Below are 120,000 nucleotides of genomic sequence, written 5' to 3' on the forward strand. Positions count from 1 at the left end.
CTGAGGCGGGTTTTAAGACTCTTAACAAACTGTTACACCGCGCCCACCTGTCAATCAGGTCAGCTACACGCCTTATTGTGAATAACTCTTATCCTTCATCAAATCAAAACTGATCAGTCATCAAAACATTCACCCCCCCGTACAGTGTGTGTCGATCGAGACATGAGTTAATCAGACCTGTTTGTTTTTTTGAACCAGGCTGTAAACATGTTAATCTCTGCTGTAAAAACAGGCTTTTTAGAATGGGTGTGTATGTGACTTCCTGTGCTTCTGCAGCCAGCCTCTAGTGGACACTCAAGGAACTGCAGGATTTTACACTTCAGCATCGGCTTCATTTGTCAACACCAGAAGTTGAAATACATTTTTAATTTCTGGCTTCTTGAGGAGATAATGCCAGACAGCCATCCATAATAAACTTTTTTTTCAAGCATGTTTAATGCTGCAACTTCAAAATGTTTCTGTAGTATTTTCGAGCCGAGATTAACACCGGGAAGCCGTGGTGGCTGGAAGACGGTCCAAAGGAAGCATAGCACTAAGCTCAGGGAGCCAACAGTCCACTAACTTTGAGTTTACTTTTTTAACTGTTGCTCTGTTTGTCATCAGGTCAGGTGCACGCGGACTCCCACAAAACCGTTTGTTAGACGAACTGGACTCAATAAATGAAGGAGGTGTGACCAGGCTGATAGTGGACATGGAGGATCAATCGGATCATATCGATTTGCAGTCGTTGTAAAACCAAATGTGGCTTACAAAATGTTTCGTCCTGGACGGGGCACACACAAATGACACCTGACTCAATTATTTGACTCGCCAAATTAACTTTTTACCCAAACATGGCGAGAGGCGAGTGCTTAATTTGGACCCTGCTCAGAGGACAGACAGCCAATGAAAACACATTCACAAAAAGTTCAGAAGTAGCATCGGGTGTGTAACACACAGCTGCTGCACCACCAAGGCGAGGAGGTTGCTGTGATTGGCTTGTTCTGTGCAAGCTAACCCTGACTGGCTGTTTGTCTGAGACTGGACTGAATTTGTTGCCGTGGGTGCTCACTGACACAGATCAAACTAACATTTATTTGAAGGAAAATTACAATTTTACTGACATGCAATCATGAAAATATGTTATTTTAACAAAAATTCTGAAGGTTGCCCACTCTAGCTTTAAAGGAGTATAGTTGAACTCTGTCAGAAGATGCAGGACTTCAAAGTTTAGTGAAGGACACCAGGCTCCTTAGACGTGTATTTAAAAAATGAAAATGTTGCTCTGTTGAACTCAACACAGGTCACAAAGAGAATACATCTGTGCAGCCATGTTTCAGCTGCTTTTTATTAGAGGAGAATAAACACTCCTGCACTCTGTTCCCTCAGTGAGCTCCTGTGCTCCTCGTCTGCTGAGCTAACTGGATTAGCCGCTGTGTAGCAGCCTGCTGATGAATAGGCAGCGGGAGGTGTTGGGTAACGTGATGGGGGTCCCGGGTATCAATCATCATCATCATCATCATCACAGCACGGGGAGGTCTGCTCTGGATGCTGACAGTCAGCTGGTGAGCGGTGGGCTGGCAGAAGTGGAGGACTCATACTTTTAAGGAAAACATTTAATGGGACAAAGTTTTCACACAATATCGAGATCATCTCAGGAGGACTGCTCCGGAGATTCTCCTGATCTGGTTGTTCACACATGCTCCTCACAGCGGGAGACTATCTCTGTCAGACAGGAGAGGGGGCGGGGTCACCTGAGATAACACGTGTTGGAAGTACAAAGCAACAGGCTATTTTATCTTTATATCAATGTGGTGTGTAGTTCAACCCTCTGCTGGTCATTAGAAAGAATACAAGTTCAAGGCACTTGAGAATAGATCCACTTCTGTATCGTCAATGCTCTGACAAAACTTGTACTCAAATCATAAATGTTAACAAATGTATCCCAACCTTGAATTCAAACTCTGGCTCCTTACCTTTTCAATCTAAGTATGAATCAGTCTAAATCTCTGCTGGACATAACCACGGCTGTTTGAACATATACTCAGGAGATGGAGTAGCTCATGTGAGGCCTGGTTTATCTTCTTCTGAGCACGTCCGGAGATCCTTATTACCACCGGTGATATACAGCATGTGTGTGAGAGAGAGAGAGGCTAAAACAAGCGGTGACTGCGGACCTGATTCTGTTTATTCTCGCCCCGTTCGCAGATTTATCGAGTCAATTTCCTCGCTCACATAAACGCTGAGGCGGCGGCTGGCTGACTCTTCACCTCTGCGGCGGAAGCGTGTCCTAGATTCGGGACATTAGGCAGCTGGTCAGGCCCGCGTGCTGATATTAAAGCCCCCGATGGGTACAAAGTGTGTTTAAGACACGAGCTGGACAGAGGTGTTAAGGTGCCAAACAAGCGTGAAAACTCAATCTTTCTCTCTCCTGAGGAATCGATCTCAAGACGCAGAAGGAAATCAAAACCGTCCGAGTGGTGTCGAGTTCAGTCTAGCACATTTGCGGGATATCTAGATGAGCTAAATGAAGCTTAAAACTGCTTTTCCACATCTGTTCCCTTCATCACTCTCCCTCCCTCACTGCGTTTCTACATCTCATCTCATTTTTTCTTTTTTTTTAAGGTTTATTTTTAACCCAAAGTGTGGCTTTGAATAACTCACATCCTGAAATGGAAATGTTTGGATGAACACAATGGGAACTTGGCTCCATCACTGTCACCCCAAAGAGGGAATAAATGACTCAAGTTACCTCAAAAGAAACGACTGCAGCCACATCAAACGACACGAGCGCGACCATGGTGACAGGGAAAAAAAAACAGAGTATGTGAACCGAATATCAAAAAAACAGATTTATGCACACACTTCCTCATCTCCAAACATCCCGCTCTGTACGCACATCTTTGATCTGACTTAGGTTTTTTCTGTTTCATTATGTAATTGTCATTCCTGAGTGATGAAAAGCACATGGCCTTTGCTTACATGTTCCCATTATAAAGCAATAAACTTCCAAGCGAGGCTCGCAGGCCTAATCCAAATCTAGCCGACGAGCAGGGCCATTAATCAAAGCGCTACACCCACAAGGGTTTTTTCTCCTGCTGGACAAAGAGCAAATATAACTCTGTGTAAACAGACATGAGCGTCCACAGAGTGTGCATCCAATCAGGGCTTAGAAATGTTGCACAGGCCGAATGTAGACAATCAATCTCAAACAACCAATCAATCAGTCTCGTCACTGCAGAAACAGATCTGTGCATAAAATATTGCTGCATGCGTTGTTGTTTTTTTCAAACATTGCAGTTCAACAAATGGCCACTAGAGGTCGATCAAAAAAGCGAGTCACTTCTTACAGATCGGTATGAGTAAAGATAATCTTGTTTCCAGCTTGTTAAATGTTTTACTTCTGGTATCTGTAGCTCCTTTATCGACTACAACCACTGTACGGTGGCCGGATGTCTTCACCTGTTTGACTTATAGAAAACTTTAACGTTCAACATCTTGACTAGAGCAGCTCCACACACTGCAGTTTTGTCCCCGAGAAACTTTCAGTCAATTGAAAAAGAAGCAGGAGTCCAACTAAGCTGTCTGTCTCCTGATGAGGATTTACTAATAATATATGAAACAGAGATTTTACAGCCTCGCTTCATTTCCCTCCAAGCCTCTTAATTCCTCCACCACGCACACATCAAGACTGAGAGCTAAACCAGGCCTCGGTGCTACATGCCATCCACTTCCCCACATCGTTTAAAAAGAACTCTGCAAATAAACATCTCCCATCCTCTGTGCTGAAAACAAAGAGAAAAGGCCCCTCGAGATATTTAGGCTGTTCTGATCTGCAGGCCAGATTACAGAACGAGGAGCGAGAGCAGAGAAGAAGAAGAAGAAGATAAGAGGCCTTATATAGTCAGAAGAAACTCATCCTCCAGCTCAGGTAACAAAAGAAAGTCTGGAGATTGATTAGGACAGATACACACTCAAATACTTTTTCACTGTAATTCAAAGGAAAAGGTCCAGCACAGGATTTTGTTTTTTAAAGGTTTATTTTTGTGCTTTCCATCCATCTAGAGACAGGACAGAGTCAGAAATTGGGGAGTGAGAGAGAGAGAGCGGGGAGAGACTGAGGGGAAAGGAGCCACAGGTCGGATTTGAACCCAGGCAGCTTGGCCGGAGGACCACACCTTCCACACTGACTGCTAGACCACCGGCGCAAGTTTGATGTAAAATGAACAACCAACAAGGAGCTAGGTGTAAGATTTAAAGGTCCAACCAGTAAGATGTGTAGTGAGTAAGGGCGCGGTCACACTGGCCATCTGTACCGTGCCGTACTCAAGCACGACTGACCCCCCCACTGCGCCATACCCACGCTGGTCGGCATGGCCCGCGGTCACACTACACAGGACTGTCCGTGTTTAAGCACAATTACCTCTTGTACATAACGTCGTAATACAACACATGCACGCTTTATGTTATTATGAAGCGTGCTCAGTTTACAAACAGGCGGACGAGAGAGAGAGAGAGAGAGAGAGAGAGAGAGAGAGAGAGAGAGAGAGAGAAAGGGATGTGCAGTCGAGTCCGCGTCTGCACATCAGAGAAAAACACAGAGAGCATGACAGCTACTTTACTGACTTTGCGGCTTAATTTAAGCCAATTTTATGAGACACTGCCATAAATAAATAAATAAATAAAATAGACGCGTGGCTGAGTCCGCGGCCGAGTCTGCGGCCGCACATCGGAGAACAACACAGAGAACATGACAGCTGCTTTATGTCTTATATTGAGTCATTTTAGTCAGATACAGCCATGAAACTCTGGATTTGTCCATAATGAAGGCTGTCAGCGTTGTGTACCCGCATGCTTGTGCTCATGCATGAAGTGTACCGCGCTGACGCACACCTCTCCGAAGTGTGCCAAAGCCAAGGAAGTGTGCGGTCACACTGGCCAAACAAACTGGACTTTAGGGTTGAATCGTGCTTGGGCACGGTACGGATGGCCAGTGAGACCGCGCCCTAAATTGATAAAGTGACCTTACTATATGATCAGACATTAAGGAAACATGTTGAAGTGCTGGCTTCTCTGACAACAATGCAGCAGCCAGTATGTCCTCCTTCTAACTTTAGATTCTGCTCCTGAATGATCTGGATTTGTTTGGACCAGAGACGGTAGGCGGTTTTAAGATACCCCCAACACGGCTGTTTTGGACGCCCCTCGGTTTGCCAGATATGAGAGCAGTTATCAGGTCAACAGGTGTTGCAGCGATGGAAGCGGGCAAGAGAAGTGGTTCAGATAGAAGTGATTGTACCCGACCTAAAAAGCCTCTGCATGTTTCTAATAAGCTCCACGAGCAGAAACGTGCTCAAACTAGGATCAATATTGGAGATGCTTTTGAAAAATGAAGAGCGGTTAGAACACAGAAAGGTTTACAGACCGATGCAGAGCTGGATAAACACTGAAGCTTCAGTGTCCACCACATGGTGACCTGCAGTAATCTCCCCCTCTCTGCAAACATTTGAAGAATCTTAAACATAGAAGGGAAAACCTTGAGGAGGAATCGCAGAACGAAGATACTTAAGAAAGAATCAGATCTCATCAAAAAAAAAAGAAAGTAAAAATACAAACAGAACAAGAGAACACGTATAACACAGAACTGACCAGTCTGCACACCAAAAGTCTCTGTGGGCCTATCCCAATGCTCCGATCTCAAAAAAGAAGAGTGGTCAAAAGGTGAGGAGGAAGCTCTGGAACCGGTTCAGCTTCAGCCCACAAGTCCCATGACCTCGATGGGACTGGTGCTGCAAGGAGCCGGACTCTGGGACCTAAGCCCACTTCAGTGACGGCAAGTGTTTGTTTATGTTTGCGCCGGTGGGCGGCACATGAATTTAAAAAAAAAAAAAAGAGAAATCATCCGAGAGGAGGGGTGGCCAGAGTGTGAGAGCTGACACGCTCAGTTTGGCGCTGGTTAAATGAATCCATATTTCAGACAAACACAGAGGGGATCAGAGGGGTTTGTGTGCAGTCCTCTTTAAGTTGTGGTTCTGTAATGTGCCATCACAAACGCTCTTCCTGTGTGGCGTTAAAGTCTCTGAAGGATGCACACTCAGATTGTTCCATCGTGCAGCCAATTAGAACAACAGACCTCAAATAACGCATTAAGTCTTCCTTGGAAAAGCACTTTTCGCTTCGTCACTCTCACCAAACTTAAACACACACGCACACACAAACATTGGAAACTCCATCCAGGATAGTTGTGGTTGCGGTCTGTCTGTTTTCGACAAGCCCCCCCCCCCCCCCCCCCCCCCCCCCCCCCCCCCCCTTCTCGCTCAAGTTTCGTACTCACCCCATGGCGGCTGGTGGAAATTAGTCCTTCTGGCTCTGCTGGGCGACCACAGCGTCCACGCTCGTCCACACACACTGATGGAGTCTAACAAGGGGGTTTCCTCCTCTGGTTTCTCCCCCCACCCCTACCCCCTCTCTCTCTTTCTTCCTTCTCACCCCTGCACCCTTCTCTCCACTGGCTTTGGCGGTATCCTTTTTTGGAACTGGAGCAAGGAAGGGAAAATGAAAAAAAAAAAGAGTGTTAGAAAGTGAGAAGAGAACGCAGAGACGGGATCATAATAACTGTTCCCCGCGTCCCACAGGAGGGACCCTGCCAGCCTCCAGTGATACAACACTCTCCGTCCAATCATCCCTCCTCCTCACTCTCTCCCTCCCTCCTCCTCTTGGAGACTGTGCAGGCCTGCAGGGACCCTGTCTGAACTGGGACATTCCCCCCCCCCCCCCGCTTTTTTTCCTCCTTCTACCACTGCAACTTTGTGGTACCAGTCCTTCAGCTCTCTTGACGGCTTTCTCTTCTCGATGTTAGTCTGTGTTAAGTCTGTCAAAAAGGATCCCAGGTGACTGGACTGAAAACAAAAGGGACTCTGATGTTAAACCCTCAGGGCCAAGATAGAGGAGATCAGTGGGGGAAAACGTGATCTTGATGTTTTCCTGAGGTTCCCACAGATACAAATCTGTGACTCAACAAACGAGAAAGAAATCAGAATGTCATAAAAGCATAATTGAGACACCTGGTCTTTTTCTGATAATTGATGGCATGGAGAGTTATTTCCTCCAACGCATGCGCAGAACGTACGTGGTGGTTGGCAGTCTGCTGTAGTCTCTGCGGTGTGCTCTAGTGCAACTTTTTTGGCCGCGGCGTGAGGCGACGCCACAGGCGGACCTCATCCACTATTTCTTTGCCGTCAGCTTGGTGTGTCAAGGCTTTAAAAATGTACGAATGTTGCAATGACAGTCGGAAACCTCCCTGAGAGGGCCCCACCTGAAAGCACTCACCCCCATCGCGTTGCTAAGCAGAGCATGTTGTAATTCTGTGGAAAACTACGTATGTCAAAGTCAAAGAAGAAAACAAAGGAGGAGGAATGATCCGTCTGGAAGTGAAAAAGAAAAGAAGACATTGCATCATTACTTACGTTTCTGACTCCAGTAAAAGAGAAGGATGGCGTGCCCCCCTCCGCATGCTGATAACGGTAACTATTATTTATAACATGAGGGTGATGAACGCTGGTTGGAGGGTCCCTGTAAAGCCTCGGGCCCCGACAGACTCTAGAATCGGCTCTATGAGTGTACATGTCATTGATGTCTCCTGCGTTCATCCATCTCTGCTTTCAAGTACATGAACGTGTGTGTGTGTGTGTGTGTGTGTTTGTGTGTGTGTGTGCGTGAGGCCACCTGCTGCGAGGGGAGGGAACACTCCGTCTTTGTTGTGTGCAGATTAAAGCGTTGCTTCAAAGGTCAGTGAAGGTTCAAACAGGAAACGCTTTCAGCCGGGATGGGAATAGAACCGACAACCGGCTCTTTCAGCTCTTCACAATGTGCAGCTTCAGTTGAGCGGGGATGAAACAGCGTCTCTCTTTTAACCACGCTCCTCTTTAATGAGCAGAATGAATCGTTTCAAACACTAAAGGTGTGCTATTGATGTGAAACACGAAATACTTCCTCTTCATGACGAAGGAAAGGTTCAGTTATTACATTTAATACCTCTATATTTTATCATCTTCCTTTATCTAATTTTAAGGAATTATGAGTATCATGGCAGAAATAAAGTGTGACTTTCGATCTTGTAGTTTCTTCCAACAAAAAATCTCATTTAAAGACATTAAATGAGTACATTTTGCTTTCTGCATTGGCAGCTTTTTTAAGTTATTTATAGCATTTCAGGCCTCATATGTTACTTATAATATCTTGATGTAGTAAGATGTTTATGTGGACCAATCAGTTGAATGTTGCTTTTAATTACTTAAACTCAAAGGGTTTCTGGGGATACAGATATTTGACAGGCTGTGGGGTGGAGGGTCATTAAAGGTCACATATTCTGTAATCCACCTCTCCATGTTTCTCTAACTCTAACATGTGTCTTTAGTCTGTCTACAAACCCCCCAATGATGAGAAAAGTCCATCCTCTCCGTCTTCTGCCTGCTCCACTTTTCAGAAAATGTACTCTCAAACAGGCCATTTGGAGATGTTCCCTTCATGACATCACAAAGGGCAGTAACCCCTCCCCCAGGTGGGTGACACTCCCACAGCTAGGTGTTTGTTCTGCCCTCTGAGTCTGCCTTCTCACCGTAAACAATAGGACATGGAGTGAGAAATCCCGAGACACCCGAGCCCTTCCAGAGAGGGGGCGTGGTCAGACACAGCTCATTTACATATTTAAAGGTACAGACACAGAAACAGCCTGTTCTGAGCAGGGCTGAAATATAGGGGTTTATAGACATGATCAAATACAGGATCAGAGTGGATTTAGAACAAGAAACTTCACACACATGTTTTGAGGAGCTCTGAGACTTATTCACACTGGTTGAAGAGGAGGAGACTATGTGACCTTTAAGAATCTTTATTTTAATTTTATTTTAAGTGTATTTCAAAAGGAGAACCACATTGAGATTAAGAATCTTATTTACAAGAGTGTCCTGGCCAACCTCTAAGTGTGTGCACTCAATATCATGAGCATCACTGAAGGGAGTGTTTGGGTCAAGTGTTCAGGTCATATGACTTCTTGGCAACATAAGAATAGATACAAATCACTGGTATTACAATCCTAAATGGCGGTGTTTGGTGAAGCTCTCTTTACTGTGAGATACAGAGAGCAGTCGGAGAGGGCGCTATCAGCAGACTGAGCCGTACAAGACATGGACAATGCTGACCACATGAGATTAGATTATGATTAAAAGAGCAGTCAGTAAGATATTTACTGACTGAAATGATAACGTGACTTTACTATCTGATCAGACATTAAGGAAACATGTTGAAGTGCTGGCTTCTCTGACAACAATGCAGCAGCCAGTATGTCCTCCTTCTAACTTTAGATTCTGCTCCTGAATGCTCTGGATTTGTTTGGACCAGAGAAGGTAGGTGGTTTTAAGGCCCCTCGGTTTGCCAAATATGAGAGCAGTTATCAGGTCAAACCAACAGGTGTTGCAGCGATGGAAGCAGGTAAGAGAACTGGTTCAGATAGAAGTGATTGTACCCGACCTAAAAAGCCTCTGCATGTTTCTAATAAGCTCCACGAGCAGAAACGTGCTCAAACTAGGATCAATATTGGAGATGATTTTGAAAAATGGAGAGAGGTTAGAACACAGAAAGGTTTACAGACCGATGCAGAGCTGGATAAACACTGAAGCTTCAGTGTTCACCACATGGCAACCTGTGTGAGCATCGACTCCAGGGGGGGGGGGGGGGGGGGGGGGGGGGGGGGGAGACAGCTCTCTGCAATGTTTAGAATTTAAACTGCAGTACCCATTTTAAACACTAGGTGTCAGAGTTACATATTGCTCCTTTAATCTGCAGGATATGAAATGAGAGATACCTGCATGAAGTAAAGTCCATGACATACATTCTTTGTGGCCTTGAGAAATCCCTGAGGAAAAAAAACATGAAAATATTTTAAATTAGGCGGACGCAACAATGCATCTCTGTGTCAATAATACCTTTTTTTAAGGGGATAAAAACTTTATACAAAGGTTGCTCTGTGTGTTCAGAGGAGGAGCTGCAGCAGGGTTAAGGGTGAGGCTTGTTGTACATTTCTCTGCAGCGCTCTGGTTTCTGGTTACCTTCACTGTTCAGACTGAATAAACATGAATGAAAGCTTGCATGTGTGTGTGTGTGTGTGTGTGTGTGTGTGTGTGTGAGTGTGTCAGGATGAATCCGTCTTCTCACTGTTATCACCATAAACATATACAGTGTCTGATTCGTGCAGGATGTTCTGTATAACAATTCATCTCGTTTATAAGACAGCCTGTGTGTCACACTTAGAGGAGATAGATGTTCGTCCTATTTGACATGTTTGTTATTATATAAACACAACATACATTACATGTACACGAAGCTCAGAGGAACTGCTTTAAAATAAACTCCTGTAGGCAAGGCATCCTGGGAGATAACACGCTTGAACAATGCTGCCCTCTGGTGGCCAACGCTGACCTCACTTTCTGAATCCTTGAAGCAAATCTGGGAGATGTTTGTGCAAAACCTCAATTACTAATAAACTATTTAGAGGAAAAACTGTCAATTTGAACTGATTTAACACAGTTTGTGATCATTCTTAAAAAGTAAGAAATGTCCTAAAAGTCACATTGTAGAGACAACCTGTGAGTTTGAATGTCAAACCCACAGATTGGAAAACACTGACGACCTTTCGGTGTCTCAGAAAGATGCAAGAGTTAGTTTCATAAATCTTAGAAAACAGACGGAGCAGAGGAGGTGATGAAGTTGAACAAACACTTCAGTATGTGTGTAATTGAGACAGCGTGCAGGAGTTTGCCTGAAAATGTTTAGTAATTAAAATCAAGCCAATGGGTGTGTCTGACTTTTACTTCTGTTGGCCGTGGTAGAACTGCATCAAATGTAAAATGACTGGTATTGTGAAAACTCTACTCTGTATCTTGACTTTATGTGGGATATTATTTGTTGTTTTTTAATTTGGTGATATTTAAACATTTTTTAGGCAGAGGATTCAAATAAGCTCTTTGAGTTTTCTGCCTCTTCACAGACTATTCTCTATTTTTTTTTCTTATTGTGCAAATAAATAAATACTGAAATACTAATACTAGGGAGTGTTCCTTGGGACAGTTGTTCTCTAACCTAACACAGCGTGCAGCGTGTGAGGACAGGACAGAACTTAATGTTTGAGTCAGATACTTTCAGAGGACAGCTGACAGGACAAAACAAGCCACATCCCTCACCTTCCTGCAGGGTTGGGCGTTTTTGTGAGTCAAGACATAATGGACATTATTAAGAAAATGGTTATTTTCATTGTCTGGACTTGTTATCGCTGCTCCAGCTCTTCATTTGCTCACTGAAGCCTTTTTCCAGCCTCCTCGTATTTATTCTGCAGAAAGTCAGAGTGAGCTGATGTGAGAACACAGCAGGATATAATCAGGAGAATTCACCTGGAGCAAGTGGGAGGGGGTGGTGACGTTTATTCCCTGGGATCGCTGCACGACCATAGACTGTCTCTAGAAAATTTCAGGATTGCATATGTTGTGTTTTCCCGATGAAGCGTTGCCAAAAAATGTTTGTTTGCAAGTGAGAGAGTGTGGGAGTTAAGTCATTGATGGACACATTGCTCTACTACGCACCGGTCTTATGAAATGGATGTGCAAAAGATTTTTCTCTGATTCTAGGAGCACATATTTGAAAACTACAGTATGCACCTCACAGGAGGAGAGAGGTCTCAGGATGTTGTGAAAAAGACAATAATGAAGAAGCAGATGAGACTATCATGATTGTTTTCTGATTTTATATCAATGCTGTGTGTGTTCGGACGTATTCACAGAATCAACTACAGAGTGGAGAAGAACAAAGTGGCGAGCAGAAAAGAGTCGAGTCAAACCGATCGATCACTCACTCTCTCGCTCCCTGCCCCATCGCTGGAATATTATCTGCTGTGTTCACACATCGACCCACCACGACTTTAAGTGGAAATGTTGCTGTAGGACAAGAAGGAAAATGTCCAAGTAAAGATGGGGAGAAAAACGTGGTCGTTTGCGTTCACACATGCGGCTCACCCTTAAAAGTTGTCTGACTTTTAATGTTGCATCCTGGGACATCGCTCTGTAGCTTTATATTCTCATTTAAAATAAATATGAAGCTATATCTTGTTTTTCTTTTTTATTGTACTTGAACAATAAGAGAGTCAGGAGCAGATGTTAGAGATTATATTTAAAAAAAAACAACTCATTGCTTTGAATGTGAATGTTGTCATGCTGCTGGATGATCCCTCAGGTCACACAGACAGAGCGGCCATCTTCCTGGCTCTGCGTGCTGCTCCAGACTTCCTCTTTCCTTTCGGCTTGATGGAGGGACGCTTGGAAAGGTTCTTGCCCTTACCCTTGGTTTTAAGTCGTTGACTGAAGGACAGACGGGGATCAGATGTTAAAACGTGTAAATTATGGAATCTTTCGATGAAGTGGACAGATTCAATCCTCCGCAGAAGTTTGAACCCTGAGCTCACCTGTTGGTCCGGTGTTGCTCTTTGACGTGACAGGCTTTGCGTTTGTGCTCCAGACTGCCACAGTTGAAGCAGCCCTGCTTACCCTCACTTTGTCCACACGGGTGATCTGGGAGAGCACAGCGGCCACAAGCCTGGCAGTGTCTCCACGCTTAGAGGGAGAAAACAAATCCAGAGCATTCAGGAGCAGAATCTAAAGTTAGAAGGAGGACATACTGACTGCTGCATTGTTGTCAGAGAAGCCAGCACTTCAACATGTTTCCTTAATGTCTGATCATATAGTAAGATCACTTTATCATTTCACTCACTACACATCTTACTGACTGGAACTTTAAGTACCCTGAACATTATCACTCTTTCATATTTACTCACATGGTTTCACACATTTCTGGCATGTTGAGCAGTGCTTCCACTCTCTTCCATCCTGGAGATAATGACAGAGAAACGAGGAGTGTTAAGTCAACATGTGAATGCTTCTCAGAGTGAATGTATTTTGTTGTGACTTCTTACCTTTGACGGGCAGACGTTGCATTTGGCACAGTGTTTGTTGAGAGACAACACGAACCTCTGACATGCAGAGCAAAATCTATGGGGAGGAGAAGACACGAGAGATTTTTAATATCATGTGTTCAGGCAGCAGAGTCTTTACTGTGGAATCTGTTGAGTACAGATCATTGTTAGATTTTCTTTACCACAAAAAAGAGAATATCTTTCAACCTCACATTAGTTTTTTTTAAGCTACAGAGGGGGGCGGGCCTCCTCCCTGCTTGTACGGCCAATAGCAGGGGAGCCGCGGTCTTGATTAGCTGAGGCGGGCGGGTGTGCAAGCAGGAAGACCGTTTGGACTGTGAGCTCCTTTCTGAGAGTTTTGACCACAGACTGATGATTGCTTCTCTGCTTTCTGTTGAGTTACTGTCGCTAGTTCTATGGTATAAAAATGATCTGTCATCAGACACGGAGGAGGATGCGTTGGAGCCAAGCAGACTGATCTGGTCTAGGCAAAGACACATTGCGGCACCGAGGAGAGGCTGCAACAGTTGTTCTGATACGAGAAGATCATTTTCAAAACGTTTGCCGTGCTCGTCGTTATGTTCAGGAAGGAGGAAGGAATTGAAGAAGTTTTGCAGTGGGTCATTCTGTATAGGGTCCTCTCTCTCTCTATATATATATATATATATATATATGGGGTCCTCTATATGGGGGTCCTTGGCATGGCAAAGTTTGGGAATCCTGGTCAGAGACTTTATGTTTCCTCGAGATCCATCTGTCCATAATCCTCATTTTAATCCTTCCCATGTCTTTACTCTGAACATGTGTACACATCTGTTTGTGTTTTTAGTGACCTTTTCTGTATCAGCATCGTGTCGCTGCTGTAAACAGAGCGAGTGTGTTCGTACCTGTAGCCCTCCTCTTTGGGCAGGACGACGTCTTTGGGTGAAATATTAGTGAAGACTCGGACAGGAGACTGTTTCCTGCCCGTCTTCCCGTGTTTGTACAGAGGATGGTTGTCATAGTCCACCTGGGAGAAACAAAAAACAATAATACTGTATTATTTATATTCTTCAGGAGGAACTGTGTGATCTCTTAAAGGCACAGAGCTCATATCTGGACATGAAAACAGTCATTTGTTTTCTTAACTGTGTCTTTGTAAACCTTTTACACGGGGAGTTTACCTGATAGTCCAGCATGGTGAGGGAGGGGAGACACTCGAGGATACGAGGCTCAAAGAAATACGGGAAGATCCACATCATGGAGAGGTCGGAGTTACTGCTGTCTGCACGTACAACGACACAGATGTTAACTTCACACACTGCAGTCTGAGCTCAGGAGGAGGGGCCATGTTTGAGTGTTGTGTTTACAAGCTGCTGCCGACTCCACCTTTAATAAAAAAAATAACTGCAGTGACACTAACCGGGACTCTGCAGCTTCTTCCACATCTGGGACATCAGAGAGAAGCTGTTGGCTAAAGGTTTCACCAAACCGCCGAACGGAGGGTCGGCCACCATCACCACCTTCTCCCCGTCGCTGTCGGAGAGGAAGGTCTGCAGGACGCCACTGGAAGCCTGACGAGAGACTCACACCTTTACTACACTGAACTTTAAGTCGACACGGCACACATTCAAGTGTTTGAACTCTCACCTCTCCTCCGAAGAAGTGATGGTTGAACATGTTGTAGTGACAGAATTCATCCCGGCTGTAGAACTGAGCGTATCTGAAACACAAGAAACTCAATGAATGATCATCATTTAACATTTTAAATGAATCTGAAAACGCTACAGAGTATAAATGAAGCTCTGAAATGAATGCCTAAGTCCTTCCATGACTGCACGGGTAAGTCTGTTTGTATTAATAGCCATCATCAGAGTCTGTTTGTATTATTAGCCCTGATCAGACTGCCAATCCAAGGCCCGATATTTACGTCCCTGTGACGTTTACCCTTCAATCTGAATGTCACTGAGATGTGATGGGAGGACGCAGTGATCCCCCCACTGTAGGCCATAATGCATGTCTGACTGTGTGTGTGTGTGTGTGTGTGTGTGGAGCTCCCACTGTGCGGCGCTCTCTTACGCTTCTGCAACGCCGTAACGCAATGTGAATTAACAGACTGGGACACCGATATTACAGCGTTAAAGAATCGATATGAATGTGTTCAGGTGTAATGAAGGCGGAGCTTCAAACAGCGCTGTTGCAGAACTGCACCATGAAAAGGGCTGTAATGAGACTTTTGTTTTTAGATAGATAGATAGATAATACTTTATTGTCAGACGTAGTCGGAAATTTGCCTTGCGTCACAACAATTAAGACAGGAAACAAAGATATAAACATTTGAAACAACACTCAAACACAACACAACACTCAAGATATAAACATTTGACACAACACTCAAACGCCAAACAAATGCCCAGAGGCCCTAAAGAGGCTGGTTTAACTGCAGTAAACCAGCATCTCCTGTGATGTTTGCATGAAAAAAAGCTGAATTTCTCGATGGAGTCTGGTGGCTCTGAAGAGAATCTCAAAAATGCATTTCCTGTTTGAAAAAGTATGATTCTGTAACGTAGTCAAAGACTTCCATGAACACTCTGAGCCATCACTGGCAGGACAAGCACTTCAAGTCGGCCATTTTTTCACATCCCTGTTGAATAAATGATTTTTTTCCTGCTTCAGGGTGCCTGGGACTTTAAGTTTAGACTGTCATCTCTTCACAATGTTATCAGGACAGTTACTTATTTATTAGTAATTAGGCCTTTATTTTGACGGGGTGCAGTTGCCCTGAAAGATTAAGTTACACTCTCCACAGTTTGTTCTGCAGCTGCAGATTAAAAAACATGAATAAAGCTTTTCCAAAGCTTTGCACCTGTTATTTATTTAGCCTTTAGAGAGAGCTCAAAGGAAGACTGGATTAACCCTTTAGAGACTGAACGTTCAGACGACCTTCAAATGCAACACATCGTCTTTCCGTCTGTACAAACTGGAGGCTGGAAAGTGAGAGCGAGTCTGAACTCATCTTCTGTACACACAGTCACACACGCTAAGCAAACACACTGCTGATCCTGACATGTGTGTATCCAGGTGAGGATAAGCTCTGTGTGTGTGTGTGTGTGTGTGTGTGTGTGTGTGTGTGCAGGCTGCAGCTTGTATCAGAACACTCCCTCAGTGCACCTCCATGCTGCACATTCTTTACAGCGACACACAACTCAGACGCTGCGTAGAGAGACCTCCGGTAAGAACTTCTAAATCAGAATGAATTCATGCTAAACTCGACTTTACATATGTTTTTAATAAATGCAAATATGACTCTTGTCTCTGTAGAGCTTCAAGGTTGATTCCACGATCAACATGATGCTGAAAAACAGGATATTTTACAGCCGTGTCTATGCAAAATATGACACACTGAACACTGAACAAACTTAAAGTTGTTACTTTCTGCAGCAGTTTTGTTTTCAGTTCATCTGCAAGAACAACAAGCTGCCTAGATCTTTGCATGAGTCCAGGACGGGTGTGTTTTTCAGACTTGCCATAAACCTGAAGAACAGGTTTCTCTGCAGCAGAAAGTTAAAAACACAGAAAACTCTGCGGACAATAAAAAAAAAAAAGTAGAAAACATCCGAGGAAGAGGTTTAAATATGTTTCATGTTTTATCTGCTTCACAGAAATGGCAGAAAAAGAGGGTGCAGCTGTTGGTAATGGGAGGTCACCAGCAGCTCAGTCAGCACAGAGCGGTCTTGCGGCGCCCTCTGCAGACTCGTACGGCATACTGCAGGACCCATTCAGCTTCACTTCTCTGGATTCAAACAGCAACAGAACCGTTCAGCCTTTCCCTCGTTCTCCTAAACTGAAGAAGAAGACGGCCAACGCTGGACTGCCCACTCAGGTAAGAAGAGACGGACCATTATGAGATCATGCTGATATTTAAATTAAATTCACTGAGGACATGTTTGAGCTGAAATTGAAAATAAGCTATTTTCTGAGTGGACTTTGCACCAAAGATACGCTGCAGAGGGACCCTTTAAAGAACACTAAACAACATTAGTGCGGACTAACGTCTGCTGAAGCGGTGACGTGCAGACAGTCTATGGTCGTGCAGCGATCACAGGGAATAAACGTCACCACCCCCTCCCACTCGCTCCAGGTGAATTCTCCTGATTATATCCTGCTGTGTTCTCACATCAGCTCACTCTGACTTTCTGCAGAATAAATACGAGGAGGCTGGAGGAGAAACTCCGGGTGAAGTCTGAGAGAAAAATATGAATGTTTCTGTTCACACATGCAGCTCAGCCTGAAATCTGTACACATGTACATGTGTGATTAATTCAGTTTGAAATAACAAGTTGTCAATGTTTGTAACTGTAAACTCTGCAGGAGCAGATGAGCAGACGTTTGGACGAGCTGCAGACGGAGAGATCCAAAACTGCAGCTCACATCCAGTCTCTGAAGAAACGCAGGGCAGACCTCTCTGTGAGTATGAGAGGCTCCTTAATATTTAAAATAATCACTATGTGCAAACATAAAACCATCGACAGTGCAGGTAGGGTAATACCTGTTCCTGTTGGTCCCTGAAGAGGAGCACAGAGGTGATGAAGCAGCAGGTCAGAGAGCGCTTCGAGAGCATGCGTTCTGTCCTCAGTCAGGACGAGCAGACCGTCCTCGACTCTCTGGAGCTGGACCTGAGACAGACCAGGACCAGACTGGACCAGGTCGTGAAGAACTGGGAGCGGCATCAGGACCAGGTCTCTAAGAACATCAGCAGCACCCAGAGAGCGCTGAGCGAGAGCGCGGGGCCGGAGGAGGACGGCGAGGAGAAGGTGTGACTCAGGAGCTGCTCGCTGACTCACTTTGAATGTGAACTAACTGATCCTGTTGTTTTTCAATCAGCGTCTCTGTTTGTGTCTCACCTGCAGGGTCAGAACGAGACTCTGAGGTAAAACTCTTGCACCACTACATGAGGAAGATTCAGCTCCACGGCAGATCTCATCAGTCTCTCTGTGATCTGTTTCAGTCCGAAGAAGCCGGACGCCTCGGAGAAAGAAATCCGACTGAATGACGAGAGACTTGAAAAGCTTCTGAAGACGTTATCGTCGATCTCCAAACAGCTGAGAGCTCAGCTGCAGAGGAAGACTCTACTGTTAGGTACTCAGAGCCGAGCTGTACAGCATGAAGAACGACCTATTGTTAGATATTTTAGTGTCAGAACGCCTTTCAGGAAGTGGCTGTTATATTGATCTCAGTGGAGCCACCAGATTTCATTAACAAAACTTTGGATTCTCTCTTTCATTTCAGATTCTTCTCACATGGTGATCGACAGGCAGACCTGCCACAGCAAGATCGCTGTGACCTCAGATGGGCGTGGCTTGTCTTTCTCAGGCTCCGCCCCTTCCGCTCCAGAGCACCCGCTGCAGTTTGACAAGGTGTGCTGCGCCCTGAGCGGGACTCCTCTTGCAGCTCCTCAGAGTTACTGGGAAGTCGACGTCTGCTGCAGCTCGGCCTGGGCTGTGGGCGTGGCCTACACCCGCTTGGAGAGGAAGGGGCGGGACAAGGGAGCTAAACTCGGCCGGAACAGGAACTCGTGGTGCGTGGAGCTCCGTGGCGGCAACCTGTCCGCCTGGCACAACGACCGGCATGTGACGTGTCAGGGAGTCGGGCAGGCGGCGGTGGGAAAGGTGGGCGTGTGGGTGAATTACGAGAAGGGCCAGCTGGTGTTTTACGACGCAGACAACATGGTGGTCCTGCAGAGGTTCTCGGCAGCCGTGACGCCCGTGTTCGACAGAGCTCACCATCAGTTCACCGAGCCTCTGCACGCCGCAGTGCGCTTCCTCAAACCACCGGAGAACCAGATCTGGCACAACCACCTGGAGCTCTGTCAACTCAACAGCCCCTGACCCTGCGGGACACCGCGAGGTGGACTCTGAAGGTCCCTCTAACCAGGATGTGTTCAATCTTCTCTGTCCATTTACACCCTAACATCAGCTTTGCCAAGAATGCTTCAAGCCTAAAAATAATCTAAATGAACCAACCTGAAGTCGATGTCCAGCAGCAGACTCTTCATCGGCTCGTTTTTGGGCTCCAGGTTTCTCTGCTTGATCAGCTCATGAAGTCTGAAACAATCACCAACAATCATTTATTATTAGAATTTAATAAAAATGTTTATAAACTTAGTCATGTTTCTTTTGTTTCATGTCTATCATCAGCCCTTTTCACTTTCTAATTCATTGGTTCCTAATCTGGGGTCCTGGCCCCTGTACTGAGGGGAGACGCTGCTCTGAGTTTGTCAAAATTCAATTTTAGGAAAAAGGAAAAAGGTTGGGCACCAATGACTTTTGGAATGCATGAAGAAAATATTTGCACTCATAAACCAATGCACACATGTAACCAAAATATCTTAATAATACCTTCTGAAAAAGACCTGCAAGAACAGAGAGGTTCAGTCGAGGGCTGCAGTAATCGATTCTTTTAGAAGTCGAGTATTCTATCGATTCTTCTTCTTCTCTCTAGTCCTTGACTAAAACAGCTTTAAAACACAAGGCCGTCCAGTCCGTGTGAACACACTCACTGTAGACAGTCATGACTCAGAGAAATTTACAGGATAGACTTGATTTCTGTATTTATGTGGAACATGTCGCACATTCTTCCTTAAAGACAGGATTACCCACAATGCCTTGAACAAACCCTCCCATACTGTATGTGCCTCACCTCGGTGTCCCCACACACAGCACCTTCCTGTAGCCCAGGCCTGCCAGGGTGTCGATCAGGAAGTGTGCGCTGCGGTCTGTGAACAGGTACTGAGCGTTACTCTTCTTGTTGTGGAGCGGACGCAGCAGCACGCTGGGCCTCCTCAGCTGGGCAGCGGTGACGTACGAGGTCCCGTGAGACGAGTGAGCCTCGTGCTCTGTGGGCAGGAGCAGCGTCTGACAGTCCTGACAGAACTTCTTCTCGTCCACACGGAGGGAGGAGAACTTTCTAAACCTGAGGGAGAGAATGATCACACGGTTCTGAAAACTCCAGTATGACGGGATTTTGGTACATTTAAACTCGCAACCTGTTTCTACAGAATCTCTTTGTTGGGAGATTAAGATAAAGATTTACTTTATTGATCCTGCAAGGGGAAATTTCGTATTCATCGTTAACGTTGGCCACATACAGTGTTTCACATCCAATCCTGAGTTTCCCTGTGATTCCCACTGACCCTCTCCATCAGAGCTGGACGGGTCACATAATGGGCATTTTCTCATTGGACCGACGCACTTTGGGGCATGTATGACTTATTTTAAATCTTCTTTCTGTCATTACTTATCAACCGCCTACATATCAGGGACAGCGGCTTATTGGTTGTTTTCTTTAAAATGACAGTTTGCTGGTCCAATCACACCTTGGACAGGACGTCAACACAGCTCCCCCTCCCCACTCTGTTTGCTTGAGTTTGAGGGTCAGAACGATCCCTTTGAGAAGCAATGAAGCAAAAAGACTTTTAATCAAGGTGCCCACAGTGTTGAAAAGACACTGCAGTCCTGCATCACGTTCTGCTGCTGGACCTGCTGCAGTCATAAACTCACAAACAGGTGGAGACGTGTGACCCTGCCAGGCAGAGAGCACGGTGATCAGGCGTGTGTCAGGGACACGGAGTGAGGCCGTATCGACAAACGTTTGAGCTAAAGATAGTCTGGCCTATCAGAGAGAGCCAGGTCCCTTTAAAGATGTATGAAAAGCTGTCTGAGGTTCAGTCTGTTGCTCCTCTGTGCTAAAACGTACGCTATGCCAGTGATGGTTAAAAAAAAAAAAAAGAACTCTCACTGACACTGTACAGAGACGTGATGACAGCTGAGCTCAGTGCTTCCCGCATCAGGCAGAACAAAGCTATGACAGGCTGCAGGTGACTCCTTACCTGTTACAGTACTCCTGCTGGCTGTACGGAGGTCCCTTTGACTTGTTCTCTGCTTCTCGGGCCAAGAGTCTGACCTCTGACACCTAAAAGGTAAATGCATTTCAGTCAACAAGAGGTCACCAGACACAGGAGGACTTTTATTATACAGCTGCAGCTTGAAAAATGAGAATACCGTGGAAACGTTCAAAGATACATCCTAGATTTATTACAGCTTACACAGCTGTCCAAAATCAATCAAGAAAAGGGGTTAATAATACTGAAATGTCAGCCTTCTAAACGTGTGTTTATTCATGCACTCATTCTAATTTCTGCATCAATGCAGCGTCACATGGAGCCAATCAGCCTGTGGCACTGCTGAGGTGTTATTGAAGCCCAGGTAGCTTTGCCTTCAGTTCGTCTGGTGTCTCATCTTCCTCTTGACAATAGACCTAGATTAGATTATCTGTGAGGTTCATGTCAGACGCCCTGTGTGAAGTTTCCACAGTCTGTGATTCAGTCCACCGTGCTTGATCAACGCAGCGTCTGCCAGGAGATTTGAGAGCACTTCACGCTGCCGTCTGCTGGCAGGCTTTAAGAAGATGCTGATTTCTTTTTCCAGCAGGACTTGGCAGCTGCCCACACAGCCCAAACTACCAGTAACTGGTTTGCTGACTGTGGTATTACTGTGCCAGTCAGATCGCCTGACCTGAACCCCTCGCAGAGAATCCACGGGGTATCGTCGAGAGGAAGATGAGAGACACCAGACCTAACAACACAGACAAGATGAAGGCCCCTATCAGAGAAACCTGGGCTTCCATAACACCTCAGAAGAGCCTCCACACCACGCCACATTGATGCAGTAATTTAAATTAAAGCAGCTCCGACCAAGTACTGAGGTCAAAAATAAACATACTTCTCAGAAGGGTTGACTTTTCTGTTTTTATAAATCATTTTTTTGGTTCATCTTATCTAATATTTTGAGATCCTGGGTTTTTGGATTTTCATGAGCTGACCAAGATTAAAAAAAACAAACAAATATTTCACTTTATCTGTAATGAATCTAGACTGTATGAAAGTTGCATTTGTCACAGATATAAATGTACTTTAGTAACTGGATGACTATCATAATGGAGGCATGTCTACCTTGTCATCTTCCCACTGGAAGAACTTGCAGTCTTTTCTGTCCCTGCAGGCCGAGCAGGCGTAAAACCTCCTGCCTTTCTCTCCTCTTTTACCGACTTTCTCAAACAGCAGGGTGGGACCTGGTAGAGAGGAAAACATGTCAATGTGCTGATTTAGTCTTCAGTACTTCTACAAGACTGACAAAAACAACCTTCATCTTTAAAAAAAACATACATTTATCCCCCCTTGAACTCTAAACAAACATTCAGCTCAGCTAGCACATGGCTCATTTTAAGACATGTGACGGTCATTAAAGTTCATATTTTACTGCGACAACATTTTTATCCTAAGCCGAATTCATTAACACACCAAACTCACTCGGGAAAATCTCACATTGTCCTTAAATATATGACGTAACAGGAGTAAAAACGTAAAACAACGTAGTTTAGTGCTAATTTCTGACGGTCTTGGTGGTTTTCCTCTAAATATAAACTTACCATGCGGACAACATGGCGCCGTTTTACTCCCCTCTTCAAGAATAACTTCTATTCCGAAAGTGTCGTCGTGTGCCTCAGTTATATCCATGTCGGTAATATCGATACAGAGCTTCTTATATTCACGGTGCAAGATCTAACACGAGACTCTTCTCTGTCAAGTGGGAGCCATGCTGGGTTTTTCTTTTTTAGACGCGCGAATATGACGTCGTGAGAATGTTGTCGCGGAGAATGTGCGTCAGCTACCGACCAAAACAGAGCACAATCTGTTCTGAATGTAATAGAGGATTAATATTGATATCTAGAGCTTTAGCTGCACCACACCGGGAATTATCCTGTATTTGGGTGATAATCACATTATAACAAATTGGATAGATGTTTGTTTTATTACAGAATGTCATAATTTTTAAGGGTTTATTTCCCACGAATTACTTCTTTTAACAGATTTCTTTGGGGGGTAATTTCAAAGAGTCCTCTTAAGAGACAGAGAGCACAAATAACCAATTCATGTGGAAATAAAAATAAATGTCTCAAAATAATGACTTGGTTTATTGAAATGATGAGAAACCCTCCTAAGTAAGCCAAATGTTTTATGTTTATTTTACATGTTTATTTAATTCATCATGACTGCAGGGCCACCGTAAGTATGAAGAGATATATAGACAGGTCTAATTTGACATGTGTTTGAAAAATTGTACATAGGTTTTTATTCTTATTCCTGCACCACTTATGTAAATGTTCTTATACTATAGGTGTAGTTTTTAATTGTACAGGTACAGGTTTAATTTTGATGTATGTAGGGGTTATTTTAACAATTTAACTGCTGCATGATTATTGACATTTCTCAACTTTCTGACTTAAAGTGTCTCCTAATGATGACATGCGCTTGACAGGACCGACAGAAGCTCATATGGATCTGGAGAGAGTTCAGTTTTTGTGTTGAAATATTGGAGTCCTGTGAATATTTTGACAACGTTGGTCAGTGTTATTTCAGTCTTTATTTGAGCGGCTGCATAACCATGTTTTTATTGATGATGTGAATGAATGTCATCTTAATCCAAATTACAGTCAGGCCTATGTTACCTTTAACCAAGAATCAAAATATTTATTTAAAAAAAAATCTAATGAATTGTCTAAAGTTCTTCAACAGACAGTAGGCTAATCTTTTCCCCAAAAGCTGCATTAAGCATTTTTAAAAATAATTGAGCCACTTGGCCAATTGTTTTACAGCACACACAAAGAGCACAAAGACTCAGAATTAGCATTATGATCAAAGATGACTCACAATGCATCAGACACATTGCATAAACAAAGCGAATCAGCCGCAAGAAAGGGGGTCATTAAAATATTCCATCACCTCAGATTTCTCCCACAATGCGGTTTGTTTACACCGAACAGACTGAGCAGGGTTGTAGTCCACATCCAGAAGCACGCAGCTCATTAGAATGAACGCTTTCTTCTTGAAATACTACATTTCCCTCGTCAGCTGCGCCTGCGCCACCAGCACAGTGGCGCTGTCAGCTCGAGGATGCTGAGTGTGTGTGTGTGTGTGTGTGTGTGTGTGTGTGTGTGTGTGTGTGTGTGTGTGTGTGTGTGTGTGTGTGTGTGTGTGTGTGTGCAGGAGCAGTCTGCTGGATGCTGAAGCAGAGCACAGACAAGTTGCCTACTGTTCACCGACCTGAGACAGGAAAGGATGGATGCAGCCCTTCAAAATAAGAGTTGGATACAGATGACTTTGCATGTTAATTGTAGGCTAAAAACTGGAGGGGGTTTTCATTTTCCCTTTATTATTTGATACTGTAAGAATATGGTGGCCCTGGTGGTCAGCTGGATAAATATTTTCCAGGAAGCCAAAAAAATTGACAGCAAAAATATAAAAATAATCACAAACTTACATACTTAATGAATGGGCTTAAAGAAATTCACAAACGTGACAATACATCTTTAAACACAAATACAACATTTAAAGAAAAATCGCAACCAACAAAATAATTCACAAAATAAAAATATGTAATGTAAGCACATTTTTGTTATTGTTATAAGAAATGTTTTTGCAGCTGACCGCAGGGCCACTGTAAGAATATGAAGCTAAAGTAATATGTTTCAATATATTCCAAAAACAGGAGATGGAGCGAGGGGCTTTAAGGTTCTTAATACCTCATTAAAAAAGTTCACCTTGCCCTCTTTAAGTCTACCACAGGTTTTTTATTATCTTTTTTTGTCATTCATTCAGCATTTTGATTTAACAAACAGCCATTTACACTGCTAAAACCTTTTACAAATTACTCCAAGTAGCATATTTAATTTACAAAACCAAAATATAAAAACCAAACTGAGCAGAAAACAACAATACAAACATTTATAATTACTTAAATTTAAATAAGAGAATTAATTAAATATAACATGTAAATAACAATTTATTTTGGGGCTTTCATCAATGTAAATCTCAAGTAATTCAGAGTCTGGAGGAAGTTATTTTTTCTAACTTTTTTTAAAGCCTGAAAAGTGATTAAAATCATTCTTTTGAGAAACTTAAAAAATATATAAATTTTCCGTCCCCCTATAGTCTTCAGTAAGTTTGTTATAAATATGTAAATATTTATTGAGTAAATAATCGAATTTGTACAAACAGCGACATTTTCTAGATGATATTCACATATTAAAGTTTTATTTTTTATTTTTTTTGTGGATAAGGAGGCGGAAGAAGGTGAAGGTGGGACAAAAAATGCATTATTTCTGTAAGTCTGTATCTTGAGCTGAAATTAAGCTTCGTCTGTAAAGTTGAATGATGATGTGAGACTGGGGCTAACATTACATATATCTCGTAAGCTAGCTAGCATGAGCAGGTGTTTCAGTTTAATGAGTTACCGAATTCGTGCTTGGTTGTCATGGTGACAACCTTGTCCTCAGATGGAGTTTCAATTCTGAACTTTTATGTTGATTTAATAAAATAAATAAAAAATCACCTCAGGCTTAAAATGATCATGTTTAAATTTACTAGTCTAAAATCTTAATAATTAATAGAGTTATAATCAAATTATGAAAATTGCAAATGCTGTTTCCCAAACATTATTGATAAAATATTTAATTTATTTTAATATTTTGGCCTGATTAAAAAAAGTATGTAAATTATTTTTACCTAAAATACTACAGTTCTAGACCTAAATAATATGTTTCAATAGCTTGGCTTTATATTTAATTCTGTCTGGACCTGCTCAAGACTTTACCTGGCTTAATCAGATAATGACCACTGTGGTGGAATTTGCTCCCTTGTCTCATACTCAGAAAATAGACCTAACATTCAGACAGACATTTAATTTGAAATCTCCCACCGGAAACACTTTTACGTCTTCATGTTGCTTGACTGTAGTCGCATTTCTCCACCGTGCGCCCACACCCAACCTGCACTGTGTGTCCTCCGTACAGTGAGGCTCCGCAGCCCTGCAGTGTTTGCGGGACATTGTCTCCTCAGTGCGGCTGTTCTTCTCTCCCTCTCTGCCGGCTCAGCAGCACCCAGTTACCGGCCTGGATCTCTGCGACACCCCGGTGTAAACATCTCCCTGCTGCGTTCATCCTGCTGGCTGCAGGCATCATCCATGTACTGTCAATGTGGATAGCGGGCTTATTTACTGGGCATCATCTGACTGGAGAAGACATCTGACTGGCACCATGAGCAGCACTGGTAAGATTTTATTATTGAAAGAGACAAACACAAACACACTTTAAATATCCCCATTGTGTGCCTTGTGTGAGTGTGTTTGCCCTGTTGTAATTTATGCAATTTCTAACCTGCTTCTCGTGCACAATAACATTCTCAGGTGTAAATTTGTGCACAAAATGTTGTTGAAAATAGAGAACAACATGTATCAGTTTGATAATGAAGGCAGACGCTTTAGGGTTTACCTTCATGTAAATATGTGATGCCACAGTAAACACTGAGGCTGCCTTGTTGTTCTGACACAGTTTCAAATGTGTCCCTGTGATTATTAAAGTCATGTGGGTTAATTAGTCAGGATGTAGAGACACCCACAGAGGGTTTGGTGGCTCTGCAGTCACTCCTGGTTTTTAAAGATGCACGGCTGTTTGTGTGTGCAGCAGGCCCAGACATCCTGCTGGGCTGCTGTCACAGCTGGATGAGTTGAGTCTGAAAAATGTAACGCGGAGCTGGTCCTTATTACAGTCTGTTTGCTGTCAAGTCCTGCAGTGTTTGTTTTGCATTATGCAAATAAATATGTGGAATGCAGCACGAGGCGATGATGTACAACTTCTTAAAAACAAGTACAGTCAGTTTTCTGGGTTTACTAGCGAATAAATGCAGTTAAAGGTGGAACTACATGGTCAGACTGCCAGGGAATAGCGATATTGTGTGGTCATTCTTTTGTCGTGAAGGTGTGAGTTCATGTCACAGTGGCTCACATTTTACTCGGGACTCCCCCGGGGTTATGTCAAGGACCTTTAGGGGACACCATGTCACAAACTAGAGAACAGACAAGCCTGCTTTCCAGACACGTCAGCAGGAAATCTGATTTATTGTAAGAAGGAAATCAAAATGTTTGTCCTTTTACAGTCAGAGTTTGAGGTATAGAGAATGAAGTTAAGATAGTCTACATGTTGAGCAACAACAACAGTCATTGTAGTAAACAACTAGTGGAAATAACCACACAGGCAGTAGAGATAAAACTACCTGAAATGATCAGACTTGCCTATTTGTTATCATTTTTTAGCCGTAACTGTGACATCAAAAGATATTTAAAGAGATTTGATCACTTTTGTCTGACGTTTCTGCTTATTCTATGTCGGGTGTTACTAAAGCAGTTTGAACACATGCGCTCCTGAAAATTTTAAGAGGATTTTGAGGGGACTACCTCTGAAATCCTCCTGATCTGGTTGTTCACACATGCACCTCTCAGCAGGAGACTATCCCTGTCGGACAGGAGGGGGGGCGGGGGCAGGGGCGGTCTCCTGAGCCAAGACCTGACGTAAAAAGAACGACTCAAAAGTGGGGGACAAAGCACTAAACGAGTCCGCTATACGACACTATGATGAGAATATTTGCCATTATGGTCATGCACAGAGCTTCCAACTTTAAAATAGTTCAGCCCTTAAACAGACAAAAGGCTGACAGTTGTGGAAACAAGGGATCCACCTAGAGTCTGATTTCCCTCTTGATTTTAACGATTATTAAAATTCAGACGAGTCGTCCAGTCTTACGGGAAGAAAACACCCAATATTTAGCCCCAACTTCTTGTACTGGTCTCAACATTGTCCTGAAACATAATGTGCCTCTCCTATTTAATTGCGGTTTGAAACCTGCTCATCACATTCTTCAATAACGAGATTGACGGCTCTTTTAAACGCCACAGACATTTTGTCCCTTTTGATACGGACATCACCCTGCTGGTAAACAAAGTCAAACTGGTTTGCAGAGTTTGCCTAACGTTAGCAGCGCTAGCATGGTCAGCCTTCAGTCCACACGTGCCTGTGCTGAGTGTGATCGTGGATCGAGTGGTATCAGCCAGCTCCTGCCAGACGCCATCTGACCCCTGTGCTGGTTAAGAGAAGAGAGCAGGCCCATTAACCAGCGCCTCAGCCTCCTAGTGGCAGGTGGCTGCATTACAGCTCAGACATAAGTGGCATTGTGGGCCTGCCCTGCATTAATAAGACAATAAGTAATAATACGTTTTATATTTGCCCTAATCTAGTGAAAATAAAAATACAGGATAGAACTGTGAACAGAATCTGGAGCCCTTTAATGAATGTAGCTCTCTGTAAACAGAAGCACAGATGACCTGTCGATGCTCTGCAGCACTGCTGGAGCCCTTAATGAGAGTGCTGCCGTTTGTCTGCGAAGTCGAGACGGGGGAAATTCATTAGCAGGCCTCTGCAAAGTGCAAACCGAAGAGACAAACAAGGAAATGTTTGTGTAGACTTTCCTGCTTCTTCTTCTTCTTCTTCTTCTTCTTCTTCTTCTTCTTCTTCTTCTTCTTCTTCTTCTTCTAATGATGATGTCTTTTAAAAACTGCGACCCTTTAACTTTTGAATAATGTCGGCTGGATGTGTGAGAGGACTTCAGAGGAACATTCATTTCAGATCTCTACCTGTGTGTGTGTGTGTGTGTGATGACAGCTGGTCTCCACATGCAGCTACGATAAACACTGGTAGGTGTGTGTGTGTGTGTGTGTGTGTGTGTGTGTGTGTGTGTGTGTGTGTGTGTGTGTGTGTGTGTGTGTGTGTGTGGGCGCAGAGCGATACAGTTGGATTTCAATCGAGCTGTCTTGCCAGAATTTAATTTCGAAGGTCATGTGGGTATCAGCCTTTGCAGATGGAGTGTCTAAAAGCATGAAGAGATACTTTTTACAGCTCATCCTCTTGTAACAGCATGGTTGTTTAAAAAACATTAGAACAGGTAATACAGGCACGGTGGCAGTGAGGAGGTTCCTGGTTTGAATCCCCGTCTGTCAGGAGCCTCTCTGTGTGGAGTTTGCATGTTCTCCCCGTTCATGTGTGGGTTCTCTCCGGCTTCCTCCCACAGTCCAAAGACATGCTCGTTATGTTAACTGGTGACTCTAAATTGTCCGTAGGTGTGAATGTGAGTGTGTCAGCCCTGTGGTTGACTGGAGAACACGCAAGGGTCTATCCCACATCTCTCACCCAATGACAGCTGGGATCTGCTCCAGCCCCCTGCGACCCGGAACAGGAAAAGCGGTATAGATAATGGAAGCATGGATGGATGAAAGAGCTGTACAGTTTGTGTTGCGATGAGCAAATATGACCCAGGGAGTGTGCATAAAGTTGACTTTATGAAAAGCAAATAGAAGGTGAAAGGTAAATATGTAAAGGATTTAAAGATTTTGAGGCTTAATGTTCATACAACACATGAATAAACGTATAGTCTTTTTTTCTAATCCCACCTGGTCCTGTGACCTGATCCTGACCCCCTCTTATCCTGCTTCTGTCCCAGTTCTGTCACTTTAAATTAGGGCTGACAATTAATTGCAATGCGAGTATTTGCAGTTAACGAAACTTGAAAAATGAAGATGATGCGGAATAGAAGTGCAAAATCCTGCAGTTCATCGTGTGTCCACTAGAGGCCGGCTCCAGTAACACTGGAAGTCACATACACACCACAGCCAAAAAAGCGTTTTTTTTTCAGCTTTTATTATCGGGGATTGTGACTCTAAAAGGTTGAGAACCACTGCTGTAAAGAACTCTCCATGGTATACCTAACACCTTAAAGGCTTTATATGTGATTTTTTTGATCCAGCAGATGTCGCCCTTGAGCACCAGCATGAAACCAAAACAACTCGCGGTGCATTGTTGTGTTAGCATGCTAATGCTAGCGATCTTTATTATGCTCGTATCTTCACACTGCATGTAAATGTACCTGAAATGAGCGTGTTCTAGAAACACAGTTAAGCAGTGAGTACAGTATGTTATTCTTCTTTTCTCTAGTCCCTCAATTAAACAACTTTTATACACGAGGGGAGGAGTCAGTCGGCCGTCCCGGCGATGTAAACAAACTGAAGGTAGGACTCTGAAAACTCTGAAAACATCACAGACAGTGGGACTCGGGTGTTACACCCATTGTAGACAGTCATGACTCACAGAGTTATTTTCAGAGGACATACTTGATTTCTACATTTAAGTGTGAAACATCACATATAAAGACTTTAAAAATTTGCCTTAATCAGCAACAATTATTGCAACTGCAGAGAGATTAAAAACCTTTGCAGACTTCTTAAATGTCACATATTCATGAATTACTATTTCTTTCCGGGTAAAATCTAGAACTTCTTTTAAATGCCACAGTAAATAAGAACATGCCTTTTTTAAGCAGCTGTGTATCTACATGTAGCAGGACAACATCACTGTCGTATCGAGCCTCCAGCTGCTGCTGCTGTGGCTCTGAAGGTCAGCTGGATGAGGAACATTTCACATTCCTATGAATCATATCAAAGTTGCAAACACTCAGAATCATCTTTTTCTCCCCATATTGTCCTTAATCCTACAAGATAGATGTCAGATCAAATGTTGAGGCTTTTAAAATGTAGATTTCAACAGATCTTTATTGAGAGATCTGTGTCAGTGTGGCTGTTTAGTGCCACTAGTGTTCGACTTTGTTTACCTCGTTAAAAACCACAGGAGTGGTGCAGTCACGTTCAAATAAACCGTCCAGTCAGAACAGGCTTGGCATGAACACACCCTCAGCTGTCAAATCAACCTGCATGCCAGTTTGCATTCTTTTCATTCCAAGAATTATATTTACGCCGCCTGTTTCCTGTTCTTTAAATCAGTTAGTCATCTGTTTTTAAGGTAGCTTCGTAGACAGCACTGAGCCCCGCCTTCACCCATGGGAGTAATGAGCGGTGACTAACAGGGCTGGATAGTCGTAGATTAACCCGTTCAGTCAGTCCTGCACAGATTAACGCCTCAGGTCACACGAGGAGAGTCCTGATCGATTCTCTGTTTCCCCGGCTGTTTTCTGTGTTTGTGTTCAGTCTGCCTGTGAGAATCTGCTGACTCACAAACTCACCTCATGGCTGCTGGCAGAGAGCTGGGAACAATATCACACATATATCATTAAATCTGTGTTGTGCAGAGCTGTAGCTTAGTTTAATGCTGTCATCAGCTTCCTCAGCAGTAACACATTAGTCTCAGTGGACTTCAGCAGCGTCTTGAAGCACCTGTGCAGCGCTGTGAATGAACCGCTGTGTCACTAACCATCTCTGTTGTCTGTGGACACGAGTCTCCTGACTTCATCTTCAGTTTGAAACTCTGCTGCTTTGTACGATAAGAACAGAACTCATCTGTGTGTCGGACAAACAGACAGACCAGCTCCAGCGCTACTTTGGTATAAATTGTAGTCACTGTAAATTTCCTCAATACAATGTCTAACATTAAAGTCAGGGTTGATCATTTCCTCCAGATCCACTTTTTCAGATTTTGGTTGAAATTGTCTTTAGGTCCTGACAGACATTAATAACTCATGTTCTCTGAAAAAAAAATGAAGAAAATCCGTCATCTGTAGCAGTTGTAAGTCTGTAAAACCTTCGACCAATGTCTGCCACGAGGTACCAATCTGATGAACCAATCACACGCCTCCCTGTCTCCCTGCTCGCTCTCTACCTCTTGTGTTCACTAGCTCACACTCAAAGCGCGTCACTGATGACGGAGTTTATACTGTGAGTTTACTTACCGCTGAATGAGACTGAGGGAATGCTACTTTCAAAATCATGCTAGTTTTCGAAAACGACCAACCCTGCCTTTTATACCATCTTTGCCCCAGAAACTTCTGATTGAGGACGAACCGGTGAGCAGTTACAGCCACAAACACACTCGTGTATCATTATCTTCTGGCTGCCGTGATACCGTTGAAGTTCGGCTCTCTGGCTTTAAATTGATGTGTGTCAATGAGTCCCCATGTTCAGACGCAGCAGTGTGCGGGAGTGTTGCTCTGAAATGTGTGTGTTGCCTCCAGGTGTGTGTGTTTGTGTGTTTGTGCGTCACTGTGTGTTCTCTGTCAGGTTTGAGGATATGTGTGTTTGCTCAGGTGGTTTGTACATGACAAAGTGTTTGTACAGGAGAGAGGAGAAAGGTTAAATACTCTGCATGCATGAATTTGCATGTTCTAGACATGATACTTAAAGATGTACTTGTGGGCCAATCAGTGCCCTCGATCTCCTGCTTACATCACAGATTATTTGCTGTATAATACAGTTTAGGACTCATGAATACAACAACACTCTCAACGTCTTTTAGGGGTGTAATGAGACATTCAGCTAACGGCAGCCGATCTTACATGGAGGGGTTTGTTAGGAACTTTATCCTCAGATATCTTCAGTGCTTCGAGTAAACACAGTAACGTGTTGTAACATTACTAACGTTAAAGGTACTATATGTAGAATTCGTTTAGAATTTTACACCAAAATGTCTAAATTAATCAGAAAAGTTATATACATTGTGTACTTACATTACCTCAAATATTTCCAACCGTTATCAAAGCCAGAGAAATCCTTCATTTTATAGATGTACTGTAACATAGAGCCACCATGACAGAGCCGCCATGTCATACACGACATGTTTATCGTTGCCGTGGAAACATGCTACGTCAAAAGGCCGCTGCATAAGTAAGCGTCAGCTGCTACTGAAATAGCCCTTTCCTACCATCCACCCACCCACCATCCCACAAAGGTTTCCTTGATAATTACTAAGGCACAGAGACTAGGATTTAAACTTGCAGCGCAACAACCTCTACTGAGTCAGGGGCCCAATCAAAAGACCCTTCAGGCTAATGAGGTTTCGGTGTCATGGAAGTAGGATAAGAAGGGTTCCCAAGTCCTAAAAAACTTTTTTCTCAGAGCCACTGACAGAAAAAACGTAGCATCTCCAGTTGGAGTCAGGAGGTTACATCCCGAAGCCATTGACCAAGCATTGCTTTATACATTTTTAAAGGTTAGATAAAAAAAAAGAGTCCTAAAAAATGGAAACCCCGGGCTGTCTACACACTAGACCACCCACTTATTTGTATTTTTAATGTCTGTGCGTTCTTTCTATTGAATAGATATTCATTCTTCTAGCTGTTTAAGTCACTGCTGTTGCAGTGTCTGAATGATAACATGCCAGAGAACTGATGGGCAGATCCAGGCTGCAGTCAGGCTGACACCACAGCTCTTCTTATTGGGATAAATACTGAGTGACCTCACTGGTGCTAAGCCTCTGCACTGAGGCTGCACAAACACACACACTGCATACTGTATACTCTCTCTCTCACACACACACACACACACACACACAGTTGTAATTAAGCTGACAATGTGGTGTGGGCTCGTGACATTTCCCTGCAGCCTGCTATTCTCCATGGGCCTTTGATGAAGGGAAGAATGGCATTTTGTTTGTCCTCCATGACTGCACGCACTGAACAGTTTATCATCACAGTTTTTGATGAGCAAACTTTATTTTGTGGATTGAAGAAGAAATAACTAATATTAGTATCTTCTTTAGATAAACATACAATGTAATTTATATCTACAGTATATTCATGTTTTAATTATTTGTAGGATGTAAAGCCTGTTTTAAAGGAGCAATATGTAAATCTGATCATAGAGAGTTGTCTCTCCCCCCCCCTCCTCTCTAGAGTCCATGCTCTCACAGGTCACCATGTGGTGGACTCTGAAGCTTCAGTGTTTATCCAGCTCTGCATCGGTCTGTAAACCTTTCTGTGTTCTAACCTCTCTCCATTTTTCAAAAGCATCTCCAATATTGATCCTAGTTTGAGCACGCTGCAACACCTGTTGATTTCCTGTTTGCCTGGCAAACCGAGGGGAAATTGACCGGACTGTAAGTGTGTTTCCTTGTCTGACTTCCTGTCCGGGTCGTTCTATTCTGTCCAGGTAGACCGCCTCCTTTTCATTATGACGTAAGCTACTTTGAATAACTTTTGAAACTGTCTTTCTGTGCAACCTTATTTCATTGGGAGCAGTTTCCATTAAGGATCATGTTGCAGCCATTACTGGAAAACTGCTGGCTGAAATAATTTACTGGAGCAATTCCCAAACGTTTCATCACGTCTTAGTCATTTATACCTCAGAAATGGACTTATGATCAAAAATACTAGGATTACCGTTCATTATTATGCTTAGCTCCCATATATCAGAGTAAAAGGAGAAGACTGTGTGCATGTTAAGCATTTCAGCTTACCTAGCATACCTAGCTAAAAAAAATCAGAACCTGGGGAAAACTGCAAGCTTTGCATAATGAAAAGCACAAAAGGACCATTGATATGTGTATTACAGATGAATTCAAATAAAAAATCTGCAACAGAGATGTTAAAATATTTGATCCAAAAAGAAACGAGCTCCCTCGGGATGTCCTATCGCTGATTGCTTTTCACCAAAGATCCCTCGCCGAGTTTCCACCGAGTCATGCTTTATTCATTCTCTCCTGCGTGCCTCACAGCTCCAGCATGCAGCAGCGTGGAGTATTAATTGAGTCTTCGGAGCTGAACACGCTGAGTGTGTGACATTTAGGTGTGACAGCAGCCATCAAGGTCAGCCGTGCATTTTACTGGGAGCTGAAATATTCAGTAAACAGAGTTATGTTACAGACGGTGTCCAAGCAGCCGCAGCATGTTCATTAAATCTCTGCAGCTGTGCGGTTTAATGAAGTGAAATAATAAGGAAACTGCTCATGTGATAACCTTACTGATATTGAATTTAATAAGCAGGACTTATTTTATTATTTTTATGTCATTTATCATGTTTGTATATTTCTATTAAGATATATTAGCAAGTTAATTTTCTTAGCTCTTCATGAACTCTAACCGGCAGTTTCCTAATGATCGTGCACCAATCTGTGCTTTCCGGAGCTCATCGCGCCGTCCCTAGTATTTAATGCTCTTATATCGACTGCACTTGTCTGGAAGCCAAATGTGGGTGATTTTGTTAGACCACCATCCAGACAGGGGCTATCCGTAGGGGTGGCCACCAAAAGCCTAAACTGTGATTGGCTATTTTCCCTGTCAGAGGCGGGACTTATGTTAAAACCGACTATTAGTTGTTTTTTATGCAAAGGCTGCTGGTAGTGCACTTTAACTATCAATGTAGGTTTCTTGTACTTTAAATTTAAATGATAAACTTTGCACATCTTTTTCATTAGACAGGTTCATAGGAAAGTAACGCACTCTGTCTAATTGCAATAACTTGTGACATGTCAGGACCAAAACATGGCAAGTTATACTGTGCAGGAGTTTGCGTTTACTTTTTTAAGTACTTTAAATTGTGACTTTGAACATAAATCTTCTTTTCTAGAAATTATTGGGGAGTTAAGAAAGGGTAAATAACTAATATTTATTGGTGCGCACATCACACTTCAGGCCCCCCCTTCAGAAGTCAGTGCCCCAGTTGGGCCACCCCAGTCACAAAAAGTCTGGAAACACTCCTGCATCCAGAGCATCCAAGACCAGAGTCTTGTTCAGTCAACAGCACCAGTTGTGTTTCTTCATTTCTTGAATTTGTCCCCTTTTAGTTTCTCAGTGAAACAGTTTGGGTGTTCACTAACACTCGCATTGTTTGAGTGCATTGAGTGTCGCTTTTGTCATCTACTCCAAATGTGACCCAGAAAAATCTTCATAGAGATTTCTTGATGCAGACTCTCACATATACATACAGAAAGAAATGATTTATTCAGTTCACTCAGCTCCTCATATGACACTTTTATAAATAACCAACACTCCTCCCTTTTACCCAAAGATCAAATGAATCTATTCTCTCTCTCTCTCTCTCTCTCTCTCTCTCTCTCAGTGCGCTGTGTGACAACTCATCTGACAACCCAGAGTTTGTGTTTGATGTAACAAACACCTCACAATCTTTCACTGTACAGTGTATCTGCAGCTGTTCAACCGACGCTGCAACATGATTAAAAAAGATAAATGCAACAAAGGGGACAAGGTCTTGAGTATCCCGGCATCATCTCAGCTTTGATCACGTTACCCACCACTGTCATATGTCCCCCCAAATGTCTTTAAATGAGGACATGTTACACATAAATACAGCAGAAATCCAGTCTATCCTGTGTAAATGTGTCTCTGAGTCATGACTGTCTACAATGAGTGAGAAGCTCGAGTCCTGCTGGCTGTGTTGTTGTCAGAGCCGTGTTTACATGGACGGGACGGATATAATAATAATATAAATGATAAATATAATATTTTTGCACAAAAAAGACTTATGTGGACCAAAAGTCTAATTTGTACAAACCAGTCGTTCTTTAAAATATCAAATAATGAACCAGTTAAATGTTTCAGCTCTGCTTTTGTTAGATATAGAACAAACCGTACTTAAGTTTAATTAAGTTGTGCAACATTAGTGCAGTACTTGAGTGAATGTGATTAGTTACATGAGTACACTTCCGCCTGGTCTATGTTTAGAGACTGTTGTCAGGTGCATCATGGGAAAGTGTGCGGCGAGCTTGAGCGCTCACTGTGCACTTAAAACCTGGATCAGATTCCTGCTATGTGGCGAGAAGAAGAGAGATCGATGATCCAGTGAATTATTCATCAGTTCACTTTCTCCTGATCGTGTGTGTGTGTGTGTGTGTGTGTGTGTGTGTGTGTGTGTGTGTGTGTGTGTGTGTGTGTGTGTTGTGATTGATTGTTTCTGTAGACTGGACTGTAGTGTGCGGCTCTGCCTGCATATAAGAGAATCTTTTATTACACAGTTTTTCCTCTAACTTTGCTCCTCCTCTTGTTTTGTTTCTTCAGTATCTTTAAAGAAAAGAAAAGAAACTCTTTCCTTCTTTCTCTCCCCTCTTTAATTTTCTATTTCTAGGGGTGTCCCTAACTTTGGATTTACAGAGTCGAATCTGATTGGTCAGATTTTGCCTATCGACAACTTATAGTCAAATGTCCTTTTTTGCGCGTCCACTGTCCCTGATTTGTACTGTAACTTCTGTAATAATAATGTTGTTTTTTTTATTGCGATAAATCTAGATGTCGGCTGCATTCTGACCTTTTGATACCTCACTTGGCCTTTTACCACCTTCCACTCTCTGCTCCCAGCCTATAACAGCCAATGAGAGCCTGAGTTGAAAGAAGGTGCCCGCCCCTGTTTTGATGAACCAAAATCCACTCAATTGCACGCGACTGTGCTGATGACTGAGCTTCCTTGTAGCCAATGAGATTCTTATAGCCATGGATATATGCTTCTTCAATCAATAACTGGCATCACAAAGGCAGGAAGAGCGCCTCTAACGCTAAACAGACTTGTGACAAAGGCCTGTCTTATTTCAATAGCAGTACGATCGTTTTAATGATTTTTGGAAGCATTTGAACACATTCTGAAACTGCAGATTGTTAGCTTTCAAAAGAGACCATATATCTTTGTTCTCCTAACAGTTTCAGAACAGCATTCATTATCTCGGGGTATGTCTGGATAGAAATATTGCAGCGTAGTTCCTCTCTTCTTCTTGTCTCCCGTCTTACCTCACACCTCCTCTCCTTTTCATTAATTTCCCTTTCTTCGTCTTTTGCAGCTTTCGCACATCCCCAGCGTAAATGAACCAATTAACCAGATTAACACGCGCGAGTGCCGTGTGTTTTAGGAGGTTTAAAGTAAGAACATAAATGTAGGTCATGCCAGTGCATGGTGTTTTTGTTTTTTTTGTGTGCTCTTAAATCTCTGCTTAAGACCAGAGGAAAGTGTTGTGAAGATGCAGATTTTGCTTCATGTTGAGCCTCCCTGCTGATCACTAATCCTGAACATGAGCTCTATAGTGGAGCTCCGGCTTCTCTGTGTGAGTTTGTCTATACTCATGAGGACCAGATGAGGTTGAGAAGATGCTATTTTGGGATCAGAGCTAGAGTTTACATTTAGGAGGAGAAACAGAAATAGGTTTTTAGAGAGTTGAGGTTGTAATGTTCTCTTGTATTGATTTTTCCCCCCTCATTTTAATATGCTCAGTATATTACATGCTTCATTATGTTGTTGGACTGGAGGGTGTTCCCCGTGTTTTTATGCATGTGTAATCTACTCATGTGAGCATGCATGCACAAGACAAAGGCCAGACTTTGAATGAAAAAATGAAAGAACAAAGTAAAGGAGAGTCAAGATGCACACAGTTATTTCAATCGACTTTAATTTGATTATTCTCACCCTGGATGGATACTATTTCATACTGCAGTAACAATGAAACTGGGAGTTACTGAGCAACCCTAAAGTACACACATTGTTAATTTTTTATGATCAGGTGTAAAAAAATAAAGACAATTAACTCGTGATTGAGGATTCATTGTATCAGACGTCTCTCTGTAACCACCTGCAGTTATAGTTCAAACAGAAAGAAAAGTGTTCTGAGATAATAGAAGCTTGTAGATCACTTTGATGAAATTCACTGTCATTGCAATGAGATCTTTTTAATTTAGATAAATGAGAAGCAGCAGAAGCAGAAGAAGAAGAAGAGAAAACGAAGGTTATCAATTATCAGGGAGAAGATTGAGAAAATGAGAAAGAGGAACAAAGAGTCATTCCAGGTCAAACAACAGTTTCTGTAACGAGCTGGTTTCATCCTTCATTTCTGGCACTCGTCCATCTATACTCCCCTCTCACTGGTTGCCCTTGGTTACAACCTCATTTATCCTCCTTCTCTCTAAGATGAGACGCTGGGACAGTGTGTGTGTGTGTGTGTGTGTGTGTGTGTGTGTGTGTGTGTGTGGGACTCCTCTCATGTCTCGTGCTATGTCAGACGTATAATCTGGAGGGTGTTCCCTCATGTTTACACGCACAACAACACACAGACACACACTCAGACACCACCAAACACCAGCTTTACACTGCTGCATCTTGTAATTTTGTGCTCTGTTTACATTATCTCAGAACAGGCAACAGAACTAGATAACACTGATAGACGGTTGCACCCACTCTCTCTCTCTCTGTCTCACCCGGACACACACATCGATCTGCACACACACAGACAAGTGAGCCACCCTGCATCCCATGAGAAGGTAAATTTATGTCCTGACTGTAATTTCAGGACTTCCATTTGTCATTCCTGCCCGTTAGCTTCATTCAGAGAACATGAGGGAGTTTAGACTAAAAGATTGATCATAGACGCATTTTATGCGTTCTTTGGAAGGCAGCCCATAAAAAAAATATTAAATTTAAAAGCAACCGAAAACAATGAAACTCTCATTTAGAAGTTTTGAGGTTAGTGCTGACAAAAGCAAAGGAAAACGTCATGCAGTGCAACGACAGAAAAGTCATTTCAAAGTACAAAAAGTCATCACTCACATGATTTACATGTCTGTTTTTCATAGCAGTTACATTTTTAAATCTTGAAAGTTATCAGCTGATGTTGAATCAGGAATGATGGATTTGATGTAGGGTGACCATCCGCCCCGGTTTGATAAGGACGTCCTGTTTTCAAGCTCCGTGTCCTGAGTCACCACAAATATCTATAACAACTCTAATCTGTCCCGGGTTTTAAATAGTCTTGGTCCCGGGTTTAATCAATTGAAATACCAAAACAATACACCATGCTTACACCTATTGTCTGTATATGTCAGTCAAAGCCATTACCAAGACTGTCACTGTTTTAACCAATAGAAGAACATCTCTAATGCACCAAGAGTCAGTGCTCAAGTGCTTAATTATCAACTTATTAACATTATTACGTCCATTCGGTTACCCTGACTGTCGGCATTGGACAGGCGGTAAGCATTTCAAACGTTAGCAGCCATGATGACTGCCGGTCGGTTGTGCACCTAAAAAACAAATCCTACCACTTATGGACAGATTTTTTATTAATTTGACCTTTCATCATTCAAGCATTTTTAATACATATTTTGAAAATGACTGTGTCTACACATTGTTTACATTCTTTTGTAATTGTCTGGCTTTTTTATAACTTCAGCTATTATTTGCTTCACTTTGACTCGACAGATGCCAAGTCTTTGTGACAAACTGAATTATTGTTGCTTTTCATCACATCGTCTGCATACGACTTGATTTTCTTCCCATTTATAGTGTACAGTAACAGAAATGGGAGATGAAGCTCTTTTTAGGTTAAGTTTCATTTTGTTCACTTCATACACTCCTTTTGGAATTTGAAAGATAGGTTACTTTCCATTCACTGGAGCACAGTTTTTACACACTCACACACCATCCCACCTACGGTCTAACGTCCTGCCTTTACCCGGCTTTATGACCAGCAGTTGGACTTGGGATTGGGGTCGATGGTGCACTGCAGAGTAACACAGACACACACAGACACACACACACACACACACACACAGATAGAGACCCTCATCTCTGCCTCTCTGATCCCTCGGTGGGCTTTTGGGACCCTGTGTTATCCATTATCCAGCCCACCAGTATTCCCAGTGGTGATACGGTCATCTGAGCCTTTGAAGTGAAGCTCTTTATGATAGTCTGCTTCACTTTAGTGCTGCAGGCTGCTCATGCATTAACCTGCTGAATAATGTCCCAATGGTTTCCTAATAGTCTGAGGAGGTAATTGATTAAGTTCAGAATGTTTGTGCAGACATGACCTGATTGGCGATGACCAGAGGAAAAGTTTGAGAGTGCTGAGAGGTATTGATAAAATCCTAAGAAGGCAAACTGTTAATTTTCTTCTTCTTCTTCTGCCTATATCTTTACGTTCCACCTGAGATAAAGAGATTTAGATTATCCACCTTAACTTATATGACCATCTGAAGGTTCATATTTCTTTATTGTGGCACCCCGACTAATTTTCTTTGGCGAGCACATATGATAAATCAAAAACCATCTTCTTTCCTCTTGTATCTTCAGAGATACATTCATACCCACATTTTCAGGTTTCTTGAAACCTTGATGAAATGCTTTTCCCCACGAAAATACATTTTTCATTGCATCTTGTAAACACAACATCAGTGTTTCCCCTAGGTTGGAGTTGTAGCAGCGGTGGTGAAGTGAAACAATGTTTGAGTTGCGTGCGATTTTAAAAAATTCCTGTCATTAAAATAATTATTAACATTTATTTGACAAAATAATCCACCAACAACCACCCTGTTGTCATAACCTGGCTTGTGGGTATTGGCAAGAGAGGAGAGGAGTCCGAATTTTACCAAAGAAAATTAATAATTCATTTCGAAACTCGTAAAAAAAAAAAAAAAGTCAGCAGTGGTGGTCATATTTTAGCTGCACCACCGCTGCTAGATTCATATAGAGGAAACACTGCAACATTCATACTGGGCCCCTCCTCCTCCTGGGCTCATCGCCCCCTAGAAGCTCTCACTCCCTGCAGGACGTAGTGTGTACGTTTACTGCTTGTACCTACACTGTGAGCTACCGCATGCTAGCACAAGCTAACCGTCGGTGTTTGGTACCTGCCTGTCCAACAGGAAGGGTTAGAACAACTACACGCCCAGGGGTAAAAGCCAACACAAGACAATGTCTTTGTTGCAGACATACATTATAGGAAGTGTGAAGTGTGTTACAGTTAAAACAGTACTTGTATAGATTTGTGTTTAGCTAGTGTTAAAGTTTGAAACAGCAACACATGGAAATGCTGACTTCAAGTAAGTCGGTCAAAATACACAGACAGATGAATGAAGATGTGATTGCTCAGTTCAGGCCCGCCCTCAGAAATGACTGGGCCCCAGAAAGGCAAAGTGAACGGGGACCATGCAGGTATTATTTAAACATACAAAGACATGCGTGTTGGATCGTTAGCCTTAGCCTCCTCGCAATCATTTGCCTTCTCAGCCTGCATCCAATCACAACAGCATTTGAAGCTGACTGGAAACAGCTTGTAAACAAGTTGTTTGTTGGGGTCAAATGAGCCTCTTTTGTTTTCTGGCTGCTGACTGTTGTGCAGGTCCTGAAATGGCTATAAACAGTTGTAAATAATGGTGAGCCGTTTGGTTAAAGAATGGTTGTTATTGCTTACATTTAGGATAGACAAAGAAAGTCTTCCCCTTCCCCCCTAATGGGGGTCAGAAAAAGACAGAAAAAGACCAAATTTATAAAACAATTCCACCTGTATTGCAGTCCAGAGGGCTGCTGCTTTTAGGAAATACTGAGGAAACAGCATGTTTTAGCGCAGAGACCATTTCTGAGTCACAGAGAACGTGGGCTTTAATAGACATCATAACCTACTTCTAATCAGAACAGAAGTCTGATTCACTTCTATTTTAAAACACCTCACATGATTCAGACATTCTTTTATATCTCACAATATGTGTACCGCTCAAAAATGAATACTTTCTGAAGAAGTGATCGTTCAAATTGAATCTGAAACTAAAATACAAAGTTTGACTTTGATTCAAATCAAGACGGGAGGATGCTACTGGAAAGTGTTGATTGTTGGATTGTTGTTGTTGGTTGTTGGTCTCGATTTCTGGACTAAATAGAAATATGGGAGAAAGGTCAAGATGCTGCAACAAGATAATAAATCACAGAAGCACCTGATTGGAGGAAATGCATGCTCTCTCTCTTTCCCTCCCTCCTCGTCCCTCTATAGGAAGTGAACAACGTGTGTGCAGGATGACGGATTGAGCTGACAACAAAATCCTGCAGTGTGCACAAATCAGCACAAGCCTCTACTTTGCAACGGAGGAAGGAGGAAGGGTTTAGAGTAAAGAAGAATAGTGAGGGAATCGCATTCATTCTGCAACCTTGAAGATGTTACATTGCTCATTTAAGCTCATGCAGATATCCGTCTCCCTGGCTCTTTGTGACTTGCTTTGCCAAAGCCGGAAAAGACGGCACAAGCTGAGCTGTTAGCCGCCTTCCTTGCAGCGTTTTTGTGTTTGTTCTCTGGCAGACAATGTGGCTTTTTAAACTCATTTCAGTGCCATGCGAGACTTTCTCCTCTCGGGATCATTGTAGAAAGTTTGTTTTGCCATGTTGTTGCCAAGATTGTCAATGATGGCAGTTGGCGGGGAAAAGCAGCTGAGTCATTGTTTTCAGAATAGACAAAGGGCATTTATTCAAATGTTCCAAAAAGTCAAGTCAGATCATATTTGGCATTTTGATCTTCCTAAATGTCATGAAAGCAGCTGGTCAATCTTCAGTGGACTCTTTTTTTGGTGTCCTTCTTTGGCCTCACGTTTGGCTCTGTTGTGGATGCTTCTTGGCAGCTCTGGTGTTGGATGATTTGCAATGCAGATCTTGTGTTTTATTCTTTTCCTAACACACACACACACACACACACACACAAACACACTCGAGTGGTGCCTGCTGCTGAGTCACATGGCAGCGTCTTCCACCATGCACTCTGTTCCCCCTGAAGCTTCCTACCATTTACTGAGCACTTCCTTTGGTTTGTGTTCCAGCGATGATCAGTCACAGCTTTGGACAACAGGGGGAGAAAAGGAAACTAAGGGTTGGTAAGAAAGAAGGGGGGGACGGTGTCAGAGATGAAATGAGGCCATGCTCGCCGCTCAGTCCCTTCTGAATGTATTTGTGCTCGCTGACAATCCATACACTCCTCTGAAACATCCTGTCCTGTTATTTTTGGTCGTTTTTTAATAACCCCCGCTCTGGGCTCCTTCTGGTCTGGCCTGGCAGAGAAGATAACATTCACCTCTCACTGCAGCTCATGCTGTGCCTGTCCTCTATCCAGCAGGGTTCAAGTGACATCCTTTATTTTCAGGCCAAGCCGAAAACCTCAAAAAGCTGATATGTTTTGGCCAATATTCTTATGCAAGAAGGTTTGTATTTCAGGGACTACCGACAGAAATAGAGAACTTGGAAATACTTTTAAAGGGGCAATATGTAACTGTGACACCTACTCTTTAAAATGAGTACTGCAGTCCAAATTCAAAACATCATAGAGACCTGTCTCCCCCCACCCCCTTCCTCTCTAGAGTCGATGCTTACACAGGTCACCATGTGGTGGACTCTGAAGCTTCAGTGTTTATCCAGCTCTGCATCGGTCTGTAAACCTTTCTGTGTTCTAACCTCTCTCCATTTTTCAAAAGCATCTCCAATATTGATCCTAGTTTGAGCACGTTTCTGCTCGTGGAGCTTATTAGAAACATGCAGAGGCTTTTTAGGTCGGGTACAATCACTTCTATCTGAACCACTTCTCTTGTCCGCTTCCATCACTGCAACACCTGTTGACCTGATAACTGCTCTCATATCTGACAAACCGAGGGGGGTCCAAAACGGCCGTGTGGGGGGGCCTTAAAACTGCCTACCTTCTCTGGTCCAAACAAATCCAGACCTTTCAGGACCATAACTGGTCTCACATCTGTCCATTCATTCTATGTTTCTATTACCTGATAAACTCTAACTTTGACCTGACGTATAGGCTCATAATCATCCGTTTGACACCACTCATGTCTGTTGCCATTGCATAAAATTGCCTACACTTATTTGATAATTTAATGCGGAGCATCCTCCCCCCTCCCCTTTGGGTCACCTGGTTCAGCCATGCTCTGAATGCTTGGCTCGTCGCCTAATGAATCTGCCTGCTCACTTCTACGTGCTGGAAGTGGTCATTGTTTCTACTGAGGCCCAGAACATGAAGAAGTTCCAACATCATTATCGTTATCCTAAGGTGACCCTACGCTGACTAAATGAAGAACGACCTCATTGTTTGTCTACAAAGTACATACCGTGCTCAGTCATATCACGCCACCACGTGCGGTATGCTTTGGCCGTGGAAATGTTGTGAGAGTTGACAAACTCGCATGAAACGCACGGCTGCTGATTGGTTAGTCAGGTCATGCCACATTATATATCTAGTATAAAAACCATAACATTATAAATGTATTAACTTAAACCAGAAGTTCAGAGTTCATTAATAAACATCTCAATATCCTCTTTTTGACCAAAGGTCCCTCTGAACTTTAAGTTCCAGGGACTTCTCTTTTCTCTTTCTGGCCCATAGTTGTCAGCATTTCCACCGCTGCCTGTTCAGGTGGGTGATCTAAAACCCTGTAAGTGCCTGACCAATCAGAGACATTCAGCACTGCAGGGGCTGCATGCCCTGCCCACCAAGGTCCCAGGACCCTTTAGAAAGTACTACCCCCCTCCCCCCTTGGAGGGCCTTTTTTAGGGGTAGATCTTTTACCCCAGAACTAAATTTAGACCCTGTTTCCTGCGGTTGAAATGCATACCGTTGCTCAAAAGGTCCATAGTCCAGGGTAAAGTTCCTGCGGTCAAAAAGGGGCTAATAACTAATAGAAGTCTGCAATAAAGTGTTGGTGCATGCGTTAGTGATTTATTAATCGTGTTGTGTATAAAATTTCAGCAAATTTTACGATACGATATGATACACTTTATTGGACTCAAAGTGCTGAAAATCATTTTACTTGCTAATCATTTCTTAGAATGTAAAAATATTAACCAACTCTCCAGGAGTTTTTTAACGCTAACTTTTGTGATATTCTCAGTTTTTAAGCAGTGGGCAAATGTGTTTTGAAGGTTTCATCTGATACAGAAATACAGCGCTTGAATTGGAGGTTAATTGTGTATATATTGTTCAAAGCTTATCGCTTATTGTGACGTCATTACTAGGTTTTTTTCAAGTAGTGGTCAAAGTACTTGAGTAGTCAAATCCCTGAGATTTATCTTTATTTCAATTTTTTAATTGAATTCCGACAGTGCACTTTGATCAACATATCAGCAAATAACATCCATGTAAATATGTCAGAATTAGCACAAAAGCTAAATATCATCCGTAGTCCTCAGGAACTAACAAGAAACATCAAACAAATTTACAGTTACAGGACAGTCTGCAGAACATCACAAAATCAACTCACAGACAATTTGACAAACAAATTGGACATCCAGTTAGCCTTTTTAGACTTCAACAGGAATTACAACAATCTCAGGCGGCAAGATCAGGTTTTCCTGTAATATCCGCGACTTGTCACCTCGTTTTACACCATATACATTTGGTTACGTAATGACATCATCACTTATCAGAAAAGATGTTGACACAAAAGATAGAGGCAGAAGATAAGTAAGGATAAGATAAGATCAAACTTTATTTATCACAAAGGAAATTCTTGCTCCAACATTACAGTAAAAAAAGCGTAAATGGAGGTATAATAAGTTAGGTAACAGAGTAAGATAAGTACGACAGTAATGGGATTACTGACAGTCACAGTTCAGATACAGACCCAGGCTCCGTGTTACAAACCAAAAGAAGGATAAAAAAGTGAATGATTTGTGATGTAGACTTCTTGGTTCCTTTCATGATATGTCAACGTTATCGTCCGACCCTGTCCAGCACAGTGTGTCCACTCTGTCCTCACCTCTGTGAGTATAGAGCCGGCTGATTACAGATGGTGATAAATCCCTGTTCCTAAGTGAGGCTGCTCCCTGGACATTGATTAGTTATCCTCTCAGATCGATGATGAGAGTTAAAGCCAGTCTCCAAATACCAACGAACACGCGGAGCAGCTCGATATGAAGTCACCTTGGACATAAATAGATATCTGGACAAGCTGCTGTAGAACTGGACACAAATGCACTTCAGATACAAGTGTATCATCCAAGAAGAACAATATATTTGAAGGTCTCAGTCTCGGAATCGAAAGCATTTTTACTCAGCCTTGTCTCGGTCTCAGACTGGACGGACTCCGGATCTTAAATCAAGACCGCTTAAGACCATCACTGATCAGATATTTTCACATCATTATTGTGATTAGAATGAAAACACCTCTTTTTAAAAGAACAAATAACTTCAATTCATTCATAATTTGATTTGTTTCCCCCGGTTACGGCCCCAACCCACACACGATGATGGTTTTTCAGTGATATTTCTGGTCTTGGCCTTGTCTCCGTCTCGCCCTGCCTTGGTCTTGGTCTCCAATCGGTCTCGACCCCTAAAGGTCTTGGACACTCTGGTCTAGGGTATTTCTTGGTTGTTGTGGTCTTGACTACAACATTAGTTTGAGCTATTCTTATGGCCTTCTTTTTCTTCATGGGGATAACCAAACTTTTTGGATAACCACTCTCCAGTTGCCAGACCTCTCACACTTCATTTTGGAATTTGGTTGGTGGAGTTTGGTGAAACACTTTTAGCCTGACCACACTTCAACGCCCCCTAGTGCTTAAAAAAGGTACAGTTGAGTGACAGCTTTTAGCCATACTGAATGAACCCCCGTTTGTTTATCACCGAGCTGTCAAAGCTGAGCGTGGTGTGAACTGGGACACGCCCAGTGATCACCAGGAGGAGGTGTCATTCTCTCTGAGCTGCACATGCTTCTATTTATAACAGATAGCTGCAATAACTCAGAGAGAGAGAGAGGTAGGGAGAGCGAGAGAGAGAGAGAGAGAGAGAGAGAGAGATCATTCCAGAGATAGTGACGGACAGAGCGCTCACTCTGTGCTCCTAACTATTATTACTCCAGAGCGTGCAGAGGATGTGTCGCAACGCCGTCAGAGGATTCTGAAGAGACACCTGGGATTTTTATTTTCATCGCTAACGCTAAAGGACAAAATAAATATCACATTTGGGAAATCAGCTGAGTGACAATGCCCGAGGAGAAAGGTAAACCTCACCTTTAAAATACCTTCACTAAGCTTTAATGCTGTGTGCTCACCTGACAGTGTGCAGACAGATTGTAGCTTAATGATCAGCTCGTTTTAAACATTAACTTTTTAAGTGTATCTTAAGTACATAGTAATCACTCTTTAACTACAATACAAGATAATAAAGAACTCAGACTCACAGGAATCATTCAAAAGTTCTTTGACAGAGTGAGTGTGTTTGTGTTTTCAGCACGTCTTTGTAGGTATACTTCACCTGCAGGCCTCCTATTATGTAACCGTGGTCAGAACAGAAGCGTGTAGCACGTTCTCTTTGAATACGGTGAATGACAACAACTAGCGTGTGTGGTTGAAGGCTGAACGCTGGCAGGTTGATGTGCTGCCTCCCCTCCTGCCTGCCTGCCTGCCTGCCTGCCTGCTCTGCTCCATCCCTGGCAACAGCAGTGTTGTGTTGGTCCCCTGCCTGCCTGTCTCACATTGGGAGCTCAGCCATTTGGGCGGCTTACAGAGGGGCTGTGAGGAGCAGTTGTTGAGAAGAAATGCCCGTTGATATTACTACAGTGATTTACAGTGCGTGTTTGGTGTTGCGTAATAGGGCTGTGGTGACCCTTTTTAGGGATTTAGCGTCTTTTAATGTGTGTTTACTTATTTTGTAGGGATTTAGGGATTCCCCAAACGTCCCTGTTATACTCCTCACAGACCTTAAAGGAGCAGTATGTAACTCTGTCCCCTAGTGTTTAAAATGGGTACTGCAGTCTAAATTCTAAATATTGTAGAGAGCTGTCTCCCCCCGCCCCCTCCTCTCTGGAGTCGATGCTCTCACAGGTCACCATGTGGTGAACACTGAAGCTTCAGTATTTATCCAGCTCTGCATCGGTCTGTAAACCTTTCTGTGTTCTAACCTCTCTCCATTTTTCAAAAGCATCTCCAATATTGATCCTAGTTTGAGCACGTTTCTGCTCGTGGAGCTTATTAGAAACATGCAGAGGCTTTTTAGGTCGGGTACAATCACTTCTATCTGAATCACTTCTCTTGCCCGCTTCCACCACTGCAACACCTGTTGACCTGATAACTGCTCTCATATCTGACAAACCGAGGGGCGTCCAAAACGGCCGTGGGGGGGGGGCCTTAAAACTGCAGACCTTCTTTGGTCCAAACAAATCCAGAGCATTCAGGACCAGAATCTAAACTGCACAGCAAATTTAACCAACCCCTCGCCAGTGAAAAAATAAGGCCTCTGAAAAGCTGCAACTCTCACAGCAGTTTATTTGAAAATGCTGTTCCACAATCGGTATTTTAGGCTGCAATAATCACTAGAAAGGCAAAAAAAAAACTGCATTCAAACGTTTTTCCATAATGAACAACACCCAAGTGTTATCAGCACAGTAGAGGGCGTGATAGCTCAGCTCGCAGACCCCAAATCCTCACCAAATCCCATTGGAAAAACATAGATATTTAACTTGAAACTGCTTTATTCAATGTTTCTATTTATTTTCATCACCAAGTCCATTAGTTTTTTCGAGATGTAGTCCTCCGCAGATAATTTGGCCTCTGAACTGAAGAGTTTGATTGTTGACTTTGGGAGAAAGACAGCTCGTATAGCTGCTAGCTAGAAGCCAGGCTCAATTAGTTGACTACATGTATCCAGTAAGTTTCCACTATTTAGCCGTGCGCTGCTGCTTGTAAAAAGTAGCCTCAGTGTTCGTCCTCATAAAGACACCACAAGTATTTCCTCTCCTCTCCAGAGTCTGGTCCTGTACAGCCTCGTTAAAGCAGATCCAGTGTGAAGTTGATGGCAGTGTGAGTGTGTGCTGTTTCTAAATGTGGGGCCATAACGGTGTCTTGTAGCTGCTACCACAATGTGACGAAGCTTGTGAAGTCTGGTGGGGAAGACACACACACACACACACACACACACACAGGCCATGTGCTAACACACACATTCTGTACATTGAGCTCTAGCACAGCGATATGTTTCAAGCATGAGAGTTTGTTTGTTGCATGGTACATCAATATTCAGTCTTGTTGTGATAAGTTTGGGAACAACGGGCAGCAAAAGTATATCAAATGGATGTTACTTAGCATACACACTCACAGGTATTTATTCTCAACATTGAGGCGATATACACACATGCATGCAGTCATGCACACACACACACACACACACACACACACACACACACACACACACACACACACACACTCACCACTTCATGCCGTGTCTCAGTGTCTCGGTCCGAGCCAAGGACGGTGTATCCTGAGTGTGTGATGTAATGGCTGGCGTGTTGTCAGCAGTCACAGCGACGCCCGTCACCATTCTGGACCTGCCAGTAAACAAACCATCTGTGTGTCCGTCTACTACCATACTCCGTTCCCAATTACATTTTTATGGTATTTTATTGTTTCTGTCAGAGGTTTTCAATTACCTGCATACATACTATAATTAAGAATAGTTTAAAATGTATCATTTCTATATGCTAGATACCGCGAAAGTATCCCTAGGTGACCCTCAACTATTGATATTTTGTCAAAATCCCACATTAAGACTAAAAACCAACACTATATATAAGTCTTGCTCTTCCAGTCTCTGACTCTCCAACGTGCTTACTGCGCTCCACCCAAAGTTCTCTGGCTCCTAAACAAGACTTAGATCTTTAAGTCACAATTTTTTTGTCATTACAGAGCCCCCAAAGAGTCCGGAAGGAGGAAATAGAAAGCTGCTTGCAAATCAGTACCCCGTGTCTATGCGAGGTCGTAGATTGCACGGTTTATGAAACCATGCCCACGGTTTGCAAAAATAGTATAAACTGTGCGTAAGGATTTGTGAACGGTGGGTATTGATTTGCAAACACTTCTTGCCGTAGCCATCAGGGGCTTCATAAGTTTATCATTTGACCCAGACTTCCCTCTTCCCAGCAACGTTTTCCAGCTCCTCTCGGGGGATTCTGAGCCGTTCCCAGGCTGGACGGGATATGTAATCCCTCCAGCGAACTCTGGGTCTACCTTGGGGTCTCCTCCCAGTTGGGCTGCCCTGGAAAACATCCAAAGGGAGCGTGTAGTAGACATCCTAATCAGACGCCCAAACCACCTCAACTGGCTCCTTTCGATGTGAAGGAGTAGCGGGTCTACTTCGAGCTGCCCCCGAATGTTTGAGCTCCTCACCCTACACCCTCCGGAGGAAACTCCTTTCGACCGCTTGTATACACAATCACCGTTCTCTTTTCAATGATATTTAAGGAATATGAACTTTGGACATAAATTAACGTTAACATTTCGCAATATTTAAATGTTTTGTTGTTGTTGTTGTTGGTGTCTGATTTGTAATAACATGATGGTGATGAACGCTGGTTGGACGGGCCACCTGTTCATTTTGGCCTGAGTCAACAGACTCTAGAACCACCACTGTTAGTAAATGTTACTGAAATTGAAGGAAATAGAACATTAATGGGAGATTATTTTGAGCTGCAGCTTAATAAATGTGATGGTCTGGAAGCTGACTGATGGGTTTGTGCACAACAATGGAGCTATTTATACATCAGGCTTTGAAAACACAGAATACACGCTGCATGGATACTGTCATGGTTGGTTTTGGTCTTTAAATGGGATTTGTTTACAATAAGAAAAACATGACATGTTGCTAACCTTATCATTTAGAAGCACTGGATATAAAATCTGGATCAAAGGTGTTTTCTTTCACTCTTCAGTTTTTGTTTTTTTGGATTAGTGAAGCATTTTATAGTTTCTTATTGAACTGAATGTCACATGAAAGACTTCATACAGGGATAATAATAAAGAGATAACCTTTAAAATGTAAGCAGAGAGAATGAATGGACATGAAAAATGTTTGTTTCATTGATTGATTTTTATTAAGTCATTCACAATTGTGGCTTATGTTGATGTCAAAGAGTTACTTTTTATCATCAGGTGGACAAACAGAAACTTTTACTTTTGCTTGAGTCATGTTTGTGTTCATTGGATGAATTTATGTCCAATATTCACTCCCCTTTTAGCTCCATTTTTGGTCTCTACCAACCGCTGAGAAAAATATCTCCCGCGTCTTAATTAGAGGTGGGGAATGTAAAAATCGAGGTTATTATCTTCTGAGGTTTTAAATGGATTCATAATTTCCAAAAATCGGTTAATCAGTCACTCCCTGCTAATTGCTAAAGCTAGGTCTTTAACTCAGTAGAATGGCAACTAGAGCAGCAAGAAATTCAGCCAATCTCACAGATAACTGGAGTAAATCCTTAAATATGTATTAATTCAAAAATAGACTGAATCATGAATCCAGAATTGTTTTAAACCGAGAATCGATTCTCAATCGATTCGTGACCACAAGAATTGAAATCGAATCGTGAGATACCCAAAGATTCCCAGCCCTAGTCTTTATGCTGACCTTTCTTCATCAACAACTTTCAAAACATTGTCTACCAGCTGTTTGATGCTTGGTTGGTATCTCAGCTTTATCATGAGTATTTGTCGGGGTTGGTTGATTCAAAATAGAGAAGTTGTGTGATGTAAAACCAAAACTTGAACTTAAAATGCCAAAAAGCTCCACGTAGCTCATGAAAACTGCAAAGATGGTGATTGGTCATTACTATAAGGGCCTCCTTTAGCATCACTTACATTAAAAAAATAGTACTCGTATGGCATTTAATGCATTTACATTGCATTAACTCTCCACTATTTCTCCATTAGCGGGTGAATCATCCAGCAGTCTGAGTAATTGGGGTCACTTTGTCCTCACTCAGCGGTTGTATAATGTGTCTTTGTGCACTTCAGGGTGGAGTAAGGTCCTGTCGATGGTTAAAAATGGCCAGTGTGTTGCTTTTTTAGTGGCCTCTCTCCTTTAGGTGTATTCCAGTGTTTCTGCAGCAGCTCTGCTCAAACAGCTGACACAATGTTTTCTGCAGAGAGGCTCTATTCATGAGTCATGCTGGTTCTCTCTGGGTTTAAATGAACAGCTCCGGTCTCTCCCTCTCTGTCCTTCTGCTTCAACTCTTTTATTCCCTCCCAATCAGCAGTACCGCTCATGAACAGTTATTAAATCAGCTTCTTAACATGTGCAGACACACACATGCTCAGCTGTTCAGTGGTTTTCTGCTGCATCACTGTGTCTGCCTTCACTATGAGACAGCACTTTCTGGTTATGAGAGCCTCAGAGCAACTTTCTCTTTTCATTTCTGTCTGGTCTGCCATCTCATAGTCTTTAGTCTTTGAGTTATTTCTTTGCCTGCTTTACTTGTTTCTGCCTTCTCTCTAATGATCCCACACATATCCTGCTTTGAAGCCGTAAAGAATGCCTTTTGTTTTTGAATAAAGGTCGCTGTCATATTGCTGCTCCAGTGTGTGATTTCAAACAGCATGCCAGCAATCCCAAATCAAATGGCTGATGTCTCACATAACAGCATGGCATCTTTTGTGCATCGCTTTCTCAACAATAACGCCCCTTTACCTTCCCTAAGCTAAACTAAGCTGATCTCTTCCTCTGTTTTTAACATAAGGAGTTCCTGGACGTCATTGTTTGGCTGAATAGAGGACAAGACATTTTTAATAAAACTAGCGGAACCACTAAAGAATAAATGAAAATGAGAAGATTAAAAATGTTGGTGTTTTATCAAGCTTGTCAAGTTGTTGCTGGACAAGTTACTAGATGATTCTTCAAAGATTTACCTTCCCTCTTATTGTACTTGGTAATGTTATTCTTGCATTGGAAGTTGAAGAACCTGTGAGACTGTTACCATCATGCTAAGGTGCAAAAACTATCATAAGGTACACTTCAAGTAAATGTAGCTTGGTCAGGTTTTGCCTCCATTTATACGGCAGTCTGCTTTATGGTTAGTCCCATAGACCAGCAAAGTTCTTCCACAGCAAACTGGAAAAACCATGTCTTTATGGCCCTGTCTTTGAGCTTTTGTAATGTTATGTCAGTAAAGGGCCTTCTTTAAAGTTGTCACAAAGTTGGGAGCACAGAAGTGCCTAAATGTCACTTTATGCCACTTGAGATCCAACCAAAAGCCCAAGACTGGAAGTACACAACCTGTAAGCACACACTTTGGGTTCAATGGTAAGATCCCATTAGTATTTTGACATTGCATAGATGCTGATCTGATGGATTAACTACCTTACACCAATGAGGAATCATGATATTTATACACATTGGATCTCATACTGTTTTAACTTGAGACAACTAGATAAGCTGCAGTAGAGCCAGCTGCAGTAACCCGTGGGATCATGTCTGTGGGTAGTGTTTGTCGTCCACGTGGAGGAAATATTCACTGAGGAATCTATCACAGGAATGGCTGGAATCATATGTTTTCACACAATGACCATATTCATTCAGAAGCACACCATTTGCAACTATTGACGATCCACTTGATTGAATTTAGTTCTGGTTACAATTTTGGTTGATTTTGTTGTAGTTCTGGTGCTTCTGTTTATATACGACACACCCTCACAGTCTTTAAAACGACCTTCCCCAACAAGGGCCCACTGGTGTCATTTTCAGGAGGAGTCAAAGGTCAGCTTTCTGTAGTACTTGACCTCAGGGTCAAAGACTAAATGCTGTTGGGGTCAGTTTGCAAGCGTGACTGCACAGGTGGACTTCACAGCTTTGAAGAGAGAAGGAAATCTCATAACTCACATTGTCCAGTCTATGCATAGTAGAATAAGTTAGGTCATTCATCCCAGCTATTTGCAAATTCTCTGCTTCTTTTCCTCGTGTGTAACGCAGTACTTGTATTTAGTGGACTTGGCCTGCAGGCTCTGTTCGTGTCTTTTTCTTGGCACCCAGAGACGGTGAGATAATGGAGGGAGTTTTCTGTTGGACTGGCGGACAGGAAACTCTTAAGCAGTGAAGTAATGGTTTTACAAAGGTAAAGCCAGGTGTGAGCAGGCTCTTAGAAACTCTTCACATTATGGTAACGATATAATCCAGGTTGCAACACCTTAAGAGGATGTGAATACAGCCAATAAAATACTTAATGGGTCTTTAAGAGGTTGCAAATTCTCTGTTTCCCCCCCTCGGCTAGAATCTGCCATATATTCACTTTGTCTAAGGAGGTGTACATCTATTCCAGTTCCTATGTTGGCTATACATTTAATACTATGGAAACAAAAATTGAGCAAGCCTCTGAGAAGAAAATGACAGACACCACCTAAAGAGAAAGGATATAACTTAATTAACATGACTGTTTTAAGGAAAATACATGTGAGAAAGTAGAAGATCTATGGAACAGCCATTCTCCAAATTCAAATGGAAGTCTTCAGTATTTAAATTCCTTATAATGTCGTATTCTCCTAATCAACAGGCAGCCATCACACCCATGTGGGGCCCAAATGAGACCAAACTGGAGCCCAAATAATTTAGTCCTTAGTTTTCATAAAGGCCCCTCATTGGTTTTCCCGGATGAGTAAATGAAGAGCCACTAATGGGCTCAATGCAGGGCCTATATGGGTAGAACGTGGCCCACTTTTGGACCCATCCATTTTCCATGTTGTAGTCTAAATGGTACACCAATTTCTAGCCAATGTATACTGTTAGGGATTTCCCATTTGGGCTACACACCAACTCACCATAAGCCCACCAAAGGCCCACTTCAAGACCCACGAAGGTCCAGCTTAATGTGGTGGCTAGAATGCAAATCAGTGGAAAGTAAGCTACAAAATGAATATGTAAAAAAGCTATTATGCTGGAGAGACATTGTTTGTTGTTAGCAATAATAATATGACAGTGTACCCAGAACTTCATCTTGTCATCTTGAGTTTGTGTTCTACCCCAGTGGTTCCCCCAAAGTGGGGGTCGGGACCCCTGGTGGGGGGTCGTGAGAAACCATCCAATGGTTACCACAGTTTGGATAGGCCTATTCATAGGCCTCTTCACTACGTTATTAATCACCTTCTGGGTCAGTGGGGGTCCCAAGTCTCTGGTACCCTTATTTTAGGGGTCACAAACTGAGAAGTTTGGAAACTCCTGTTCTAGACTGAGACCAAAGTTTATAATCTGATAGATGGCTTCAAAGATGATTTTTTTTTTACAAATGGCATGATCATCATCAGGTGGACAAAGAGCAACTTTTACTTTAGCTTGAGTCATGTTTGTGTTCAATAGATTTTGCTTATCGATGACATGAGATGTTTAACTCTCTTTGCACGCATGTGAATTTGTTGAACACAGAGCTGTGTTCTCTGGGTGATCCAATGCAACTGTCCTACGCTATATATGGCTTGTATTTACGTTTTCCACAGAAATAACATCATGTAATCAACATTTGTGGGTTGTGTTTGTGTGTTTATTCACAAGAAGGCGAAACTCCAGGAGGTCAGCGGCCCGTCCAGCACCAAACACTCCTGCTGTAGTAATGTGAGCATTTTGATCCCCGGCCGCCTCTGCAGATGGTTCCCAGCAGGAATGTTGCAGAGCACCATGGGATCCCGGCGAGTTTAGGGAACACTCTATTTTTAGGAGGTGCAGGAGCTAGGCTTCTTGAAAAGGCATTTGATACAGAACTGCTTGTGTCCTGAGTGGCGGCCTCGGGCTCGTCATTACATGTACCTTAAAAGCTTTTTCATGTTGGAGCATTAGGTACATTTTTTAAGAGGTACTGGAGGAATTTTTCTGGAACATGGCCTTCGGAGGTTCTCATTTTCAATCATAGCTTTATTAAGTTGGAGTGTCTTTGGACAGCGGCCTTGTATGACCTTTGATTTATCATAGGTGACCTTGAGTAATAAGCTATTAGAAAGGTTTGTCTTGGCTCATCATGTCATATACCTCCAGGGTGTAGCAGCATGCCTATGTTTGGGCAGTCGTACATCACACGTGTGCAGGTGGCGAGCTGTCATGGTCAGTGTACGTTCCCAGAGGCTTCCAGTGGTGTGACTGTACGCAGCACAGACATGCAGCGTTGCATTGCTCAGATAGCTGCCTGCCCGCCTGCAACCTTTGGGACAACGGCCTCAGTCGTGGCTGTCAGCCAGAGAACAGACTCCAGGATAGCTGATTGATGATATGGACAACTGGGGTGGAGAGGACAGGGCACCAGCAGGAGAGGGGGGGGATAGAAGGGGAGGGGGGGGGGGGACTCTACAAGCTGCTCCGGAGTACACAGTCCCTCTCTGTCCTCGATCATAAAAAGGAAACTCAGAATTTCCTTGTCACCCATGTCCAACTGAATTATTTCCACTCCATACTTCCTCTACTCAGACTTTCAAATAGCCTTCTTCTTCCATGATTTGCTTCCTTCAGCAGATTTCTTGATGACCACAGAAGTGAGGTCTGAACCTTTGAACTCTATGTGCACATGCTGTAATGTTAAAAGTGTTTCCAAATGCATGACTGTTAATCTGCACTATTTAGCACTATTCAGCATATTAGCACTTAGCATAAACTGGCATAAAATAACGCCATTGGTTTACTGAATGAATACAGCAGTGCTCCATTTGGAGTGATGAGGCTGCTGGACAGAAATGAGTACAGCTTCCCTCATGTGCATAGGCAGAAGTAGTATTATAAATTGCAATGTTTAACTTCTAAGGCGTAGAATAGACAAAAGGGTCAGCAGCAGGTGTAAGCATTTATATCTGTTAAATGAATATCTGCAAGTCGAGGCTAACGCAGTCTAGACAAACTGGGATGCTCACTGATTGGACCGGGTTAAACAATTAACAATGGGGTTTAAAAAACATCATTCCTTATTTAAAAATGCAGCATTGCCTTTTGTCGATTGTGGCCAAGGCGTAAACCAAGTGGTGACCTCCAATGTGGAAAAAAAAGAAGCCAATGCTGAAGTTCAAAAAATTGCAGTTTTTTAAGTGTCCACTTGAGACTGGCTGCAAAATCCCTGGATGCTAAGAGTTAGGATAGGTTTGCATAATTGGGGGCTGACTGACAGGAGGCTTTCACAGCCCTCCGGCTCCTTTAATCAAACTCTTTGCCTGTTTCTAGATTCATTTTAAGTTTGATTTTTGGGCTTTTTGGGCCTTAATTGGAGAGATGGGACAGTGGATAGAGTCAGAAATCAGGGAGAGAGAGACAAATAAGGAGAAACAGCACTAATGGGTGAAAGCATGGATACTACCAGCGGCATGTTCAAGGGGCTTTACAGAACCTGTGTCGAGAGCTGGAGATAAATGAAACCTCTGAACAGCCAATCAGAGAGATTCCTCTCACCGACGGTCCAACTAGGACCGACGATCACCTTAAGGGGGTCACTATATAAAGATTAATGAAGATCTTAACCCTGATCATGTTGAATTCTCTTAACGCCTGAAACACAAGTCATCGCCCTGTCATGAACCCAGAGGAGGACATGAAAGAGCAGCAGTTGAACATGGATTGAGCGTAGCACTCATCGTTCATTTTGTCAGCCAACAGTATTAAATATAAACAGCAAACCGCTCCCCGCTCCCCGCTCCCCCTCTCACAGATTATTGGACTCCTATCACACACCACCACTACGAGCGTCTCGGTTACCGGCAGCCTGAAAGTCTGGGACAACGAGCTGGATTTACATCTGACCCTAAAGATCATCTCCTGTCTCCTCCGCCTCCTCTCCACCCTCCTCCTCTATTTGCTGTTTGAAGAGGAAGCATAGAGACACTGGATCCCCCCCCCCCCCAACAGGTGCAAGGGTGCAGCAATGCACGCTGGGTCATATCAGGAGGCAGACCCCCTCCCACCCCCCGCCCTCCCTCACACCTCTCTCACCACAAATCCCTGCTGCAGACCCTCCTACCAAACCTGTCTCCCTTTGGACTCTTGTCTTTTCCAGATGGTAGCAATCATCTCGGTCTCAGACCTTTTTTACGAGAACTTTAGACTTTCCCCTCCTAAATTCTTCTCTTTATTGGTTCTCGAGCCCACATGGACAACACAAGTAGCTTCAATAAAAACCGCACCTCCGACTGAAAATAGAATCTACATGAGATTGTTCAAAATCCCTTTTCTTGTCTTGATTCAATAAGGAAGTGGGCACATTTCCAAATAAAGCACCAGGTTGTAATCCAGACATGGTTAGAAAGAAACCAGCTCTTTGGATCCTCGTCTCATCCAAAGACAACTTTGTGAAGAATCGTCTTTCTTTATATTTTGATTGCAGTTGCTGATCTCCGGATTGTTTTCGGTATCCTCCGCTTTCATTCAAATCCGATTTGAGAATTAGACTTTTAAAACTCTTGAGTGAAGTGATCTTCTCAAAGAGATCGGAGGAGATTTTTGAGGGTTTTGTTTGTCTTGGACACACAGGCACACACTCTACAAAGCTATAAAATGACTTTGTTCCCCACGGCGGCTGAAAGGTGCTTGTAAAACTCAGCGAAGAATGTGTGGCTCCATTGGAACAGTTATCAGATAGGTCAAAGGTCATTTATTATGTCAAATCCACTTTACCATGTTTCTAACACTAAAGTTTGTCTACAAACCCCCCAATGATGAGAAAAGTCCATCCTCTCCGTCTTTTGAAAATGTGTGCTCAAACAGGCCGTTTGGAGATTTTCCCTTCATGACATCACAAAGGGCAGTAACCCCTCCCCCAGGTGGGTGACACTCCCACAGCTAGGTGTTCGTTCCGCCCTCTGAGTCTGCCTTCTCACCGTAAACAATAGGACATGGAGCGAGAAAGCGTAGAGGCTTGAAGCCGTCTGGTTAAATTCTTGGTTTCATATCGGGGCACTATCTTGTGATTTGCAGAACAAGCTGTTTAGCGCCCCCTGCAGACTTCTCCTGGGATTACTCCAACATACGCTTACTTTATGATATGAAACTTTTAGTTTGGACATCCAGCATTGTAACACTGTATGTGAGATTTTCACCAGAATGAAAGTCCTGGAGCGCCTCTGTTTGGCTCAGCTATTCTCTCTCTCTCTCTCTCTCTCTCTCTCTCTCTCTGTCTCTCTCTCTCTCTCTCTCTCTCTCTCTGTCTCTCTCTCTCTCTCTCTCTCTCTCTCTCTGTCTCTCCCTCGCTCTTTCTCTACATCAATCTATCCGATGATGTCCCCTTTCCGAGCCCAATTACCGGTAACCATGGAGGGCTGATGAAACCGGTCTGACGACACCAGCGTGTCCTGAGAGCACAAAGGGCCTTCTATTCATCTGACGGCTCCGTTTGTATTGAAAGCCTGATCAGTATGTGCGTGTGCCGTTCTGCCGGGGTTTATGATGTAAACACAAACACGTCCTGATGGTAACGTTCAGATGGAGATGTCTTCTGCCTCTCATTGTGTCACTCTGTCTCTCTCTTCTTGCATCATTGAAGACGCCTCAGGGATGATGTCGTCTGGTGTTGACATCATTTTTCTTGGCACAAAAAAGCCCACCTTCCTGTGTGGAACAAAGAGAATAAAATCTAGGAAATGAAGTGGGGAACAAGTCAACAATGTGACATTCATGCAGCAGCCGTGTTGATGTGGATTTTTAGGCTCTTTACAAAATGTGTATAAGGGTGGCACGTGCCCAAAGCTTGCAGTTTATCATAATATCTCTGTTTATCTGTGGTTGTCAGGGGATGTAAACATGCATCATTTAGACGAGATGCTCAATGAACAAGCCTGTGATGCAGCTCCACACAGTGTTCCATGATGGACGCTTCTTTCCCACACTCTTCCCCCCCCGACGCCCGTCAAGTGACTGAACGCTCTGAATGTGTGCGATATAATACTAGAATATTGTCTTCAATCCTATTCTCCCTGTGTGTGTCTCCTGCAGTGTTTCAGCAGCAGGCGGTCCACAGCCCTCTGGAGCAGCAGAAGCAGAAGCAAAAGTCGGGCGGAGGCGGCGGCGGAGGAGGAGGAGGGCCGATCCCCTGTCAGAACTGTGGGAAGCCCTGCAAAGGGGAGGCGCTCCGGGTCCAGAACAAACACTTCCACATCAAGTGCTTCGTCTGTAAAGGTATGTAACGGCCAGTTGTGACCTTTGACCTTAACACGCCCGCTCCACAAGCCACAGCTCTTACAACCTCCGAAAATATAGCGCGTCTGACGCAGGAATGTAGGTTGTAAAGCAGAAACACAACCCTCCTTGTTTTAGAAATATCTGAAGGTGAGGTCATACTTCTTACTGCAGCAAAACTTGACCATCAAATCTTCACTCATCACCAGATTCTGGCGCCATACATTGATGTTTGGAAGTATGAATTTACTTCCCTGTGCCGCTTTCTGAATTTTTGAAGGGATACAATCAATATATGTGTCTTTAATTTTCTGATAAATATGAGGTCTAGTATGACTGATGGTTCAGCAGAGAAAAGATACTTTGCGTGTGTGTGTGCTTGTGTGTGTGTGTGTGTGTGCTTGTGTGTGTGTGCGTGTGTGCGTGTGGTTGTGTGTCTATTTTTACTCTGTAGGTGTCACATACTTGAAATGTGTGTGCTTGTGGTAAATCGTGGGATGTGTTTTTTTTTTTCAACATGTGACTGTATTTGTCGGAGCGTGTGTCAGCGCCCCTCCCAGCTCAGACTCTCAGCACGAAGCCTTGTGTCAGGCTGCTTTGTTGTCGTCAACACACTCTGGTTGCTAGGCTACCAGAGGGGTCGCCACAGTGTTGACGGCTTCCCAGAGTTTATCGCCTGTTATCACACACTGACCAGGAGACTCCCTGTCTGTGTGTCCTACACCCCACCCCCCAACCCCCACCCCTCCTCCTCACCCTCCACCTTAAACTCTACGAACGAGGGAGGACTGAGCAGAGGGTGTGCATACCCATGATGCATTAGTGATGCATGTCTTAATTGGCTTATTTTCACAGTTCAAACAGTATCTAGTGTAACTTCCCTGAAGAAAACTTTTTCATTTTACAGCAACATAAAATAAAAGCATACAGAAGTAGTACACAGAACACAGAAGTTTTATAAATATTGGTATTGATTTTATTCTGAGGGGAATTTCACTCTTATGAAACTCTAGTAAATTGCTTCAGTTGACAACAGAGAAACAGGTTCAGATTGTTATTTAAGGTGTCCGACAACATCTATAAAGTGACCCCTCCAGCAGGGGTTTGTCCAGACTTTGTTCCACACCCCTGCCAGACCTTTATAAAGGAAACACCTTTTTTTTTTAACATTGATCTCTTCAAAGCCACCAGACCGCATTTACAAGAAGTGGCATTTTACTCTGCAGTAGAAAGACAGGAGTTGCTGTTCCACCGCTGCGTCAACCAGTTACTGAAGTTTGCATTATTGTGTATCTTTGGCTTTTAAACACAGTATTTATTTGACACATGATTTTGTTTAAAAAGGAACCCACCGAGGCAGCAGTAGACAAACACATCCCTTTATATTCAAAGTTAAATAACTGTTTTTGTCAATGCGTCTGGTAGCTCTGCAGAGTGAGATGTGAAAGTAGTTTCTGGTTTGATAAAAAGGATAAAGAGCATCCTACTCTTTAAGATATTTCTCTGAGGGGATCTTTCAGTAGTCTCATTTCCCTGCAGGGATTAAGTCTCTGCATGTTTTGCAACCGGCCTGCTGAAACGTCTACGGGAGCAATCTCACAACTATAAGTATCTTTTAGTCGCCCCAAATATATTAGCGTCTCTCCTGTGTGTAGAATTTGTATTTAGATCTTTTACCCCCTCCTTATGTCCATCTTAATGCATCGTGGCAGCACCACATGCCAGTTATAACTCCAGACTGTAAATATTAACGGATGAAGCCTGAGTGACGTCACCCGTTTGTTCCTGCAGGGGGCGCTGGAGTCCCATCGATGGCGGTCTCCATGCTGGAAATGCTGTCTCAGTCTAACTTTCAGTCAACCTAACGACAGGCTGAGAGCTGGAGCTGAGGCGGGTTTTAAGCCTCCTGACAAACCATTACACCGCGCCCACCTGTCAATCATGTCAGCTAACAGGATGTAAACATGTTAAATTGTGCTGTAAAAACTGGCTTTTTTAAATGGGTGTGTAAGTGAAATCCGGTGTTACTGGAGCCAGCCTCAAGTGGACACAAGTGGAATTGCAGGATTTTGCACTTCTGCATCGGCTTCATTTTTCAAGAGCGGAGGTTACCGCTTGGTTATAACACAGTTTTTTTTTTTTTTTACATTTTCATTGATTGGCTACTCTTAATTTAAGAGCCTTGACTCGTGTAGAATCAGCTCGTGTTGTTTCACATCGTACAGCTGTTAAGGAATGAGACTCTCATGCCTCACTAATCAAGCATGGTTTGTTTTTTCTTGTGGGGCTTTTATGTTTGAAACAGTAAATAGTGATGATTACACGCCTGGAGTCACGCTCGCACATTACTCATCAGAATTAAAAGCTTTAAAGTCATTATTTTGATGAACCTGGTTGTTGTGATTAAAGGGAGAGGGAGCATGTTTTCATGGCTGTTTTGGCTTGTTTTCCGAAGAGCTTCATTAGGAACGCTGTGAGGCTGGCCGTCTTAACGTCAGGCACTCAGGAGGTTTATTAATACCATGTAGAGGCCAAAGTGAGGAGTTATGTGAAGGCGCTGCTCCGTCCAACCAGTTCTCATCGTATCTGTTGTCGCCAATTTGAAGTGTGTTAAAGTGTGTGTGTGCTAAGTCAGGTAAACATTGCATGTCAATATTGCTTTTGCTGCTACGTCACACACACGGGGTCGACAAACTTTGTGGCTTCCTCTGATTCCTCAATCCCCAGTCCCCTGTCACTCCCTGATCTCCCCGCCTGTGGCTGTGATCACCGTCTACGCCCAGGTGTGCAGGTGACGTAGCAGCGAAAGCATCGTTTACCTGATTTACCACACACACACATTAAATTCTACCTAAATCCTCAAATTAAATTCTAAGTAATCTGGGTTACTTATGAGCTGATTTTCCCGACTTTGCAGGTGTTTGTTGGGCAGTTTTTTCTGTTAACTCGACCCGATGTTGACCGAAAAGAATCACAAAGTCAGGAATGGAAATAAAACAGCAGGCGGAGTGGGGCTCAGATTTCTCTATCTGCAGCTCAAACCTGAACATGAAAGAGATAAACAAAGACGTGATTCAGGTTCAGCAGCCAAGCTCAACACGGTGCAGTCCTCACGTAGAAGTTCGTGTTTTCATTCTTTATAGCATGTGTTAATAAAATCAGCCCCTGTTGATCTGCAGAACGTAAACACGCCTCACCTCTGACCGAGTGCACTCGATCTAAGCTGTTAAGATGAACCTGGAAGAGAATCAAGCCCATGGACCCTGACCATATCGCTGTATTAGTGCCAATTACAAGCCTGGGTGTTAGCCAGCAGGCTAACAGAGCCAGGTCTGAAGTGAGGAACTCGTCAATGCTCAGCTAGCCATGTGTGTAATTAACACCGAGCTTAGAGGTGCAGTGGATTAATGTGAGGTAGTGTTAGCTGCTTTAGCATTGGCGGGCTCTTAAGGTAGCTAATAGTAAACACAGCCTCACAACAAGTGCACAGTTTAAAGATCCCATATTCTCCTCATGTTCACCGATCATGTTGTCTGTGAAATTTATAGAGAAGCTTCTTCTTCCCACCTGTCTACTCTCTTCCGATTGGCCAGCTCTCTGGACGCTTTCAAGGGGGCAGAACGCTGCAGAGCTGTCAGGGAAGGGCTGCTCTCCAGTGCTGAAAGTTTTTAGGTTTTTTTCTTAGGTTTACTTTTTGGGTTGTTACGCCTTTATTCTTTTTGGAGATAGCACAGTTGATAGAGTCAGAAGCCGGGGAGGGAGAGTGAGGAACGACATGCAGGAAAAGGAGCCACAGGTCGGATTCAAACCCTGGACACCCGCTCTCAAGAACTTTAGCCACCATACATGGGGCCTGTGCATTAACCGCTAGGCTACCAGCACCCCGAGTGTTGAAAGTTTTTTAGGTTGTTTTCACACCGACAGTTCGTTTGCTCTGGTTTGAATCATGGACCAGTTTGTTCAACTGTTGCAAAATTACCTCATGTTTGGTCGGTGTTCACAAGGGGACATTTACATGCAGACTCAAATGTGTGATGCGTGAGGAAAATGCTCTCTGACTGGTCTGAATTTCTTGCCGGAAGAATTCTGGAAGGAAACAAAGACTAATTGACTCCTGATTGGCTGTAGCTTTGAATCATTTCACATGGTCTTCATCAGCAGACTAAGACTGACCAGGAGTCATGATATCCAAGACTCCACTCCACACTGCAGCTCCAGGCTTCAGAGCGTCTGATGAGCACTAATTGCTGCTTTCATGGCAGCTTCTGTCAACAGCAGGCTCTGTGGTAGAGGAAGTGTGTTTTATTTTAGGTACCAACTGGGCCTGTCTTTGTGTATCCTGTTATGTCTGCTCCTTTGACGCCTTTAAGCTGACACTGAGACACCATCAATTCTTCAGAGCTGCAGACAAAACGACCTCGCAAAACAACTCAGGCAGACTTCAAACTCTTAATCTGTTTTTTTGTGTTTTGTTTTCGTGAAGCACAATCACATCATCCAGAAAGCATCTGAATACAGCGGGGAGTACTCAAAGGAGAAAATATGTGGTCACACCCCAATGTTGACAAGCCTGCATGAAAACTGAGAAACGGTGAAAGAGTTTGAACTGTGAAAGAGTCAGACACTTTGTCATTCACACAATAATCACAACACACCCAACACACTGAGGAGTGTTGTCTTTGATTGAGCTGCTTAGTTTTTATTCATAAAGATGGAGAAGTCAGACAAGCTTGAATTCTTCTCAGTCACACATGTGAATCTCCTGGATAAACAATGACGTTTGTCTCAGTAGACAGCGAATCTCTTCTTTCAGACAAGCTTTGACTGACTGTTGGTTTTAGCTTGTGGTTGAGCACTAATGGTTATTCTGGACTCAGAATAGTGTCCAGAAAAAGACCAAAAATGCATGGTATCACTTATTAATTGGCGGGACCTTTCGCTTAATCTATCAGAAAACAACTGGCTGATAAGATTGATTGCAATGATTTGGTGTAGACTTGATGGACACTTGTTCATATCCATCTCTTTATGCTGAACATTAAAAGGAGAATTGGTTATTGACCAATCAACATCCACCTCTGGTCAACTGAGATTCTCCAAACGGCCTGTTTGAGGACACATTTTCTGAAAAGTGGAGAGGATGGACTTTTCTCATCATTGGGCGGGTTTATAGACGGACTAGGGACACATATTAGTGTTAGAAAACATGAGGGAGTGTAATTTGTATAATATGTGACCTTTAAGAGGACACAATGTCCAGGATTGTCTGGATTGGATTTGTAAGACATGACATCATTAGATATGTTTGTAATAGTCCTTTGGGATACTTACTCTCAAAACTTAAAGAATCAAGCCCAACTTTTAATCCAAGTGTAAATGGACCTTGACTCGAGAGAGTTTTATCATCTTCTGTATTTTTTAAATGAACAATATACGCTTAAATGAACTCCTTTAGAGGACTTTGGACAATTTGGATAAGAAGATAATGGCTTAATTGTACAACTGAGATAGAAACCAGAAATAGAGTCAGTTAACATAATGGTTTACTGATGTTTACGTTGTGCGGTGAGAAATCACAGCTCTGACTCCAGCTCTTGCACGCGTTCATCTTTCCTTTGAGGTTTTTGGCAGATTTATGGATTGCATTGTGTTTTTCACAACAGCCCGAGCCTGAGTGTGTGTCTTCCTGGAAGTGAGCTCGGTAAATAGACACTGCTCGCCACATGTTGAAGCCCTGATGCTGGGATCAGTGGTGTTATAATAGCAGATGGTTGTGATGTTCTCAGTTGGGCGTAGGCTATTGGATTGTCTCGTTCTTGGAAGCAGGCTCACAAGAACACACTCACGGGGAGACGCTGTGTGTGTGTGTGTGTGTGTGTGTGTGTGTGTGTGTGTTATCCCAGGGGTGCTAAACTCGAACACAAATATACGGGGGAAGATAACCAGGTGCACACTTAAAAGAAAATACAGAGGTATCTTTGAACACATGAAATGTTGACCTCATCTACAGATTATTATGTTTTACTGTCTAAGCTGTTTTTGGATTCATGAGATTTGGTGGAAAACTTTATTTACATCCAACATGTTCTTAAAAACATCAACAGTTTTAAAATATGGATTTTAAAGCAACAACATGTAACTTTTCCATCTTAAATTAGCAGTTTCAAAGTTGCTCTAGAAGTCATAACCTTCAACAGGGGGGATGGCGTCTCGCTCATGTCCACAGATCGCCCGGTCGCCTGCTAACAGCGTTCTGTAAGTTTGGCAGGAAGACGCTGGTCTCTTGTGAGAAGTGCGTACAGCTTTTACGGCGCTTTAGCCCGTCTCAGTACTGGCCAAAAGCCGGACAAAAATCAACATTCAAAGGATAGACAATCACCAGAAGAGTCGAGGGAGAGTGACAGACAGTATGAAGACCGAAAGGAGAGGAAGTTCCAGCCACACTGACGAGGCCGCTGGAGTTGGCTTTAGTTAAGTGTTTTACCAAATGTGGCGATCACTGCAGACATATGCGGACGAGTATATTGAGCATAGAGTAGATGAGGCAGATTTGCTCAGAAATCAGAAGTAATGATCCTGGACCAGTGCTTACAAAGATGGCTCCAGTGATCCTGAAAAGGACCAGTGGTAAGTGTATCTTAATGTTGACCCCTCCTAGTATTTTTGGTGCTTTCATTATAAAACTCTTCTATAATCAGGCTAAACTGTTTGCATCCTGTCCCGAGGTAGTCTGTAATAAAACTGAACTACCTCAATGAACAGATCTCTAATGATCTCAAGAGTGTAATAAGATGATGTGTAGCTCTGTTATTTAGACGATAGACAGACCACCCCCGCCTCTTGCCTCGTTAGAAGCCTGCTCGAGGTCAGAGCAGAGGAAGTCTGGACCTCTGTGAGTCGATTTGACCCGTCAGAGTGATCAACCTTGAATTTTTACTCCTTTCAAGCACAATCCATAGCTGTTCAGATCAATAGCAGCAGGCTTTAAACTGTACCATCAAGGTCATGGACGCATGTATGGAGAGTCATTGTAAAACATGAGGTGAAGCCAAGGTGCCACATTCATGGCACATAGCACACATCACATGTGTATATTTAACTCTGCTTACACACGTGCACTGTGGACGTCGATGTGGAACATGAGGCAGAGTCAAGGTCACGCTCATATATATTTTATATGACACAGGGACGTGGCTGTAAATAATATTTGTGGAGGTGTGGTGTGATGAAATGACACATTTGATCTGTCTTTATTCTACACACACATACACATCCTGCAAGCACAGCCTCTTGAAGATGTGTGTGTATATTGAATTCATCAAAAGCTCTGGACTGTTAAATTGGATTAGATAGAATTTTGTCTGTCTTATATGACATGCAGACTGAATTCACTTGCACAGTGCTTCACCCTCACACGGTCGTTTTGGACGTCCCTCTGTTTGTCTGATATGAGAGCAGTTATCAGGTCAACAGGTGTTGCAGTGATGGAAGCGGTCAAGAGAAGTGGTTCAGATAGAAGTGATTGTACCCGACCTAAAAAGCCTCTGCATGTTTCTAATAAGCTCCACGAGCAGAAACGTGCTCAAACTAGGATCAATATTGGAGATGCTTTTGAAAAATGGAGAGAGGTTAGAACACAGAAAGGATTACAGACCCATGCAGAGCTGGATAAACACTGAAGCTTCAGAGTTTTTCTGTGCTGTTCTGCAGATGATTTAGACTGGGTTCATCAGTCTTTTCGCTCACAAAGCAGCTAAAAAGAACCAGTAAGAATGAACTCAAACCATTGAAACTGGTCTGTGAGGCCTCAATAATGAGCCAGAGATACTAAAAGGATCCTTAAAGTTGGGTTTAACCTCTTGATACAGATTGTGGTTGCTCATACAAGTATTTAAGGTCGATACCCCACTCTTAATTTCAACTACATGACTTGAATCTTTTCCAAACCACTGCGTCCACTCCTTTCATCCCTTGGACTTTGTTTTTACACGAGTAAAACAGATGCAACATATTTTATTCACAAATCACGACGGGGCAAATTTGTTGCACATCTATCCATTCAAGCATGTAACTCCCGCGGCTCCTCTCCATGCTGAATCAAACCCAAGGAAGAACAGACTTGACTCTGTGATCCTGCAGTGCGGAGGAAGCAGATTCAACAGCAATTCCTCTGAGAGTACATTCACGTTATGTAAGTGTCTTCACAGTGCAGAGATAAGCCTACAGAGATGGAAGTAATCAGTTTTTCTGTCAAGTAATCTGCCTTTCAGCCTTGTAAAATGTTGTAATCGAGTTCCGGCAGAAGAGCAACCTTTACACCTTCTTCCCGCTGGTCAACCCGGGACGCTGCTATTCCTATGAGCGCCGTTATTACATGGAAGAAGAAGAAATGCTTTGTTTCTTCAAGATCCTCCTCATTCTTAAGCTAACATGCTGCTTAGGGTTTTGTTGTTACAGAATATCGTAAGTTTAGCTAGCCTATTAGCCTCTCAAAGACCCAACCACACACACCAGAAGTTCAAAAGGTCAAACTCTCTAGAAGTTTTATCTCCCTGCAGGGGTGTATATCCTGACACATTCTGTCCTCCATAGCTATGTCTCAGGACAAAATGGCTAATTAGCTGCATCGTGATCTCATCCACCAACCCATGAGCAGAGTGAACACACACACACACACACACCCTCTGTTGTCATAGAGACGGGATGGTTTCTAAATGATGAAATCTCTGTTTGAGCACAACATTCAGTTGAATTGGAGAAGGGGTCAAGGCTGAGGATCAAACAGTTCTCTGTAACCACTAAAAGTATTTCATATGTTTTGCTGTTGATTGTAGCATGTCTTCACTCTGTGTGTCCCCTAAACATCAATACAAGAAAACAACACAGATTGCTGTAGTTTTAGACGTGCCAGCTTTTCAGCCAACCCACCTGGTTTTTATGCTTCATAGACTGTATGAAACATGGACATAGTCTCATGGAAGTCACCTATTGGTCTCTGAAGAAGCCCAACAATGGTGGACGCCATATTGGAGCTGCTACCTCCACATAACTTTGGATCAGTCTAGTAGGAGGAGAAGGCGGAGTTCAGACCATTACCATCTTTATGCAAGTAATGAATCTGCTGCGTTACATTTTCTTTTCACCAGAACGTTCTTATCCGGTCTGCAAATATTCTCGTTATAGAGTCGTATTGTGTTTCTGTATATTCGTCCATTACTTCCACATCGACCCTTTTATATCATGTCTTGCCTAAGGAGAGCCCCGGCACCTCCTCCCGTCTAACAGGGATAATCTCCCGCCCTCCCGAGGGGAAGTCCACCAGAACTCCTCTAGACATTTTCAGGAGAAAACGTGAAAACGTCTGTGGAACGAAGGGATGAGAGGAAGCAGCTTTGGCGATTCCATTAGCACTGATGAATACAACTAAAAGAGCATCTTTTGTCTTCCTCCTGCACTCAGACTCTCACTCGTTGATCTGTATAACGTGTTAGTGTTCCAGTAACTTTGCCTTCATCTGCACTCTTTGCACATTGTTGTTGTACTGCAGATGAACGAATAGCATAAAATGCTTTTGTTTGCTGCTCTCACTGCTAAAAGGGTGTTATGCTTTCTGGCTGTGTAAGCTCCATAAATGATGCATGAGCTCATATGGGCTCTGCTGCTCAGCTGCTTAAGCAACTGAGTTATAATACAGTAAGAAGGGGAGTCTTAAGTGCAAACTGGAAGCACAGGTATAAATATTCAGGGATTGTAAAACGAGCTGACAGTAACGTGTACTCAGGCGTCTGGGCAAGGATTCCCGTCTGCATCTCTTCCAGGTCTCTGTGTCACTTTCTAGGAAACAGAGATGTTTGTTTTTTTATTTTAAGGAACCACTGAAATAATTCTCAAGTTATCTCAAACAAGTCCAGTCTAGTCTCAAGTATCGTAAAACATTTTTTCTGATTTTAACTTTGAAACTGTAAAAGAAACAGCACTCGGAAATCCTTCCTTCTTCTGGTGTATGTGTGTGTCCCATCCATCCACCCAACCATCAACACATCCATCCATCTATCCATCACCCATCCACCCAACCATCAACCCATCCATCCATCCATCCATCCATCCATCCATCCACCCAACCATCAACCCATCCATCATCCATCCATACATCCATCCATCCATCCATCCATCCATCCATTCATCCATCCATCCATCCACCCAACCATCAACCCATCCATCATCCATCCATACATCCATCCATCCATCCATACATCCATCCATCCATCCATCCATCCATCCATTCATCCTTCCATCATCCATCCATCCACCCAACCATCAACCCATCCATCATCCATCCATCCACCCAACCATCAACCCATTCATTCATCCATACATCCATCCATGGTAAATGAACTTGAGCTTGTATATTTCTTTTCTAGTCTTCTGACTCCTCAAAGATCTTTTACACCGCAGGTCACACCTGCACATTCACACACTGATGGTAGAGGCTGCTGAGTAAAGAATCCATCAGTATTGACTTATCCCATTCATACACATTCATACACCGCATATACAAAGCAGCGGGAGCAACTGGTGGTTAAGTGTCTTGCCGAAGGACACATTGGACATGTGGCTGCAGGAGCTGGGGATCGAACCCTCGACCTTCCTGTTGAGAGGCGACCGACTCTACCATCTGAACCTCAGTTATCCATCCATCAAGCTTTCTCCTTCTGCTGGTGTTTACTTCATCATCATCCCAGAGTATTATCTCACCGTGGACAGGTTGCCAGACATCTGAACCGGATGTGAGAGAGCCGGTAGCAGCCGTTGGAAAGTACGGCGTCCACTTCCTGAGAAAACATTCCTCCTCGTATTGTTTTTGTTGTTTTATTAGTGCGCTGTAACTCCTGTGAGGGCTTGATAAAAAAAAGTGAAACAGTGCAAAGACTAGACAAAGGTTGTCCAACATGTCAGTCAAAGTTGTAATACGGGGATTAGAGGCTGGGAGAGTTGGATTGTGAAAATGTTGATGTTTCACTTTTAGTTCATGGGAAATGAACGTAAAAGAAAATGCTGTAAACCTTGCTTCTCGTGATGTTCTCACTCTCTTTTCAATTCCTCTAATCTCTGAAAGCATGAACTTAAACTAACGTGCATTCAGCAGTTACACAACTTAACAACAACAAACTGCCTCTGAGAAAGAAAAGCTACATGCACAGGTTGTTGGATGTGTGCTTCCTTTTCAAGTAAAAGGACAGATTTGGTGCAGCATTGGAAAATATCCACCCAATAAAGTTTTTAACGGCTGAAATGTGATCCACACTGTGTTGTAAATGGTTTTCATTTGGCTTTTATTGAGGCAAGATGACGTAACAAGTACAGAAATTATAACCAATCAGTGTGAAGTATGTTTTCCAAACTAGCATTGACAGTGAATATATTTTTTTTGTAGCTTGGCCTGCTGACCAGTTAGTCAGCGGTTGCAGCAGCAGGATTTTCTGTGACTCAAAGCTCAGGGTGGTGTGGTGACGACAGCTCAACAGTGACATGAGTTAGTTGTTTTTGCTTTCTCAAAATAAGAGGACAACTTAATATCTGTGATTGAAAGACTTTTATCTGCTGGCAGTGATTGCCGCTGGCATTCCCTTCGGATACACTGATTAGGATTTGGAGTTGTGCTAGTTGCTACTCAATGTTAAGCTACTTCAGACTGTCAAGCATATTGAAGTTTTACCCCTGTAGTTGCAGTCCATTTTGGCTAAAATTGTCCTTTGCTCGAGCTGCATTGTTGTGTGAGCATGCTAATGTTAGCGCTCTTTAGTTAGCTCGTAGCTTCACATTGTATATAAATTGACACAGAATGACTGTGATCTAAAAACTCTTTCTAACATCCAAATAATCAGTGAGTATGTCTTCTTGACTAAAACAGCTTTTATACTCAAGGGGAGGAGCCGGCCGTCCTGTCCATGTAAACACAGCTCTGACAACAACACAGCCAGCGGGACTCGAGCTTCTCACTCATTGTAGACAGTCATGACTCAGAGATATATTTACACAGGAGAGACTGGATCTCTGATATATTTATGTGTAACATGTCGCACATTCTTCTTTTAATATAACTTTGTTTTAATGACTTCATCACCTTTGTTATATAGAGCAAGGTTTGGGACTCATTTTTTGTAACTGGTTTCAGTGGGCAGAATGTGTTTTAGCCTATTTTGTGTGTGTGTGTGTGTGTGTGTGTGTGTGTGTGTGTGCATCCTTACAGTATGTTTTGAGGGTGTGTCTGATTTCATCTACATGTCCCCTCAAACCTTCTCATATTCCTGCAAGGACGTATAGCTGTGGTCGTCCGGAAAGCAAATGTTATGTCTGTGTGATCTCATCTAAATGACACCAATGTGTCTTACCTCATACTTTCACATACGGCTGTGAGTTCAAACATTATGGGTGTGTGTGTGTGTGTGTTTGTGTGTGTGTGTGTGTGTGTGTGTGTGTGTGTGTATGTGTGTGTGTGTGTGTGTGTGTGTGTGTGTGAAAGTTCACTGGGCAGTCCCAGGTTTTTAACACTGACCAGTGAAAACATTCCCTCATTTATCTTTCCTGCCGTTTCCACACAAAGAAAGAATGGATGGAAGAGAACGAGGGGTATTGTTTTTGCTAAAGGAGTGGAAAAATAGAGCGTGTTTCCCCCTGAGGGTGTGGCTGGTCAGTGATGTCATGTTGTTGCCACGGTTACACTGTAATCATTGTGTGTGTGTGTGTGTGTGTGTGTGTGTGTGTGTGTGTGTAATAGAGAGTGGAGGGTGATTTGGAGTTCCTGTCGTGTGTTGTTAAGAGCCGAACAAATCGACACAGTCCAGTCTTTATACACACACACAGACAAACAGTGTGAGTTTATTTGCTCTTAAAGCAGGTTCAGAAAAACATTCAGACGAGTCAGACTGGATCTGCTCAATACAAAACCTCCTCTTCTTTTTACGACTTCTCAAACAATCGTCTATGAATAGGTCTGTGTGATGTTTATTTATGTAAGTGTTGGTAACAGTTTCGTACAATAAGTTCACCCAGGAGTCACAATCATGCAGGCTTCAGTCATGGTGACATTTATGGATCATTTTTATATGTAAAGGATCCATTTTCAATATTTAACATAAATCTTGCCGTTGAGATTCATTGCACTAGAGTTTGCTGCTTAAAAAACGAAACTTTCCTGATAAGTGGTCATGGGATTATTTACTCACCTGCTGTTTATAAATAGTACTCATGCCGTACATCTCTAGATTCAGACCGTGTAAACCATTTCAAGATCCAACATCCACAGCAGCCACAATCTACGCATCTGTCAGACCACCGACAAAGAAACTATTTTAACCGTCTTTTGACTTCTCCTTTTGAGATTTACTGAACTCTCTCAATCATTATATTCCAACAAAACAGTCCTGCTGCATCGCCACGAGTCCCCTCGATCCAAATCCAGAGAAAGATTTAATCCAACCACATCACATCCAGAAAGATCCACTAATGGCTTCAAGTTTGCCACAGCTTTTCCCGATTTCCCCCCGTGTTTTCTGTAATAGGATTTATTTGGGACTGCAGTCGAACTCTGACCTTATAATCAACACCGAATTTGGCCAATTACGGCCTTCCATTCTCTGTTCCCAGACTGTAATAACCAATGAGAGTCTGAGTTGAGAAGAGGGGCCTGCCCCTGTTCTGATGTATCTACACCCGCCCGATTGCATGTGACTGTTCCGATGACTGATGTTTCTTGTAGCCAATGAAACACGTGGATATGCTTCTTCAATCAATAACCCGCATCCCTGAAACAGGAATCTATCTGTAAACAGATTGCAATCTGTGATGAAGGCCTGTCTTAATCACAACGGTAGTACGCACGTTTGAAAGATTTTTGAAATCATTTCAGCACATTCTGAAACTGCAGAGTGTTAGCTTTCAAAAGAGACCTCCAAACGGTTTAGGAACATCATTCAATGCCCTCAGTGTTCAGGCGATATAACACATTTAACAGAATCTTAAAATTAGACAACATCACACACATATGCTCGGCATGATTCCCGAGGAAGACGCTCAACTACACAGGGCAGATGTGACGCTCATGTGTTCCCATTCGACCACGACCTACGGCTGTTGGTGCACATGTGCCACAGAGTTTATACACCTGCACAGGGAGTAGAGACTGTGGCCACGCTGACAGCTCTCAGACGATGTGTTCAGGTGTTGTTGTGGATTGAGCTAACACGCTCCTAATGAAACTGCAAACACATCAGCTTTGTCTAATCGTTTCTCTCTTCCCTTTGTCCCCCTCCCCCCCCCCCCCCCCCCTTCTGCAGTATGTGGTGTGGACCTGGCCCAGGGAGGCTTCTTCGTGCGGCAGGGTGACTACATCTGTACTCTGGACTACCAGCGGATGTACGGCACTCGCTGCTTCAGCTGCCAGGACTTCATCGAGGGGGAGGTGGTGTCCGCCCTCGGCAAGACCTACCACCCCCGCTGCTTCGTCTGCGCCTCCTGCAAGTAAGAAACGGGGGAGCTGCGGGGTCCAAAGTCGGATTCAGTCAGACATACCTGTCGACTACTTTCACAGACGTGTTTTGTTTGCTTCGCTTCAAACTGCAACATTTTTCATCAAATACTGACCTCCTACAGATGCTTTTTGGCACTGGCAGCGGCCATTTTTGGTACAAAACCAACATAGTTCAGGGGGTCAGGGTTTTCTAACAGCTTCAGGAGGTAATGGGAGCCTCTCTCAGGCAGGAATTCAAAGTGCGTGATCAGTCAGTGCAGCCACTTAACCCACTCCCACAGATAGTGTTAACAGCCTTTTGAACTGGGTGCGGGTTTCCTGTGTGTGTGTGTGTGTGTGTGTGTGTGTTCATAACTCTGTGATCCCTTCGCTGAACCTGAGATCTGAATGTTCCCGTGTGGCATTTTGGGTTTGTAATGTGATCATCCGCTCATTTTTTATCCTCTTATAACAAATATCTCTTTTGTGGTGGCAAAACACACGGGCTCCTTGTGCCCGATATAAAAATAGATCTGAGGGAAAACGCTGCTTCAGACGAGACTGTGTATGTGTGCGTTACTCTATGTGTGTGTGTTTGTGTATCAGTGTGTGTGTCATAGTCCCAGAGCTGTATATATATATCATCAATAATTAAAGAGTAATCTCGTCTTGTTTTTCACTCCCACTGTCTGGCTTTCTTTGTGTGTTTATGCCTCTCTACACTTAAGAGTCTCTTGCATGCAGGTTTTATTTCACAAATCTCCCGTCTTTGAACCCAGAGGCCGTCGTCTCACTTCATTAAAGCCTCTGAGAGCGGTGGCTAGCTTTACTGGACTTAGAGGTTAGCGACTAAAGACTTTTTGGGGGTTTTCCGTGCTTTTCCGCATCTTTTCGAAATTGGTAGTCATTTAAATCATCCAAACTGGTGGAACACAGAGGCTTACATTTCTGGCTCCGTCCCCCTGGTAGTTCAGAAGTGAAGAAGTGTTTCAGAGGAGGAGAGGTGAAACGTCTTCAAAGATCTTCAAGTTGCCTTTGCATCAAGCTTCGAACCCATTAACAAACGTTCTTTAGAAACACCAGATATATAGGATTTAATTTGTGTAAAGAGAGCAAAATAATCTCCAACATGTGACACGATACAGTTAACGTTAGCATTGGTAGGTACAGCATCAGTGCTGACATTGTTTGTTCTGAATAAACCATTTCTTAACATTATATGTAAATGAATGAGAGGATGTTGACTCTCATATAGAGCTTTCACACTTGCAGAAAACTCCTGATATTTCCTGGAGGAGCTGCATGTGTGAACGCATACCGCCAAATTTTCCCCTCAGAATTACTCTGAAGATATAGAGACCCTCGTTAAATGTGCTTTTCCTGAAGATTAAGACTCATCACCTCGGTAACAGTCGCCACTGTTTTGTACATTTGCCCTGCATGTTCCTGCTTCATGATCATCATGTGGTAAGAGCTTTTGAGACGATCTTTCTGTCCTCACTCCTGCTGGCCCACATAGAAACCGATCTGTCCACTGACGGTCTAAGTCTTGTTTTAGAGGCAAACACTAGATATGTAACATCATTCTGTTGTTCTATCTCCTCTCTTTGTTTGTTTGCAGACAGCCGTTTCCAGCCGGCGACCGAGTGACATTTAACGGGAAGGAGTGTATCTGCCAAAAGTGTACCCAGCCTCTGCCTGCCAACAGCCCTGCACCCATTCAGGCTGTGCACAGTCAGTACTATATTTATGTCTGTCCAAAGCATAAATCATGCACCCTGCTAGCTTTGATTTGTACCACTGTTCGTTATATTTTCTGCCCCCACCCTTAAATCTGCACTTTCTTAAATTGTCTGAAGTCATGCCCCTCACTGAAAACCAGACGGTTCTTTTTTACTACTTTTATTAAATGGTAATGCAGAGAGAACTCCTCCTCACCCCTGGAGGTTCACGTTCACATCATTTGTCATGACGTTCCTCTTCTTGGCTTTGTGCTCTGCAGACTGCTGCGGCTGTGGGAAGGAGTTCAAAAACGAGCAGTCTCTGGTGGCGCTGGACAAACACTGGCACCTGGGCTGCTTTAAATGCAAAGTCTGCAACAAGGTGCTCAATGCCGAGTACATCAGCAAGTGAGTCCGGCTGGGTTCGGGAATAAAGTGCTGCATTCATATTCATGTCATGTTTCCTCTATGGCGACAGGAGCTGCAATGTAAGGAGTTATCGGCTGCTAAATAAACCCTCATAACACTCAACAAATCATGACTGGAGATCTTAAAAGCCCAAATGTCAGACATCAGAATTATGTCACTTTCATCAACTGTAAGACAGAGACCACAAACACTGATGGAGAGTTTCTCTGCTGTGTTCTGAAGTGTTCTCAGTGAACCAGGGCCCTCAAACGACTTCATTTTTCACTTTGATTAATCGCTGAATTTCAATTAATAATCGCAATTAATCAAATTTTTAATGGCATGTTTGGAATTCCATTCTTTTGCATTTAAACACCGTTATTTATTTTTTTTGCTTTTACATTGAATGTTTGTACTCTTCAGCTAAGGGGACTTTACTTTGGATACTTCAGATGCTTTTATTTTGAAATTATGGAATTTCTGCTAGATAGTCTCTGTTAAGTGGAAGAAAATGATTTGATACTAGATTGAAGGTTGTGACATTAACTTAACTGCAGGTGCAAAGGAACTTGTAACGGATGGAAAGGTAAATAAAAACTGTTGAAGAGAACGGTAAAAAAAATGTAATGTTTGATGTCATGAGCTGGATATTGTTTTTGATTTGTCTGGGAGTTTTTTTTTAAGGGAAATGAGACATTCAAAGGCGCAGCAGGGTCGTTCTTTTCCATCACTGCGGCTACAGGGAGACGCTGCGGTGGCTAGTCTACAAAATAGCAAGCGTGTACTGTGTGGAATTGGAGTGGAGTAGCAGAGAGAATCACTCCCATGATTCCCCGCCAGCCTCAACGCCGTCTTTTGATTTTGTTTAGAATGAGAGCCCCCTCTTGGTCGAGTTTACTCATGAACACGTTAATGCTGACAGCCTTACACTTTTAACTTTTAACTCCTCAGATTGTGTAAGAGTTCTGTCCTCATCTCTGTTATGCTGACTCATTCTGTGTCGTCCAATCAGGGATGGGATCCCCTTCTGTGAGATGGACTACCACGCCATGTTCGGCATCCAGTGTGAGAGCTGCAAGAAGTACATCACTGGAAAAGTTTTGGAGGTAATATTGTTGTTATGTCTATGAGTTTAGATTCCAAAGTTGACCCCACTTCCCCGGAGCGATCATTAAAAAATGTATCAGTTCTTTTACACTGCGAGTGCAGAAACATGAGGAATGCTCCTTGTCCTGGAAACAGCCTCTTTTCACTCAATCTGTTCAGCTTTATTATCATGAGAGATCCAAAATGAGAGCTCTGTGATGAGTCTCTCTGCAGCCTGCTGTGTGCTGGTCCACAGGGACTAACGAAGCACCCAGATATCAGCACTATCTCTGTCTTCAGGCTGTGGGCTAATGGCTTTGACCTCACTATCTTCTGCACACTCACATGTTGCCTCCTTTTGTTCCCTTCCCTCCTCTCGGCCTCGGGAAGGTTGAACGTTCTCTGTTCCTCGCTCACAGGTTCCTTAAACCCACACAGCCTTCTCTACCTTTTTTTAAAACACTTCATCCTCTGCAGTCGTGGGTCGTGTGTTTGCTTATAACCTGATTCCATTTGTGTGCCGTGTCAAAAGTACATTCAGAGATGTATAGACAGAGCGATCGTTCCTGTGCATATACATTATCTGCTGCCAAGTCATTTCAGAAAGCATCTAGTTAGGTTAAAAAGTCATGCTGGTATCTTATACCAACCCAGACAACGAGATCTTAAACTGTCAGACATCCTCACAGGACTAAAAATCTGACTAAAGGTGGAGTGACTCGAGGCCCTGAGATGGGGAAACAGATGGAGCTTGAAGTTAACTTTAATAGATCACAGTTTGGGAAAGTGAAAGTGTTTAAAGACTTCTGAGTTACGAGTGCCAACAGACTCCGACAGTGACGAGGCAGAAAAACTCAGTCAGGTGCTGCGCTGATTCATGATGACCTCGGCTCACTTCTCACCGTCAGAGGAAAAATTCTGTTCAATGTGAGTAACTGCTTAGTTAGCTCACTTCAAGAATGCTGCAGAGGTTAAACTGCTGTCTCTCACTGGAGATTACAACAGACTGTTTCCAAAGAGTGCCAGATCACAGCGAGGTGGTCTGGCACTACTACCACCCGACGTCCCTCACCCCCAGCCTCCACCATCGGATTGTGTCGTCCCCACAACCACCGCCGTCCTCATTCATACACGGCCTGCTCCGACCTCCACCTCAGCGGCAAAGAAGTGTCTCCAGCTAACTCTTGTTATGAATTGGCGCTATACAAATAATTATTGAAATCATGACTTTATGCCAAATGATTGATCTCTAAGGTACAACGCCCTGTGAAAAGCAGGATCATTTAAATGAAGTTGTTCTACTGGTGTGGAGGAATATGCAGTATAGTTGGAGAGGCAGGTAGAAATCCAGAGCAGAGGAATGTGGCTCTCGTGAAGCGCTCCGTTGTTCTGCAGAGATGGAGGGATGGGACACGGGATACTCTCCTAGGGTGCCGAGAGGGAGGAAGAGAGGAGGGAGAAGATTTTTTAGAAAATGGGGTCTTGGAAGGCACTGCCGTGACCTCAGAACAACAGAGCAGCATTATCAGGACAAACAATAATCCCTCTCTCTCTCTCACTTTCACTCTTTTCTTTCATCACGACACCTCTCACATTCGCTCCTCTTATAAACACCTATCGGGTTCCACAGTGTGCGGAACAGCTCGATGGAAATCGGATGTTTCCCTTCCATTCCTCCAGGTTCACATCAGGTCATCGGGTGTATACCTGAATATTTTGTCCCGTAGTTTCAGTAGAAATTCAGTGAAGCAGGACTAAAAGCCCCCTGTAGCTGTAAGGTGTGTGTTTGTGTTTTGGTCCTGTGTGTGTACAGAGTAGGGAGGGGCCGAGCGGTCTTGTGTTTGTTTGCTTCAGGCGAGTTTTACCGACTTCTGCTCTCCTTTCATGACCTCATTTCTGAATACAAAAGAAGGAGGGATTAGACGAGAGGTTAGTGAAAGGGCAAGTCAAGATGTTTGTTTTTTTAATATAAAGTTATGCACATTTTCATTAACATAATTCCCCATGCTTTAAAAAAAAACAGATCAAGAATAGGACAAGAATGATTTGCAGTTCATCAAACATGTAAATATCTTATAATAAGCAATGAGAGCCTGAGTTTAAAGAAGGTGCCCGTCCTTTTTCTGATGTATCTATACCCGGCCAATTACACCCAACTGTGTCAATAACTAACGTTTCTTGTAGCCAATGAAACTCTGAACACATGGACATGCTGCTTCAATCATTAACTGGGGATGATTTCTTCATGCGCAAGCTGAGGGGATTGAAGTACGAGTTATTTTCAGAGTTGCATTAAGTTGATGTTGCTGTTTCACAGCTGACGCAAGTCCAGAAATATTTGCTTCCTGTTAGTCATGTTGACCTCTGATGGTCACATTTTTGGGCCCACGTTTCAAATTACAAAAAAAAAATCTCATTCAGTGTTGCATGATATAAAAGAATATATTGCATGCAAACTAATAAAAGCAGCATTGTAACAAACCTTCTGTAATGTAAATCTTCTGAGAGATTGTGTCATGAGCTATAAATAATGACCAAGAGCCCTGGCATCCTTTTCATTATTAAATCAAATGCCAGCTCACAGAGCTGTCACAGTGTATTAGTTTAGGCACCATTCACAGACACTCCACCTGTGCTGTGCTGCACTTTGAAACCGTGACAGAGAGACCGAGCGTTCAAAATGTCATGACATTTGGTTGAGATCAAAGCGTCGGTTTTGTGGGGACGTATCGAGTCAATAACAAGAGCTGGCAGCGGTAGTGGCGGCTGAAATGTAATGTGCGCCTTTATCTCCTCTCGTCACTGTGGTGTTTATTTATCGCTCTTTACAGGAACCACTTGTCACTCAAATAGTGTGAGTGGGTGCTGTTGGTTGTCAGGCCCTCTGCTGACAACCAACAGCGTATCCAGTCATTGATTTGTTCAATGCTTCTTCCCAGTGCTTCTATGGGTCCATGGTCGCCTAGGAAGCATTGAAATGTATAGCTATGTTTTATCTGCGTAGTTATGATAACTTATTTTGATGTTTTCTATAACCTGAGCCAGTGGGAGCATGTAGATGTTAAACTGAAGAGGCCCCAGGATGGAGCCTTGGGGAACGCCACAAATAATTGTTCTCTGCTCAGATGTAAAGTTTTGTGTATGATAAGAGGTATGATGTGTAACAAAAAGTTATGTTGACTCCCAGGGTGATTTAGCTATATTGCTCCTAGACAAATATAATGATATGAGGTCCCTGTTGACCTGGGTGGTTAATCTTGTCCTTGGGTTAGCCGTGCTAGAGGTGTAAAACTATCAATGCCCCCGCCCCATGCCCTCCAAGCTTCCTTCAGATCTGAGTTAACAGGGTTTAGAAACCAAGGACAAAAAGCCCGGAGAAACACTCCATTTGAAGCTGTCATCACAACAGTGTGCAAGGACAACATACAACTTTGAACCCTGAATAAAATCATACGTCACTCTTCAGTTTGAGCATCAGCTTCACTTTTTGTACTTATAACAGGAAATGTATTTCTTTGTTCGAGTGTAATTGACAAACTGTGGCTCAACAACATTGTTAGGAATGACTCAGCACTCTATAAAACATCATCGAGGTGCCACACATACAGCAGATTAGCAAACTGAGCATTGAGTTTGAGCATATTCAGGACATGATCTGCTTAAGCTGTAGATTTAATTTCTGTTGTGTCCTCTGTTGGAAGGTGGGGTCACAGGCATGTGTCATACATGTGAAAATGTTCCAATCAGAGTTTAACGTTGGCACAGTTGTCTCCAAGAAAGACATTGTAAGGCTTCACTTTTTCTCTTGATAAATGCATGGTGAACCAAACTCCGTTCCAATCTTGTAAATATATCTCCCCCCTCACGTGGCTGTTTTTTTTTTTTTTTTGCAACTATGAGATGAGGGGATGGTCGGGGCATTAGAGGATAATTAGAAGAATGCAGATGGAGGTCAAAAAAGGCTATGCAGCTCTTTGCAACCTCACCTGCCCTTTCACAACTCGACCGTCTTCATTTCTCTGATTTTTTTTTAACTACCTCTGTTTCTAAAACTCAGTGGGAGTCTGAGCTGCAAACCTCAACCCAATTCCCGAAAAACATCCAATCATCTTCTTGAAGCCCGCCCCTCCTCTTCCCTGACTTATCGTTCGTACAGGACATTGAATATGATAATTTCCCCCCCTCTCACAGCCTTGGATTCTGACAAAGGAAGGATTTGATTGCGGTGCTATCTTCTTTCCAGCCCCTCTCAAGCTTTCCATGTTTGAATCTCAATCCAGTTCCGGCCTTTTATCTTTTGGCTTCTGTGTTTCTAAGTCAACTTCCTATTTCTCCATGTCTCTGTCTTTTTATCTGTTTCACTTCGGGTCAGGTATGAGCTTTTGGCATGGCGTCTGAAACACGCTGCCAGTTTGAGGCACCTGACTTTCTTTTTTCTCTTGGAGCTAATGTTTGGTCCCTTCTACACGTCTCGGGTTGTTTCCTCTCTCTCTCTCCATCTGCTCTTGATTCTTTCCAGAGAAAAATCAAGCAGGGTGTTTAAGAAGAAACAGGGTGTCAACGTCCTGTTTTTTTCTGTTATGGTTCCATATCGAGATGACGCAGCAAAGTGCAGAGACCCCCGAGGAGTTGTACGTAATCAGGCCGCTGTTAAAGCAACACGGGATGCCTCTGGGAGGCAGAGATCAGCAGACTCCAGATGGCTGTTTTGCAAGAAGAGAAAAAGAACGACTTCATCGCAGAAAGAATCCATCTAGTTTATTATTGAGTCCATAAATCCCACATTCTCTAAAAGCAAGTCTATCTGCCTGCAGAGTGAGATTTAGCTAGATTCCAGCCATGCTTTTGGTTGTCAAAACAAAATACAAGACAGAAAAGCGGCACTTGTGTTGATAAAATCCCCTCTGAGCAAGCTTAATGGTATTTAAATAAAGAAGGTCGTTATGGTTTCCCTTATGAAAGATCCCAGTAAGGATCAGAGTGGGGGCAATGGATGCCACATGGTTTAAACAATTAGCCCAGAAGCTTCAATTAATTGAACCCTCAAATTATTTCTCGAAATATGAAGCGCAAACTAAGTCCGGGTCGGCCGTGCTGGGTCAGCCATGCAATAAGCTGTCACACTCAACATCACTCCCTCTAACCACCAGAAGACAGAAACAAATAAAATACAGACTTATCCTAAAGTAAAGCTGGCTAACTAAAACTTGGACAGTAAAGATGAGGAGATGGACCCATTCTTGTCCCATTCGTCCAAGAAAAAATGGACCCAAACCAAGAGAAGAGCAAGAATACAGAAAACAACAAGCAGCTACATTTTATGACCTGGATCATCTTCAATCCCTGGTCCCATTTCGACCTTCACTGTAAATCCCTCTACCTCTGTGGTTTCTAAAGCCATGAAACAATCCACACTTTATCCTCAAAGAACTTTCACAGACACATCCATCTAAAGCATGACGGCAGCTCCCTGAACACGGCACTGCGGCTTCTTACTCAAGCACTGTTAGCTTCTATCTCTCAAACTGTGAGAGAAACTTCATGCTAACCACAGAAGGTTGTGATGAAGGTCAGCCAATGCAGACAAATTCTTTCAGTGTGTAGAGGCAGTTTTAAGGTTCAGTTTTGCACAGATTGAATTCAGGTTGAAGGAATCATTTCTTTTTTGCTGATGCTGTTTTTTGTACAGAAGCCCTTAGCGGACATTCATCAGGACATTTTACTGAACTCACTTTTCTCCGAGATATACTGAGTGAATTTCTCGAGATTTGAAGCTTGATCCAAAGGCAACTGGTTGAAGATTGTTTCAAGATCTTCAACTGGTCTAGTTGCCTTTGAATCAAGCTTCAAATTGACCATGACCTGGATGACTGAGAACCTACGCAGACATTTCTCGAGGTCTTGCAAAAACGGCCGAATAAACTTATCACAGGAAAAAAACAGCGTTAGTATCCTGAGATAACGAGAAATAAAGGCGGAGATCTTGAGAAAACAAAGAAAATGGCAGTCAAAAAACAGTTTCATGCATGTCCCCTAAGGGCTAGCTTTGAATATGTATCTTGTGTCAACTTTGAAAGTTTCTCTCAAAGCCTCATGTGGACAAGTGTTGACAATTAGCATGTGTGCTAAAACACTCAAACTATGCATCTGGTCCATCTGATGTAAATGTGGTGTGTGTGTCTGAGGTCCACGCTGTCAGCAGGCGGGCCTCATACTCAACACAAGTGCTCCACCTTGTGGATAAAACGTCAAACACAACCTCTTCTGTCTTCTCTGTAACTGGTGGCACTTCAATGCTAATTGGACTGAATTACTGTTAGCTTAGCAACACTCCCGGGACGTGTTGCTCCTGCTGCTGCTGCAGCATTTTAAATAAACTATGATGTAAAGCTTCAGACAAACAGACATGCATCATTTATGTGTTTGAATCATTTTGTGGTTGGAGTGTTGAGCTTAATGACTGAGTGTTGCTGATTTCCCTTCAGTGTGATGAACTCTGAGTGGTCAGATGAAACATTTTTCTCGCCTTAATGTCTCGGGGCGCTCAGCTGGGAAATGTACTTTAAGTGTTTCCTTGTTTCTTTAATATCCTCTGCACATCTTTTTTTTATTCTGTATGTATTAAAGGGTTTATCTCCATTAGAATGAACACACTAGTACTAAATTATACCTCTTTACTTTCCTGCTGTGTCTCCTGACAACTTTATTGTAATGCAGTAATGAATAGCGTGATCAATTCCAATTAAGAGACCATATTAACAACAATTGTGACGAAGTGGTAACCAGTTTGTGTTTCCTGCTCACCAGGCCGGAGAGAAGCACTACCACCCGACGTGCGCCCGCTGCGCCCGCTGTGAGCAGATGTTTGCAGAGGGAGAGGAAATGTACCTGCAAGGTAAGGGCTGATTTTGGGGTCCTCCGAGCAGATCGGATCGCTCTTCACACACCTCACACCGCAGCCAAACCTGACGAGATAAAGTTAAGAATCATAGAAACAAATTGAGACTTTGCTTACTTTTGTCAGAAGAAGGGGAAATCGGACCCCGAATCTGCCTGATTCTTGGTGTGTTGACCCCTCTAAAGTGTACCTGCAGATTTAAAGCAAAGAACTGCAGCTGTGTCTGCCTGACCATGACAGATGAGTTCCTCAAACACATCACTTTCTATTGTTGGATGATAAGAAGCACCAGAGATAAAAAACCTCTATTGCTCCCTTCTTCTCTTAACTCTTTCATCCCCCTGTTATTACCCCCTCAAGCCCCGCCTTAACGCCTCCTGCGCCACAAACCCTGATGCATTGTGGATCCTTTTATTCCTAATGAACTGGCTGTGCAGCTTCGGTGAATGAATCATGAACACTTGTGCCTGAGTCACTCCGCCACACTCGGAGAGATATTATTTACTGCTGCTGCAGCACCGAGCAGCAGCTGGCGCTTTGACGCAGCGTTTGTTGGCGTTCTAATTGAACGGCTGCTCGTCACTGGATTGAGTGATTAGCGTTGTGAAACCATAGGCATCATTTAGAGGGAAGTTCTGTTAGCGCACCTTCTGCAGATGTCAGCAGTTTAATGCAAATCTGTAATGAACATTTGTTTTCAAATCAGTGTGTTGTTTAAATCCATCACTCTGCACAACGTCTGATAAAAGAAAATACGAGCTAACGCAGCAGGCTGGAGCAGCAGAGTGTATTAGCATCATTTACAGGCTAAAGCTGCTTTCACACACCCACTCCTGAAAATGTCTTAAAATCTTAGGACAGCCTCCCCTGAAAGTTGTTATTCACACAGTTCCCTCGTAGTGTGGAGTTTTCCCTGTCGGGTCGGGGGTCTCAGGAGGCAAAACATGACGCCAAACCATGACGCCAAAAAGACGTCAAGATACTTGAGATGGCGGGCGAGGCAATGTCCAATGCTGTAATGTCAGTTTTTTTCCCTCTGTATCAACATGTTTAGCGCCCTCTACAGACTCATCCCGGGATTACTCCAACATACGTTTACCTCATGATTGACCCCATTGGATTGACTTCAATGAGATATTCCAGTTTGGATCGGTTAGCTCACCAGTGTGACTCTCAGCAGAAACGAAAACTGCTAGTAAACAAACAATCTCAGACCCCTCCTGTTTTTTTTGTCTCCATGTCTTCAGGATCTTCTATCTGGCATCCTCCATGCAGACAAGCAGCCAAACAGGAGGAGAAGAGCAAGGTGGGTGGGGCCGACCTTCGAGTGGAAATCTGTTTAAAAACAGAGAGAAGATGTTAAAGAGGATAAAGTGTGACATATCTTACAGTGAGAGCACAAATAGATTTAAATCAGACCCCAGAGTGATGGGGTATCATTTGGGGAAAACTCATGTATTACAGGTTTCTTAATCAACCGGGCTAAGATGAAGGCGGGGTTTAATGGACATTTAAAGCAAGCTTTAACAATGCATCATCAGCCCTGCAGCTTTACATCCAGTATCCACCCGACCTCAGTCTCCCTCCTCATTCCTCATCATAACCCGTCTCCTCCCCAGAAGCAGGTCCGGATACAGCTCAATGACGTCCCTGAGCAGCAGGTTGGTGCTCCTGAACGTCCCCTGCAACCCCCCCTGCAAACCTCCTGACAACCATCTGCTGCATGGGGTTGATCATAGCCGCTCACACCATACTACTATTAACGCTTTAGATGCAGCAGCAGCAGCAGTAGAGAGAGTTTGGATTGGTCAGTGACTGATGACGTGTATCATCAGTTGGTGCATGTGAAGGACGCTTTGACGTGCAACTTGAGACGAATGATGTGTTTTAAAAATCTGCAGCTGTAGAGAATAACAATCACACAGCTTGAGAAACAGAGAGGACATGGCTGAGTGTCGTTTCAGATGATAAATGTCAAACTTTAAACACATGTTCAGACCAAATTTGGCGTCACTTTTTACAGTGTCATTAAATCAAATCCTCCTTTTTGGAATGGGAGAATAAATCCTCCACAAAAATGATCCTGCATTCAAACGTTTGGTCTGAACGTAACTTTATAAGAAGAGTTGACATCGACACCTTACGTCTCTGAAGGGGTAATATGTCTCTTCTCTGTGTTCAACTTGTGCGCTTTACTATAATAATGACTGTGATTGGTCCTGATGACGGCCGTCCAGCAGCTTCACTAATGCACCATCGTGCGTCTGTTTGATACTTGCTGTTAAGATTAGAGCTGTCAGCATTATCTAGTTAATCGCGCTGAAATAAGGTCCAAAATTATTGCATTCTTTTTTCTAATGGCGATAAATCTTGTGCTATTTTGTCCCTTTAGGCTCACCGTACATAGTCGTCCTCAGTGTCTCCCTGTAGTCTCAGTGATGTAAAAGAAGGACCCTGCTTTGAATGTCTCATTTCACTTTAACAAACTCTCAGAATTGAACATTTTTACAGCCTGGAACAAGAAGTGATTTTGGTCTTATCAGTTTATGTCTTGGTTCCCTGAAAGTTAGGTTGAGACAGCATTTTCAGCATGGCGAGCGCCATCAACGGGCTTCCAAAGCCTTATTCAGTAACAGATGGGTGACTCACTCAGACTCTGTCCATGTTTATAAACAGTCTATGGTTAAAACTTGTTGAGGAGATCATTCATAAAAAGTAGAAGAGCTTCTATATATCTGAACGCTCTCTCTGATGTCCTCCTTCATAGTTACTCATGATTGTGTGTGTGTGACTGTGTTGTGTGTGTTTCAGGTGACCAGGACTTCATCCGAGAGCATCACTTCAGTCCCAGCCTCCAGCGCCTCGGGCTCCCCCAGCAGAGTCATCTATGTAAGACTGCACCACCTCTACACACCACCAGGGGGGCAGCAGTAGCAGTAGTTCCCCCCCCCCCCCCCCCCCCCCCCCTTGTAATGGATTCATTGTTCTACTCTTCTCTCTGACTTCAGGCCAAGCTTGGAGAGGAGATGCTGGACTACAAGGACCTGGCAGCTCTTCCAAAGACCAAGGCCATCTACAACATCGACAGACCTGACATGCTGTCCTACTCTCCGTACGTCAGCTACCCGTCTGAGGAGAGGCACTACGGAGAGGTACACCGCACCTGCTCCAGTCTTTTAGTTATTCTCTCTAAACTCAACTATTACATTGTTATATAAAGTAACTACAAACATATTCTGACTTAACCCGTCAGAGTCAGTTCAAATTAACTCGAGTTAGTTAGTACGGTTCGTTTGAGCTGGTTGGAAAGCTGTCAATCAAACCCTGGTGTTGACCAAACAAACAAACAGAGACTGCTTGAAAAAGTGGGTCTCTGTCTGTTTTTTTCCTGGACTCTGGTGCGGTTCGTTTGTAGTAACAAAATGTGAGTTAGCGACCACAGGCAGACCTGACAGATCTTTAGAAGCTGTTTGGGTGGATGAGCAGGTCCTGGATCAGGAGGCTTAACGTGCTCCTGAACGTGAATGTGTGACTTTTTGATCCAGTAGGTGTCGCCCTTGAGCACCAGCATGAAACCAAAATGAACTGCTGTTAGGCCACGCCTCCTCCATACTGAAGCCTCCGCTCTCCTCCAGAGACACACCTCCAACCCCCCTCCACTATTGTTTGCACGGAGGAGTTATCAATTAGAACGCACCATAAATAACACCATTAAGTTCAAGAGGCGGACAAAATGGTCCTCTGCTCGAGCTGCAATCAGCCGTGTCCTGCATTGTTGTGTTAGCATGCTAATGTTAGCGCTCTTTAGTTAGCTCGTAGCTTCACACAGCTTTTATACTCAAGGGGAGGAGCCGGCCGTCCCGTCCATGTAAACACGGCTCTGACAACAACACAGCCAGCGGGACTCGAGCTTCTCATTGTAGACAGTCAGGACTCAGAGACACATTTACACAGGAGAGACTTCATCCACATCCTTCCTTTAACTGTCTTGATAAACTCTATAAAACCTTTTTCACATGGACAGGACAAATGATATATGAAAAAAGTTTGTTGCAATGAATGAAATCTTTTTGTCTGAACATCAAAAAACTTTAGTTTGTGCAGCATTATCACAGAGAGGATCATTTAAAAGTAGCAGCTGGTTTGGTCATCAAGGTGTTTTTTTTAATCTGCTGGAAGATGTGAAAGCATCAGTCATTAAGATGTGATCTATGAACAGATGATTTGATTTGAATTTAAGGTTTCATGGTTTTTCTCACACAAATTAAACCTCAGACTGAGTAGACGTCCTGTTGGAGTCTTCCTCTTTTTTTTTTCCCACCATGCTCACCCTCCATCACTGTCCCTCACCCTGACGGTGAAATCAATCACAGTCATTCCTCATCACCATGTTTGCTCCATCACCATGTTTGCTCCATTCCTGTGTGGTGCAGTCACTGCCTCATCTCTCTCTTTTGAGTGTGTGAGTTTACTTTGGATCCACTTCATTCAGCTCATCCATCCATCAGGAACGTCCTCACAGTGGACGTCGTCATGACTCACAGACGTTTCAGGATCACCCTGGTGGTTGGATGGTTGACTCATATAAGCTCTCATATGAGTTCATCCTAATCATAAGCTTTCTCCCCCTCTTCGTTTGCAGTCCCCCCAGCTGATTTCTCCTACTCCCACTGAGGTAATAATGTGAAGCATGGTGTGTCACTGTGGATTTCAAACACCCTCCATCTGTGCTTTTCTGTGTGTGTGTTATTGTGTGTGTGTGTGTGTGTGTGTGTGTGTGTATTAGCACAAAGGAGTTTTATTGATGTCCTTACAAAGACTTGTTTAAAAGTGTTGTGTGTTTGACACTTCTTGCTCAAGATCGGCAACAACCTCCACATGGGTCACTAGCTCAGTTATTCTCAAACATTTAGTTCCTCTTTTGGAATATTTATTCAGCCAAGTATCTCCTGACTAGGGCGATAATATAATCACAACTAAAGGGAAACGACACTGAGAAACATTTTTATCAGATGTCGGCTTCATGCAACTGATGGTAAAAATTTCCCAGCAAAAAATGCACGAGAAACATTCTGCAAATTCAGGAGCAATGTAGATACGAAAATACAAAGTACAAAAAAACCAAGTACAACAATTCAAACAAAAAGCTTCAATGAATATAAATATATATATCTGTACATGGCCCTGTTGGAAAACAAACTTAAACATTTCTTTGGCTCATGTGTTTTAAAGGGGACATACTATGAAAAATCCACCTTTACAGTGTTTGTGAACATATATTTGGGTATACTGACCCACAAAATGTGAAATAAACCCATCCAGTGCTTTGTTTGTGGTCTGCATAAGTCTTACAACACAGAGAAAAATGCTCCGTTATTTGCTCTCCTTGTGACATCAAAGTAGGATTCTGGTTAAAAAAAATCCCCTTACCTCCTCTGGTATCTCCACCCATGGACTCCACCCCCAGCCTAGAGCAAAACTTTCGTGCAGGTCCGCCATTTTTATTCTTGCTACAGAGGAGTGATGTCTACTGGGAAAACTCAGGGGGGGTCATTGCATTTAAAGAGACACACAAACCAAAACGGAGCGTTCTGAGAGAGCTGGTTTATACAGGGTCACAAACCTCCTCTGGTGTTTGATTCATGTTATATTTTGACCAAAGCACAGCACAGATGTTTCATTTAGACCACAGAGGACTATTTGAAAAGGTGGAGAAGGGGGATAATATGTCCTCTTTAATGTAATTCCCTGCATCCGTGTTATCTAACATCACCTATAATGTTTGTGAGATTATTCGTTTTTGCAACAAGATTGATCAGAAAATCAGAGAAGACGTTATGCCCGCGTCTGTCTGTTACTATGACGATGATGATGGAGTGTGTTAAAACTTTTTTGTGCTATGTGTTTGTGTGTCCAGGGTGACGGTGAGAAGTCGCCCCGTCAGCGGAGGCCCTCCAGCCCCAGCTCCAACAGCTCCATGGGGGGTTACGGACGTTACACCCCGTCACGTTCGCCCCAGAACTACAGCCGACCAGGTATCACGCCTCAATCACACGTGTATCAAAAAGCCCACTTACAAATATTGACACCTTTATACCCATTGTCTTACCTCTTTCATGTATCCCTCTAAAAGAAAACCTGGTTGCTTGCGTAGAGTATTTAGCTGGAAATACATGTTACAAACGTCACTATTGATTTTAAACTTCTTGTTTGTTGAGATAAGAATTTGTCTGGTGTACATACTCAACATACTGTAGGACTACCTGAAATACTTCCCGGCTGTAGCTCCTAAAGTAGGCAAAAGCAGGGTTCTTTTTCAAACTGAAATATGACTCCATCTCAGGATTCTTGCCATGAAGTGGATTATATCATGAATGTTTCCATTTCACTATTTGTACAGGGTAATTGGGCTTCTTTGAATCTTTGTTAAACCAATTTATAATGAAAACATTATCCTACATTTCCAGTTGATTATTTGCATTTAAACCCTTTTTAAACAATCTGCAGATTTGCACCCCTTGATATTCCCTGGAAACAAAATCTTAACCTTAAAGAAACTACGTGTCTTCAGAATTTGATCCTCGACTTAACATGTTTCCTGTGATCTGATTGGACATTCAGGCCCAGATGTCTACCTCAGTGGTAGATACAGCAGCCAGGCCCGTGACACCAGTTCTCTCCCTTTGACTCCAAATCTCTTGGGTGCTATTAAGTACCCCTCCACCTGGGCTAGGGACTCATCATCTGTCCCTCCGTACTATTCTGGTGGGGCTGAAGGATGCGGTGGTGGTGGTAGTGGCAAGCACTCGCCTCTACCACCAGGTGGCAGTGCGGGCTTGTCTTATCACCTAAACCCCACCACCCTGGCCATGCTGCAGCAGCACAACTACATCCCCTACTTCAGAGGTATCAGAGCACGCCGAGACCAACAGCTGGTCAAATACAGAGAACAGACGACTTGCTGGGATCATTGCTGTTAGCAACAACTACAAGAATTACCAAAAAAAGCTGTCGCAAAAAGTGGGGTTTCCCAGGTAGAACAGAAACAAGTTAACCCTTGATTTGAAGATTAAAATAAGAAAATTGTTGTTTAAATGTTTCCTGAACAGCAGCAAGTTGCCGGATCGGTATTTGACTGAGGTTTTTGGTCCAAAAGAATGGAGTGCTGTGATACAACAATTGACTTGACTTGCCTTGGCATGGGGTGTGTTTTAGCACCAAATTAATCCTGTGCTGGAAACTCACACTTTGAGTTTCACAGTCTCCAGCTTCATCTTGGAACAATAAGTCCAATAGGAAACGTATATGTCTGACTTGGTGTGCACTGCGTTGGGGTCTGTTGTCACTGTTTGTCCCCTCATTAAGATTTTCTTTAATTCTTGAACCAAAGCCATGAAACTACTAATGCTATCAACGATACTCCTTGAAATCAACATCACAAACCAGTATTGTACACGTTCCCAAAGAATGCTATGACCCCTTTCAGAAAGGCTTATCCAACTCCCTCCCTTTGCTTCATCCTATCCCCGTCCCTTCAATTCCCTTCCTTAGGCTTCAAACAGGACCCCTTACCTGACCCCAAATCTAGGACCTCCCTGCATCTCAGTTTACCTCCTCCTAACGGTAAACACCAGTGGCCTTTCTCTTCTCTGTGTTTCCCCTCCCCCCTAGTGGAATGGTTAGCAGGTTTTGTGATGTTGTTGTCCGGTATCGTGGTGCTGTTTCATGGGGTGCATCAAGGTACGATCTTAGGACCACTCAGAGTTCCCCATTCTGCTTGCCCTGTTCACTTGTGTCTGTGGACGTCGTGGTTGTTGTGGTGCATGGTTTAACTTGATTTAGACCTGAGTGTGACCTCAATATATTCAACGTGATCTTTCAGAGGAAGTTTAATTGTGATTTAATTTATGTGCTTGTATTTTCAGATTGTGGTCTCATCGTTTGCCTGCTTTTTTAATCTAATCTAACCCCGGTGTTTTTTCCTGAATGATCCTTTGTTCATTGTAATGTGTCAGACTTGATCCCTTTGGTGTTAACTTACTTCTCACCTTGATGTCAACCTGGAGAACAGGCTTTGTGTTTTAATGACTGACAAGGAAGGCACATCTAGTAAGAACAAATTACTACATCATCAGCAAATGCATTCACTGGAAAAAGAAGAACTCCTAGGCCTTGAGATAAACCTAATTGTTGACCTCCAATCCAAATCAATCTTATACAGGGATACTATATAGGCTTTAGTTCGTACTGTACAAGATAATTTTTCAGAGTATGCAAGTATGGTCCTTCAGGGCAGGAACCGCGAGGCAATCACAAAATTAGGCTGGTTGTATAAAGGGAATCTTTGCCTCTAAAAAAAGGTGGTTTTGTTTTCTAGAGCAGTGGTTCTTAACTGGTCGAGCCTCAGGACCCACCACCAATAACCACTTCATGAACAATTATGAGTCAAATTTCTGGTATTTTTCAACCAATCAAATTTATTCAATGAAGAATTGTGCAGTTTGAACCTCAGACGGTAGAGAACATATGACAGAAGAAGGAAACGCAACATGACTTCATAGAGTTTTTTACAGAATTTTCTTTGCCAGACACACATTGCGCTACCCACAGAAAGCTGCCCTGCGACCCACTTTTGGGTCCCGATCCACCAGTTGAGAACCACTGCTCAAGAGAACTTTTGCAGCAGTAGGACCACATTTTTACTGACGTGCCTTCTATGATCACGTCTGGTTAAAAGGAGGAGAAAAAACAGCAGGGGATTCCACGTTAACACAGAAAATCACGAACACGCGGTCCTGGGTTTTTCGGGCGGTTTTTCCATGACAGGGTGGAGTGGCTGAGAGTGGAGCTCTCCTCACTGGAGAAGATGAAAGGAAGGACTGGGAACTGAGGAATGAAATAGCCTGAGTGACGAGCTGTAATTTGGGGTCTGTTTGCCAGTTGCAGTGGCATGTAACGGAGTGCACTGCTGGTCCTTGTCAAGCCCTATCTGCTCCTAACATGCCGTGAAAGAGGGTTATTTGTTTTCATGCAACAGGCTCGTTCTTTAATGAGCTATTGGGTTTCTGCAGAAGTTACTGGAGCAGTAAGACTTAGCAATAGTGAATAAGGCATTTCTATCTCTCTCAAGACCTGCTAAATGATACCAAAACCACATTTTATATCTTGTTATTGTGTCACTGGTTTTTTATTAAGAAATGGCATCCACCTTTAGTATGATGTGTTATCTGTGCAAATGAATTATAATGCATCCCCTCCCTAAAGTCTCCAGTCTGCCAACACCTCCTCTGTTAGCTCCAGATGTTTGTAAGGAGGGTTTGGCCTACATTTAGAGCTGCACTAACAGTACTCTGATATGTGTGTGTTTATGGGCATGTGTGTGTGATTGTGTGTGATTGTGTGTATGTGTTGGAGATCACTCAGACCAGCACTAACAGAACTGCTGTGTATGTCAGTGATCTCATCCACTTGCATCCAGATCGCTGCCGATGGTTCCCCTCAGTCTGAGGAGGAGAGATGTGTGTGTGTGTTCAATCAGCGAACGCTCTCTCTCTCATGCACACTCTAAATCCCTCGCTGTTTCTTCCTCAAAGCTCTGGATGTAGAGTGTTTATTACTTTTGGCTTTATTGGTGTCAGTGACTCCATCACCCAGCCTGCCTGTGATGTAATACAATAGGGTGCGTTGGGATTGGAGATACACACTCATATGTAGGCAGTCAGCAAACTGGGATTTAGGGCCACACTCAACAAAACTCTCCAGAAGCGATACATTGGGTAACAAGTCACTTTGTTTGTCATTGTTCCAGAACAATAAAATCCATTTTGTGATTCAGAAAGTAAACTGTTAAGTGATGAGAACAAATGTTTGGATCATCCATAAGCTGAGGCCTTCTCCAGTTCATTTTGGATAGAAGCGAAGTCCAGCCTGCAGAGATCACCCATCCTCCATATGGCAGATGCACAAAAACAGACAAACAGTGAACCTCGCCCATGAAAATATAATTCATAAATTCATGATTGAACCGAGGAACTTCTTACAGCAAGGCTGACGTTAACCAATGCACAACCTCACCAAATCTCCAGCAGCTGCTTGAAGTGGTTTGCCTGTGATAGGAGAGAAAGAGGGAAAACTTTGACTGGCATATGGCTGAACCACTTCAAAAATGTGGATTTGTGTTTCTATTTTAGATAAAGGTGGCAGTTATCCCAATTGGAATGGATAGGGTCTGCCATTGGGTTACATTCACGATTGATAATTATGTTTATTATTAAATTTTTTGTTGTGAACAAGAGCTTGACCATCCTGCAAAGGTATCAAATATTGCCACGTCTTTATTCCAACCCCATTCCAACCCGTTTGTATAATCATGGGATTTGGTTAAGTTATTAAAATTGGAGAAAAAATTGGTCAAGGTGGATTTTTCTTTGAAGGACAGGACTGTCTAGATCAATGGCAATGAGTGGTGCCATATGACGTCAGCAGGAGACCAAAGAGCAAACCTAGCACACTCCTAGTGATCCCATCATCAACCTCAAGTCAATGTTTCAGTATCCCAAGGAGAATCTGGAGGATGTAACTGGGAAACACCTAAAAAACATTTATGATACTCCAAGAGGGAGGGTATTGTTCTCATCACTTAACGGGAGAGTAAGATTCTCCACCAAAGATTCAGTCAACCAGTTAAAGGTATTGTTCCAATCACTGTGCAGTGAATGTAAACACAGTAAACGGCTGGGTTATGAAGTCATCTGGGTCATTAGAATAATCACTGCTCCTTTTTTTGCGCTATATCAACATGACTAACGTAACCCTGCCTTTTTTGCCTTTTCCCCCCCAACCCCCTTTGTTTTCCCCCCCAAAACCCTTTCCCTCCCGCTGCCCACCGACTCCTCCTCTCAAATGAAGGTAGTGAAAGTGGTCGAAGTACCCCCAGCTTATCCACCTATTCTGATGGCAAATCCCCTTCCTCTACTTCTACATACATGGCTGCTCCCCGGCACTTCCACATACCAGGTAGGCAACACCCGCACCGCTTGGCCTGCAACTTAACTCGTCTCTTTACCTTTGGGTTTACTCACTGTGAAGAGCAGGAGGCCATTAGTTACATGGAGGAGAACTTAGTAACACACTATCACGCTTAATCAAAATGCGAACTATAAACCAGCTTTCCAATCGTAATTGGGGCCAACCACTATAAGAAATCTTTTAGGATATAAGTGTTGCATAGTTTTACACTAAAGTTGAGGTCCGTTTACCAGCAGGTATCTTATAAACTGAGCTGGAAAGCTTTGGTGTTCTGATTGTCTTTGGTAAAAGACTATTTTCTGATGATTAGGTCAAATAAATTAACTAATTTGAGGCATCAAAGGGCTTTATTTTCCACTGTATTTAACTCCTTTTTTTCCAGGTACTAGAATGGATCTAGTGAAGCTCTTTTGTGCAAACTTTTTTTTTTACTTTATCCTGTACTTCTTATTTGAATGCAATTTTTGTTCCTGTCGGTGTTCCAATTAAAGACTCCAAAAACCAGAAATTTCTTCGTAGCACCTTAATCCCCGTCCATCCCCCTTTGGGACGCCCAACAGAAGTTCTTTTGATGTAAACGGTTCTCACAAGAAGCCCGATGTATTCACTTCATATTTTATAGGGTTAACGTTTTCCATCCTTGATTAATGGATTCATCTTTGTTTTTTCTGTATTTATTTCTTGAGGACTGTTCTGTTGGCACTGTCCCTGCTGTGTGCTAATTGTTGTCATCACTTTCACCAGAGTTGACGTTAAACAGCCTCCCCTTCAATACTCTCTGTCTCTATCCAACATGCTGTTTCCATTGATGATTACACTGTCTGTCATACAGAGGAAAGAAAAAAAACCCTCCCAAGTTGGAAACAATTAAGTGGAAAAAATAAAGAAAGCGATTATCCACTTAATGGCTTTCAGTTGTTTTCAGAGTCGTTGTCCTTACTGCTTTCAAATGGATGTTGTTTCAGATGCTGGCAGGCTCTGAGCCGGGGGAAGAACCCAGATGTGTTGTTTGGTTGTGAGTCATGTTTCTGCCGTGGTTTCATGTGCGACAAGAATCTCTGTCAGAGGCCCGTCTGCGTCCGCTGACATTAAGACGGATGAAATAAGCCAAAGGGTCAAACATACTGTCCCCATTATTCCAGAGACACTTAGGGCGCGGTCACACTGGCCATCTGTACCATGCCGTACTCAAGCACGATTGGCCCCCGCTGCACCATTCCCACGCTGGCCGGCACGGCCCACGGTCACACTACACAGGACTAGTATTCGGTATGCACTGCATACTACGTTCAGCAGTAGTATGCCCGCCAGTCGCTGGTTTTTCTGCAGTACACCAGGACCGGCTAAGCTGGTTTCCGGTCTTTGAATGAAGAAGTAGAAACAACAGCCCAGCTCAGGACAAATGCGCCTCAGTGTAGCGTCCACTTACAGTCTGAATGATTTGGAGAATCAACAAAGATAACTGGTGGTGTCTTTGTGTGGTTTGGTCTGATTGTAATTCTTTCCCCTGCTACGATGGACGTTGTTGTCGGTCATTTTGATTTTTGACCTGCCGCTTTGCATTGTGGGAAACAGTACACGAGGGAGACTGGTCTGATGCAGACTGAGATTTTTTTTCCAGAATCAGAACGACATCTGGGTATTTCGTCATACATTAAATCTTTTGCAAAATTGCATACTGCATTTTGGCCAAATCAGTACGTACTGCTAGTGTAGTAGGCATTTTTTTAAAACAGCCTTAAGGGCCTTTCAGATAGGACGCGGTGGAGGCCGCCTGTCGCCGTCAAGCCCGTTCATTGTCTATGTGTTGGGCCCTGCAAGAGCGTATCTGCACAAGGTCACTGGGTGGAAGTTGAAACATTTTCAACTTGGGCGCAGTGCTCCATGACGTCACCACCGCTCGTCCAATAGGAGGGAAGATCCAATCACAACAAACGGCGCAACTCCCCAACTGTCCCACTTTTCTGAGTTCTAGTTTAAAGATCTACCAGGACTTTGGAAATAAATCTCTACTTTGTAAAGACATGTCCAACAGTTAGGGCGTACCAGGTGTGTTTAAAACAGCAGCAGGAATGTGTGGCTTGCTCGTGAAGCGGTCGTTATAGAGCTGCAGCTCCTGGATGAGCCAAAACTCTGCCAAATCATGTCGTGCCCTGAGGATGTCATGAAGCCACACCCTCTTTCACACACAAGCAACTTTCCTGAGCTATTTTCCAGATTATCGTTTTGGTAACCTAGCAACTTGCGCCGTTGATTTGCATCCGCCCCCTTGCTCTGCGCCGTACGCAGCGGCGACCTCAGCGCACACTGCATCCTATCTGAAAGGCCCTTTAGTTTAGCAGAACAGTTAAAACAAAAATACTTTTATAACCTCAACATATTTTTGTGTTGTCTTTCTATTAATTCTGTTGTTTTGGATTTAATTGACGCTTAGGGACCATGTGTGGGGTTTGATATTTTTTCTCTAATTGAGTTCTTCTGCATCAAATAACTTCCCACTTCCAATTTAAAAAAACAATAAAAAAACATATTGTTATTTTGGATTTCGTTGCATGGATAATAAAAGTGTTGTTTTTTTCTGATGTGCCGTGATAAATAATGACAAATGTTTTGAGTAAAATCAAGCTTTTACTGCGCCCCTGCCTCCCCCTTTTTGCTTCTTCAAATGATCAAATGATCTCATCCCTCAATAACTGCTAACTCATGCTACTTTTTCTCCATTCTCTCTCTTTCTTTCTCTCCCTCCTCCCTCCCATGTTGGCTTCGTCCATTTTCTTTCCTCTGCGTCTGTTCCCATCTTCAGAGACTATGGTCAAAGATAATATCTATAGAAAACCCCCCATCTACCGACAGCATGGTACAGTCTATTTCCTCTTTAACACTTCCTCCTCTGGTCTGGTCTCTGCACGATGTGTTGCATGTCGCCTGTCAGTCACCTCCTCATCACAGTTCTTCCCCCTTTTCCTCTGCGACTGTCGAGTGCAGTTCACGGATCTACATGCATAGGACAAGTGCAAAGTTCAACATTGAGATGCGGGGCCATTGAGTGACACATTGAACAAACTAAAGAACCCAACCCGACTGTTGGCCTGACTCTCAGAGCAGCTCTCTCTCTCTGCAATAAAGTGAAATGCTTAAACGATTCATTAAGGCGGAGGGCTTATAAAACATAAACCTGACATGGACAGAAATGAGTTTTAACATTTCCTTCCAAAGATTATTTTACCGTAATTGGATTTGAGTTATGACAAACATGTGGTCTGCGTTATGGACGATGGATTCCCCCAATATTCTTTTTTTTTACACTGGTGACTTGTTCCTTAATTTACTGATTGGTTTAACTTGTTTAATGTATGGCGGCCTTGATGGACAAAACACATGAGAATTCAATCAATCAATCTTTATTTGTATAGCATCAATCAAGTGTTATCTTGAGACACTTTACAAAAAGCAGGTAAAAGACCTTACTTATTGCTATATTACAAAGACCCGGCTTAATCCATCATGAGCACTTTAGCAAAGCAGCAAAAGTTACAGTGGCAAGAAAAAAACTTCCTTTTAACAGAAATCTAATCAAATGCAGGTTCATGACGAAACAGCCGTCTACCGAAACTGCGTGGGGCTTGATACCAATCAAATTAAAACATCAAAAGAGTACCTTCAGGAAACCAAAACCCAACATTTCCGTGAAAAAAGAATGTCTCTGAACACAAAAAATCACAGAAAAAACATCAATGAATGATCAAGCCCAGCTCACACTAAAAGATTAAAAACATCTAAACATGTTGAAAATGTGAGAGAGCCGACACATGATGATAAATAATGAACGATCAAACACTTTAGTTCCTACAGTGTGTGGAGAGCTTCCATTTGACCTAAACATCACACCACACACTCACAGATTCATTCACCAACAACCAGAGTCCTGACTCTCAAAACTTGAAATCCCGCTTTTGGAGTTTTGGTCTTCCTACCCCCCAAACAATAGGAGATCTGATCGTAAATATTGAAAGGCCCTGACGTCCTTCCGAGCAGGGTGGCTCACTCTTAAAGGAACAGAACTATCAGAATCTCAGGACTTAACATGGTTTTGTCAGAGTCGGGGAACCGCGCCCAAAAAACGTCTCTTTTATTTTGTCAAGGAGAAGCAAAATCTCAGAAAAGCTTTTTAGGGAAAAACGTTACACTTCATTTTAGAACACATTATAACAAACTATTTTTCAGGTTTTCTATTAAGCCACTTAGTTTTGTCCTTGATGGCCACCGTATTAGGAGACTATGTTATATAGTCTATATTCAACCAGTGTCTGAAACACTGCAGAGATAAGTGCAATTCTCCAATAATCTAATTTTAAAGACATGATTAGCATGATTTGATTCCATCCGTGAAAAACATTTCCCCAAACTACAAAGTCTGATTTGACAAGTCATCACAGAAACGCACTGATTTAAAAGAATGGGACTGTTAGAATCTGGGGGGCTCTGGGTGGTGATTTTGCTCTTCCTGTTTATGCATGTCTGCACTCATCTCACCGGCTCATTTGTTGGTTTCAGTGTTGAAAACTGTGACTGTCTGTGTCCACTGTGAATGGTTGGGTCCATGATTCACTGTGTGTGGTTGTATTGGAGGTGTTTATCAATCACTGAGTCTCTCCCCTCACCATTGTTTGTGTGTCCTCTTGACGGTGTACACTTCTCACTGTAGTCATCTTCTCTTATTCGGGTCACTCGGAGCACATTGACATAGGAGTCCGAGGAGCTTTTAGCACCTCAATCACTCAAGGGAGTATTCCTCTTTGTCAAATGTGACAAATAACTCAGCTGCATACAGCATAGTGCTACAGATTTATGAGCCTGCCTCCCATATCTCCACTGTGTGCATTCAAGCAGACGTGAGGTCACTGACCAGGCTTTTTCTGTCAGTGTGCCAGTTAAGAGGAAATCTATTTTCCTCCAAGTACAGAACGCTCTAATGGCTTCACCTTGGGAATTTGTTAAGTGACATCGTGTGTGATTGGACCACACACATACTTTGAGGATATTTGGCCCATTGGTCCAGTTTTGTGAAACGTGATGTAAGATTTGGCACTAAGACGTTCCTGTCCGCTGTACAAGAAGTAGTTCAAAGCACATCCACGCGTCTCCTCTAGTCGAAGAAGAGGATGTAGATTTAACTTTCCTCGGCCTGATTTCCAGATACTCTCACCATGCATTAGTCTACTCAGTGCTAAGTTTTTGCAGTGGCCTCCAAAGAGTATGTTGCAGCCATTACGGCCTGTTCTGCCGAGAAGCTATTCACTTCCCTTTTCTTACCAGATACTCCTTTTGACCCCAAGTAATGTAAAGACAATAAACACCAAATTTGAAATGTTAGATTGTATTTTTAGAGTTTGATCTACGGCGGCGTTAGAATGAGGGCCTCTGCAATGTCATCGTTTTCCCAGTATGAGCATTTGCAAACAAAATGTCATGAAAGTCTGAATGTACCGCAATAAATTGGAAAAAGTTTAACAGTGATTTAAACCTAAAATGCACGCCCTAAAATCTGTTAATCTATGGCACCTTAGGGCATCAGAATTACTAACTGGAAGCCAACAGAGAGCCCAAAATGAGAAGGGTTCCTCCTCTGCAGAGCATGAATGCACACAGTCGATGTCATAGTCATCCGATAGGTTTGGTTTGGATACAAGTGGGAACGTTCGGAGTATCGATCACACCAAGCAAAGGATGTCATGAAAAATAAGTGGTATTGGATAATGAATATCCAGAGCAAAGGTCATTGGACATCCATCCAACAATTACCGTAAAACTTTTATTAATAGCCCGGGCTTTGATTCCCTTCAGTATATGAAATGAGCCTGACAGGCGTCAATACGAGACGGGCCTTTAGATATTTTCAAACAAACATCAAAGATGGGAAAGACTATAAAAGTGTTAATTTACACCAGAAGGATTATTTTGCCGTACAAAAAGCTAGGGTATCCCTAAACATATTACTGTTAAGTTACATATCAAGAGTTTGATTTTGCTTTTTAAGACAGTGTCTTTCTTCCATATTTTAAATTCCAAGTTAATCAACGCTAAATGCACAGGGGCCTCTAACTAAGAGCTGCCTTTATTCGTCAAAACTTGCAGCAACACGTGGCTAGTAAAGGGGACTAGGCCTTAAATTGGGATGGGCTTTTATTTGAAGTTTTACGGGAGTTATCAAAACAAAGCCTGGTGCAATCTTCCATATTGCACCAAATTTCCTGGCGATTAGATCTAGTTTACTGAACGATCTTGCTCTGGTGACTTATAGGCGGTGCTCCCAACCTGTCCATGAAGCCCCATCAACAGAGTCGTTATTGGTTGCTGTGCAGCCTGTTTGAGTCCACAGTTACGCTGCATGCAGAGCTCCCTGTAGATGCCGTCTGCAGCTGATGATGTCACGGTCGGGTGTGATTTACTGTAGACTTTATCGTGCGGTGTAGTGGAGCTGAGAGGCAGATGATCCAGCTCATTACTTGTGACTTCCTGTAACATGTGACTGTTTTTACAGCTTCTAGAACATCCTGGCAGGATGGGGAGGATAGCAAGGTGGGTCTGTGTGTACGTTTGTGTGTCCATAGCTGTCTCTTTTTCAAGCCATTTTTCTTCAACTTTGAAAATACTGTACATCCATTCACTAATTCACTAACTCATACTTTACCATCACCCATCACTTCCTTCCATCGTTCTCTCTCTCTCTGTCTCTTTTGTCTCTCTTTCGTTTCTCTCATTAGAGGACCAGTTGGATGATCTTGAAGAGTGAAATTGACGGACACATGGGTCCAGAAGATCTAGACCCCAGCAAATCCACACATAGTCTGCCGACTGATACCTCCCAGCCCAGTGAGTAGCTCATCAGAAGTAAAGCCTGGTGTGATCGACATGAAGTGCAACATTCAGATACTAAAGGAAAGCTCAAGCATGACATGATGACGTTCTTTCTCTTGGCAGATTTCCCCTACAATAAATCTGCATCTCTACCCGGATATGGAAGGAATGGCATCTACAAGGTGAGCTGACAAATGGTGTGCTAACAGTGAAGCTAATTAGCTTGAAATATACATGACATCTTTAGCTGAACAGCTGTTCTCAAAAATTCCATCCATCCATTATCTATACCACTTTTCTGACTTCTACATTTGAACCATTTAGCGTTTGTGACACATTCTGAGATATCAGTGATTAATTCAGTTAGCATAATGTTGTCACAACCAATGTAAACTATGGTTTACTCCCATTCCCAGATACTCCCATTGATGACCTCATAATCTTAACCATGCCTGTAACATCTGGCACCAGGGCTTTTATATTTCCACCAAGCCAACATGACACAATACCATAATAACCCTTATCAAATAATAAGCGCCCTCAGTGTCTTTTGTTTCTGTGATATCAGATCTGGCCCAATAAAAACCAGGCCCAAAGCTTTGGCAGTCAACGAGCTGCGGCAGGGGGTGCGCTTGATTTGCGCTGGCTGTTTTACTGAGAACGTTTGACTCACCGCAGAGTGACTTGTTAATTTAAATGGAGTGTGCATGTCACCATGGTGAAGGGAATAAACAAGCAGACCAACAGATAAGAGGAGCTCCACAGAAAAGAGCTCACTCAGGTTTGGGAAGATGCATTTCAGGCCACTCCATGGTGTTGTTAACGGTCGACAGAGTCCACAGCTGCAGCCTGAAGGCATTTCTGTTGGCCTTGAATCCCATTCTTGTGAAAGCAATATCTCAGGAACACCAAACACACATGGTCAAAATTGGTGCAAACTTCCACTTGGACTCAAGGATGCACTGGTTTGAATTTGGTGGTAAAAGATAAAAGTTTGGGGCCCCTGTGCTAATTTATTTAGTTCTCATCCTTCCATGTGGAACATAAGACCGGATAAGGATCTTTCAGCTCACTGTGATGTCTCAAAAAAGTTATTTATATGGCTGACTCTCAAGAATTTACTGGATCAAATGATGTTCTGATGATATGCTTTACCATTAGGCTGATGTGCAACCTCATTGCTTTATCTTAATGTTCTGGAAAAACAGTTTTCTGGTCATTTATCTCCAAAGATAGGGTGGAGGGAATTTCTTCAACTTTGGCAAAAATGTCTGCTTGGAGTCAGCGATATTTACGTGATCAAAAAACCTTGGGCTCTATAATTTCCCATCAGTTCAATTTACCCACAACTCCTGAAAGGAACTTTGAGGCGCCAAATAGCCTAGCTAGTGATTATGTTGCGTGCCGCATGCATGTATGGAGGCTATAGTCCTGGTCCTCTTTAGCTGTTCTATCCAATCAACGAATTACAAATTACCCAAAATAATTTACAAAAACACCTTAAAGGGATTTTAGGTTATCAGGTTTGTATTTGATGTTTTCCTTCGCTCAAGACGACTGAACCATCCGTGATCAGTCAGTGGAAATCTCTCCTCAATCTACCCCTGAATGTTCTGACATTATGTTCCTCCTGTAAATAATTGTGCTGTCCTGTGTATGGTGGGTGTTCTTATGTTTGCTCTAGGGTCATGCATTCTGTGATATATGTTATGATTATACAAGCATATCCCACGTCCCTCCCACAGTCATTCTGTAGGAAACATATGAGTGGTAGTAAACTGAAAACTTGATAGATTGCCGGACGTTTACAACCCAAAGGCGGTAATTCTAATTTCTATCACCCACACTTCTACATTCGTCAAACAGACCACAGCATCTTTACATATTTAACCCATCTTTCTACTGAACTCCCCCACAAAGCCTCGACCAATCACCACAGGGAACCTCAGAGAAGCATAAAGATCATTAAGAGATCTCCAACCTCTCCAGAACTCAACCTCCCCGAGCGTTTCTCTCACCGTTTAGGTCTCAGATTACACGGGGGGGGTCTCGCAGTACCATTCACTCCACACAGACGGGGCTCTGGTTTATTATGAGGACGTTGGGGGTATTAAGTCTATCATCCACTGATGGGATATTGCTGCCCTCCCTCTGTGTTTGTTGATGGATTGAGGACAGGCAGACAAAACACACCAGAGGAGGAAATGAATGTGCAGGAGTCCCGACGGAGTCAGGGCAGAAAGTATATTGAACTGAACATTACCGGTTAGTGCTGTTGACTTGGTGGATTCAGAGTGTTGAGAGAAGAAAGGGAAACATTTTTATGGATGTATGAAACATCATACTTGTAATATAAACTGTATTTTTAGAGAAAACACCTTGCATGTTTTGGGATAAGTGTAAACAAACCAATAAGAGGTGTTTTGCAAAAAGCGTCGTCTTGCAAATCCCTCTGCTCGTCTGCGACCCGGGTGGGGGGGGGGTCTAAATAAACATTATAACAGTCTCCATGGGGATTAGCCTGATGTGCAGCGGTGTAGCACCACTGATACGTCTTTGTAATTGTTTTAAATGGCCTATAGAAACTGTGTATGAGGCTGGACCGCTGTCTAGACTTTCAACCTCTCAAAGACAAAGTTTCCTGCAGCAATGGGTGATGTCAGCCACGGAGTTGAAGTCCCGCCCCTTTTTCTAACCAAAACAAACATTTAACAAACATTTAATTTAAGGATAAAACGGTAAACATTGCTCTGGTGGAAGCAGTCTAAAACAGATTCTTGTGTCAATATGAAATGGATGAAGTGACCGTCAAGACCAAGGCAAAGACCAAGGCAGGGTGAGACCGAGACAAGACCAAGACCAAGGCACCCTAACCCTAAAACTCTTTTCCTATCCCTCACCCAGAAGGAATGTGAGCGAGTCAAAGGCAGACGCAGTGACTCAAAGACTCTCAGATGAACCCCGGCTCCCTGCAGCCTCGTCTGGACGATGGTCTAACTGGTCTTTGTTTATATATGTGTGTTTCTGCAGGCTGCAGAGATGGTGGAGGATGAAGTGGACCCAGACTCCCACAGCTGGGGCGGCATGAGAGGTGAGATGCTGTTTGTCTCCTGCTTTTAGTGTTTCACTTTTAATAGGTGCATTGTTTAAATACTTAGAGAACGTAAGACACAAACAAAGCAGTCTGTCGACGAGTCGAGGGAACCTTTTTATTTTGACTGTTGTCATGGCGCGGCTCCTGACAAAAACCAGGCAAACGTACGGTTTAACTTAACAATGTAAAAGTTTATTACAAAATATAAGCAAAAATACTATCAGTTTACAAAGAGAGTGAGGCGTGTTTGTCTTTGAATCAGTGTGAGTGGGCTGCATGTTGTATGGTGTAAGCAAACTACAACAAAAGCATGGTGCGAGGAGGAGCTGTGTGTTGACCGCCGGATCTTAAATAGCCCACACTGGAGAGACTGGCCGGGTCTGCCAAGGTGTGGTGGAACTCCTCCCACCAGCGTCCTGCAGGGAAACAAACACACAGACCGCCCTGCTGGTGGGAGGGCCGTCACACTGTAGACCTTTACTGGAGATCTGAGAAAAAAATCTGAGGTGAAATGTGTGACATTTCTGACTCATGAACCACCTGTGTCGTTCAGAGATCCAAAGCTTAACCCCAGAGAGAGACTCTTTCCCTCCAAGTATAAAATCTTCAAACTTTCAAATGTTAAAAGGAGAAGTGTGGTGTTTCATTCTCAAATCAAAGGTCAGTTTACAATCCCTGATCTCTTTGTGAGCGAGCCCTGCAGCTCGGTCTGCAGATCACTTACTGGAGGGTCACAATGCACAGAGGTGATGTCATCTTTCCAGCTGCAGGATTATTGGTGTGTGTGTGTGTGTGTGTGTGCGTGCAATGCGTGTGTGTTTGTACAACAGTGTGTGCGTTTACAAGAGTGTGTGTGTGTGTGTGTGAGCGTGTCTGTGTGTCTGTGTATGTGTACCCGTTGCTGTATCTTTGGCAGTGGCTGAGTTGATGGGTGCCAGCCTCATAACTGTGTGTGTATTTTTGTGGGTGCACAGCAACCGGTCATGACGCGCTCGACGCCCTTCACGTTGAATATTTGTGATGAGAGTGAATTCCATCAGGTATCATTCATGTTATCATCACTCTGCTGTTGTTATTAATCCTCTCTCTCTCTTCTCTCTCTCCCTCCCTCTCAGAATACAAGGTAAGATGACTTTAATTGGTTAACACTCTGCTAATAATATTCTTGGCAACTTGGTGTGCACTCTGGATTCTGTATTCCCTAATAACTCTCCCTCAATGCTGACTGTGTGTGTGATCCAGATCTACCCGTACGAGATCCTGGCAGTGACGCATAGAGTGAAAGTGAAGCTTCCCAGAGACGTCGACCGGACCAGACTGGAGGTGAGCTGAAAATCTTTTTTTTTTTTTTTCCTCCCTGCTCTGCTGTTTCTCCTCGTTTGTCTACGGGACATTATAAACAAGCGGAGAAAATGTTAACGTGTGGTTTAAAGAATGAGTTACAATCAGAGTTATGCAGCCAGGCAGGCGAGCCGGTGTGGACGAGGGCCTGAGCTCAGAGAAGTTCCATCTTATCTGAAGCTGGACAAATGTTTGTTTGTATGGTCCTGATCTGGTTGTTCACAGGGAATAAACGTCACCACCCCCTCCCACTCGCTCCAGGTGAATTCTCCTGATTATATCCTGCTGTGTTCTCACTTCAGCTCACTCTGACTTTCTGCAGAATCAATACGAGGAGGCTGGAGGAGAAACTCCGGGTGAAGAGAGAAACATTCAGCTGTTTGTGTTTGTGCTCCTCCTGCAAATATCAGATTGCTGCGAGTGTGAAAGCCCTACACGTCTCTAACCGGAAGAGTAGCGTCTGTTTCTGCGGCACGTTTAGGCTCCTGGTTTCTGAACGAGGTGTTCGACAGTGACATCAGGGCGTGCTTCTCGTGTGGTTTAGAGTTAGCTGAAGTCAAAAGTTCAAGCAGAGACTTGTTAAATAAAGTCACTGAAATGTGTTATTTAAAATAATCGACTGTATTTTTGCTCCTTCTGTCTGATGTTGAGTCTCGTTACTTCCTCTCACACCGGGTCACGCCGAGTTGAACCCACATGCATGTCCTGTAATAAAGAATGAAGCTCTTAATGTAGCCTAATAACTCATTTCCTGCTGCAGTTATTCTTACGCTGCCCGGTTACAGAGTCAGAGCTGGTTGCTTGAAACAGGAAATATGTGAGTGAGTAAAGCGCTCTCTGGATTGTGGTTTGTCTTGTGGTGCAGCGCTGATTATCCTCCTGTCCTTTTCCCTCCAAAACAACAGCCCCATTAAAATGTTTGAACCTTCAGTCACCTCGACACGAGAGCTCCCGGAGAGCCTTTCTGGGGGTTTGGGGAGTAATGTCCCACGAGGAGTCGGGACGTCGAGGTGTTACTGACGCAAAGCGATCGTCAGGCTGGAGTCCCGTTTCCACGAGTCTGTCAGAGAGAAACACTCCACCGTCCTGATCTCTGACCCTAACGCGGTTTCGGCTTACCCGAACTAATCAGCAGCTAAACCCGAATCAAGACTCAGAACTCAGAGTCCAGACGGTCGCCGTGCCAGGAGGCTAAACAAGCCAATGAGGACAAAGGAAAACTCAGCCTGCCACTTCCTGTGCAAGAGCAGTTTGCCATCTTTCTGAAAGTGGGATCGATCGCTTTTTTTTATTGTTTTGAGTACAAAACTGGAGCGACGATGTAGCTAGGTTAGCTTAGCATGGGTTTGTGTTTGGAGCAAGTTGAGGATCAGTGTGAAAGCTGTCAATCAAACCCTGGTGCAGAATGAACAACTGTTCAGAGAGCGCATGAAAAGGTGGGATTCAGACAAAAGACATCAACCTGGAGTGAGCAGCACGAACAAAACTCAAGAGTCGGCCATTGTTGTAGTCCATAGTTATGTTCCCTAAGTGGCAAGTGGATGAAGGGAGTACCAATGAAGTAAAAACCCAGGGAGAAGAAGGAGGAACAAATGGTGCATTCAGGTGGTGTCGGGTACAGTCGGAACAACAACTAGGAAACTAAGGAAAGAATGAGGTGCCCGACTTACCGACTTGTAGTCAGAATCGTCGTCACACGAGGGGCAAAATATGTTTTGTTAATGTTAACATACTTTTAAATAATTCACATGTTGCACATCGACTTTTTGCTCAAAAGTTGTTAAGTTTGCTTCGTAGCATCTTCGCTGTTTTTGGCTGTCGATACATCATCCCGACTTTCGGAACTGAAATAATGTGAACTCACTGAAGTCGGAATAACGACTTTCCAACTCGGAAACGCAGACCACCTGAGCAGCACCTGAATGCAGCATGAGTATGATCAAAACTGAAATCGTTCTGGTGTAATCGTGGCCTTAGCGAGGATAGCCTCTTATAGCCTGCTTTGTGTAAAGAATGTGTTGTGCTCACAGTGACAGAATTGTTCTTTGTCCGTTTCTGCAGAGACACCTATCTCCCGAGGACTTCCAGCGGGTTTTCGGGATGACCCTGGATCAGTTCGACCGGATGGCCCTGTGGAAGAAGAACGACATGAAGAAGAAGGCCCGCCTTTTTTAAGACCGGAACACAAAAGCAACATCTCAACTCAGCATCCGAGCCGTCTGGAAAAGGAAGCAGAAAAACAACAACAACAACAACAACAAGAAAAAAAAAACAACCCATCTGAAATATCTATATATGCACCGCCATGATACCCTTACTGTCCACCTGTAAAACGCCATGCCATCTTGCCTGTGACGCCGCGGAGTGAGAGAAGGGCTCCGCGCTGCGCTGGGACATTTTCACGACGTTGAGGCAGCATTTATCGCTTTTTGTATGCAATGTGGTCCGAATGTCTGACTGAAAACCTTTGACAGAAGAGGACGAGGAGCTGCGTTTGCATGGCCTGTGTTGATGCTCCTCGCCTCACCTGGTTTCTGCATCCTCCCCCCTCGACCGCCCGGCCTCCCGACGCTTTCAGACATACAGCCCTGCAAACAACAACAACAGCTTTTTCTATTTGTCATGCAGGAATCTTCCAGGTTCAGTGGTTCTGACTGTTTAATGTGATCCTTCTTCTATCATCGTGTCTGTCTCGACACATCATCGAATCGTCCCTTTGCTGCTCTCTCTCTCTCTCTCTCTCTCTCTCTCTCTCTCTCTGCTCTCACTGTTACATCTTCAGGTCGATTCGAGAATGACGAGGCGACTCCAGCTGCTCCGATCAAAGATATCAAACGACGCACCTTACCACACGCTTTTCTTTTCATTTCTCTTTTCACTCAGAGAGGTGGGGGAAAGACCGGTCGGGTAGTTTTGATAATATGCGTGCCCTGATGTGTTTGACTGCAGTCCCATTATCTTACATAAGCATCTCGTAAATCCGTACAGAAAGAGAAAAGAGAGCCAGGATCAGGCCGTAAATCACAGCCGAGCGGAGAAGACGAGGGCTTCATAAAAGCAGAACGCAGCGAGTACACAGGTGTCAAACATGCAGCATCGGCAGAATGACGCGCGCTCACATCGAAATCAAACAAAATAAATTATTTTTATAAGCTATTTTTGACTTCTGGGAAGCATCGTTCAAACCACGCAGCTCATGATTTTTGTTACCAGACGTAAAAATAAAATTAAAAAAACACACTGACTCTGTTTGTGACGCTTCCTGCAGCAGCATTTAAGCTAAACCAAGTACTCGGTTTCAGACGCTCTACCTGTGTTATATCCTCTCAGAGCGAGCTCGCACTCTTTATATGTTTGTCGTTTGAAAGCTTTGTTGCATACAGTTAAAAACAAAAAAAGAAGAAGCTGCGGTCTGTCGGCTTTGCTCGATGATTTCCGGACTGCAAACTGATCGAACATACCGTGAGATGTATGTGAACATATACTGGACTTATACCAGATCTGTCTGTCTGTATTCAAGCCATGGTGTATAACTCTTCAGGCGTGCATGAGGGCGGGAACACGGGCTTCGTCTCGCTGGTTAGAAATGTATGAAAACATTACGATGTGGTTTGAGTGATTTTTTTTAAAACGCCCCGGTCAGCTGCTTCCATTTGCTTGTGTTAGGTATTTATTTCATTATGAAGGACGGGATTTTATGGTTGTAGTGTCAAAGTGCAGAAGAAGAAGAAGAAGAAGAGAAACATATCATTTTGAGTTGAATCGGAGTGTCCAATCCTTTTTTTGTTTTGCTCTTGTAAGTAACACACTAACTGTTGTCATAAAAAAAAAACTGTCATGTCTTCTTTCTAATATTCATCTGCTATTAAAGTGCTTTATCCAAACTACTGAGTGTCTGTGAGATGAATCTGTACAGATCTAGTTCTTATAGACTGACACGACCTGCAGGTAGAACGGGAAACATAGAATAATCCAGTCTCTCCTGTGTGAATGTGTCTCTGAGTCATGACTGTCTACAATGAGTCCCGCTCGAGTCCCGCTGGCTGTGTTGTTGTCATGCTGGTGCTCAAGGGCGACACCGACTGGATCAAAAAGTTGCACATAATTCCTTTAAGACACATTGGGAGAAAATGTTTGTTTTAACATTTTAATCCAACCCATTTTTATGGAGCACTTTTCAAAATCCATAATGATACAAATTCATTTTTGAAACACACTGAAAGCAGTTTGAAGACTCTTAAACCGGAGAGATGGAATCATGTTTTAAAAGCCCGTCAGCTGAACTCTGTCCAGCCTGACGTCAGTCAAATACGTATTTTCTTCAGGACGTTAAAAAGGCTCTGAGGCTGTTAGAATAATTGAGGCATGAGGAGCTGTGTCCGCTGCGGTAATAGTACGGCTCTGAGTTTCAGCAGATCTCTTTTTAAAGAAGTCTGACCAAAGCATGATGACCCCTGCTGGAGCCTGACGGTCAGAGATAGAAAAACTCCAACCTCTTCTGTAATTGTCCTCAGTTTTGCTTCAGATCGAGAGAGTCGGAGGGTTACATCATGATCTGAGATGTTTCAACAGGTTTGGATTCGTCAGCAGGATTTTTGCCCCTCGAAGGACTTCTCTGATTTTACACGAAAAAAATCTGCTGAACCGCGAGTCGATAAATCAAAAGTTTATGAGGTTTCAGCTGCTGGAGCGTGTTCCCTCTTGAATCAACAATTAACACTTTTACTCACGACTCAATTCAAAGCCAGTCTGCTTATGACTGGACGAGAGCCATGACACGCCAACTGATCCCAGGAAGTCAGTTGGCGTGAGTGAAGCTCTCGGACCAGCTCATCTCTAAAGATACACTTCAGCGTCCAGTTGAAGGCAGCATTAAGTAGTTTCTGACGTCTCCTCTTCGTCACATGTAAACACACTGTGTTCCTTCTTTGCAGGTGTTTTGACGTTCCCTTTAGCTTTAAGTTTTAATGAACCTCTGCATTACTTATTGCCTCTCAATCAATCTCTTAAGGTTCAGGGTAGTGTCCGTTTGTCTCGCTCCTTTGGCTTCTTATCAGCATGAATGCATGCATAAGTTTCCCTTTATGGTCACTTTTAAGGTGACCTTACACATCAGTTTGTCACACCCTGCAGCAGTTTGTTTGTAACAATCTTTTGGTTTCTTGTACAGATTTGTGATGTACGCTATGGTGATGATTTGTTGAGCCTGTTTGTTTTCAACACCTGCGCAGGCTACCATTCAGCTAAAGTGTTTCCTGCTCCTTTAGCATCACAAACAGATGCACAAGGCAGGCGTACCCTTTTAATTTGTCATGAACTGTCGCATGTCCAATGATTGTGTTTACACCCCTAAAGGTTTACTTTTGTGTCACTCAGGGTGAATTCAGTCTAGTCAATTCAAACCGTGCCCGAGGACGTTTGGCCCCCAAAGTTTAGTTTGTTTGACTTGTGTGAGTGCTGTGATCCGTGCTGAGCTGAGAGGTTCAGCACTGTTACAGCTGCTCATGCACGAGGACAAGTGAGGGTTAGCAATGTGGACATGAAGTGTAATCGATCCCTGCCTTCCATTATTGAGAAATACCAGAGTCGGACTGAAATTATTCTAAATAAGCCACAAAGTCAGTAAAGTTGCAGTCATGTTCTCTGTGTTGTTCTTCGATGTGCAGACGCGGACACGACCATTTGTCCCTTTTTTTTTTTTTGAGTCCGTCTGTCTTCTAAACTGAGCACGCCTTCTGATCACGTACAGCCATAAATGTGTTATATTATGACATTATGTAAATGACGTATCCGTGCTCAGGCCCGGTTAGTCCTGGAGCAGTGTGAGTGCAGGCCGGCGGGGGAATTAAGGGTGGGGGGCAACTGGGCCCAGTGTGAGTGCGCTCATAGTCTTGCTCCTTCATGATCCCTTTGGAGTATGTTTTCAGGTGCTGTAGAAGAGTAAATGCTCTTCATCTAGCATCAGTTTATCTGACCTCACAAGATAACCTTTGCATTGGTTTAAGATTCCCTGAATCTGCTTTGAGGTACCCTTGAGCGTTGGTTTCTAAGTCGCCTTGGATGCATGTGTTCCCTTTAGCATTTGTTAAAGATAGTGGTTTGTCGAGCCTGTTTGGTTTTAGGAAGGTTCCCTTTAGCATAAGTTGATTATGCTGAAGGATAAGTTCCCCTGACGTCCCAGATGTGGCCTTGATTGTTCACTATGACACACTACACAGGAAGGAAGATAAAAGATCGATTTCGGGGTCGACAGGTCTGCAGGATCGGGCTCTAATCGTGCTTATAACGTGCAGTCTGAATTCCAAGACGCCAAACGGATGTGCCAAAGAGAGCTGGGAGAATGAACAGCTTGATCTGTTCTCCATCGGGCGTGAACTCATACTACTTGAGTCTGACTGTGATGAAACTTGGACTGATGATGCATCCTGAAAGTGAAAGATAACACTGATGAACTTCATGCAGGAGGTTACAAAGCTCCAGATGCTTCCTATTCTTAAATAAACTTCAAAGTATGACACATCGCTCTCGCTTGCTTCATCGCATGGGGAGGATTAGGTGTCAGATACAAGTTTTATCTGAGACATGAAGAGTCGTCCGACAAGTGCTAATGTGAGTGATAATCTCAAAGTGAGCATGAGGACTTCAGTGGGAGGGAGGGAGGGAGGGAGGGAGGAAAGCAAAGCAGGGGAAACTTTGATCAGAGAAACTTTGACACAGAGAAGAAACAGAAAAAATGTGCTGATCCTCAGAAACTGAAATGGGTGCAAACAAACTCAGAGAAACAAGCAAACAGAGAACACACTGACACATCAGAGCCTGCGCTGTTAGATCCACACTAAGAGAGGTCAAAGAGCTCCAGAAACACTCGCAGTATGAAGATCAACACGAGTTGAAACACGTCGATGTCAAAGGATTGGAGTCTGATGGTGAGGTAGTTATGAGAGGAGAACCATCACAAGAACTCAGGAAACACAAGAACCCAACAACACGAGCCGAGACTGAGAGGACCAAACATTTAAGAAGATGTAAGCTGAAGATTCATCTAAACCGTCTTATTTCTATTTCCTTTAAGGGTGAACATCCGCCTCTGTCTTGTAAATGCACATTTTTATAATTCAGCACATTTCATGGTAACACAAACAACACTTCCTCCTTCCACTTAATGAGCATGCTGCCCCACATGGCTCTGAGACACACATGCCCCGCCCCCTGTGGCGGAGGGGGCTCTCTATTGGCTATCTCTGCTGTCAATAAGTCACTGCTGGGGGGGGGGGGGATTCATCAACGGGCACACCCGCCCTGCCTCTATTGTCACCGGTCCGAGACAAACATTAATTTAAAACATGGAGAAGGAGAAAAACGACAAAGGTGAGCAGCTGACCGCGTCCGAACACTTTTAATGTCCGACTTTCACTCACCTCTTTGTTTTGAGTTGTTAGTTATTAGCTCGGTTTGTTTCAGTGGATGAGAGAGAGAGAGAGAGTGATGACGGGAGGGAGGACGTTTCTTCTTCTTCTTCTTCTTCTCGTTTGTTTGTTTTCATGTTCTAATGTTTTAAAGAAAATTGCGTGTTTGGCCTGCTGGCGACTTTGTTGTTTTTTCTTTGTCTTTCATCGCGTTCTGTTGTTGTCATTGTAATATTTCCAACATATTTTTGTGTTTTTTTGACTGTTTTATCTTAACAGCATCCTTCTACTAACTCTTTCTTTAGTCCTTTTATTGTGACAGTTAGTGATATTGAAATGATTTCAAGTACGCTGCGGCCGCTTGTTTGTGTTTTCCTGCTGTATTTGAGTATAGATCATATTGAGAAAGTGTAGAGCAGCTTCAGTGTTGTGGATGAGACTGTAAGAGGTACAAAGGACCATGTGGCAGAGGAGGAGGAGAGGACAGGAGGAAGAGGGAGGGCTGTGATTAATTGGCTGATTGGAGGATGTGTGATGCCCCGGGCTGCAGGCTGCTCCCAGCATCCCCCTGCAGGAGGAGGAGGAGGAGAGGGAGGGGGGTGGGGGGGAGGATGGGGGAGACCAGCTGGAGGCCTGGATCTCCATCAGCTCTCCATGCGATGACCTCCAGACGACAGCTCCCAAGGTCTTTATAGAGAGGCAGTGAGCAAATGAACAGACAGATGATTTAGTTTAATAGAGTTTATGTTAGTGGTTAAAAAGATACAGGACATCGTAAAAAAAAAAAGTGATTTATGAGTCTTTTTTTAAAAATGTTGACATCTTGATTTTCGAGGATGTTATTATCTTTGGATTCAGAGCCACAGGCATCAGCTGATCTGGTGACCCCCCCTACCCCTGCACCCCTCTTCCTGATTTCATGCACCAGACTGTGGATTGAGGGGAGGGGGGAGGGGGGAGTGTTCCAGGCGGCTCATTGATGTGGGACAAATCCAATGAATCACATACAATAGAGCGACAGGACAGACAAAGTATGAGGTGAAGACTAATTAGGCTGGAACAGTTGATGGGATAAAGAAAAGGAAAGCGTTTGAAATGACTCGGAAAGATCAACATTAGCCGTTTACAGTTTGGCGGCGTTTGTTTTTACAGCGTTCGTTTCCTTTTTTTTTTTAACCAGTTTTTAACCGTTGTTGGAAGTGGAGCGGTCTCATGTTTGATGTGCTCAAAGGAAGTTTTTCCTCACTTCTGTGTCACAGGGCGCTGGTGACGCAGTGGTTGGTGCGTGTGCCCCATTGTATGGAGGCTATGGTCCTCCAAGTGGGCGGACCAGGTTTGAATCCCACCCGCGGCTTCTTTCCTGCATGTCATTCCCCCTCTCTCTCTCTCTCTCTCTCTCTCTCTCTCTCTCTCTCTCTCCCTGATTTCCGACTCTATCCACTGTCCTATCTCTCCATTAAAGGCAAAAAAAGCCTAAAAATAAATCTTTAAAAAAAAAAAAAGTGACATCACAGCTCTGCAGAAACATCATGGATGCACGATTCAAAGCAGCACATGGCGATATACTGTAAACCCCTATCGATTTTTTTTTGAGTGAGCTGTAAAAAACGATTTTGATGCCTGGAAGAAAAAACAACAAAAGAGTTCATGTCGGCTTTCTGTAGTTCACAGTTGACTCGTGAGCTCGATATAAAAAGTGGTAAAAGGTTTGACGTCCAGACCTTACATAAACTTTGAGACCTTACTGAAGCACACTCTGTTTATGTATCATCGTCTCCACCTTCCTCACCTCAGTCCTACATTTGTTTACATGAACTCTTTACACATTTACAGCCTTTTTTTTTATTCCTACCCCGAGTTGGACGTGTGCACTTCTGAGTGTGTGTGTGTGTGTGTGTGTGTGTGTGTGTGTGTGTGTGTGTGTGTTTGGGCCTGAGGCTCGGTATTTCCTCGGTTTCTTGGAAGTCCAGGCCGGCTCCACCACAGCCGGTCTCGGCGTCACAATGGACAATGGTGGGCAGATCAATTATATACATCCTGTTTGTAGAGAGGATGGAGCTGTGAGCCGACAGTGTGACCTGCAGACACACGGGGGGGGGGAAGAGCGGCGAGCCTTACAGTAAACAAAGAGATTCTTACTGCGAGCTCTGAGTGGAGGGTGATGGGTTACTGCACGTCAGGAACAGGAAGTAGATGAGCTTAGAAGTCAACTGTGTTTAAACACAACATGTAGACACGTTCTGTGCAGCTCAACAGTGAGGTTCAGGAAGTAAACATCACCTTCATGTTCTCCACGGTGGATTTGATCATCAGCCATGATGTCATAACCATCACAGGTCGACTGACCACGAGCTACACGAGTGTGAAGCGATTGTTTATGCTCCTGTAGGAGACACAACTTTGTCTGAGATCAACTTTGTTTGAAGAAAAACATGGTTTATTTGTGATCTTAGGTAAAGAACTACACTACCCACAATCCTTTGTGACAGTGAAAGAATGTACCTGTATATGCTGGGAGTTTTGGAATATGATTATATGATTATATAAATGTTAAAAACAGACGCTGGTTAAAGCTTTAAGGCTTTAAAACTGTCCCCACACAAATGTCTCTTCTGATGACATCATCACTAATGGACACCTGGGTCCTGTGTGTGTGTGTTTGTGTGTGTGTGTGGAGACGCCATGGTAACGTTGGATAGCATAGGCTGTAAATATGAATGGAGAAAGCCTGAGTGACGTCACATGTTGAACCCCTGAAGCTTCATGTTGAAAGTATTAGCATAAAAACAAGTCCATTGTTTTACTGGTGTCTTCATCCTCATCTCTACACTCTCCCTCTCCTCCTTGCTCCTCTCCCCTCTTTGTCTGTTCCTCCTTCCTCTCCTTACCCTCTTTGTCTTCCCTCATTCCCCGTCTCCTCTTTCCTCTTCAGCACTCCTTTGTCTCCTCTCCCTCCCCTCCCTCTTACTGTATCTGAATCCCTCTGTGATGTGCTTCAGGCCAACATTCCCGGCCTTCAGTCTGTCTCCTCTCTCTCTCTCTCTCTCTCTCTCTCTCTCTCTCTCTCTCTCTCTCTCTCTCTCTCTCTCTCCCTCTCTCTCTCCCTCTCTCTCTCTGTCTTTCTGGTCTCTCTCGACCGTCTCGGGTCCAGGTGTTTGCCTGCAGGTGAGGACTCGGCCCTCATGCTCAGAAGTCATGAAGAAGAAAACATGATGAAATATTTGGTCTGGGGAATGTGTGCATGTATGTGCACTATCACTGCTCGTGTGTGTGTGTGTGTGTGTGTGTGTGTGTGTGTGTGTGTGTGTGTGTGTGTGGGTGTAATAGAGCCAGAACAAGAAGGGTTTTTTTCAGAAGTACACTTCCACACAGTGTGGTGTGGTCAGACAGTGCAGAGACTATCATGAAATAAGGGAACTAACCCTTATGTTGCATTTTCTGTTGACACATCAAACACGGTTTTGGGTGTCTGAAGTCGGTCACTCATTCATTCAGATAAGACAACGTTCTGTCCTCCTTGTTTAATCCCTTTGAGGCCACCAAGTTGGCCGATAATTGACGCCTCAGAATTTTTTAATCTTCGTTTGTAAAATGTGTTGAAATGAAAGCGTCCTGACTCAGAGCGTAGTAATCGACCTTGTTTGCATTTGAAGGAAGTGTGTCAACAGTTTTACAGTCATCACCGTGCTTTATGGCGGGGTAAAATACTTGTTGGGCTGCATTACCACCGGGGGAAACTTAGACTCAAAGCTGAGTGTTGTCACCTTATCGAGGTCTCAGTAACACTTCAACGGACTGAGCTGAATCAGAATGACACAAGTTACACGTTCCTGTTTGTCACACTCCGAGGAGTTCATGAAGAGTTTTTTGATTACATCACTCTTTGACTTGTCCGGTTCCCTCTCGCCACACGGCCGTGAGAAGTGTCTGTGGTAAGACCATCGGGTATGAGCAATCAAACAGGATGAGGACGTACTGAACACGCAGATGATTATCAGAACCCAAGTCAAATGTGAACCGAGAGAAATGTGTGTGTGGAATCAGCTGTGGTGTCAAATCCAGGTCACAGAGTTTGAGTAATGGCTGCTAAGGAACGGGCTAATCACTAATAACCCGTTAAGACTCCATAACAGGTTAAATATAGAGTTCTGCCCCGAGGAGAGTTCAGATGATTAAGGTAAACCCTGTCTGTGTGTGTGTGTGTGTGTGTGTGTGTGTGTGTGTGTGTGTGTGTGTGTGTGTGTGTGTGTCTCCGTCCTCGTCCGTCTCTCTGCCTCTCGCTGCTTGTGTGCAGACAGAAATGTGTGATTGAGTAACGGAGCCGCGCCGAGGTGATGAGCTTCATGTTGGGACACGGCCGGTCTCTGCAGCTCACAGCTAATGTGTTTGGATAGTTCAGCCTCTGTGACCCCTTTCTCCCCCCAGAGGAACACGGATCACCTGTAGAGTGATGCATCAACACTGAAACTCGCTTATTTGACCCCCAGAACTTCTTCAGAGTTTAACATTCTGGGATTTAGTCACCTTGGAGCAGATTGCCTGCCAGTCATTTGAAGAGTTGAATTGGTGTTTCCAGGAGGTTTTTTTTCTAATCATCAGAGCTCTCAGTGATATGCGATCAGGAGACTAAATATTGTGTTTTATTTTGAAATTGACTGGATGCTCTGTGCGTTCCCTTGTCTGACTTCCTGTCCTGAGTCGATTTGCTCTGTTCAGCTTGACGGCGTGCTTGCAGCGGATATGGTTTGTATTTGGATCGGAGCCGAGTGGAGTGGCGCTTTTCTTCTGGGGTCACGTTTAATCCCACAAGTTTCTGTGAGATCTCTGTGTCTGTGGAATCTCCAGGTGTGTGGTGTCGAGGTCCGCCTGAATCGTCCGGTGTGAGTGTGCGGAGGATTAAACTGTCCCCATACCTGTGGTCTCACATGTTTTTGAAAACGAGACCTAGAGCCAGGTCGTGTCCACCTGCAATGAGGAGAGAGCGTTCGTAGCAGAAAGCGGGGCCTGGACAAAACGCGCAGCGCCCGGTATTTTTTGTCACGAGCGCGCCCGACTTTTTTGTGCGGCTGCTCCATGCACTTCGGATTGAAAATCTTTCAGCTTTTCAGAAAGGCGCTGTCGACGTCACCGGCGCTCTTTTCCAAATGTATGATATTCCCCGTAGTTTTGTCTTGTATCCACATCCTCCTCGCTCCGTGTCTGATCGAGTAAAAAGTGATCTAAAATATAAAACATTTAGTAAAAAGTAACAGAGCAGAGTCGGTCATACAGCGGCCCTTATCAACAGACTGTTGCCATGGAGACGGGACCAGGGACCGGGCGATTTTAG

At 43.4% G+C, this 120,000-nt stretch overlaps 5 protein-coding genes across 15 annotated transcripts in view; 3 read left to right on the top strand and 2 right to left on the bottom strand.

Moving 5' to 3' along the window:
* pde5ab (phosphodiesterase 5A, cGMP-specific, b) overlaps positions 1-6,627 on the bottom strand; it is a 75,866-nt gene extending 69,239 nt beyond the window's left edge. The window contains exon 1 of one of the 2 annotated variants that reach the window (XM_061031360.1): positions 6,314-6,627. In XM_061031360.1, the coding sequence (XP_060887343.1) occupies positions 6,314-6,318 (5 nt within the window). In that variant the 5' untranslated portion in view covers positions 6,319-6,627. Of the gene's footprint in view, positions 1-5,628; positions 5,784-6,313 lie in introns of those variants that run through there. The other variant, XM_061031361.1, reaches the window with a different exon arrangement.
* Positions 6,628-12,131: 5,504 nt separating this feature from the next.
* zcchc4 (zinc finger, CCHC domain containing 4) lies at positions 12,132-22,640 on the bottom strand. The gene is made up of 13 exons (XM_061031120.1): positions 22,460-22,640; positions 21,984-22,102; positions 20,862-20,944; positions 19,673-19,945; positions 18,997-19,077; positions 14,624-14,696; positions 14,397-14,547; positions 14,158-14,258; positions 13,882-14,003; positions 12,995-13,070; positions 12,857-12,908; positions 12,488-12,635; positions 12,132-12,383 (listed from the first exon to the last, which is right to left on the bottom strand). The coding sequence occupies exons 1-13, from the start codon at positions 22,545-22,547 to the stop codon at positions 12,260-12,262; spliced, it is 1,491 nt and encodes a 496-aa protein (XP_060887103.1). The 5' UTR covers positions 22,548-22,640; the 3' UTR covers positions 12,132-12,259.
* On the top strand, positions 16,112-19,137 carry si:dkey-219e21.4 (E3 ubiquitin-protein ligase TRIM62). The gene is made up of 7 exons (XM_061031121.1): positions 16,112-16,205; positions 16,636-16,856; positions 17,345-17,440; positions 17,545-17,787; positions 17,884-17,903; positions 17,982-18,112; positions 18,263-19,137. Exons 2-7 carry the CDS (start codon positions 16,638-16,640, stop codon positions 18,859-18,861), a joined length of 1,308 nt encoding a protein of 435 aa, XP_060887104.1. The 5' UTR covers positions 16,112-16,205; positions 16,636-16,637; the 3' UTR covers positions 18,862-19,137.
* A 3,192-nt stretch (positions 22,641-25,832) lies between the features above and the next one.
* Positions 25,833-111,152, top strand: ablim2 (actin binding LIM protein family, member 2). 10 transcript variants are annotated; one of them, XM_061031375.1, is made up of 24 exons: positions 47,198-47,437; positions 60,140-60,322; positions 74,659-74,842; positions 76,453-76,565; positions 76,834-76,960; positions 77,973-78,066; positions 84,854-84,941; positions 86,192-86,250; positions 86,564-86,605; positions 87,756-87,833; positions 87,953-88,096; positions 89,587-89,619; positions 90,862-90,979; positions 91,566-91,850; positions 92,496-92,567; positions 95,853-95,960; positions 98,776-98,829; positions 102,514-102,551; positions 102,737-102,845; positions 102,954-103,012; positions 105,861-105,921; positions 107,040-107,047; positions 107,167-107,247; positions 109,327-111,152. In XM_061031375.1, the coding sequence occupies exons 1-24, from the start codon at positions 47,422-47,424 to the stop codon at positions 109,438-109,440; spliced, it is 2,268 nt and encodes a 755-aa protein (XP_060887358.1). In that variant the 5' UTR covers positions 47,198-47,421; the 3' UTR covers positions 109,441-111,152. The 10 variants fall into 10 exon arrangements, with proteins under 10 accessions (XP_060887349.1, XP_060887358.1, XP_060887348.1 ...); XM_061031366.1 differs by lacking the exons at positions 47,198-47,437; positions 92,496-92,567; positions 107,040-107,047; positions 107,167-107,247; positions 109,327-111,152 and adding an exon at positions 25,833-26,138 and having other exon boundaries at positions 105,861-106,723; XM_061031365.1 differs by lacking the exons at positions 92,496-92,567; positions 107,040-107,047; positions 107,167-107,247; positions 109,327-111,152 and having other exon boundaries at positions 105,861-106,723.
* A 3,384-nt stretch (positions 111,153-114,536) lies between these two features.
* afap1 (actin filament associated protein 1) overlaps positions 114,537-120,000 on the top strand; it is an 81,030-nt gene continuing 75,566 nt past the window's right edge. The window contains exon 1 of the mRNA XM_061031363.1: positions 114,537-114,633. Coding sequence (XP_060887346.1) covers positions 114,609-114,633 — 25 coding nt within the window. The 5' untranslated portion in view covers positions 114,537-114,608. The remainder of the gene's footprint in view (positions 114,634-120,000) is intronic.

This window comes from Labrus mixtus, chromosome 23 (assembly GCF_963584025.1).
Source record: "Labrus mixtus chromosome 23, fLabMix1.1, whole genome shotgun sequence".
NCBI lineage: Eukaryota > Metazoa > Chordata > Actinopteri > Labriformes > Labridae > Labrus > Labrus mixtus.

Excerpts from the sequence above, each read along its gene's own strand:
- zcchc4 (XM_061031120.1), bottom strand. The coding sequence starts at position 22,547 with ATGGATATAACTGAGGCACACGACGACACTTTCGGAATAGAAGTTATT. Across the intron at positions 20,945-21,983 it reads TCCAGTGGGAAGATGACAAG|GTGTCAGAGGTCAGACTCTT; the intron begins GTAGACATGCCT and ends TTTACCTTTTAG. Across the intron at positions 14,548-14,623 it reads ATCACTTCTTCGGAGGAGAG|GCTTCCAGTGGCGTCCTGCA; the intron begins GTGAGAGTTCAA and ends GTCTCTCGTCAG.
- si:dkey-219e21.4 (XM_061031121.1), top strand. The coding sequence starts at position 16,638 with ATGGCAGAAAAAGAGGGTGCAGCTGTTGGTAATGGGAGGTCACCAGCA. Across the intron at positions 16,857-17,344 it reads ACGCTGGACTGCCCACTCAG|GAGCAGATGAGCAGACGTTT; the intron begins GTAAGAAGAGAC and ends TAAACTCTGCAG. Across the intron at positions 17,904-17,981 it reads GGTCAGAACGAGACTCTGAG|TCCGAAGAAGCCGGACGCCT; the intron begins GTAAAACTCTTG and ends GATCTGTTTCAG.
- ablim2 (XM_061031375.1), top strand. Across the intron at positions 78,067-84,853 it reads TCACTGGAAAAGTTTTGGAG|GCCGGAGAGAAGCACTACCA; the intron begins GTAATATTGTTG and ends CCTGCTCACCAG. Across the intron at positions 92,568-95,852 it reads CAGTTTACCTCCTCCTAACG|GTAGTGAAAGTGGTCGAAGT; the intron begins GTAAACACCAGT and ends TCTCAAATGAAG.